Raw genomic sequence first — 105,542 nt, 5'->3', positions numbered from 1 at the left:
AATAAATTGGTTAGTCTCTAAAGTGCCACAAGTACTCCTTTTCTTTTTGAGGATCAGCACAGTCCTCCACCTCCTGATGTAGGAAAATGGAGTGAGGATCTATCAGATCCCTCTGTAATGCAGCTGATCTCTTCACTGCCTGAACATTAAAGTTCAGATGGGGCATTTTTCCAGAGAGCCAAGATTTCTCTTGTTACCCCTGGCTAGAGCCTCAGTTCCTTGAGCAGTGTGCTGTGCCCTGGCTGCCATGCTTTGCCTCAAAGGTAGCTGCATCTCCATCATTCTGCCTGGGATGGAAGGTTGTGTGTGGTAGGGATGGGGATTATTATATCTCTGGTTCTTTCCTTTCTCTAGCTCTGCTATTGTTTCTCTGCTTACATCCCTCTTAATCCACCTCTGCAAAAAGAAAGCGCACCTGTGTTATTGATGGATATGTCAGGAAGGGGAAGGAGCTGTGTGACTCAGCAAGGAGGAGGTAAGGTACCGCAATAAACCTGCTCCTTGATGAGGCCAGGGCTGACCAGCACCAGAAGGATGGGGCTGGTTTGGTACAACAGGCTGATGCAGCAACTAGAGGGTCTTTGTCAGGTTTGACACCTGGGAAGAGCTCACCGCAGGGGACTAAACCTCATCCCCCCTGGGTATGTCCTGGAAATGGGGTGCTGCAGAGGAGTAAGGGGTATCAGGGCAGTGAAGTGTGTGTGTGTGAGTGACACCTCACCCCTCCCTCCCAACCCTCTACCCTCCTGTATCGGACTCTGCTCGCTTTGTGTCACTTTGCTGACACCTGTCAAAATCAAGAAGGGGCCAGTTGACTCATTTGGTTACGTAGAGATGAAGGATCTGAACTGCACAGAGTAGCACTGGGGGGCTGAACTAGCTCCCCAGCTCCCTGTGCCCTGAGTCTCATGGCTTCAGTGGGCCCTTGAATCAAAATGTCGCTGGGAGATTAATCCCACCCAGCCCTGTGTGGGCAGGACTTTGCCGAGCAGCTTGGGGTCTCCCCTCTTGGTCCCAGTCCCTAATTTCCAAAGGCTGTTAGTTTTATTTCCTGGGAGTCATCTCTGTCCCTAGGTTCCCCCGCTGCCCCACCCCAGTTGGGAAGGCCATCCATGCCCCCTTCTGCTCCACACTGGGGAAGACGGGATCTATATCTCCCTCTCCCGACCCTTACATCCCACTCTGAAATGGCTGCCTCATCTCTCGGACTCCCCCAGTCCTGTCCTGCCAATGCTGTTTTTGGCCTGTTAAGTGAAACATTCCATTCCTGGATGCCTCAGTGGATTCTTTCCATCCCACATAAGCCACTGCTTTCCAGAGATGCTGCCAGCAGGCCTTGTGGCAGCTCCAGCGGGGGATAAACACATCTTTGCATTTTGCTTTCATAGGGATGGACTCCAAGCCCCCAGGCTGTCTGTACCAGGGACAGGGTTGCCTCCCAGTTTGCTGCATGAGCTTTGGTGATGGGCCAGGGCCTGCTGTGGGGGGGAAGTCTTTTTCTCTGCAGACGGGATGATGGATCCTTTACCAAATATGACCATCCTTGGAATCACTCACCTTTCTGCTATCTGGAGTCTGCGTCCTCTGTCTCTTCCTCTGACTGGTAATGACTCAAGGGCCCTCTCCCTTCACAGCTGCCAGTCTGAATCCAGATCAGGTTACCAGAGACCCATCTGATGGCTGTGCAGTGGCACCCTGGATGAGATTACTTTGGTGGGTCTCATTTCAGTTCTCAGGGAACCAATGCCCACATCACAAAATGTGGTGGAGACCAAGAACTGGTGCCAGTACTCCTGTCTCACTCCTAAGTTCTGCATCCCAGGGAGGGCTGAGGCACACTGATGGGGGAAAACATTCTGTCCCTGCTCTGCAGAAGCAGAAGGGCATCTGTCTCCAGGGATTCATGGATATTAGACAGTAAAATAACCAGGATGCAGGATTCTGGCAGCTGGAAGAAAACTACAGCAACAGAGACAATTTGTTCGTCTCCACTCACCAACAAGAGCAGTGCCCAGTGTGTGCCTTGCCAAGGGAACCTTGGGAGCAGAGATATCATCCCCATCTGGGGAGCAGAGCAGCTCTCTCCCACCTAGTAATTGCCTCCAACCTTAGGGTGGTACCTGAGCTTGTGTTTACAGTGGAAACAGGACTGAGCCACAGAGTTTGGCTTCAGAGAAGACTCTGTGCGCCCCAAAGGTTGTCTCCTTGCAGAGATGAGGCTGGGCCACTGAGGTCAAAACTGGATCCACGTGTGTCCCTGAGGATGACTCTAATTTGCATATTTTAGCTACAGAAGTTCTCAAAACAAAATAGGAAAGAAATAAAAGTCCTTAATTCCCAGGCCTGGTGCCCCCTTTCCCAGGCTGCCAGGAGCTGGCCGAAGGGCAAAAATGCTCAGTCCTTAGGGAGGTGCAGGGTAGGGGAAAGTGCCTTACATTGCTTTCCTTTGCCTCCTTAGCTAATTAAAACAATTCATTAAGGGGCTCTCATGAAAACTTGACATGGATGGAGAGATGGTGCCTGTCTTGGGGATGGGGAATGAATGGACAGCCCCTCCCTCCAGCTTGGCTGGAGGTGTGAGTCTGTATGTCCGTAGGCTGGTGCAGGGTGATGTGATTTATCCAGGGCCTACTCGTAGTTTTCAGCAATGGATCTTTAACAGGATTAGGAGTGGCTTTGTGGCAGGATTAACCTCCCTGACAAGCTGATTCCAGCATCTCCCCCTCCCAGTTCTCTGACCTGGAATCTCACTGGAGCTTCCCATTCCCTCAGTATGCAATATGGGAATGTCCGGAGGAGCTCTTCTGGCAGAATGGGGTATCCAGCATGTTGTGACCCCTGCACTGACCACCATGGCAGAATTTGTGCTACAAATCATTCGCCCTCCCATCCTATCTCTGACCCTTGCCTTTCCTGCAGCCAGGGGACTAGAGATGTGACCAGAAGCCTTGACAGGTGACATTGCTGCTAATCCATTCTAGCCCACCAGATGGCACCCCCTTTTCTCCTGTACAGCCTTGCAGCTCACTTGTGCCACACCTTGTTCACATCAAACACTAGTCTCCTCAGGGTAGGGTGTCCTGTTTTTATCGGGACCGTCCTGTTTTTTGGGACTTTTTCTTATATAGGTGCCTATTACCCCCCACCTCTGTCCCGTTTTTTCATAGTTGCTATCTGATCACCCTACCTCAGGGGAATCCAGATGATTCTTCTCTAGCAGTCAGATGGCAGCCTGTGAAGTCCCAGCTCCTACGGAGAAGTCAAACTGGGAAGGCCCACGGGCTCCATTCTCCCCACTTGATCTCATTTAGCAGTCTTCCCATCTTCAACTCCTGGGCCAAATCCAACCTCAGAGCTGTAACTCCTACTAAAGCTAATGGCCCCAAATACCTTTGGCAGGAGGCCAGGCAAACAGCACCCTACATGACATGGAGGACACTTTGGCCAAAGACATAGGAATAAGCCCCCCTTTGCTTCCCACTTGCCTCAACGGAATCTGTTGCAAGGTTTGGGAAAGTTTCACAAACTCACAGATGCTGCATGATTTTTGTGAGCTGGGCCTAGAAGCCAAAGGTTAAAACTCCCATGTGAGGAGCTGTTTTGGGGCAGCCCTAGTCTGAGTAGAAGCAGGAAATACCAGAAATTACCTGGGTGAGCCCAAACTTTGGAGGCTTCAAGGCCATCTCTGCAAACCCCATTGGTTCAGAGAGTTCAGTACTGGGCAACCCTGCAAGCCCATCATGTGTAGATCCAAGGTCAATGGGAGTTCTTGCAGGGGGCAGTTCTACAAATTGTTTGTTCCACCTTGACAAAGAGGTGCAGGAGAGAGATCAATTTCTTCTGCCCACCACGGACTGAAACACACCAACCTACTAGTGTCCCAGTGCATCTGTTGAGAGAGGGTAGAACAGAAGTATGTGAGGGAGCAGAAGCAGATGAAGTAAGCATGGGAGGGGTGGATGAAAGGAACAGGGGAGATGGAGGAGAGAAAGGGAAAAAATGGAGCTTTAGAGGAGAAGATGAGAGAGAGAGAGAGGAGTAAACCAGGTGGTGAAAGAAGAGGAGAATCCAGATGAGGAGAGTGGGAGGGGAGACTGGTGCAGGGAGGATGCTGAGGACAGCTCATCTTCTCCATCGAAGATGTGAGCCCCAGGGCTGGGGACCATAGGTCAGTGGGTCAGTATACGAAGGGCTATGCACCCTCTGTCTCCCCAGCCTGGTGCTCCTAAAATGCTGCTTCTCGGTCTTTCCCTAAAGGCTTCACAGACGCAGAGATACTGAGTTTAAACAGGGCAGGGGCCAAAGAAAAGGTGAAAGCTGAGTGCATGGGGCGGGGCTGAGAACAACAGAAAGGAAGCGTGGCCCTTTGCTAGCTCCAAATGTCTCCAAGCGCTTCTCCGATGGTAAGGAATTTGGCTGCTCAGCACCCTCCTGGGGCACGAAAGTCTCGTTATTCCCAGTGTACAGTTGGGGAAGCTAAGGCACAGAGTGGGAGAGGGACTGACCTAAAGCCACAGTGGCAGAACTGGGAACAGAACTCAGAATCCCTGATGTCCAGTCCCCTGCTCTAAACACGAGTCAGATAAGCCTTCCTCATAGCATGCAGGGGAGCTGGCACCATCTGGGCAGCAGGGCCAGGTTGGGACCCCTTTTAGCTTCAGGGAAGTGCTGTATTCCTTGCTTTGTCTTAGAGTCCCTGCCTGGCGCACAGAACTAATCTCATGCAGGGCCAGGACCTTCTCGCAGCTGGTGACTGTGGCCACATTATTAAGAGGTTGTAGATAGTTGAGTAAATGACTATCTTGGAACCTGGGCCAGATAAGTCCACTGGGCCCTGGGCACAAGCAGCACTCAGAGCTTAGACCACTGATGGGTGGCCTAGCAATGCCTGAGAGAGTGAGAGCAGGAAGTCAATTGCCTGCAATGTCCAAGCCTCAGAACTCCACTAATGGTAAAGAAATAGGGACTGTAAGTGTGTGTAAAGGAGGAAGGGGATTTGGAGTCAGGCCTTCTCTGTGACCTTGGGTAAGTTCCATAATTGACTGTTGGTGTCCCCATCAGTACAATCGGGATAATTAAACCAACCCACCTCTCCAGAGTTCATTATTCTTACTAAAGCACTTTATGATCCTCAGATAAAAGGCACAACAGAAGCACAACACTGTTTGTCATGTATGTCTGAGTACACAGGATGCATGTTTTCATCCATGCCCTATGTATGTATTATACTTTGTGTGTGCAGTAGTACATGTGTATGTATGTATGTACTGTGTGCGTCTATTACACCCTGTGTGTTTAGTTACATGTTCAGGTATGTATTTACCAACATACCGTGTGTATGTTTGGGGTGCTCTCCCTATCAGGTTTGTTGTCAGAGGAGTTTCAGAGGTGCAGAGTGCTTGGAGGAGCAGAGCCAGGTGCTTGTGCAGGAGGGGGAGCTCAGGAATGCAATAGCAGCCAGCCAACAGCAGAGCCAACCACCTATCTGTGTGTACTAACCTGAAATCCCCTGCAGCCTGTGCAGGGCCTGTTCACACCTGCGCAGCCAACCAGGAATGTCATAGGAAAACCTCACTCCTGGGGGGTGGAATGGTGTCTTTCTCCCTCCATCCACCCCAAGATCTGTCTGTCTCTCCCCCACCCCCAAATGTGCACAGCCCTTGCCCCATGGCCTGTAGCATCCACTGAAGCTAGCAGGGTGCATGGGTGTAAGCAAGGCAGGATGCACGTCTGCCTGTCCCTGGCCCACATCAGCCCCTAACTCTCCTTTATTTCAGAGGGGAGATGTGGCTGGCTTTGTGTCACTGAGGCGCTGGGATTTCAGAGCCAGCCCTGCCTGCTCAGTTTTTCCAAACCCTCACTAGGAAGGAAGGAGCCGTATCAGGATAAGAGTCCTCCCAACCCACCTCTTTCACTGCCACCTTCCCTACTCCCCAGCCAGCCCTAGCCCTAGGTGGCGGTGGGAGGGCTGTCTCTGCTGATTGCTACATTTATCACACTGGTGGTCTTGCTAAATGGTTTAACCCTTTGGTCCCTGCCATCCTCATTGCACTGTGTGGCCGTCTGTGCTGACGGCAGACGAGGACGTTAGTTCTGCTGGTGACTGCTCCAGCAGCCTCCCTTGCTGCACTAGGATCCAGGTCTTACTCTTCAGGCTACTCTTTTAGCCTCTGGCTCCCAATGGTGCATTTGCTGTCCGCCTAGGATGGGAGATATTGTAGCTGTGTTTGTCCCCAGATATTAGAGAGACAAGCTGGATGAGGTAATATCTGTTATTGGACTAACTTCTGTTGGTGAAAGAGACAAACTTTCGAGCTACACAGAGCTCTTCTTCAGATCTGGACAGCTCTGAAGCTCTGTGTGGCTTGAAAGCTTGTCTCTTTTACCAACAGAAGCTAGTCCAATAAAAGATGTTAGCTCACCCACCTTGTGTCTGTGATGGGAGCGCCAGCTCCCACCCTCAGCTGGCTCCAGGGCTACACCAGCTCTCTCCTGACTTGGAGCACAGGGATCCCAAGATTCCAGATGGCTGGTTTGTGTTTGCCCATGTCTTGGGCTGCCACCCAGACACCACATTGGACATCACCAGTGTGACAAGTCTATTGGCAGCAAAGCAGGTCTGTGTGGGGCCTTGTGCAACAAACACACCAGCCCTGGGACCAACGGAATAGGAACCTTTAACCACTTGGCCCCACCCCTCTTTGACAGAAAGATCAGAGCGAGAGGCAGCTGGTAGCCTGATTTCCAAACAAATTCTCTCCTTCCAGCATTTGGCTGCCCCAGGACAGGCCTGAATTGCTGCATGAGTCATGCATGTTACTACAGACAAAGCACATAGCAAGGGCCTTGACCTCAGATTTGCCAAGGAGCCTCCCCTTGGTCAGTCCGGTAGGAGCTGTACTGATCTCTCTGGCCAGGGGATGTCCAGGTTCACAGCAGTGCCAGGGTTTTGCAGACAGCATGATGGATCTGGGTTTAGGGCATCCTCTGAGAAGCAGTAGGCAAGTAAGATTGCAACAACACTGGGACTGCGCAGGCATACAGTGAGCACGGGAATGACAGTGCTAGGGCAGTGCAGGTAGGATTGCAGCAGCACTGGGACTGCACAGGTATGCAGGGTACATCTGGTATTGCAGGGATACTGAGGCTACACAAGCATCGAGAAACATGGCAACCCAGTAATGCTTCTGGAATTGTGGCAGCCCTAGATCTCTGCAGGAAAGTGGTGCAGTAGCTGCACTGTGACTGTAGTATGTATGTTACTTGGGGGTGGGGGAAGACCTGCTTAGCTGAATGGGGCTCTCCTCTCTGCCACCCCAAACCAGGCCCAGACCTGTGCCTTTACATCTGCAGTATACATGAAGCTCTCAAGAACCCAGACTTGGCAGTTAGAGCAGGAGGCTGGGAGTCAGGACTCCTGAGATTTATGCGCAGCTTTGGGAGGCAAACATTGAGCAAGAGCCTGGAATTCCCAAGCCCATTCCTAGGTCATACATTAAATCACTGGGTGGTCTTCGCCAGGACACTGCTTTGTGCCTCAGTTTCCCCTCAGTGCAGTGGGGCAATGATCCTGTGCTGATGGGGCAATGATGGTTAATGAGTTAGGGTTTGTGAAGCAGACTGAGGTCCTACCATGAAAGGCGCTATAGAAGTGAAGAGGAGATCCTCATCATGGCCCTCTTCAGATCCGTCCGACCAGTGAGCACATGCTGCCCAGGCAGCTGCAGAGGTGGAATAGGTAGTGCCGCTGCCTTGCTGGTCAGACTCTAATGAGCTTGCGATAAGGGAACTCATTCTTCCCTAGCCAGCCTGGAGACTTCTGTGCTGGGCACAGACCTACCTTTATTTGGATCCCAGGTTGTTGGGTGGGTTTTTTTGTTTTTTATATTTTTGACACAGCACCTTGTCGTACCATTTAAAAAAAACAAAACAAAACAAAAACCCACAGAAATGAGACTGAGACCCCAAAGAGCTGGGGAGCATGGGAGGCTGGCAAGATCTGAGGGGAGAGTCAGGAGGAGCTGGCAGGCAAAACAGCTTCATGGTGGTAGTGGCGTAATCTGCCCTTCGCAGCATGAGTGCAGCCTTCATCCCTTCTCCCTTTCTGGCTTATGCCTTCTGTGCAGCAGTTTCCAGTGAGGGTAGGACATGAATGAGTCCAGCCCCACCTGTACCAGAGTGTAGGCCAAATGCCAGAGCCACGTGTGCTGCATGTATGGGAGCAGGAGGATCCAGCACCTGAGCACACAAAGCCACCCTGGGCTGGATCCTCGCAGCTGATGTCCTCGTGGCAGAGCAAAGGGCCTTCTCTTTCCTGCTTGACCCTAGTGTAGTCTGTGGAGCTGATTTCCACAGGGACTGGTGGGGCAATGCTCCGCACTGTGTGTCCTCATGTACGCAGTGTGAGTGAGTGCAGAGCAGTGCCAAGTCAGAATGGGCACATTTCACAGCACTTGCCTGCAGGGGCTGCAGTACAAGGCAGGGACTTACCCTCACCACACCACACCTGCTCTGTTCTCCAGTGGCTCTGCTGCATAGTGCTGGAATGAGAGACAAGCTGAGGAAACGCTTCACTGAGACATAGCTCCAGCTAACTGTGAGTCATGGAATTAACTCTGGTATGGTTAATTGATCCTAATTCATGGATGTAATGAAGGACTTTGCCCACATGGGTCTCCCTGCGTATGTTTACACTGCAATTAAAAACCCATGGCTGGCCTATGCCAGCTGACTTGGGCTAAGGGGCTGTTTAATTGCTGCGTAGACATTTGGGACCTTCCCACCTGTCAGGGTCCGAAAGCCCAGGCTCCAGCCCAAGCCCAAATGTCTGCACAGCAACTGAACAGCCCCGTAGCCCAAGTCACCTGGCACAGGCCAGTCATGGAGTTTTAATTGCAGCGTAGACATACTCCTGGTCACTGCATCAGGCTGGGGCTGGTGTGGAGAGGCAAAGGGGCTCAGCAGGGATGAGCAGACTCAAGACTGATTGGGATCTAGGTCCTATTTATCCCAAACTCCACCAACCTGTTGGGATCAGGATGGAGCCCATTACAGAGTTCTGGCTTCCTCCAGCATCATCCCAGGTGTCTGCAGCCCTTCTGTTCCTGCCCAGGGCTTCTCAGGGGGCTTAGTGTGAGTTCTTCAGCTTGGTTACTATAATAATGAATCACAAGGCACCTGCTTGGTTTCCTTAACAAAATGCCAAGGTATAAATTGGCCTGCAACAAACCTGGTCCAGACGACAACTCTGGTTGGGAAGGTTCCAAATCTGCACCTGAATTTTGTACGCTGGGCCTATCTCTAACTCTTATCAAACGTAGAAAAGAGATTCTAAAGAACTGAGGATTGAATACCACCATTTACCTGAGATGGAAGCCAGCCCTCTGTTCTCAATGAGCTGTGTAGCACACCTGTGTCTCTGGACTAACCCATTAAACACAGGTGTGGGCTAGAACATTAGTTGCAACAGTGCATCACTTTTAAAAACTATTCTCTGGCACAATTAGCCAACAGGAAGATGGCATCTCACAGTGAGTACAGCTTAGTTCATGCTAAAACAATTAACCACTTTTTTGGTGAATTAAACCCTGTGCCAATACATATGCAACAGAAACCAGCCTGTCCCACTGTCTATCTCCATTGCAGACTAGCTCATGAAGTTTCTTTAGGGCATTTGCTTACCACCTGTCAGTCAACAGAAAATGGTAGGAAGCAACAGCTACACAGGCTGATGGGTCAGGGTCAGGCCAGGACAGTAAGAGACAATCACTCCCTGATCCTTGGAGGTTGCAGCTCCAAACAGGGTCCTTTCTTATGAGGTGAGGAGATAGGTATTGAAGCGAAGTTCTTTTCCTTCCCAGCTTTCTGCAGTGAGTTGGGCCAGTTTGTATCACAGCCTCCCTGTACAGTGGGGAAAGCAATATTCCTCCCTTCCCAACAGAGAGGAAAGGAGCTGCTGTTTGGAGCACTGGGGGAGGGACACCCCAGCATTGACTTGTCCAGCAGAGCACTTGCCTCCTCTTCCTTTATCCTGCTCCCCATCCCAGCACACATGCTGTAATGGGGACCCTTCTCTGCAAGGGAAATAACAGTGGAGCCAAACAGTCGGTGGTACAGAAACCTATGGTGAAATGTAATTTCAGACTCAGGAGATGAGGAAGGGAGTGGGGTATGGAGCCTCTAGGGTGCTGGTTCCAATCCACCCCCAGGCAGTAGTGAGTGACAGTTGTACCTGCTGATTGCTGGTCATTGGCCTGTTGGGGATGGGTTTGGTAGGTCTCTGGTGTGGTGGGTTTCTAGAGCATGGATGTATACAATTTAACAGTCCTGTTCCTGCCAGCAAAGGGCCAAGGGCTGGTTGGGCCAGGGAGCCTGAAATCTCCAAGTGCCTGGAGGGGTCCACTGAGGGCAATGGAGTGGCACATTGTTGGGGCAGCGTGGAGGAGCCTGCCCTGCCGTTGTGTGTGCTGGCGATGGAGAGAGGGCTTCGATCTACCATGCTGTCAAAACAGCACCTTTTGCTAATGCTGAATTTACTGAAAAGAAATTACAAGAGGAAAAAACCCAAATGGCCCAAAGTCAGGAAAGCTCCGTGTGTGGCAGAAGCAGGTAGCAGCCGGTCTGGGCTGCTCAGCCTTGGACTCATTAACATGCTGATGTACCAGGCAGCTCCTGGAATCAGCTGCTGGGATTTTGTTGTTTTTGGCATAGGGAGGCTGTGAGGAGCTCCAGGGACTCTGCTTCCCCCATCGCCTCGCCGTCCTGTCTCTCCTGGTGTGGGCGTAATGACAGAGGAGGGGAAGGGGAGATGGGGAGTAAGAGTCAAGTGTAGGGAGGATGGCTTGCTCAGCAGATGTTAATTAAAGACAAAGGCTCAGCAGTGAGCCAGTAGCGCCTGGTCCTCCTGCTGACCTTTCCCAGTTTCACTCTATCGCTTTCATGCGCACAGCCTGGGAGAGATGTGAGGTGCTGTGATGTAGGCAGCCCAGGAGGCCAAGGAAAAAGAAAAAGAGGACAAGGGAAAGGTGGCTGGAGGGCCTGGCGAACAGGGGGCTTGGTATGCTCCGTCTGGATCGGAGGCAGCTGGAGAAAGGTGCTGTCAGCATCTATACCCCTTCCACATGAGTGTTGGGTGTCACTATGCCAGACAGCAGCAGTCAGGTGCTTTTATTAAACCTCTGTGTGCCGTGGTCGGCTGCACTCATAGGGCATTAGATATATTAATGACTTTACATTGCTATGGGGAGAGAAGGAAGGGTAAAGCCGTGAAAATCCCCAGCCCCATGCAGACTGGGGGTACAGATCAGAATCCCGAGTGCTAGGGAAGTTTAGATCTAGAAGGTGCCCAGCAGGGCAGAGCATTGGGGGGAGGGATAGCTCAGTGGTTTGAGCATTGGCCTGCTAAACCCAGGGTTGTGAGTTCAATCCTTGAGGGGGCCATTTAGGGATCTGGGGCAAAAATTGGGGATTGGTCAGGGGTTGGACTAGATGACCTCCTGAAGTCCCTTCCAACCTTGATATTCTATGATTCTATGATTGCATTATCTCACCACTTGCCGGTCACGTGGGGCCATGATGTGAGAGTACTAGGCAACCTGCTGGAGGCTGAGTGAGAATGCCTGCCCCATAAGCTTTGAAAACATTTGGGTCTGACCCACATGCAGGACCCCAGGGCAGGTGCTCAGATATACTTCAGAGAAGCATCCGAAACAGGTTGTGCTGTTCCAGGGTGTGGCCCATTCAGAGCAGGGACCTTTGTGAGGCTCCCACATCTTCAGGAATTTCATAGACAAACGCTGGGCATGCTGGAGACTTGCCTGGTGTTCTGAGACAATAGTGAGAGCCAGTGTGGTCTAGGGGTGAGAGCAGAGAGTGAGGAGTGTAAAGACCTGGAACCTGCCATGCATTCATTATGGGAGCCTGGGCTTCACCTCTCGGTGCCTTTGTTTCCCTGCCTGTAAGAAGGAGGGTTCATGTGTGGCTGTGTGAAGCAAGCTGAGATCCTCCTCCAAGGAAGGGCCACTGTTATACAGGGGTGAATAGAGATATCTGTATTATTTTGGCACTGTGGCCAGATTGTCCCCGTTCTCTACTCCAGCCTGTTTGCTGCTCTCCTCAGGTGCAAAGCCACTCAGTGCCTTGGGGAAAATACCTTCAAAAGAGAATTTGGATCCCTTCTCTCTGGGTTTTGGGAACAGTGAGTGTCTCTCTCTTCCCTTGGGTGTCTCTTGGCGGCAATATCTGAAGTTTGCTTTGGTAAATTCTGCAGAATTTCATGCATATTGTGTTCATTCATACCACCCCAGCTTGCTCTGTACCCAAAATGCAAACAACCAAAGGAACAACGTGGCCTCAATAAGTATGATTGTCAAATTAATTACATCATTTCCTGCTCCTGTCTGGGGAGCACAGGCTGTGATTTGCTCACCTGTTAGAGTACAGCATGAATGTTAGCGATGCCACCACCCTGTTCACACACATTCACACGGATTGTCTTTGTCTTAGTTTATTATTTTATAGTCCAAATTAAAAACAACACCATAGCTGTAGGAAGAGAGTGGGGTCTAGTGATGAGATTGGGGACTGGGGATCCAGGACTCGTGGGTTCTTTTCCCAGCTCTGTCTGTAACTCACTTTCCCTCCCTGTGCCTCAGTTTCCCAGGCTATAAAGTAAGCTTAATACTGGCATCTATTTCATGGGAGTCTTCATTACTAACATCCCAAAATACCCTGAGATTTTTCACATGCCAGGTGCTAAAAAAGAGGAAAAGCATCATTACTGGTAGACGCAGCTGTTCCATCCTCAGATCCCAAGCTGGGTGCAAAGCCAGGGGGGCTGGAACAATTTGTTTGTATAGTGGGGGTGCTGAGAGCCATTGAACCAACCTGTAAACCCTGTATATAATGGAAACCACTTCAAGCCGGGGGATGTGGCAGCACCCCTAGTTTCAGCACGTATGTGCAAAGTCTACTGGGAAGGCAACATTGCCCTTGTTTCCACTCTTTCCTTAGCAGATTCGATTCGCTAACCTGTGACATGTAGGACTTGAGGTTACCTGTGTGACTGACGCACACTTCAGGCAGGGAAAGATGTTTCCTCAAGTAGAGGCAACGACATTCCGACTGCCTGCCTGGCACCTCTTCAGCCAAGCAGAGAGAGCGGTTGGGAATCAGCAGTTTAGGCACACTCCACAAGGGGGCAGTGGTGCACAAACCCTCAGCTGCAGTTCCTGTGAGTCAGTCGGCAGAGTGCCAGGTCTGTCCCAGTGCAGGCTGGGGGACAGAGAGAGCCTGCAGCTCAGAGTGCTTTGCACACATGAAATCCTTGAGCCTCCCAACCCCTGCCAGGTCAGAAAACAATCATGCCACTCACTGTTCTTAGCCCCAAGCCTCCAAAAATCATGTCAGGCTGCCAAAAAAAAAAAAAAATCACAAGATTTACGATCTGAAAAAGTTGAGGTTCATTTTATTTGCTTTCTGGTTTCTGAGACTTTAGAGTGTGCTTGGGCCACCATTCATTGCTAATTCCTACTGGGGATCTCAGAGGGAGTGCTGTCTCCCCTTCTAAAGCTGCCCACCTTGCCTGCTCTCAGGTGGTGGAAGAGGGAGGGTTGCTGAGGAATCCTATGGATAAGGCTACTGCATGCTGCACTTCTACGTCTTCCACAAAAGATGGCACCTCCTGCAACACTGTACCCTGTAGCATCAGGCTGGGACACGGGTGAGTGCTAACTTGGTGGAAGAGCATGCCCTGCTGTGTTACCCACATACTTCCCTGTAGCGTAGCAATGACTTTGTGGGGAGTGTCCCCAAGTAAGCTGTCCACACTGCTCCCTGCAATACAGTGCTCCAGTGCCTTGCTTTCACATTGGTTCTGTATGACTGAAAGCAAAGAACAGTATCTACCTAAGATACCAGCACGGCTCCCTGAAGCTCTTGGGTATTCCTTTGAGGTCTATCAAATATTTTTTGACCTAGGCCATACCTGCTTAGCTCGTGAGATCTGAAAGATCATAGACCTTGACACAACAAATGCAAGGCTAGACCTGACTCCTGGATCTTTGCTTGCCAGAGGCCACATTTGCTTTCTTGCTGTGACATTCCTCCCTGCTGGCCGTGGGAGGGTTAATAATATAGGGTGTCTCTCTCTCTGGCTGTGGCCACTCATGTATGCACGTGGAGCAGGAGGGAATGGTGTATTTTCATTTCCAATTAGGGCTGCTGCTTCCCATCGGCTAAGATTGGTTGTTTGTCCCTGGATCCCCTTTAGCTTTGCAATGCTTTAAGAGGCTGCCAAGTGGTCCCTGCCTCCAGCCTTCTCCACTCTCCCCAACCCACCCCTGAACAGTTAGTGTGCTGCAGACAGGAAGGTGACACATCCTGGTTAGGATGCTGCTGGCATCAGCCAAAAGTGGGTGGACTGGTTTAATAGCCTAATGTGTGCGTGTTGTACAGCTCCCTTCTGCTTGCAAGAGGCAGAGCGGGGGCCTGCAAAGAGCCCTGGCAGCCAGCTGGTCCTTTCTCAGCTGTATCTGTCATGCCTTTACCAACAGCAGGCTCCCACTTGGAATACATTTCCTGAGGTGCATGCCATCCACTGCTTGGAAGTCTCTATTCCTGGCCACCCAGCCAAAGGAAATTGTGCATTTGAAATAGATGTTATTTCCATCTGAGCATATGCCAAACTGTATCTAAGCCCCTTTGCCCCCTCCATTCCTCTGCTCCTTTAGCTGCTAGCCTGACTGTCTCCTCTCCCAGGTTCAAGCCTGCAGAGAGACTCCTTCTGTGCCGGGGTGCTGCAATTTTCAATTAGATGTTGGAAAATCTCACTTATACTTTTCTGAACTCTTCCTTGTTCAAACTGTCCCAGCTTGACAGCCCTGCAGGGTTGTTCCTGAACTTATTAGGAAAATGGGCAAGGATGCACTGTTTAGATTTTGGGTGAGAGGCACTCTAAAATACCTCCACTAGATCCTGTATACAGTGTAGTTGTAGCCATTTTGGTCCCAGGATATTAGAGACACATGGTGCGTGAGGTAGTATCTCTTATTGGGCCAACTTCTGTGTGCCTTGAAAGCTTGTCTCTCTCACCAACAAAAGTTGGTCCGACTCACCCACCCTGTCACTCCCCTAGATCTTGTTAGATGAGTGGAAGAGGGGGGTCAACCCCATGGAGGGACCTGCCAGTGAGGAGGGGGATTTTATACTGGTTTCTGGAAGGGACAGGAAGCCAAGGTGATTTCAGTGGAAGGGGGTAGCTGCGTGGCCGCAGTTCTAGGTGCAAGAGAAGGGAGATGCTGTTTCATGCGTGAAGGGTAGGGGCTCGAGGCAGTCAGGTTGGTGGTTGGGAGTTGTCCAGATGAGAAGAGGTGAAGACTCAATGACCAATCTCGGCAGAAGTTGTGGGCCCAGGGGAAGGAGGAAGAAGAAAGTGGAATGCCTGGGTTCCTCATGGGAGTGAGGACCAGCAGACTTGAGTTCTGGAGAGAGATGCAAGTGGTAAGGGATTTGGATTGAATATGCGGTTTAGTGGAGTTTCATTCAGAGATGAAGCCTGGACAGTTTGGGGTGAGGATGGAGCAGAGGGGGCTGGAATTTGGGCTGAGAAGCTTCTTCTTGCCACTTAGCAGGACATCAGTCTGGGATTTGTTAAGCTGAATTAAATGGTGTTGGAGCCAGGCCCTAGTGGTGCAGAGATGCTTAGTGACTAAAGGACAGAAGCTGTGACAAGGGTATAGTCTGGGGTGCACGCAGGTACACTCCGCTCCCACACGTGTGTACGTTCACAAACATGTATGTGCAAAATAGAGACTAAACGTTAGTGATACTGGTGTTGGCTAAACATGGACCACAGCATGTATGTAAACAGACTCCTGAGTCACACACACTTCTTGCATAGCCACATGCCTGAAAAGCCACTTGCAAGGGTGCGTGACCATAGTTCGTATGTAGGCTCTGCCATTCCCTTACAGGGTGTGAACCCCCAATGCAATCATGCATGATTTTAAACTGAGCAGCAAGTGACGACCAGGGTTGACTGCCAGAAGCTGGGACTGGACGACAGGGGATGGATCACTTGATAATTGCCCTGTTCTGTTTATTCCCCCTGAAACATCTGGCATTGGCCATTGTTGGAAGATAAATTTGTTAGTCTCTAAGGTGCCACAGGTACTCCTTTTCTTTTTGCAGATGCAGACTAACACGGCTGCTACTCTGAAACCTGAGCTAGATGGACCCAGGATGGCTGTTCTTAGGCTGTTCTCTGATCTTCCCGCATACTGAAGGGAGAAAGACCAGTGGAGATGTGGGTGCTCAGAACAGCAGCTTCTGACATACCTGCTAGTTTTAGGTAAAGTACTCAATAATCCCATTAGTTCTAATAGCCAGTAATTTGCCACTTCCCTCCCCCTCCCCCCATACACACACAGAGTTTACTAAGTTCCCATGATGGAGCTGGATGGTCAGACAGATTACCCAGCCCTCTTATTAACTGTACAGCACTCAGCTCACCCTGCATGTGCTTGGGTGTATGGCAAAGCCTAGTTCATGAGTATTAGCATAGCATGAGTGAGTGTATGGAGTTTGAAACTGTGAGGCCTTTGTTTTGCGTGTACTGTACCTTTACAGTTCTGCTACCTCTCCCAGACTGCAAAGACAGCCGCCATTCTCTTCTGAGGTGCTGCACCTGTTGTTGAGATAACACCTGCTGCACTCTCTCCTGGAAATTTTACTTTTGTTCTTGGCATTTTCCTCATTCTAAAATTAGTGGCTTTAGGCTGAACATTTCTGTTTTGCTGCTACTGCATGGAAATGTAACTCTTGTTTGCATAGTTACAGCCCCCTTAGTGAAGCAACACTGTACCTTTCCATGCAGCAGCAGGATCTCTCAGGCCAAAAGCATCATAGAGCCAGAGCACTGGATGACCCAGTAGGTACAGTCCTTTAAGAACCTTCCTTTGCTGAAAAATCAAAGTCAAGAACATTTCCTCCTTGTTGAGAAAAGTGCTGGCATTTGGTGACACCTATGAGCCATGTGGAAAGGACTGTGAATGTGTAAACTGGAATAGGCCACAATCTGCTAGAATTCATACCAGGCGGGAACAATTCTGCCTTGGTGGGGAGATGGACCTGAATAAGGATTTTGGTGACCCCACTGTAATAAAACACTCAGAAAAGGAAAGACTTAAGCTTTTCACAGCCAACAGTTCAAAAGCAAATAAAGGATTTAGGGCCTGATCCTGAGAAGTGCTGAGTACCCCAGTCTCCACTAAAGTCAGTGGCAGGATTGGTCTTTTAACCAAAGTAGGAATCCTGCCCTCTACTCGAATCCTGTGGAGAGTTTTCATATGATCTGATCATTAGTGAGTCAGATCCACAACAGCAACAAGGAACCTCCCTCTTCATTGTCAAAGTTTAATTCACTCCCAAGCGAGGAGTTGGTAGGGGCTTGGGCTCTCTAGGGGCTGCTTTTAATTACTGTGCCAACCAAGCAGGAGACTCAGGTGCAGATATTTAGCTGATTTGCTAAGTTTGCCTACGTGGGGGCTGCCTGTCCTCTGTCATTAGCTTGGGCAGCTTTCCTCATATTTGAAAAAAAACTCATTTCTCTTCTTTTACTCCTAGGAACAAGCAAGAGCACCAGTCCTGAGTGTATAACTTTGTAAGATTTGCTCTTTCAGAGTTTCCTTGATTTAAAAATATATATATATATATTTAAGGCTCCTCATCAATGTCCTTTGAAAACTTTGCCTCTCCTGCCATTATTTCTCTGGGCCATAAGTGCAGGTGAGGCATTTAGCAATGGGGGTTAATTGTTTCCCATCATCTCTTTTTGCAAGGTGTTCCTCTCAGTCAGACCACTGGGAGGCCAGAGGAGGAGACCTAGATTAGGAAGCAGTTAATCAGTGGAAGAGGCAAACTGGGGCTTTTATTTTGACAGGGCACTGCTTGGCTTCTTGTATGAAGGCAAAGTGAATGATCCTGTTTCTCCAAATGATTATTCAGACTAAGGAAGAGAAAGAGGGAGAGAAAGGAGCACTCCATACACAGAGCTTTGCCCACTTTATAACAGCATCCTCTCAAAAATACAGAGATTCTTAGCTGGAGGGATCTAACAGACAGTTAAACAATAATAAGGATCAAGAGTGGGGAAAAAGAAAATTGTGGAGAAGGTTCCTGTAACTTCAGGGTGGCAAGAGGGAAGTTGCTGCTAAATATCAGGCAACCAGCAGCCTCCCCCACCAGAAACTGAGTCTGAATTGTCCTCAAGTGAAAGTGAAACAACTGAAGGAGTGAAAGTGTGTGCGAGAGGCAGAGTGTTTGCAATGTGTGTGTGTGCTGTGCATGTAGGTGAGACTCCAGTGTGTGTGGAAAGAGCATGATCCACTCCCCAGAGCCCCCTGCAGCTGGCTGGAAGGCTGTTGGTGAAGAAGACCATGAGCCCTGACTGCATGGCTGTCCCCCAGCAGCTTCCAGATCCTCAGCTCCCCTCTAACAAGCTTCACCGAGGAGACAGCTGCTGAAAAGCCCAAAGGAGAAAAAAAAGCACAGGATCACTATGGGAAATACCTCTGGCCTTTCTTGAGACCCGGAGCAAGAGAAAGGTAAGTAGTCTCCCAACCACTTTCTTTCAATGCCTGAGTGTTTTGAAATGAGAGGACTGTCCTACAGGCAGGTCCATTTTGTATAGTGTAGTGATAAGTCTGGGGCTGGGCAGGGGGGGTATTTTTTCCACCATGCTGCAGACTTCCTAGGTGTTTTTCTTAAAAGATTGGTCAGAGTCCTAATCTTTATTTTCCCCAGGAGACTGCAAGGGAGGGCCCTTGTGGGAAACTCCAGTTTTGTTTTCCTCTTAGATTTGGGAGGAATGTGGTGTGCCTTATGCTTAGGATTCCTGGTAGCAAATGAAGACCTGTAGTTGCAAATGTTTAATTGTTTTGAGTTTAAAATTAAAGGTCGTCTTGCTTTTTTGTTCTTGTTTGTGAGGAAGTAAGTGCCCTCCCCTGCTGCCTGTTGGTATGCAGGGCTGCTCTGGGAGCTCAGCTTGGGCTGCTGACTTGGAGTACAATTCTATGTGTCTGTGTGTTGTTTTTGTGAGAAATTGACAGTTTCTTTTGAACATCACCTCAAAGCCCAGATCTTTGATTATGGCTGTCATTTTCAGTCAGCCTAGCTGGCAATAGGCACGGGGTGATGGACAGCACAGGCATCCAGTGACTGGGTAGAAGTCACTGAATTGAATCAAAGTACAGCCAGTGTGAAGAGAGCAGGCAGGCCCTTTGGCAACTGAAGGTTGGCTGCGTGGCCCCAAAGGCTTCTGGTAGCTGTAGTCTTTTTCCTTTCTCTTGTTTGTCTGGCTGCTCAAGCAGAAGTCTTTGCTTTTCTCTTCATTTTTTTCATGTGCTCAGAAATCATGGTGGGCTGCAGGCTGCTGTGCATAGAGACTGAACACAGGCCAGTCTGAAAATGCAGCATGGCAAAGTAATAGATTAGCGCCTGCATCTGGCTTTACAGAGGAGTAATCAGACATTGTACTACAACTCCCATGGGGCTGTTTGTTTTTAGGGGGTAGAGGTGGCAGAATTGAGAGGTTCCTATACAGAGGTGACAAGAACTTCTTGTGGAAAGAGCACTGGCCTCAGAGGAGTCTGGATGTATTAGGTCGTTTTCCCAGTATCTCATTTCTGTCCCTTCTGCTCAGTTTGCAATATGCACTTGTCTACAGCTCTGGAGCAATGATGCAGGGGATCTAGCCCTCTAAATATTCCTGTTCCCTCCTCGCTGCATGGAGAGTTTTCTGACTTGGGGATGTGTGGGACAGAGGCCCTGTCTGTGCCTCCCTTTCTCTGGGCACATGATAAGCCTCATCTCCATTCTCTTTGGCCCTTGGTGCTTAGTTTTTATGTTTGGAGACTCATTCTCTTAGGCTGCAGTGCTTCCCCTTTGCAAGGGCACTGTCATTGGCAGCAGTTCCAAGAGTATTCTCATTGATGGCTCTGCTACAGGTATGACAGGCTTACCTGCCGTGCATCCAGCCTTCCCCATGTGCTCCAGGCCTGGCTTGCTCTGTCTGGGACAGATCTGGGTTTCGCAAGTCTTCGCCAGTTTGGACCCTGGGGTGGCTTGGAACTGTGGCCCATTTTATCTGGAACTATCGAAGTTCAGGTAGAGTCTGGATAAATGGGTCCAATTTTGGCCAGTCTCTTATCCGTGAACTAGACAACAGGGAAAAGCTCTCCCCATTCCCTGGAATATCATACCAGGGTCTGCTCACTGTTCTCACTTGGGAAGGAAGGATACCTGGTCAGTTTGCAAAGAGCAAAACTCCTTTTTTTTCTTCCGCATTAACCTTCCCTCCCCCATCCAAATCCACATTAATGTGCCCTTCACTGTTTTGTGTTGAGGAGGTGGTGAAGTTGCCCCAGCACTGCTTTGTGCTAGCAGCCACTTGCTGGGGTAGAAACATGAGAGGGCTGCATTTCTGTACATGTAAGTCATGCTACATGACAGGGCATGCTGTTGTGGTGTAGTATGCAGCGTCTGTATGCCTTAGGGAAGTGCTACATGACATGGTGTTCCGCTGTGGTGTCCTACACCTGCGTCCTGAGCACGTAAGGCAGAGCATTGCCAACACTGAAGGCACAAACAACTGCACACCTAGGACTGCGTTGCTGCCTTTGCAGAATGGAATATGAGGGTTTTAGCTGCTTACTCTTGACCTGTGGCCTAGTCTCCTGTGAACACAGCCCTGAGTTCTTGCCACCCTTTCCAAATCCTGCTTCACACCAAGCAGGAAATAATGACATGCCATCAATTGCAAAGTTCTTTGCAAAGGAGGGTGTGCATTGTTCTCCCTACTTTTATAGAGTGAGGGAGAATGAAACTGAGGCACAGAAAGGGGAAGTGGTTTGCCCAAGGTCACATGGTGAGTCTGTCAAAACTGAGCATCCAAACCCTTAATACTATAGAAACCTTTTTTTTACATCTAATCTACCATTTCTGCTGGACATAAATATCCTGTGATGCCCTCTCCTTCCTCTCTCGTTGTATTGCATAGTGAACTGAGGAGAAATCTATCATGTTTTTCACAGTTTTCGTGCCTTAATCATGTTTCAGTTCTCTCTAAATCCAAAACCAGAACTTAATCTTTTTTTGGCTGAGGATTTTTTGAAAGAATATCAAAAATATACTTAAAAAAATACAGGCTTAAAACCAAGGTTTTGTTTTGTTTTGTTTGTTTGTTAACCCTGTACCAGGAGGCTAATAATGATATATACTCATAGACTTTAAGCCCAAAAGGGACCGTCATCTAGTCGGACCCCATGCACATTGCACAAAATATTACTTTAAAGCTTTCTACCTATTAACTCATCTCCTGTAAGATGGGTCCTATTGCCCCATTTTACAGATGGGGGAGGAAAGTGAGGCCCAGTATTTGAAGTGACTTACCCAAAATCACACAAGGCAGTGTCAGAGCTCAGATTAAAACTCAGGCATTACCGAGGGTGCTTGAATAATTTGTAATAGTGAAGATTCTGAGAGCCATTGAACCAAAATGTAAACCCTGTATATGATGGAAGCCACTTCAAGCCAGGGAGTGCAGCAGCACGCCTAGTTCCAGCACCTATGCGAGTTCGTAGCTCGCAGTCCTGTGCTCTAATAGCTAGGCAATGCTGTCTCAGTGTAGCTGCTGACTGCATAGAATGCATTGGGGCTAAACTCTGCTTTGGTTCCACTGGTGTAAATCTGGAGTAACTCTTGACTGGCCTGGGGCCACGCAGTGGACTTGTACTTGTTTGGGACCTCTAAGACTTCGTCAGCTCTGTCTGTCTCTTTTGCGAACAATTCAACCCAGTTTGCACAAGCTTCTCAAAGTTTGGTATTCTGGGAAGGGATCTTTGCCTTCTCTTCCCCCCGGGAGTCCACCTTCCTGCCAGCATCCCCTGGGTTCTCACCCTTCCAGCTCTACTTCCTGAGTGAGGAGGCCTGAGGGGGTTATTCCCCTTTTATCACAGCTGCTGCTCACCTAGACAGAAAGCTCTCCCTTACCTCACCAAGGTACCTAAGCTGCATTCCTGGCCCATGCAGCCTGGAGGCCAAGGGATTTTTCTGCAGTTATTTTGTCTGGGCTTAACCCACCCCCACCCACCCCCTGGCCTGATGCATCTTCCCCAGTCAGGTACCACAGCTGCAAAGTCCAAGTCACTGCCAGTCTCATCAGCATTTCTTGTGCCTGGTATTTTACTTATGGCCAATACCATGACATGTTTCCCTTTGGTGGATTCAGGCTCATCTGCTCTGGTGAGCGAGGCTTTACCCATCCCTGTGCTGTTGTCTGCTTGTTTGCTATCTAAGTGGCTGTCCTTGTGGGGATCTAGAAGTAGAAATGAACTCTACAGGTGGGGGACTGGTTGGACCCATCCCTAGTGGGCAAGGCAGACTGGCTTCCGGCCCTCCATTCCCCTGATGTCTGTCCATTTCAGCTTTGAATGTCTTGAGTAATGGACACCTAGTCCCTTAGAGAAATTATTCTTCCATGGAATGAGTCTTCTGACAGAATCTTCCCCTCCTTTGCTTGTGCTCTTGGACCTGTCCAAGAATCACAGCCTTGTGGGCAGCAATTGTATTCCACTACCAGTCATCTGGTGGCCAGGGCAGAAAAACATAGCTCTCTTTGGCTCTTTGCTGCTGACTAACCATTTCCAGACCCTTCACTGTCACTGTTGCTCTTCTGTAAAAACATTTTCCAGTTTGGCACAAGTTGGGGCTCATTTTCTACCCATCCCACATGCTGTGGGGACCATGTGAGGCTTTGCTCATCCATTCTCCCACTCCTTTGTTCAGGTAATTCTAAGATCACAGAGCCGTGATGGCATAAGATGGCCATGTTGGTCACCTTGGATGTCTGCCCAGAAATACCCACAGCCCCCAGTTTCAACTGAACAGGACCCTGGAGGTTGCCCTACAGCTGTGGTTTTCCACATGGTGGTGGTGGTCTGGCAAAGACCCAGAGTTATATCAGCCACTGCATCCTCTCCCCAAGGTGCTGGACCCTGCCCTTGCAGGGGTAGAGACTCAGGACAGGTCTGTAATTAAAGCTGTTGCTGGGATAGTAATCTCTGTTAGGAGTGTGTGGGGGGGTTTAAAGACATTTTTATACCAGCAAAAGCTCTAGTATAGATGCAGTGATGGGGGAGATATGCTTTTGCAGATATAGCTTAGTTTGTTTGGGAAAGTGGGGTAAGCTATATTGGCAAACACACTCTTTTCTGGCATTGACTAGGCCTTGGTCCCCACCAGTTTTCATCCTACTACAACCTGATTTCTTTCCCTCCTGTGGAAGGTGCTGACTGTCCAGTGCAAGTTCTGTGAGCTGTTTGTGTCTCACTTCTCCACAGGGTTGAACTTGTGAATCTGTGGTTAAAAATTACCCCAGAAGTCACTGGTTCACACACATCTCAGAGCAAAGAACCTAGGAGTTTGGCTGATGCTTTTCCTTCTCCATTTCTGATAGTAACCATAAGATCTATTGGTGTGGGCTGGGGATGAGGAGGGGGGAAGCAGGGAAGGCTGAAAATCAGGATTCCTAGAACCAAGAATTGAATCCATCTATGAGGTGCTGGTGTGACCCTTGGACAGGTCATTCCTGCTCTGGGTGCCTCAGTTTTCCATCTGTGTATACCTCCTAGGGAGTTGTGCATGTAAAATGCCTTGCGTTCCTGTCTGAGAAATGCTGGAGGAGGGCAGGGTGTCAGTCTCTGTGCTGATCTCTATTGTCCTTGCCCTGCCTTCCCTTGTGAACCAGAGCTGGCCAAGTCACATGGGCCTTGTTGGAGACTCTCTCCCAGATGGTATGTTTCCACAGGACAATCTCCAGGACACCTGCTTGGCACCAGGCAGCTCCCGTGGATATCCATTTCTTTCCTGTCCTCTGTCAGACACAGTTACCAATTGTGGGTTTGGGTACTGAATTACCTCTATCTGGGGTCACCTCCTTGTGGAGCCTGTACTGCTGCAGGGCTATTCCGTGTCAGGAGTTGGCGCAGAGGAAGCAGTTAATGTCACTGGCACCTGCTTTTGATTTAAGGGGGAGCCACGTAATCAAGGGGCGGATTGCCAGGAACCGTGCACGTATCCAACTTCCTTGGAAAGCAGGGTTGTGTCTGTGAGTGCAGCAGGCATTCTGTTCTCCAGTGCAGAAGGAGAAGGGAGCTTGTGCAATGCCAGCCAGGCTTTGTCATGACTAACCAAGACCTGTGCCGATTCCCAGAGATCAGGATAGTGAGATTCCATCTTCCCACCAGGTCCAAGTAGGGCTCCCTGCTCCCCCTCTGCTTGGCATCCAGCTCCCTACTTTGTATGGATGGGAGCAGAGCATTGTTGAGACCTGCCACGTATGTGCTGGTGCCTGGGTTATGATGTGGGCTGTGAAACACCCTTGGGACTTGAGTAGTTATGAGAGTCCCCACAGCCAGTACTCCCGCCCTGCTCCCTACAGCAGGCCCTGCTGGGAGAGGCCAACATTGGAGACTCCTTTGGGAAGGGGCCACAGCCATGGCCAGTGGGGTTCTTCAGTGCTAGTGTCAATTACAAGGAAGCAAGGCAGAGGAGAGACAAGAGAGTCCTGTGTAGAGCAGGGAGGAAGTGACATCCCATTCTTTTCACAGCAAGGAGCTGGTCACTGGAGGTGTGAAAGTCTGTTGAGGCTTCTCAGACTGTGAGTAGTGGGCGACGGGGTGCCTCCTTGATATACTTAGCTGTTGCCTCCTTCTGGAGGGGGGTGGGGGGGCTTTTCCTCCTCAGCTGACAGGGTCTTGATGTGGATAATTGAATGGCTCCTCTCTGAGCCCTGATTTACCCCCCCACACGCACAAATCCAATGGAACCATCCAGGGTGCTGTAAATTGGGGAGACTGCCTCCCTCTGTATCAGGCCTGCTGTTGGAGGGGAAGGGTGTTCTCTTGGGGAATCTGCTCCCCTCTGCCCTTCCTGGCAGAGTGGGAGGGCAGGCCAGGCTGTGGTTCCAGCAACTCTGGTTCTGCTGCTGTTGAATGGGAGCAGAGTGGGGAGGACCTGTGAGGGGGGGTGGTTTGGGGCGGCACACAGTGAGAATGGCCCATGCATCCTGCAGCACTGGTACTTGTGAGCAATGAGACGTGGTAGCCATGCCCAGGAGGCAGTGGTATTGGCTGTAGCTATAAAAGTCTGAGCAGGATCTCTGTGGTAGGGATGGGGCTCTGTCTGTTAGGAACTGTTAGTCCCTCCTGTGGCTCATTCCCTTCCTCTAACACCCCCCCCCCACACACACACACTTCCCTGGGGACAGACATCTCAGCCCTGGCTGTTCGGCTCCATCTGGCTTCTTTCCTTCTGCAGTCTCTGAGATGCTCAGGCCTCTGTCTGGGCCACGGGATCTGCTCCATGCTAAATCTATCAGGGCTGGGAGAAGTGAGTCTGTTCCTCAGTATATGAGGTTCCAGAAGACAGTGCTGGGACCTGCTTGTCTTCATGCTGAACAATAACAACACTCAGCTCTTCGGAAGCACCTCTCAGTTGTGGAGCTCCAAGTACTTCATAAACCTGAATCCTCCCAGCACCCCTGGGAAGGGAGCAGCCGTGCTCCCTCAGTCTTCCAGGTGGGAAAATCAGAAGTACTGAGAGTAGAGAGAGATTATTCAGGCTCACACAGAGTCAGCGACAGAGCAGGGATCAGAACACAAGAGCCTCAGCTCAATCCCCAGCTCCTCCCCCTAACTCCCATGGCCTACCAGAACGGGGGATAGAACCCAGGAGTTGGGGCTCCCTGGCTCTTACTGCTAGATCCCACTTCCTCTCAGAGCAGAAATAGAGTCAAGATGTCTTGAACCCCAGTATGCATTCCTGAAAGTTAGGGGGCAATGAGGAGCCTCCTCTTGGGTTTTCGGCTCTGGGGCTGTGGCTGATGCTCCCCAAGGTGATAAGCAGCTCCAGGAATTGGCTGCATTCTGTACCTTGGGACGGGGTGTCTCCCTGGTTGATGAAAAGCTTCACTGGAGCCGAACCCTGGGCCAGGAGCCAGGTTGGCGTCCTGTGCCAGAGAGAGGGCGAGACTTGGAAAGTGGAGCCAAACTCCTCCTGTGTGAGAGATGGCCTGAAATACCAAGTGAAACCACAGAGTGCTCCTTGTTCTGCCTCTGCCTGCTGGTCTTCCCTTGGCCTGAGGAGTGTGGGAGGTCACAGCACTTGGCTGCTGAGGAGCAAGCAGAGCCCAGCAGAACATATGCGCCTTTCTGCTGTCTCCCAACTCTCAAAGGTGCTTGTTGGGGTGTTTTTGTTTTTAACCTTGTTACTCCTGTCTCTCTGTCCCTTGCTACTACTAGTGCAAGAGCCTTCTCCTCTGTATCTCCTTCTGTCTGAAATAACCCATGCAGAGTTGCTCTCTTACAGCTCAGCTGAAAACCTGTCCTCTTACTTGCCTCTGCCTCTTTAAATAATGAAACAGAGGGAGAGGAATTAGCTGGGAAGTGTCTTGAAGACATAGTTTGTATAAAGCTGACTGCACAAAATATTGAATGTTTACAGACTTTATGCTCCTTAAAATGTAAGCAAAGGAAATGCCAGGTTTTGCTTGGGTTTGTGTGAGTACACTGTAGCTTCCTATGTTACTGGGCTTCCAGAGACTGGCAGTGTTAACATTCGGCATTGTCGTGATCCAGCAGAGAATCTTGAGTAAGCTACAGAAGTAGGCAAGGGTAGTCTCTGTTTTACAGATGGGAAACTGAGGCAAGAAGAGAGGAAATGACATCGCCAAGGCCATAGAGTAAGTGGTAAAGTTGGGGATAGGCCTTAGGAGTCCTAGCTCCTGATTCCTCTGCAGTGCTGCTTCCCACCCACTTTCCTTCCTATATGTCCCTTAGGGTCTGAAATAGCCACTTGTAACCAGGGGTAGAGTAGGGGTCTCATTGCCAGCTCTCTGAATGTTTCAGCCCAATGATTTCTTTTGGGAAATGTTGCAGTTGCTGTGAGGCCGTCTGGCAGATCTCTGCACTTGAGGGCTGGAGTCCTGCTGTGTGCAGTGTGGACCTTGGTCTGCAAAACCAGCTGTGGTGCTGCTGCAAGGGAGTGCTCATTAACTGTGTTCCCTATTGGCAGCAAAAAGCTTTCAGTTCTCCCCAGGGCATATGCAGAGGTTTCCACATCCCATATGCGGCAGGCAGGGACTTGGCTACTTTGGCTCAGGGGATCGCAGTGCCTTTGGTAAGGAAGGGAAATACGAGATCCTGACTGAAGAGCTCACCAGGAGTACTGGTGCAGCAGGGTGTTCTGTTCAGTTAGGCTTAATAACCGTGGATTCTGGGATCCAAATACCTAGGTGTGTTCAAAGCATCCCAGCGGATGGCTTTGCTTGATAAGTGGTGTGCCATGTGTAGGAATTGAGTAGTATGTCTTGAAATAGTTTAGAGACTAACTAATTAGCTCACGAAAGCTCATGCTCAAATAAATTGGTTAGTCTCTAAGATGCCCCAAGTACTCCTTTTCTTTTTGCGAATACAGACTAACACGGATGTTACTCTGAAACTTGAAATAGTTTGTGAGCCTTCTCATGGTGCTCTGTGTTTAGCACCCTGTCAGGGAAGCAGTATGTGTGTGTGGCTAGGACCTGCATGTTGTGTATACTTAGTAAGCAGTGATTTGGACCTCCCTGTGCCTATGTGATTTCTTCATGTTACATTTGTTGTCCATGGAGCCAAAGACACAAGAGAGTGTTTGTTGCACTGCATTCTCCTGCTGCAGAGAGGGCTGGGCATGCTCCAGCAGAATGCCAATCCCTGTCTCCAAATAAGGCTGCATCCTTGTTTGGGGGAGGAAGCTGAGTGGCTGGACTTTGCCCCAGAGCATGGTGTTTGTGGATCTGAATGTTGGCAAGCTTGTCAACTGAGCGCCATCCTCATATCTGTGTTGAGTTCCTGCTGACTTCACCCACAGGTCCAGTCATTGCATTTTTGGTGCTTTCTCATGTGAACATAACACCAGTGAAAGGCTCCAAACCCAGTCTTAGAGATTGGTGTCTTCTCTATCCGTGCAGAGCAGGAGCAGCCTGGGCAGAGGCAGGGCAAGTTTCCCCCACACTACCCCTGTCAATATAACTCATCCCAACCTGCCAGCGACATGATGTTTCCTCTAGAATCTTCTTGATCTATCAAGCTTCAACCCCTAGAGCCAAATTCAGTCCTTTTGTAAAGGGGTGTAACTCCACTGAAGCCAATGGAGGCTGCACTGCCCGCAGTCAAGATGTATGTGGCCTGTCCTGGCTGTGGTAGATGCCCATGTGGGGATTCCCCCACCTCACTTATATCCAGGAGTGATAACTGCCCTGCCAGGGCTGTGTCAATCAGCACATCATACAGATAAAGACTTGACTGAGCATTTCAGTCTTCTTTAAAAGCAAATACTGGTTTAACTTGCTCAGTGGATACAATGATCTCCTTCTCTTTCTGACCTAAATGATTGTGTGGTGTTTTTATGCAATGGTAAACAGCTGTCATAGTCCATGCCAGAGATGGCTGCATTTCAATAGTGGGTTAAGTGATCTCTGCCTCATGCAGTTGGGTACTGAAGTGTTCTAGGCTCCTTAGGGATGATATAATGTGAGGCTCTTGTCATTAGTGGGCTTGGGATTTTGAACTTGGACTAGGCAGGGCACTAAATATGCATAGTTTGAGGCTTTGGGAGACCCAAATGTCTGAGTGTTCTGAGAGCATAACTGGCTGGGATGGGGAGGAATTGTTTGGGGTGCTCCAGGGGAGAATGGCTAGGAGCCAGGGGATGAAACTCCAGGTGACTTTCTGACATGAACTGTGTAATGCCCTGTAGTGTAGCTGCCTTCATTCCTTCCCTTGGTAGGAGACCATCCTGCATTGGTCCCGAGTGGAGATTGGGTCAGACGAGACATGAGTGGAGCTAGTCTGGCCACAGCTTAGGCTCAAGCATGGGTGGTTAGACTGAGCTGAAAGCTGCTTGTGTCCAGTGTCTGCACAGCCATGTTTGAACTTCTCCCTGGCAAGGAGAGAGAGAAACTGGGGAGAGAAACAGGGCTGGGCTGAGCAAGTTGCTTCTGCCCCCCCGTCCCTTGGACATAAACAGGGCAGCAGCTCCGAACTCCAGAACTGTCACTGAGGACAGCTTGGGGGCCAGCTCGGTGCTGGTGGTTCAAAAAATAAGTTTTGCCTCCAGAACTCTCTGCCTCTCAGGCTGTGATGTTTTTGAGAGGGGTGAAGCTGTGGTTTAGAATGAGCCCTCTGGATGGCAAGAAAATTGCTGAGTAGCTACTTTCCAGGCTGCCGAGGACCAAGCCAGGGCCCAGCTTGGCTGCCAGAAGCAACAGGCTTGGAATTTCCTCTGCCCGGTGCCAGGTCCTCTCAAGCTGGCCACTGCACTTCTGATGGGGCCAAGGCTCTTCCAGAGCCCCACGGAGGGGTGTGCTCCCAGAGCAGGGTGGGTTACACTTAGAGCTCAGAACCTCCTCCCCATTTTTGGGGCCTGAGAGAACCTCCCCGCATTCTTGGGGCCTGGTTTCTATTTTCTTTTCCAGGGTCCAAGCTGTTTTGAATTATGCAGCCTGCACCTCCCGCGGGGCTCCCGGAGCAGCCGCCTAATGAGCTGAGCTCCTGACAAACTTCACTCTGGCTCTGGCTGCGCTCGGAAAATTTTACAGCCTTTTCAGAGAAAGGAAATGCCAGTAACGTCTGTCTCTTCTTATTTTTATGAGGGGGTCCCAGTTGAGTGGGGGATGGGAGGCTTGGAAAAGAAGACAGGAAGGATTTTGTATAGCACTTATGGCCGTAACCCGCTGCCCCCCTCAACCAATGTGCATTGGAGTGGGGATGCTAGTGATTGGTGCATGGTAGCGTGAAACTGTCATGGCTGCACCCTTTCAGAGCTGTGTACAATATGGGGTAAGACATGTAAAGGGCCATGGGGGTGGGGAACATGGTGGAGCAAAGGAGATTTCAGAGACTTGTGCAGTGGGAACAGGAAGTACCCACTAAGCAGTGACAGGCCCTGGGGAGGCAGGAGTGTGAATGATAGTGGCGTGGGACTAGGCCACCAGCCTGGATTTCATGAAGTACTGAGCCCCTGTGTACCTGAGCCTATGGCTTCCTAGTGGGAAATAGTTCTGTGGGGACAGGCCCAACAGCTCCCCTTGTCCCCTGCAGCGCACAAACCACCTGTCATCTGTTGCTGTGTGCTTAGCAGAGCTGGAAGGAACAGTGAAAGTTCGCCCCCAGCTGGCATACTGCTGACTCAGTGGGAGGGAAGGAGAGGGGAGGAAAGTCTCAGGTGCTAGGAATTGGGAGCCACATATGGGTGGATAATTTTGCATTGATGCGTGAACTTGTCCAAATGCTCCTCACACAGACAGTGGGGAACTCTGCTACTGGCTGCCAGGATAGTTACTAGTCATTTAATCTTTGCTAATTATGTGTTTAAATGAAATATAAAAACCAGAGTTTTATTATTTCTACTGTGGCAGCATCCAGAGGCCCCACCCTGCAGAGTCAATTAGACAGTCCCTCCCCAGAATGCATTAGTGACATAGTGCCAGGCAATAATCTCATGGGGAGAAAGGGGTTAGGAGCAGCACGGCCCTTCTTAACACAAGGAAGTCCAGGAGCCTGGTCTGTTCACAGATTGAATCTGCTCCCCAGGTGGCTCAAAGTCACTCCAGAACCCGGGGGTGATTAGGATAGAGCATGTCTGAGTGCACTGGTGGTGAAAGGTACCAGAATATTATCTCTGGAGACTGACATCCTCTCTATTCTCAGAACATGCGCAGATCAGGCTGCCCTGTGTTGTCCTTGTCCCCTTGTTATGGAGTGGTCTCAACTAGAATGAAAGGGGAATGCAGACTCTCTGGGACCTCTGTTGAGACTGCCAGCAAGGGATCAGTTGTGGCATGGTCACTATCTCCTGGAAGCCACCAGTTTGCTTATAGGTAACCATTCAACAGCTGCCGGCTGGTCACATTGGTGTTGTGGTGGGCTGGATTGGAGGTGGCAGCCTGGAGTTGAAAGTCTCCTGTTAAGGAGGCAGACCTTGTGAACTCACCCACTCCTCTGTGAGGGGCCCTTTGGACTAGGATTTAGCATGGCCAGAGTGTCTGGGCAGGGGGTTGCCCACGTGTCCATGCCTTGTGATCAGGCTCCTACCCTCGCTGTGTAGCGGCCTGACATGCAGCTTCTACCTTGTGTGCGTTCATGGTGTCGCCGGTTCCTTTCTCATGGCCCATAGGGATCTGTAGGGAGGGGATGGGGTGGAATATATAAAAATGCAGCTGCCTGGGGAGATGCACAGCCCCTTCTCTGGGTGAAGAGGGGTTTCTGCATGATCTGTAGGTATCAGCTGTTGCCGGTCAGAGTGAATGAGCATCAGATGTGGGCAGTGCATTGCCCTAGGTGGATGAAGTCTTGTGTTGGTCCCGCTCTGAGGGCTTTGTTTGTTATTCGTGTCAGGAGCATTGCTCTGGGTGGCTATTTGATGTGGCAGCCTCAGCAAGCCTGGCAGCCCCCAAAGCAAGTTGAGGAGTGGGGAGCAGGCACCAGAATTGTGCCCCATTCCTTCCTCTTTCTGCTGCACAGGGACTGGAGGGTATATCTCCCCAGGGCAGTGAGTGATGGGCCACCTCCCCTCCCCAACCTGGGAAGTGAGCAACAGCCTCCCACTTTCTCTAACAGATTTTATGGGTGGAATCTGGATTTTATTGGGCTAAAGCTTGGAGACTGGGTGCTCTCAAATCGCCCCTCCCTCCCCCAGCTGCAGAGTATGAATCCAGCCATCTCAATGTTTCCTCTCTGAGAACCAGCACTGGACCTCCCCCTTCAAACTTGCGGCTGCCACTGGTGTCTGGTTTCAGGGGAATAGCAGGGTGGGATGGGAGCAGCACGGGGTCCCAGGTGCTCCTGAGATGTGACGTGTTTGTTATTCTGCAATGTACCATTTTACATCAGAACTAACATGGTCTGGGGCCTGATTCTAGGGGCAGCTAAGTACCTGTAGCCCCTGTTGATGTCTGCACTTCCAGAACTAAGGCCCAAGTGACTCTCAGGTCATGCCCGGGTTTGGGCTGAGGCTCAATACCTTTCAGTGCCACTTGGTGAAGGAATATTGAGTCTGTATTGGGTTATCTTCACATCAGAGTGACAGGGCTGATAGCAGGGGAGTGAAAAAGTTTGGGTCTGAAAAATGAGGGAAGCAGCCATTCTCTCGGCAATGTAGGTGCTTTGCTATAAAGCACAGAACTGGAGGTGTGTTTATGAGGGTACTCTGTGTATGTGAACACGTGGGCGGGGGGAAGTTTCTGGATGCAAGTACATACAGTCAGGGTTGGGTTTTTTGTGTATTTGGTTTTTTTGGGGGTTTTTTTGCATGCCATGTTGGCTTCTGGCAGTCTCTGGAAGCGCAGTCTAAATGACCTCCATTAAAGTCCAGAGTCGGAGACAGACCCTATCTGCTCTCTTGGGCAGAGCTGTGTTCACTAGGGCTCTGCTGGTTTCAGGATTCCCTTGAACATGGTGCACAGGAGTTGGTTTTTGGCCAGGAAAAGGATGGGTTAGTCTGTATCCTTGTCTTCATGGAGAAATCCTCCCTCTGCACCACCAAAAATCCAAGACTGATGACCTCCACTGTGTACATAACCAAATTCTGAACCCTGTTCTACAGGGCCTGTTGTAGAAAAGGCCTTGGAGGGGTTTAAATGACTCTCTCATTGTCTGTTACTTATAGAACAAAATCTGCCACCTGAGTTGGTTGCTGCTGGGTTTACAGAAAAGAGCAAACTCCTCACTTTCCCCCACATTGGCCTGCTTCTAGCTTTCGCTCCTTGGGCAGCTACCAATGAACGTGTGAAGGGAGCTGCTAGGGCTGTGAGCCACCAGACTTCTTCCAGATTGGAAGCCTTGGTGGGATGGCACAGCATTGGGGTGGTTGGGCATGAAATGGCTGTTGGCATGTGTACCCCAGGCCTCAGAACATGCAGACCATGTGGTTTCAAATGGCTGTATCTGTGTGCTACAGTGTCAGTAACTGCCCTGGAGACTGGGAGTTGAGACTTCTCCAGGTTGACAAATATCATGCTTTAAAACAAACAAACAAACTAAAAATTTCAGCAGATTTTTTTTATTTGCATGATGCCAGCAGTGGCTTCCCATTTTATAGTCTTAAATTGCTGAAGTGGATGTTTTGTACTTATTTCCCTAATTGTTAGTAGAGTTTCAGTTTTTACACAGCATTTTTTTTCTACTAATAAGTTTCATATTTAAAATTCTTTTCTATGCTGAAAAAGATAAGTCCAGGCCTTTCATTAGCATCCTTGCTGTGAGAACAACACAAACTCAAATGCAAAACAGATAAGCAAATAGCTTGTGCTATATTTACAGCTGATAACACTTTCTGATGTATTGAACTTCCACAAGTCAGTAAAGTGGCAGTGCTTTGACCAGGCTTTGCTCCTCCATCGGCATTTGCATGCTAACATCAATGGGAGCTCCTGTGTCACTTCAGGTGCTTTTGAAAATCTCAAGGTACCGTAGGTACCTAAATATGGAGTTAGAAACCAATTTTTGAAAATTTGGGCCTGTGTATAAGAAAAGTCACAATCATTTTGTTAATGTATTGAAAGTCTAAACTTTTCTTTGATAACGCTGAAGCTGTTTTGTTTTGAAGTAACAAAGATTTTATGCCACTAAGAGAAGTCTCTAATAAAAATAAAATTTTAGCTCTTGATTGCTGCTAATGCTTACGCATGACAGTCGCTGGGACTCTTCCTCAGAGTAGTTTCTACTTAAATGTTTGCAGGGTCAGGATCTTAAGTTTCAATATTTTGTTTAGCCAGTTTTGTAAAATTAAAATAAAAGCCCCTGTGAGCTGTGGCATTTAAAATCCCAGCATAAATCATTCAGTTTATTAGAAATTTTAATCTAAAGTTGCAGTAGCACAATTTTTAGATTAATTTCAGAAAGCCTCAACCACATTTGAACAAATCTACTCTGGGACTTCTGGGTTCTCTTGCGGGCTGTCACTGCCTTGCTATGAGCCCTCTCTGTGCACCAGTTTCCCCATCTGTCAAAGGGGAGAATACTTGCCCCTCTCATGTGTTTGCAGGTCCTGGAAGGTGTTGTAGTGACACTGCAGCGTCTATACTCCACTCTGTATCCATCTCACCAAAACCAGCTGGAACAGTAAGTTGCCTTATGTGGTATCTGGCTGTGATTGGGGCGTGGATGAAGGTGGGCTGAGGTTCAAATTGGGTAGGGCTGCAGTGATGATTGGTTGCTTGGAAGCAGCAGGAAGTGGTGGCAGGGGTAATATCAGCCCTCCCCCGTCTAGGGAATTTCCACCTCTTGCTGCTTAGGTTTGCAACCTAAGGCCGTTGTTGGCTGGGGCCCAGTGGGATGGCTGGGTCTGTAGTTGCTATTTGTAGCTGTATTTGTGACTGTTGTCAGGGCACTCAGTGACTCGTATTTTCCTTCTTGTATAAAGTGGAAGAAGAATTAAGCTAATAAACACACCTGGAAAATGATCTGGAGGTGCCTGTTGCTCTTATTGTTTCTTCTACCCTTCCATCACTTTATGGACAACAGGCCTTTGCCTCCTCACGCGCGCATCAGCTGGCTATGGTATCTGACTTGTTAAACTCAGCATTCAGCTCAAAGTCTTGTTTTTCATCCATCCCAACATGAGGGTCAGATGGATATGACCATGGCCCTGCCCTGCCCCCACAGCAGAATTATGGTTGTCCAAACTCTGTTTTGCGTCTTGGTCTTATATCAGTGGGAACACTTCAGTTCACAAGGCTAGTTCCAAATATATGTCTCTTGAGTCGAGGTCTGAGGAGGAGAGAGATTGGGATCATAGCTCAGAGCAGGGGGAGCCCATGCTTTGCCCCTGACCCCAAAGGTACCCTGGCAACTTGCTAGGAATCACAAGTCCCAATTTAATTTTGCATATAATTAACTTTATATTGAGAATCCACACCTGCCATGATACTTGCTGATGCCTCCATCTGCCCCAGGAAAAGACCAGGAATTGTTTGATATGAACAGCAGTGGAAACAAGCTGAGGGAGACCACACAATCAGTGACTGGGAAATGGGTCTGGGAGTCCAGACTCCTGGGTTTCATTTCAGGTTTTACTATGGAGTCCACCGTGTGGCCTTGGCCAAGTCTTCCCATATGTAAATGGAGGGCAGCTATACTTGTACTCAGGGTTTTAAGGTCCTTGGGAATAATACAAGCCATGAGAGGGGAATCTGGCCTTTTTGGGCTGTTTAGTCTCTGCATCTATGGGGGCACATGGGCTAGGTTCAGGATTTCCATCACTAATGGGGGCTCTGGTGCCATGGAGTAGGCTCTCTTCCCTGGCGCTATCTCCGCTCCTTATCCCCTCTCCATACTCTCTTCTCCTGGGACTCTTCATCCCAGGTGGCACAAAACAGAGTCGAAAGGTAAAGTGGGGGCTGAGATCTAGAAGCTTCTCTCTGCCACTGTGCCCAGCAGGATGCGTTACTAGGGAGAACCTCAGTGCAAAGCTTCCCCAGGCTGCCTCATACTGCAGCAAGGGAGCAAACCTTCTCTACCCAGAAACAGGAAACCAGAACCACATGGGCTGCCTTAGAGCCCAGCTGATACCTCACGTCTGCAGAGAAGGGACTTGGCTTGGTCTAGATTCTCTGGCTTCCTGCCAAGGAGCTGACTGCTGCATTCTGTATCATCTGTTTGAAAAATGGAGGGGGAAAACACAGGCCTTCACTCCCAAGTGTACGTGGGAGGGGTGAAACTGTAAACCTGAATAGTCCCTGACAGGGGTTAGAATTGTCTAGTGCTTAAAGTTGGGGACTGGGAGTCAGGACTCCTGGGGTCTTTTCCTGTTTCTCCTAGTGACATACTGTCACTATGTCAGGCATCTATGCCACACGACTGTGAGGTGGGGAGGGGTTTCAGTAACTGTCTGTTGGTTACGTTGAGATGGGGCAGAGTATTATCTACTAGGTCTGGGGGGGCTCAGGCCCAAGTGCAGCCCCGGCACAAGGGCCTGCAGCTCCACCGAATACACTGAGAGAGCCACTTGTGCTGTGTCTGCCTGTGATTCCTGGTGCAGGACTGCTGGGTTTTATTGTGGAGCTCTTCCCTCCTTGGATCTAGGTTCTCCAATCACTGTCCTGATCTCTTTCTCTGACCCTGAGTTCAGGGTCCTGGGATTTCTGCTTCACATCTCGCACAGCAGTGGTTATTGGAGGAAAAAGGCAACTTAAGCTTTCTCAGTACAAACTGTCATGTTTGTTCAATTACAGTGCAGCAGCAGTGGCACAAGCCCCTGCCTCCTTCCTATTGCTGGGCTGGAGCACGGTGGGCCTTTGGCAGACATCTGCTGCCTCCTCCCCCAACCACCTCTTGGTAGGCAGGCCACAATGGCTTCCCACTGAACTGAGTTGCTCTTTACATCACTCCCCCACCCCAGCCAAAGCTTCCGTCCGGTCTGATGGGCTCCTTCACTGGACCTTGAAATGGTGGTTTCCCTGGAGCTGGCTAATATCCAAGCAGCTTTCCCTCTCATTGAATGATAGGTTAAGAATCTAGGGAGGAGGATGGAGGCGAAAGGCTTCAGGGAGCCTGGGTGTCACTTGCTCCAGTCTGGCTTGTGACAGGCAAACCTCCTCCAGGCTAGTCTCCAGTTGGAGCCCGGGGCCCCAGACATACGTGGTCTGGGACATTTGGAGCTTGGATTGGTTTGGCTGGAGTAGATACAGGTGGGGGTCAGATGTGAACTTAAGGCCACATACCAGAGTCTGGTGTCTGGCTCAAATGTATCCCGTGGAGGGTGGGGTTGCCAATACAGTGTGTTGCTGCGGCTGCGCAACCGGTCCCTTTCCCCAAGAATGAGTGTCTGTTTCCTCCTAATGTGTCTAACTGGGGCAAGAAACTCTCTCATATTCCCCCCTCTGCCCCCCGGTGGTCTCGAGAAAAGCAGTTAATGGATCTCTTCCCCTGTGACAGTGACCTGGAGACTCAGGGCCTACACAAGTCACAGAAGCAACTCCAGTCCCCCAGCCTTGGAGTGCTTTTGATTATTATTATTTTGGCCTCTTGCTGCGCTGGGTCCCTGTGTGCAAACATACAAACGCTCCAGAATGGTGGCATTCTGTGAGTATGTACATGGGGCACCAAAGGAGGGGAAGATGGTGGTAGTCTGAAGTCCAACTTTTGCCTTCTCCCCAACCTTCTCGTTCCTTGACGCACATTCTCTGAGGCTCCTTAGCTATAGGGTTTGTGCTTCTAGCCTCAAAGCTCCTTTGGAGATGGGTATGTGCCTGTTGGGGTGTGGCCTACGATGCCATCCCATGTGCAGCTACAACAGAGACAAAACGTGGTGGAGAAATGGAAAATCTCTTGAGAATTCAAGTTCCCATCTCCCTGCAGGAATTTTAATGACAGGTGGGAGGAGGGGGAGTAAGACCTGGAGCACTGTCACTAATCACCATTATGTAACCCCTCCTCCCAAGAGAGGGTAGGGAAGAGCAAATAACAACATAAAGGGGCAGCTGGCCTGTGAGCTTTGGGACAGCCCAGGGGTGAGATGCATGGATTGTTACTCAGAAGAAATGGTAGAGGATAAAAGAGGGTGCAGCAGTGGTGACTGTAAAGGTAGGTTTGGAAAGAAGGAGCTAGAGGGATTGCAGGTGGGCAGAAACACGAGAGTTTGGAAATGAGGAGTGAATGGATTTGGTGGGGAATTTGCTGCTTTGTGGAGGGAGTAGCATGATGTGTGTAAGAGAGAGCTTCAACAGGGCTTTTACAAGAAGACACAAGTCTCCAGGTGGAGGGAGATGGAGTTGATTTTGCTCATAGTTACCATCGTCTTTTCAGTTGGTGCAAGGAGGTGGAAAAGCCCAACAAAAGCCCCTCCAAGCTCAGAGAATCCACTGCTGACATACAGAATAAAGTAACTGCACCTGGCACATGAGTTATCAATGACATGTCACACAATGCCCCTCAGTTTGTCTAGCAAAAAGCCTGTGTGAGGGAACAGTGCCTCCCCTTGCCAGCACTGGGCACCGGGCAGTAGCGGAGGGTGCACTTAGAGGCACAAGTGAATAGTTAAATCATACAGGAACATACTTAGCTTGGCATTAGAATGAGACCAATGGGTGGGACCATTTGGGGGAACAAGGAAGTGATGAGGTAATTAGATCCATGGCATTGACCTAAGCAACAGCTAGGGTCTCAGTGTGAGAGAAGGGGGTGTTTCTGGGCTGGCAGCAGAGGCTTTTCAAGGGAAGGGCCATCTTCAGACATGTTGCTGGGCCATGGCACTTAATTACCAGGCACCAACAATGAGTGTGGTCATGTACAAAACCAGGAAGGAGGTGCTGCCCTAAAGAGCCTTTGTTTCATTTTGACAGGGACTAGCAGGGCAAGGATGGGGCCTGGGGGAGGGGGAAGACATCTGGGCAGTTGGTGGGGCCAGGGCCTGGAGGGATCTCTTTGCAGCTGGCCAGGGCACTGCAGGGAGTCCCATGCAGCTGGCAGGATGGGAGCAGGTTGAGGTGTATTTTTATATTAACTAAGGTGCTGAACTGCAATGATTGGGATCAGCCCTATTGCATTAAGGAGGAAATGAGTGGGCCACGGTCACACAGGAAGAGCTGGGATTAGAACAAGCCCATCCTTCTTGATGGCACAACAAGCCTTTGTATGTAAGGAAGATGAGGTGAGTGAAAGAGCCTGAGGCCCCTAGGAGATGGGTCTGTGTGTGAGTTCATGTGACACGTGAGGGATGCTTCTGAAAACCATAACGGAACTCTCTGCCTCATTGTTTGCTGGCAGATACTTGGCTAAGCTGGGGGCCAGAAATGTGCACACATGTCCCTAGGAAAGGAAGTCGAAAGGCTTCATGAAGCCAGGCTCTTGCCTGAACAGGTGATCCAGGACTATAGCATTGGAGGAGTGAGATGGCAAAGCCCTTCCCACACTCAGTCAGCTGAGCTCTGTCCCAGAACCTGGAAGGAAGGGACTAAAGAGATAAGGGAACCTAGGCAGATGGTGTTTAAAACCTCCCCTTGGAAATGGGAGCGGCATCAGCAGCCTGAGGAGAGGCTAACACACTTGTGTTTACCTGAGATGCTGGGGAGAATCAGAAAGTCCATGTAAAGGCCTGTTGCTGGTCCAAAGGGGAGCACAATGGAGCAGAGAAAAAGCCATCTTGGATATTGAAGTCACTGTGGGGGAAAGATGGCTGGTGTGGAGACACCAGGGTTAGTGCCAAGATGGCTGCTGATGTTGGCATCCTTATCTCCAAGCTGGAGGAAAGAGGGCTTGAAAGCTAGAAGCCAGGACTCCTGGGTTCTCTCTCCGGCTCTGCCTGTGCCTCCTTGGCCCATTTGAGATGCAGTAGTAGGATTACATGGGAGTTATGATTCTAAAGGTCTTTGAGATCTGGGCTAGAAGGCACTGGACAGAGCAGAGCATTGTTCATACTGATGTTAGGAACCCACTGCAGGAGGGAAGATCAGTGAGTGCACAGAGTGTGGCTGAGCTCGGAGTCTCGGGACATCAAGGGCCAGAGGCCTGTAAGAGAGTGACTGGGGTAAATCGGGGACCTGTGGGAAGAGGACTGTAACTTTCAGCATATTATCTGCAGTGGGAGAGGGAAGGCTCTGTGTCAAGGCCTAGGGGAAACAAACCGGGAACCAAGCTTTTCCCAAAAGGCTGGTCACTTAGCTGTGTTCCTGGGAAGGGAAGCATAGGCCACCATTTCCAAGGGGGACTGAAACTATTTGAGCTGGTGTGCAACAGGGGTGAAGGAGGTGCCAGCTCAAGTCCTGGGAGAAAGGACCATGCGTGGCAGGGATTTCCTTATGCAGGAGCATAGGACAATCCTCCGTGAGCGACAGGGAGAAAGCACTGTCTCTAGGGATTCTGCAGGGTTCTGTGCTGTGCTGGAACAATGGGTCCTGACCCAGATGGGGTCTCCAGGTGCTGCTGTGATTTTAATGTGTGGGAGGTGGGGGTTTCAGGGAGCGCCAGACCCATTGGGCTGCCTTGTTCTTCTTCGAATAGATGCAGCCATGTATTCTACTCAGCCAGTGCACCAGAGCCAGAGAATTTTCCTGGAAGTACCTGTGAGAGACAGTGCTTGCACCTCATCTCGTAGCACGTACGCAGCACTGCCTTGACCGTCCTCAGTTTCTTCTTACCGTCTGTGGCCGGAGTCAGAGCTCTGACTGGTTCCTAACTTCACAACCTCTCTCTTCCTTGGTAATTTTTTTCTAATTGTATTTAGTTAAGTAGTACTCTTAGTATAGTTTTAGTTAGACTTAGCACTAGTTAGATTTAGTGTAAATATTTCACCAGTGATGCCCTCACCAGGGTTTAAACTTTGTCCGTCATATGGGGGAATGATACCCAATAACAGTCCCCACACACGATACTTGCTGTGTTTTGGCAAAGCCCACACCAAGGAGTGGGGTTCAATTTGCAAATCATTCACGATTTGTCTAAATCTTTGTCTAAAGAACTACCTGGTGAAACAGGCCATGTGACCTGCTTTGGCACCAAGGCCCTCATCAGAGTGGAGGTCACCCTAGGGTTCATAGAATCATAGAATATCAGGGTTGGAAGGGACCTCAGGAGGTCATCTAGTCCAACCCCCTGCTCAAAGCAGGACCAATCCCCAACTTTTGCCCCAACCTCTCCCTTGGTCCAATACTTTGCAAGGGCTGTGTCATTTACAGCCCCATTGGCTGAATGGGCTGCTAAACCTGTCTGTCTGCACCACACCCTGATGTGTCCCTTCCACAATTAGTGGAAGTGGGGCTGGTGCCGGGCTCTGCACAAGGAACTTTCTCAGCACCCTTGCTGTCGGCGCTGCTGATGTTAGTATGGCAGGACTCACCACCCTCTACTTCAGCAGCGTTGGCCTCCTCGTTGCTGACTTCAGGGTGGACGCTACTTCTGACACCAGAAACAATGGACGCGTACTCAGTGCCAGCAGTACTGTTTCCACCGTCGGTGCTAGTTCTCTCTTCGTTCTGGGCTACAGATGATCAGTCTGATTGCTCACATGCTTAGGGCTAGCTCCACCTTTGTCTCCTCAAGTTAGGGATTCCTCAGCATCCAGGTCGGGATCATCCTCCTCCTTCTCTCCATTGCTTGACCTGTATAGGCTGTTCATGCAGCATTATGGGTACCAGGATTGGTGCTTGTGTTGTGGTCGGGACAGGGACCCCTTGCCTGTGGCCTACTGGCCACCAATGTCCTATCCATGCCAGGAGCCTCCACGGAATCCATGGGATGCTCCTTGGTTGTGGAGAGCCCACTCCTCAACAAGCTCTAAGGAGAGATCATCAAGTATGTCTATGGCAATGACCATCGACACCCACTGCAGGCCCAGGCACTGGTGAACCTTCCCCTCAGTGAGCCTCCAGAATCATCCTTCCAAGTCAGTCAGTCCTGGAACAGAGTCTGGGTGTGGCACAGCTAAATGGTTTTTCTTCATCCCTGGATGATTCTACTGTGCCTGGCTTTTCCTCTCATTTGACACCAGAGGATTTCAAGGCATACCAGGACCTTTTGCAGCATGTGGCTGCTTTCCTGGGTATTTAAGCAGAGTTTCTGCAGAAGAATACCCATACTTGGATATCCTGCAGCCATCTGCCTGTGGAGTGTCACCCGCCCTATTAATGATGCACTAATGGAGCCTGCTACAGTTCTTTGGAGAATGTCTGCTTCAGTACCGCCTACGGCAAAGAGCTTGGAGAAATGCTGTTTTGTCCTGGTGCAAGGATTTGAGGGATTTTACTCTCACCCAGCCCCAAATTCCCTGGTCGCAACCACAGTGAACAATAGGAGTCAGCAGGGCAAATTTAAGGCCACTCCCAAGGATAAGAACTCTAAATGGATGGACTTGATGGGTAGGAAGACTTATACCTTCTCTTCCTTGCAGATGTGCACTGCTAACTAGCAGGCATTGCTGTCCAAATATGACTTTGTGAACTGGATGGCTATGTCTAATTTTGCAGACCAGCTGCCCAAAGCCTCCAGGGAGGAATTTCGGGCACTTATCTCTTAAGGTTGTTTGATAGCTAAGACTTCATTGCGGTCTATGCTGGATGTCGCAGATACTTTGGGCAGAGTGATGGCCTTGGTGATGACCATGAGAACGGCATCCTGGCTGTAGAATTTGGGCATTGATCCCGACGTGCAGCAGGCTGTAGAGGATTTGCCCTTTGACAGCCAAGAGCTTTTTTTGGACAAGACTGAATTCCTTCGAGGACTCCAGAGCTACCCTACAGTCCTTGGGGGTGTACATCCCAACAGTGAGGAGGCGCCACTACAGTGATCAGCAGAAGCAACAGCAGCAGTATCATCTGCAGCACATATCTGGGCAGACTGTCCCTCCCTCGAGAGGGCAGGACTACCCCAGAAAGAGGCATAGGTCCCACAGGAGGAGGCATTCAGGTCTGGAGTTTGGCCAATCAACAAGCTTTCCCCTGGTGCCCCCAAAGCACCCATTTTGACTCCTTGGTCCAGAGCAGTTGTCTAGCCATTGCTCCCTTTTCCCTAGTCCTTCAATCTGGGGAAAAGACTGGCTTGCTTTCACAATGCTTGGGGCTCGATCACCACTGACAGCTGGGTCCTAAGCACTGTCAGATTGGACTATGCCATCCAGTTCCTTTCCAACCCTCCCACCCATCCTCCTTCCGAGTCCCTCTTCGCAGACTCCTCTCATTTGATTTATCTTGGCAGAGTGCCATTTTCAGTACATGGTGCTTCCTTTCAGCCTCTCTTCTGCCCCTCAAGTTTTTAGCACATGCATGGTTGTGGTGATGACACACCACAGGAAGAAAGGAATCCACATCTTTCTGTAACTGGATGACTGGTTACTGAGGAACTTGTCCAGAGAGGAAGGCTTTTCTCACAACAACACTACACTGCACTTACTTGACTGCCTGAGTCTCATCCTAAACACTGGGAAGTCAACTCTGGTTCCTGCTCAGAAAATCGAGTTCATTGGGCCCCAACAGACTCTACGAGTTTGAGAGCTCTTTTGGCAACTGACTGTTTTCAGGTGATTTACCACCTTTGCCTCAGTCTGCAGTCTCTGCCTTCCATGACAGTTCGGATGTGCCTGGGGTTCTTGGGCCACATGCACACTTCCATGCGGGTGGTACAGTTTCCAAGGTTGGTTCTTTGCCCTCTTTGAATGTGGCACAGGACAGTTTCCTGTCTGACTGTTCACTCGTTGGACAGATTGGTTTGTCTCCCTCCACTGGTCCTGGACTCCTTCCAGTGATGGATGGTTCTGGAGAATTTTTGTCAGGGCATTCCCTTCCTCTGGCCCTTACCAACCAGGTCTCTTGTCACCGATACTTCCATGATGAGCTGGGGAGCACATCTGGGGTTGCTGAAAGTTCAGGATCTATGGTCTGAGCAGGAGGCGTCACTGCATATCAACATGGTGGAGCTTCAGGCTGTCTACGATGCCTGTCACATTTTTCTGGACCATATCAGGAGCTCAGTGGTTCACATACTTAAGGTTAGGAGTACTTCTGGCACCTTAGAGACTCCTGTTGTGCCACAAGTACTCCTGTTCTTTTTGCGGATACAGACTAACGCGGCTACTACTCTGAAACCATACTTGAAGTTGTATTAAGTTCTGTATTAAGGAGAGTGTCACTCCCATAACTTATCACTTGCCCAGGGTCCAGAATCATCTTGCAGACCATCTAATCAGGAATTTTTTTCCCTGAGTCACAAGTGGTCCCTGAAAAAAAGTGTCCTCCTGGTCATCTTCGCAGCCTTGGGCATTCCAGTGATTAACCTGTTTGCTACAAAGGACAAGAAGAAATGTCTGTTCTGCTCTCGAGGGGCCCTCCGTCTGGGCTCCCTTCTTCTTTCATGCGGCTGGTGTAGAGCAGCAACTACAATTTCACCTGAAGTTGATTGAGCCAAATGGCTACATCAGGAGTAGCAGAATTTATTGCAGTGATGCGTCCTTCATATTTATAAATCGGGCAATAGGTAGCGATATGGTCGATGGTCTGTTGTGGGCAACCACGCTTGCGTGCCAGGGAGTCCTTGATTTTCCATTTGTGCATTAGATGTCCACATCTACTATGGTTGGTTCGGATTCGGTTCAGAGTTGACCAAGATGACCATGGAAGGTCAAACCCAGGAACCTTCTGCATGGGATGTGGCACAAGATGCTTATTTTTTAAGTCTTGTTTAGCCCAATCTGCTTTCCAAGCCTCTTCCTGATTGTAGCTTGATTTCATGAAGCTAAATGAATGTTCCCAGAAAGTCTTGCAGGACTTAAGACATTGTGGGGGGCATTGTCAAGATCTTGGTGGACAGGAAGACATCTGTTTTTCCTGGATTTGCTGAGCTTCGTGGAACGTCACTGCAGTTCGGCGTATTGGCGGGGGAGTGATGTTAGACAGAACAGGTAGTCATGGTGTTGGAGTTGACTGTTCCCGTAATGCAGTGCATTACTATATTAATCTGAGTGTCCAATGCCAAGGTAGCAAGATTCTGAAAAGGGCCCCTTCATCTCCATCCTTTGGTCTGAGGGCTGGTTCCTCTGTGGGACCTTAACGTGATCCTAGTGGCTTTGATGGGACCTCCGTTTGAGCCCCGACATCTTGTCCCTTTCTGCTTTTGTGTCAGAAGACGGTGTTCCTGGTAGCGATGACATCAGCAAAGAGTGTGAGTGGCAGGCTCTGTTGCCAGAGCCTCCTTATACACAATTCTCCAAGGACAAAGTGACTTAACTACCGCACCCAAAATTTTTATCTAAAGTGGTTTCTCTGTTTCGTTTGAACCAGGCAGTTTATTTACTTGGGTTCTTTCTGCATTCGTTGATAGAGGAGCAACGTCTCCGTGCAATAGCTGTCAGTCAATGTCTAGCCTTCTGTCTGAACAGACTAAACTGTTTCATCCTTGACCTTGTCTGTTTGTGTCATATGCAGATCGTATGAAGGGACAAGGGGTTTCCTCACAGATGACCTCTAAATGGATGACGTTCTGTATCAAGAGTGTATATGAAATAGCTTCAGTTACACCCCTCAGCAGGTGCGAGCTCATTCTACAAGAGCTCAAGCAATGTCAATAGCATTCCTCAGTGACGTCTCCATATTGGACATTTGCAGACTGCTACGTGGTCGTAGACACGTATTATTTACGAACTATTATGCCATTGCCACATCAACCGCAGACGCAAGTTTTGGTAGGGCGGTCCTGCAATTCTTTTTTAGGTAGACTCTGAGCCCCACCTCCTGGGGTTGGTACTATTTGTGAGTCACCTAAGTGGAATACATGGTTGCAACTACTCGAAGAAGAAGAAGGAGAAATGGTTGCTTATTGTAATGATGGTTCTTCAAGATGTGATGCAGATGTGTATTCCACGACCCACCCTCCATCCGCTCTACATTGGAGTCTGGTCTCTGGGCATTTGGTGCAAAGGAACTGAGGGGGGTCAAGGTGCTGCCACCTCATGTAGCCAGAGGAGGGGCTAGGTGCACGAGGCACAAGCGCCACCACCTACGGATACTGCCAGGAACAATTCTCACGCTCTGCTGCACTAAGTACAGAATACACATCTGCGTCACATCTCAAAGAGCCAGTTACAGTCAGTAACGGTTTCTTCTTTCACATCCTAAAATGGACTATGTCTCCTGTGGTCTATAATTGTCATTCTCTCCCATCCCTAGTGCTTGCACCTGAGCGTGACTAGTGCTGGGATAGGGCTAGGTTCTGGGTACAGCTTGATCTCTCACTACAAAGCAGATCGCGCTGGCTGTTCTCTGCTCCAATCTTTCCCCAGCTTGGTGCTGGGCACTGCAGCCCTAACATGTCCGGCGCTCTTGGCGCCTCTGATCCTTGCTGGTAGTTATGGTTGTTGGTGAGCTGGGAAACAGTTGAGATTTATATGCTGGTGTTCTGACTGCAGGCCATGGGTGCAACTGACGCACTGGCTCCCACAGCTGGGGAGGTGCACCTCTGCTCCTGTTCTGCTGATGTCTGCTTCTGAGCTATCTCCCCTATCCGCAGGCTAGGGCCTGACTGAAATGCAAGCCAAGCAAGCAGCTGTTTGGGGTCCCCTACCACCTCCTCCACAAGGGGGAGAAAACAACTCATTGCTAGTCCCCCTCCATCTCCTCTTTTCTCCCCCCCTCCCCCCCCCCCCATCAAGGGAAACAACTCTCAGACGATTCCCCACCACCTTCCTGGTGTTTTGAGGGGAGCATATTCTAAGGCTTCCCCAGCTGAGGATCATCCTCCACCACCACTCCATTTTTTTTTATCCCAGCGGGCAGCGTTGTGCTTACTGGGACAGACACAGCGGAGCCGTTGCCATGCAAAGGGTTAATTCTGTGCAGCAGCTTGCTGTGTGCTGCAGGAGTGGTGTTTAGCAGCTTGCTCCAGTTGGCTTCTTTCCCAGAATGCTTTGGAAAAGCACTGACCTCTGACCCCCAGTACAAACTGAGCCCAGCACGTGGGAGGGAGAAATTACTCCCAGACCTTCAGGCTCCAGAGTTAACAAGCTGCGTGCAATAAAGCAGCCATTTTTTTCCGACAGTCACTAAATCTCCCGTTTTAGTTCTACTGCTAACCCCAGCTCCCTGCCCCTCCCTGCCTCCCCCCCAATTCTTTTTCCTGGAACAACTTCTCCAAAGGTGACACCAATCCAGTAGCCCAAGGGCTTGTAGCTCTGCAGATCTTCAGGGCTGCTGGTTCTAAGCTCTGAACCAGGGATCTCATTGTGGAAGACGTTGTTAGACTTGGCGGTCAGTCAGCCTCTTGTTGACTGGTCCGGCTGCTTTCTGTATAGTGCTGTGAGCACTGGGATGCCTGCATGCCTTGTCAGGGCCTCTCCAGAATGATTCTTCCAGGGAGTCTCTGCACCTGCCGGTTTTCTCCTCGACCCCCTGCCCAGGGTGTGCACATGTGGAATTCTGTGCCTGCTCTATGGACTGAGACGCCTCACAAAACTTGGAGGTGTGGGGATTGGTGCTTGTGTTGCCGATAGAGAGGAGTATTGTCTACAACGGTCCACAAAATGCCAATTGAAAGGACTGGATTACAGTAGCTCATGGAGTGACCATATTGTTTTAGTGGTAATATCAGGAAATAGGGAGTCAGGACTCCTGGGTTCCATTCCTGGATCTGCCACTGGCTTGTGCAATTCCTTAGCTTCTCTGTGCCTCAATTTCATCATCTACAAATGGGAATAAATATACAGTGGCCACCTTAACTCTTTCCAATTCCTTAGGTAATTAATTTCCCTCCACATTCTCTGCAGTGAGTCTAGAATTAATTCTAGCCAAGCTGGCCACTTTCTGTGAGTGATTGCTGTGCGGGAGATGCAGGAGACTTCACCAACTAGTATTTGTAAAGCATGCAATCTGTGCACCAGAAATCAGAGAGGTGCCAGCTGGTGCTCTTTCCCTTATGACTTCACTGATAGCTCCAGGTGAGACTGTAAGCTGTGTGTGTCTGGTACTGCGCTGAATACATCAGTGCTTAGCATTGCCGTACAGGTAGTTCCTGCAGCAGAGGGTGTGGGGAGTTATTCATGTTTGAACGGCACTTGGAGAACACTGTGCACTCATTATGAAAGGCTGCCGTGCCATGGGCACTACAGGATCCAGATAAATAAAATAGGAGTCAACATTTAAAAACAATTACTTCCCTGCTCCTACTGCTTATACGCAGATTCCTCAGACGGAACTGTGGGTCTCCCTGAAGGTGGAGAAACACCCGCAGTGTGCAAGCTTTGGATCCACAGACCCGGGACCTGTGGATCATTGCACTGGCAAGAAAGAAACCAAGTCATTCTCACTTCTAGACACATGCACAAAGCCAAACACGCTTCTCAGGAACAGCTCTCCCATTGCATATTGCTTTGACTTGGCTATTTTTCCACTGTAAGATAGACATTACCAAGATTAGGGGAGCACGTATCAAACAAGTAGTACTTTCTCTCAAGCTCTTTCAAGATCTTGAGGGATCTGCAGAGGGAGCAGACGTTAGTTTAGCCTTGGGCTTTTATTTTCTTATTTTCAAACCAAGGCGTTTTCAGAGGGTAGTATGGTGGCCAGAGACCTGTGCTATGTTTCCCGAGACCATACTGACAAAGTGTGATAGAGAGACCATTTTTCCAAATACATATTGGGCTGGTCTAGAATCCATTTGCAGTCAACAAAAAAGCACATTCATCTGAATCCCCTGCTCTCCCCTCTCTGAGAGCTGGGTTTTGTTTTTAAATCTATATGGCAGGAGACCAAACTGGCTGAGTCAGTCGGCTGGCTGGCCACCAGAAATAAAAATGTGGTTTCTGTCCCCTCCCTCCTTCTCCCATTGGTATTTTTTTTCTTCTTCTTCACTTAGCGACAGTTTCATGTATTCATAACAAACCTCTTGCTGCCTCACTCCTTCTCAGGACCAGGACAAATGGAAGCTGGTTTTTGTTCTGAGAATCAGTCTAAAAGGAAAAGGTGCTGTGAGGCAGCTTGTTTTTGTGTCGCTCTCTCTAACCCACAGTGATGGAGTTTCTGAAAGGGTGGGAGGCTGCGTGCTGAACTCCTGGCCCCAAAGGGACTCTGGACATTTCAAATTCTAAAGCTAACGCTCTGCACTTTTCTAGAACCTTATCTGCCAGTCTTCAAGTGTGCAGCTAGTGGTGCCTCCCCACACCCATGTGAGTCAGCTATTACCCCCATTTTACTGACAGTTAATGGAGGCACAGAGAAGTTGCCTGAGGCCACACTAGCTAGTTGGTGTTAATCCCTTTCTTCCTGTTGTACCACAGGAGGCCCCCTGGCATGGGGTTGCTGCACCAGCCACAGGGCAGGTGTTTGGGGAATGAGAGAAGGTGAGAGGTGAAAACTGTGATTTCTAAATGTTTACAGTGCAAGTAGCCGGAATGGCACAGAACTGGGGAGGCTGTTTGAAAAGAAACTTGGAGTCAATGTTCACTCTTGAGTGTCCAAAATTAGCAGCCTAAATACAGGAGGCCTGATTTTCAGAGGTCCTGCATACCTACCCCTAGTTCCAAGTGGCTGAATAGCAGTCGTGAAAATCAGCCATTTGCTTCTGGAGGTGCCTGGCTTTGGGCACTTTAGTGTGAAACTCTTCTAGCCTTGGTGTCCCTGTGCCTGGCTTTTCCCCCAGTGCTGGGCTTCGCATCTGGATGGTAGAGGGGAGAGTTCATGTGCCAGTGGCTGGGGCTCGGTGGCGGTGCTTGTTTCTATGCCTACCCATCCTTGAGGTGCTGCGAGGAGCCATTAGTTAATGTTTGTGCACTGGGAAGCACTCCGAATGCTAAGCATTATTACCATCTCCAACAGAGGTGAGATTGCATCACTCCCTCCCAGGCCATCGTGCCAACTCCCAGGGCAAAGTACATGAGTCTGAGACATGCACACACACCCAACACGCCGGGGTGGGGGTGGTGTCTTGGGTTGTATATGAACAGCAGCAGGAGGGTTTAAGAGCCTCTCCCTGCTATTGACTGCATTCATAGGACTCCCCTGGGGTCTGCTAATTCCCAGGGGAGAGCACCCAGCCTTGGAAGTGCGGCTTTTCCCCAGGGCTTTCAGAAAGGCTGCCAGCCTCTGCACTTGTTGCATACCCCCACGTTCCCTCAGAGGAGCATTCCTGCCCAAAAGGTTGTTGCTCTAGCAGGAATGGCTCTAGGCCTCAGGCTGGTTGGGTCAGAACTGCACAGCCTGCTGATGGCTTGGAGGGAGCTACCTCCTATGGGTCCCAAAATCCCACATGTCTCTCCTGCTTTTCTGACACCCTAGGGGAAAGATCCCACCTTTGGCTCACTTTAGGGAAGAATAGTAACATTCAGGATGGGGCTCTAGAGCAGTGGTGGGCAACCCGCAGGCTGCATGTGGCCCATCAGGGTAAGCTGATTGCGGGCTGCGAGACATTTTGCGATGTTGACTGTCCATGGTCACGGCCCCCCGCAGCTCCCAGTGGCCGTGGTTCACCTTTCCCGCCCAATGGGAGCTGCGGGAAGCGGCGGCCAGTATGTCCCTGGGGCATCCAGATCTTAGCTGCTTTGGGTACTTCTAAAGCCTGCAGCTCTATATCAGACACAGCCACTGCATGGTTCTGTAGCTGGCTAACCATAGATGACTCACCGCGTGGAACATCCAGGGCTATGGCATGTTAGATAGCTCTAGATTTGGCTGCTCTACATTGGGTGGTGAGCTAATTGTGTTCTCCATTAGTTCTTGTGTTTGAGTCTTTACCTTTGCTGCTCGTACTGCCAAGGTCCTTGCTCTGGACAGGTCTTTTCAGGAATCCCTTGCGGATGAGTGGTATGTGCTTTCTGTCAGCCCTGAACAGAGTGTGATTATCACTAAAGGGAATGTTGTAAAGACCTGCCTGTGATGGGGTTGTGCAGGGATTCCAGAACACATGCTCTGCTGGAAAGTTCAGTAAGTTCCTTTGCCAGCACTGGCACCTGGGATCCACAGATTTGGCTGCATTCTCTCTGCTTCTCTTGTCTCCAGCAATGAAGAACTTGCCCTGGGAGCAGAGCTGGCCATCCAGTGGAAAGCCGAATGGGCTGCAGCTCACTATCCGCTGCCATGCTGGATCCAAAGGAGGAAGAAAACTCTGGGTGCTGGTGTGGTCTCTGGGTCATGGCTGCTGGTGCAGGGATCTGGTCTGTGGAGCAAGTAAAGGGCTGTTCTTCTAGAGCATGTGGGGCACTGACTGGGCTGCAAACATGGGCCCTCAGCAAAGCAGGAGGTTTGGAGCCCTATCACCCTTCCTGGGCCATCACTGCAGTGTCATTATAGATGAGGTATCCGACTTACAACCCAGGGCAAGACAGTTGGGGAGGTTCAGGGCCACCTCCCTATTGCTTGTCACACCAGAGTCTCTCCCCCATCAGGCCATGAGGCAAGTTTATCTCTATGGCCCAGTCAGTCCTTAGTGCCGCTTCTGAGATGGGCAAGGGGGCCAGTTAGTACCAGTGACTGCTGATGTGGAACCCTGAAGACTGGGAGCAGATGCAGCAAACTCAGCCCTGCAAGATGATTGGAGGGGGTTTCTAGTGACTATCTCAAAATATGGCTTGACTTGTCTCTGTGCTGTAGCTTCATCTAAGAGGATCATCCCAGCTGGAGCATAGACTCCATTATTAGGATTTATTTGTATTCTGGTAGCACCTAGGGTCTGACTTAGAAGGGGGTCCCATTGTGCTTTTTGCTGTGCAGGGTAGTAGATCTTGTTGCTCTCTGAGCAGCCACCGGATGCCTGGATGGGGTGCTGGAAGGCAGTGCTTTGCCCCTCTGTAGCTTGCAGGGACAGGGTGCTGTTACTTGGAATGGATGATAAGGTCCTGTCCTCAATGACCGAGTCACTAACCACCCAAACTGGAGATGCCCTTTGAAAATAACAAGGCAGCTCCTGGATGCTCTCTGATTGCAATGGAGTTTTGGGTTTAATGCTGGCACTTGACCACTCTTGTGTGGCTCTGTTGGGGAGGCTCCCTCTGCTGGGTAACTAGGCAGGATTTTTCCGATTACTTTGGAAATTTCTTAACAGGCCACAGTCCCTTCTCCTTTCTGTGCCTCCTGCAGGAGGAGGTGCCAGCCAGGCCCATGTGCCAACATGGGGTGTGCAGTGGCATGTGGCAAATGGGAATGCAGAAGCACTCTCTAGTGGTCTGAGTGTCCACGTGGAGTGAACAATTGCAGCAGGGAGGGGAGTGTGATTTCCTTTTCAGAACTGGGAGCCAGGACAGTCTCTCGCCCTGGGCGGCCACGCTCTGGCCATGGAAATATTCCTACCCTCACCACCCAGCTACATCTAGATGTGGGGAAAGCAGGGTGCATGTGAGGGAGGGAGCATTTGGTTCCTTGTGGGCTGTGGTTTGGATGTTGCTGGTTTGGCTGTTGCCTGTCTAACTTCAATAGTGCTTCTGTGGGCAGCCCAGTGACATGTTCCGGGGGAGTGGGGAGACAGTGGGTGGCATTGAAGCAGGTGACTGACATCTCTTGTTGCTGCCAAGTCAGCTCCTTGCTGCACTGAGTGTTCATGGCTGCCCTATGTCTCCATTTTTCACCGTGTGCTGTATCAAGAGCGGTGTTGCATGCAATCAGACTCCCATTGGGGTGCACAGGAATTGCAGTGCACAGCACCTCACAGTAGCAGCGCTTATTTAACAAGCCAAGGAGACTCCTTGGGGTGTGATTAATTTTCGAATGCAAATTGGCCAGTCGGTTTCTGAGGCAGATTTTCTTCATTTGTGTGTTTGGATTTTATTATTACAAATGCTGGCAAATGCTTCAGCCTTACTCTGGCTTCTGTGTGCTTGAGCGAGGGGCCGGCATAAATGCAAGGAGCCGGTTGGCTGCTGTGAGCCATGTGGGTATTTGAGGATATTCATACTGGTCTGAACTAGTTTGCTGCTTTCTCACATAATATATCACCACTCAGTTGCAATCCGTACTTCCAAGGCAAGGAAGGAGAGAAATTGATTTACTGTTTTTATTTTAGCAGAAGAGGATGTGATGGGCTAAGAAATGGAAAAGGGGAAATAAATCCTCTTATAAAGAGAATGGACTGTAGTATATTTCACTCTATTGAAATGAAGTGAACTTAAGATGTATAAAGAAGGTTGGGAATGCAATGAAGAGAAGTTGCTGGGGCTTCTCGTGGGTCTAAGCCGTAGGTTTCACCTCAGCCCCCTGTGCTGCACAAGGGAAGCTAGACACTAGGGAAATGGCTCTCCTCGTCCCTGAAGGTGTCTGTTCACATATTAAACCATTTTCCTGTTTTGATTCAATGGCCCTGGCCCTGTGCACACTACGCAATGTTCTTCTTTGAGTGGTGGTTCTTACCAATTCCAGTCAGGTGTGTGCGTGCGCACGTGCACGGTAGCCGGAAATTTTTTTCCCATAGCAGAATCTATCGGGTTCATCCGGGCGCCCCCTGGAGTCACACCTTCATGGCGCTCAATATTGAGCCCTGCCGACTCGGCACCTCCTCAGTTCCTTCTTACTGCCAGTGACAGTAGGCTGGAACTTCCCATAGCCCTTGCTTTAGCAAGCGCGTTCAACTCCAGTTGTTTGTATATAGTTGTTTTATCTTAGTTGTTAGTGATTACAGTTGTTGGGGGTCTCCACCCACCTTCCGACTTCCCAGAGCTGTGGTATGCCACAGTCCCCTGGTGTTTAAAAACTGTGTGGTCTGCCCAACGTGCATGCCAAAGAGCGATCCACACTCCTCATGTTTACGGTGCCTAGGAGTGGGTCACCAAAAGGATCGCTGTAAGATCTGCTATGAGTTCTGCCCTAGAACCCTTAAAGAAAGGGGACAGTGGCTTAGTGATCCTCATGGAGGCAGCTCTACGCACACATTCAGACCCGGGGCTCCCTTATGAGGTCTAACAGACCATTCATGACCCCCCATTTGAGGGTGTGACTCTTTTCTCTGAAAAGACAGACAAGAGGCTGCATAGCCTGAAAGACTCACAAGCCACGCTGAGGTCTTTGGGCCTGCACACTCCTGCCACACAGTTGAAACACTTTAGGCCGCGGTTCTATCAGCAGAACTGCCAGGACGGTCCTCAGAGGAGGAAAAGACAACACCCGTCCGCAGGCCAGGGCTCTGGCCAAAGCAAACCACCTTCTCGCCCCAAACCAGCCTTTTGAAGGTGCAGTCAGGGACAGTGCACCAGAACAGAAACTGGATCTACCCCACCTTACCTTTTCCTCCTGACTGTCCCCTTTCTACCGTGCATGGTCCTTATCACTTTGGACTGCTGGGTGCTCTGCACAGTAGAGAGGGGTTGCTCCATCCAATTCTGTGCCCTCCTGCCCTTCCACCCTCTTTCCCCGTCCCTCTTCAGGGACCCTTCTCATGAGCAGCTCCTTATCCAAGAGGTGCAGTGGCTCCTATCTCTAGGGTCAGTGGAGGAGGTTTCTCAGGAGCACAGGGGTGAGGGCTTTTATTCCCCATATTTCCTAGTACTGAAAGCCAAACACTGCCTCAGGCCTATCTTGGACCTGCAAGAACTCAGCAAGTTCATGAAGAAACTCAGGTTCCGCATGGTCTCCTTGGCCTCAATCATCCCCTCTCTGGATCCAGCAGACTGGTATGCTGCCCTCGACTTGAAGGACGCATATTTTTATATCGCAATCACTCAGCCCCACAGGAAGTACCTCAGGTTTGTGGTCAAGTACCCACCACCAATTTACCATCCTTCTTTTCGGCCTGTCAGCAGCACCTCAAGTCTTCACCAAGTGCATGGCAATTGCTGCTGCGTTCTTGTGCAGGCACCAGGTACAGGTCTTTCCATACCTTGACGACTGGCTGATCAGGGGCTGCTCCAGGACCCAAGTGGAAGCTCCGGTCAGATTCATCAGAGCCACCTTCGACAACCTGGGTCTCCTTCTAAACAAAGCAAAATCGATTCTGTCCCATATCCCACTTGGACAGAGAGCCTAGTCGCTCCCCAAGCCTCGCCCAGTCCTTGACTCCCTCCTGTGGTGGCTTGACCCTCAGGAGGTATGCTCAGGGGTCCCCTTCACGACTCTACAGCGGTCTCTGTCACTAATGACGGACGCATCAGACTTGGGCTGGGGAGCACATCTGGGAGACCGCAGGACTCAAGGCCTCTGGTCTCAGGCAGACCTGGGTCTCCACATAAACGTCAGAGAGCTCAGAGCGGTGCGCCTAGCATGCCAGACCTTCCAGGCATACTTAATGGGCAAGCATCAGTCATGACGGACAATACAACAGTAGTGTTCTATATTAACAAACAGGGGTGTACACTGCTCTCTCCTGTGCCAGGAAGTCCTCATGCTGTGGGGCTTTTGTGTAGAACATTCAATACATCTGCAAGTGTTGTACCTCCCTTGGTGCAGAATGAGCTGGTGGACCACCTCAGCAGGTCGTTTCACAGCCACGAATGGTCCCTTTGCCCAGACTTTGCGATTTCAATCTTCCAGAGGTGGGGCTTTCCCTAGATAGACCTATTCGCCACGTGACGCAACAGGAAGTGCCAGCAGTTCTGCTCCTTCCAAAATCACAGCCCAAACTCTCGCGCGGACGCGTTCCTCCTCCACTGGGGAGGTTGTCTCCTATTCGCCTTTCCGCCAATACTGCTTGGTCACAAGGTGGTACTCGAGATCTGGAGGGAACGAGCTCAGGTCCTATCGATAGGGCCAGGCTGGTGCTATTGGCACTGATACACATCTCTCCTAGACATGTCCGTGGAATCCCCAATCACCCTGCCGCTCTTCCCGGACCTTCTGGCACAAGTTCATGGCCGACTTCAACATCTGAACCTCGAGTCGCTTCACTTCATGGCATGGAAGCTCCATGGTTGAACCCAGTGGAGGTTTCCTGTTCAGACCAGGTTAGACAGGTCCTCCTTGGCAGCAGAAAACCCTCTACGAGAGCCACATACCTTGCCAAGTGGAAGAGATTTTCAGTCTGGTCAGCACAGCGCCATTCGTCCCTGACACCAGCCTCAGTGCCACTTACTCTGGTCTGCCTCCTCCATCTGAAGCAGCAGGGGCTTTCATGGCCATCAAGAAGATTGCACTTAGCCACCCTCTCGGCCTTCCACCCTGGCGCGGAGGGCCGCTCTGTTTGCTAACCCTATGGTCTGCCGGTTTTTAAAAGGGCTTGACAGGCTGTACCCTAACGTCCATCAGCCTGTTCCTGCCTGGGACCCCAAGCTGGTCCTTTCTAGGCTCGTGGGACCCCCCTTTGAACTGTTATCAACATGCTCCCTGCTCTACCTCTCTTACAAGGTGGCGTTCCTGGTAGCGATAACCTTGGCCAGGAGGGTGTCTGAACTCAGGGCCCCAACATAAGAGCCTCCCTACACTGTGTTCTATAAGGACAAGATTTAGCTGAGGCCTCACCCTGCTTTTCTCCCAAGGGTTGTGTCGCAGTTTCACATCAACCAGGACATCTTTCTCCCAGTCCTACCCTAATCCTCATTCCAGCGGCAGTGAGCAGAGACTACACTCCCTGGATGTCCGCAGGGCGCTGGCCTTTTACGTCGAGAGAATGAAGTCGTTCAGAAAATCAGTTATTCGTGTCAGTGGCGAGAATGAAAGGACTGTCTGTGTTGTCACAAGGCATTTCGTCATGGATAGTGTCCTGTATTTGTGAGTGCTACAACCTAGCAGGTGTTCCTGCACCTCCAATCGCTGCACACTCCACCAGGGCGCCGGCTTCATCAACCGTGTTGCTGGCACTCAGGAAATCTGCAGGGTGGCACCGTGGTCCTCCATCCATGCTTTCGCCACTCACTATGTGATTACCCAGCAGGCCAGAGACGATGTGGCCTTCGGACGAGCAGTGCTCCAATCAATGGACAACTCCAACCTTGCCTCCTGAACTTGGGTTTGTGAGTCACCGGATTGGAATTGACATGAACAAGCACTCAAAGAAAAAACGGTTACTCCCCTTCTCGTAACTGTTGTTCTTTGAGATGTGGTGTTCATCTCCATTGCAATACCCACACTCCTACCCCTCTGTCAGAGTAGCCGGCTCTATTATGAGCACCATGAAGGCGCGACTCCAGGGGGCGGCTGGACCAACCCGGTGGATGCTGCTATGGGAAAAATCTTCCAGCTACTGTGCACATGGGCGTGCACACACCTGGTTGGAATGGACATGAACAACACATCTCGAAGAACAAGAGTTATGAGAAGTTGAGTAACTTTTTTTTTTTTTTTTTTACCATGTCTGAGCATAGCTGTGAACATGTTGTAGTGTAGGCAAGGCCAAAGTTTGCTCAGGAACTGGGATAACCTGGTGGGGATGAGGAGTAGAGGAGGCGGGAGCGCAAATGATGCAGGTGACACCTGGAATGTGTTGTCAGAGCTTTGTGGAGACTCTAGATCTGGAATCACACAGCGTCGTGGAGATCAAGAGTGAGGGGTATTGGCAGAGCTGTGGAGGGCCTGGATCCTGGAGCTGGGACAGTAGGAGGTGCTCCAGGGTTAGGATGAGAGTCCACTAGCACAGCTGCCTGGGGAAATATATACTGCACCTGCTTGTGCCTAGTCCTGGGCCTCTGCTATCTTCTATTCTGTTTTCAGTCTCTAAGACCCAGTTCTCCCGGCTTCGGAAGGCGTAGGGAGAAAGAAGGGTTACTGCCTGTGGCCGTATGTCTCTGTGGTCAGAAAGCCCAGTCCTGTCTAGCGCCAGATTTCCTTAAGCATATTTAATGGTCTTCTAATAATTCTCCTTTTTATCAGTACCTGAAAAGGCCCCCATAGCAGAGTGTGGCTAATCTGCTAATCTGATACATTCTGCAACCAATGAGATGAATTGATCTTCTCTCCAAGGTGTTATGACTGCTGGCCCAAAATGCATTGGCAGAGCTGTGGGGTGTAGGACCTGTCTGTACTATGCCTGGCAATGCTCAGTGCCTTTAGTTTGTTGTTTTCATAAGCACCAAAGTCCCCCAACGAACACAATTTGGGACTTTTTTTTTTCCCCCTCCATCTGGCTGCAGTGTTGCAGTAGTGACTCGCTGAGCTCACATCAGTAGAGCCTGGTGGAGAAGGTGAACGGGGGGCCAGGAGCCCTGTTAAGGACTGGAGGAGGAGACATTAATTAGGTCAGAATGACCTGCAAGCTGCTCAGATGCATCACAGTGCTTTAGAAGTGTAGACCAACAGTTCCAGCCCTGGGCACCTAACGCTGCTGACTTCAGTGGGAGCTGTGTGTATTCAGAAGCTCTGAGAACTGGCACCTTTATCTGGGTGCTTAATAGGAGGCACCCCAGTGTGAAAACTGCAGTCTGCTGGCTTTGGTGCAAACGTGAGCTTGGCCAGTCACAGCGCTGAGAATGCATGTTCAACATGATAATTACAGTAATTACTGACGTTGGCAGTAACCCTAGAGATTGTTGTGAAAACCAGCTTCCTCCTCACTATTCCTGTGTTTTGCTTTTTGCCATTCTCTTGGAAGATTGGTTAGTTCCATGATTTTCTGGTCAGTTTCCCTTTCTGGCTCTCCTGTCCTAGCCTAGCGCTGCAATGGTTGGGTTACAAATGCTGCAGAAATTTTTAAATCCCAGTCATTCTTCCTGAAATGAAGGAAAAGAACCATGAACACGGATTTGTTACTGGCAGGGTTGTTTAAATCCCTCCACCCAAACCTCCTCTCCTGCTCCCAACCAAACTGAAATCCCTTCTAAACTTCATGGCAATCAGTCTCCCTTTGACATTTTGCACTGTAAGCGGTTGTTGCACTGCCTGATCCACTCTTTCCCATGGGGCACACACTGCTTTGTGGCCCACACTACAGCTGTTCGTGGTGTTCTTCCATCCTAGCAATTGTTTTTAATGATGAAGGAGTGGAAGGAGGGAAGCGTCCCTGAGGGACTATTTAACTTCCACACCTGCCTTTATGTTTCTCCCCAGGCAGGTGACCGGAGCTTGGCACAGCCTGTTTCTAACATAATCACCAGGAAAGATGTTTGTAACAAGGTCTGACCCATGGGCAAACTTTAAAACAAACACAAACAAACTCCTGCATCCAATCGATACTTGGATCAATGGATTATTTTTTTCTCTCTCAGGGAAGATGCTAGGGCTGTGTTGACTCGGTCTGTCGAGGTGGCTGTGCTTGTGTGGCTGTCTCCTGGCATATCCCCCTGCCAGAAGGCTGAAACTTAAGGGCCAGAATTTCAAATGCTTAGTGCCCACTATTGGGGCCAGATTTTGGGTGCATGTTGGGTGCTAGGTACTTGGGGAAAATCTGGTCTGTAATGTCCATTGCTGGATCCCATGTTTAACTGGTCCTGTCTTAGGCATATAAAATACTTGAAGGTGGGTGAGACCACTCAGTTTAGAAGCTAGAGGAGTCCTTTCATGGGGCGGGAAATGGGAAGATGCGTGGGAGGGTTCCTGAGCTTTTGGGCAGCCTGTAGATTTGATTCTGTAAGGCCAAATAACATATTAGCGCAATGGCTGTTCAGCCGGTGAAGCATCTGGTAAATCCAATGGGAAGCTGTGGGATAATGTATTTTCTACTATTTGGCCATCCCTGGCAGTCATTTTGTCTCTTAAAACGTATCAAATGGAAAGCTGATTGACAGCATGTTATAGTGAAATGCAGTGCCCCCAGGCTGGAGGGGTGGCAGTATCCACCATAGCTAGTAAGTTTAGTCCTGTTACATCTTGTTAATAAACAGCTAGAAAAGGTTCCTCCAGGTTCTTTAACCTTTGAAGGCTTAAGCTTGGGTCTCTGGTTTCTACCATGCCTCCCCTTGCCACCAGAGAATTCAGCATGGCAAGAGTTACACATTCCCCATGGGCCTCTTCTGCACACAGACAGATATCCTTATGTGGGCACATTCACGTCTACACACGGTGTGGGCACGCTCACACATGCACATTCATGTGCATGCAAATAGACTCCCCCTGGCATGGGCATGCTTGTACAGGTTCACACAGATGTGCTTGAGCAAGCATTCCCATGCATACAGACTTCCGTTGACATGGGTACGCTTGCTCACTAACATGCTTGAGTGGTCTTGGTCACATGCACATGGATGCAAGCTCACGCTGGTGCAGGCACACCCACACTGACACACTCAGGCACCCACAGTTCTGGTCTATTTTTGGGAGGACTCCTAAGAGTTTGGAAGGTATTTCAGATGTTACAATCTTAGAGGGGGGAACGCAAGAACAGATGGCTGGAGGGTTCAGAGCAGCAGCCCTGCTGGGTATTGATATTTATAGGTGGATTTAACCCCTGTGTGGTCTTTGGAACCACCTTTAAAGCACAGGCACAGAATCTCTGTTCCAGAAGTGAGCTGTGAGGACGCACACAACAGAACCAAATCCAAATATGGGTGGTCCTTTCCCTTCTGTCTCTCCGAGTCACACTACTATCCAGATCAATTAGTGATCCAGTTTGGAAATCCAGAGTAACATGCTCCTCCTGATTCCTTGAGTGTGGGGGACGTGACTTTCTCTGCACTGTCAGCCTGGGCTGTTGGCTTAGCTGTGCTCATTTTTCTGTTTGTCTTGTTTAAATTGGGGCCAGTCTGTCTCTTCTGAGCTGCCTCCAGGAGTTAGGGCTATGAGTCCTCGGATGAGCCTACAGTTGCTGGGTTAGCAGGATTAGAGATATCCAAACAAAGGCAGGGCTAGCTTCCTTGCCCTATTTATGGCAATGGGCACCCAGACTCTTGCCTGGTCTTCAGAGGCGGGAGACATTGCAGCCTAGAGAAATATTTGCTTCTGGGCAGACTCCCCTGTGAAGCTGCTTGAGCATCTCCATAAAAAAAATCCTTTTATCTGACCTCTTCTTGTGGCCTGTGCCTGATGATTTAGATGAAGAACATACTAAGTTAGCTGAGCAAAGCTGGTCATGGAGCATGGAATACAACCTGTCAGTGCTTTGCCAGAGGCTGCAGACTCATCCCTAACCCTTCCCCTAAGAGCAGTGAGCTCCCCATTTGGGACCTGAAGTTATACTGTACTATTTATCTTGTATAGTGCATCTTACGCAGGATCCCAAGGGGCTTTTCTGAGATGTATAACTTCAGAGGAAGAGAGCAGTTAAGAGGCAAGGGAGGAAAGTGATGTCTTTACCTGAGATTTGGCATGACAGAGGAGCTGCAGTGGAGAAGGCTCTTGGTCCAACAGGTGAAAAGTGGGGAGGGGAGGCAGGGCTGTGAGATGCTGGGCAGATCTACTTAGGCTGCTAAACATAAGAAATCGAATAATCAACTTTGGTCTGGAAATGAATGGGAAGCCAGTAGAGCTCCTGAGCCAGAGCAGGAGGCTGATACCCAAAGGGGTATCTGAGCTGGTCCGAGTGAAGGGACAGTGGAGACACTGGCCACACTTGCAAAGTTAGTGCTGCCAGATTAGTGGGTGGCACTGGACTGTAGCTGCTGATGGGAGAGGGCCTGGTCATTTAGCCTGTGTGAGAGATGAAGAGGGGAGGCCCAGCCTTGAGGTGGAGATGGACATGCATCACAATGTCTTGCTACCCATTAACCCACTAGGCTTTCTACTGCACTGTAGCCAGAATGGTATGTACCAGTGCCTGTTCCTAGCAGGTTGGGGTCCTGGGGTGTTAATATCTGTACTCTGAGCCACACAGGGCTGTGGTTGTGTCTCCTGTCTACACTGCATGAAACCTCCATAATGACTCGGGGAGGCCAACCCCAGCACATTTCAGTGATATGGACCAATGCAGGGTCTGGGAATCAGGACTCCTGGGTTCTATTCCTAGCTCAGCTGCTGACTCACTGTGTAACCATGGGCAAGTCACTTCCCCTTTCCGTGTGTCCGTCTGAAACCTGGGGATGTGCTCTTCTCCCCTCGCTGAAGGGATTGAGAGGGAGGGTTAATGTTGGTAAGGACTTGGTCATGCAGGGGACAGAGTGCCATTGGCTCCTAAAATCCTCACTCACCCCAGAGGGGACTTTCCACCATATGAACTTAAAGGGCAGGAGCTGCTCCCTGGACCCTGCCCTGCTCCTTTTCTTTCCTGTCTGAGATTGAGATTTGTGTCCTTGGAGCTTGCATGTGTACTGTTTGGCAATTCCCAGCACTTCCGTGGAGCCTTGGCTGGGCTGCTGGAAGCTCTAATGTACTTGAGGCAACAAAGTTGTGGTTTCTAAGGCCTGGCTCGCCCCTTTTCATTGTCCCCATCTTTCTGCCATCTCAGTCTTTCTTCTCCTCCCTCCTTTCCAGTTCAGCAGCAGTAATAAATTTAACTGACATCTCCTCTACTAAATGCCTGGTAATTGCTGCTATGTGTCCCTCACTGTTTAACATGATGATTGTCTCCTCTTCCACCCCCCTCCCCACCCCCCCAATCTGTGCTGCTTTATCTTTCTCCTAATTATGCAGTAGCTCCTATACTGGCCAAGGTGGCAGCCGAATTTTTTCTCTTACAGTTATGCCCTGCTGGTAGCATTGAGTTGGGGAGAGGGGGAGTAAGAGTTTTTTGCCTTCTGTGGCCAACTACCTTTGCCCCACGTTTGGAATCCTGCCTTGGAATATGCCTGTGGGGTGAAGGGAGAGCCTTGTACCTCCTGCCACCAATCCCCCTGACTTCAGAATAGCTCCAATTGTGTTGCTAACCATGCTCTGCAGCTAGCAGGCAATGGCTTAGAGAATATAGCAAGGAACCATCCTGCTGCACTCTAGAAGCTTTGAATGCATCTGTCTCTATTCAGATGTGACACTGGCTCCCTTAATAAATGATCGTTGAGGCAGTAGAAACCAGGTTGCTCGGCAGCACATTGCATCTTCTGGGGATGTTTGGGCCACCTTTGGCAGCGGATTGCTGCATTCTGTGTGGGTCTGACTACATCTAGATCTGTGTGCAGGGCCAGGGAGATGTACTCACTCTCTTTCTGTACCTGACCATGGAGGAGGAGAGTGCATGGCAGGAGCAATACACCCATTTGATAACTCCCAGTCCCAGAAATCTGTCCACACTTGCCGGCCCTCCCACAATAGCCCCATTGTTCCTGCCACCAGCAAGGAGACTTCCTGCGGTTCCCTGGGCATTGTTAACCCTCTGGTTACGAGCTGCAGAACCAGCAGGACAAGTGCAGAGTGGAAGGTGTAGGGGGCAAATGGGGAGAGCTTCTGTTGCCCTTGGTGCAGCTTGCAGCTTGGGAAGTAGGAGCCCCATTCTAGTGCTTCCCCACAAACTTCTGTTGGTCCCATTTCAGAGGATGGGTAGTAGATGTCTTTGTTTAAAATACCATCCCAGCATCCTCCGAGGAGTACTGTATCTGCGGGGATGTAAGCTGGGAGAAAGGGGTCCAGCTGAGCTCCTACATCCTCTCCCCAAATGAGAGCAGGGGGAGAATATTCTGCATATTTCTAGGGTGCTGCTTCCTGTGGTATCTAGCCAAGGTGACTTGCTATGCTGGGGGCAATACCTCTGCACACAAAGAAAGATCCAGGTCATCTATCCCCTGTTACTCTGGCACTGTGTCTGGGACAGGAAGTGCCTCTGGGTGTGGGGAGATATATTTGGGTTGTTGGGGTGCTAATTCCAGTGGCTTAGATATCTGCAGGGAAACCATTTAAAGCAATCCCAGCTTGATCAAAGTGCCCTCTTCCTTCCTGTGCTGTAATGTGATCGTGAGCCCAGGAGCTGCTCTTGGCCTTCTCTGGTTTCTGACTTCTGTGGATTTAAAGACCGCTCTGGAAGGAACAGACGTGCTTTGCCGCAGATACAGGCATGCTGTCTGAAGCGGGACATGGATAGAAACAGGGGTGTGTGTGTGTGGAGTATAATGGATAGTGAATGTAAGGCAGTGCTGCCGAGTAGTGGGCTGTGGAAACTCAGAATCCTGGGTTTTGTTCCCTGCTATGACTGTATCTATGCCGGCCATCTTCCCACTGCCAGAGACAGTCTGCATTACTGCCCCTACCATCACTATAATGGGGTTGCTTGTGGTGATAGAGAGCAGGACTCAGCAGCCCTTGGGGCTCACTTCCAGGTTACATCTTATGTTCCTAAAATCTCATGCTTCAGGGTTTCAGCTGGCCACCTGCAGGGGTCAAGACGGGATACCCCCCACCCCCACAATGTATTCTGGGTTTTGTTTTAATTTTTTAATCTCCTTATGCAGAAGCATCCAGGATGTCTGTGGCTGGATATAGGAGGGGTAGGCCAGGGCTCTGAGTGGCACTGAGCATTCTCTATCTCAGGTGCTTGGCTGACAGGTTCTTGCTCACATGCACGTGGTCTACCTGATTGCCATATTTGGGGTTGGGAGGGAATTTTCCCCTAGGCCAGGGTGGCAGGGACCTTGTTGAGGGGTTTTTCAGCTTCCTCTTCAGTGTGTGGGTGTAGGTCACTTACTAGGATTATCTGGGTGTATCTCAATCATTTCCCTGCCATTGTGGGGGGCCTCCTGCACTGGTGCACTTCAGTCCCTCCTATTCGCTGCCTGTGGCTTGTAATTGTCTAGTTTCTTGAGGCTGTAATACCTTGGTCTCATTTCAGTTGTTGGGTTCAGTGTGCAGGTGCTGGATGGTGCTGGTGGACTGTGACGAACAGGAGGTCAGACTAGATGTTCTGGTGGTCCCTTCCGACTCTTTGTCTCAGGGAGGAACGGTCAGTGCTTGCACCCCTACCACACACACACACACACACACACATTTTCTGTGCCTCAGTGTTACCATTTGTAAAATGAGGTTCATTCCCTGGCCTGTCCTTTGGGGTTGTGTCCCTGGAGGGAAGGGGCGAGGGGGGCTGCTCAAGGTGTTGCTGTTGTGTGTGTTAGCACAGAGTTTAGTTGTTGTTGTTTGTTTTTCTCCCATGCATGTTGATTTATTGTGACTCCTCTGTGAAGACTCTGTAGCTAAGGGTCTGGCTGAGCTTCAATTATAAACATTATAAATCCATTCAGAGTTGAAGCTTGGCACAAACTCTCAGGCCCAGAGGTGACTATTTTCCCCCTTCCAACTGCAGAGACTCAGCCCAGCTGAGGTGGGGGCTCAAGCTGCAGTCAGCTCTTTGGAACAAGCTGATACCCTCAATTCTGCATAGATCCAATCTCTGTCCTTGCCCACTCAATGCCAACTTGTGATGCATTACAACAGGACCTTTCTCAGGGTCACATGAAGGCAGAGCCCTGTAGAGTTGCCACAGCATTTCTTCTGTTACAGAATTATGCTTCAGAATGGTGAGGGTTGGGGAGAGGAAGGGGAAGGAGGTGCTGCACTAGTTGTTCCAGAATCCTTGCAGGAGTCTCTCCAACTCTGAGTTGTGAAGCCCTTAAAATGTGGAGTCTCTTCTGAAACAACAGCTCTGAGAAGTGTGAATTGGCCCATTTCTCCAAACAGGCTGTGAACTTTGAAACTTACTGAACACAATATAAATATTAATGTCATTAACGATTTCACTGACTATCATTTAACTAATGTGTTTATTTCGCAGTGACTGCCAGTAAGCTGCCATCCCACTGCCAGATGCCCCAATTCCCCCTGTGCACCTACCATACAATGTCTAGCTTCCTCCCCCCCACCCATTTGCAGTGCAGTAACAGGTCACTGTGAAAATCAGCCACATGTTGAATACAGAATGTATTAGGCAGAGTAAAATAAATGGAAATGACCATCCTAGTGATCAGCCCCGACCTTTGTCTGAGTGTGGTTAACTCCCGGAGTTACTGCACTAAACATAACTGAAGCTGCCACAGAATTTTTGTCTGGCTGCACCATAGCTGCAGAATCCAAGCACCTGGCCACATAGCACAGGGTTTGTTGGCTGCAGGAGTCGCTGCATACCTTGAAATGGGCCCCCAGTGAGCCCTAAACACTTGGGGCTAGGTACTCCTGTGGAAAGCCATGGGGTATCTGTATGCAGCCTGCCCCCTGCTGCCTGTCTGCTGCGTCTTGACAACCCTGCCTGCAATCCCTACACACAGGGGAATGATCTGTGATCCTAATGACTCTTTCCATTCTGTGACCTGGCTGAAGTGGTGACACTGAAATGACAATAACCCCTGTTATTTGGAGCACCTTGCTTCATGCCTGTGGGGTCCAGACACTCTGCTATCACCTGGCCTCTCTGGTTTTTTCTTCTCTTTGTGAGGTGAGTGTCCAGGTAGCTTCTTGTGGCACCGTAGAGACTAACAAATTTATTTGGGCATAAGCTTTCGTGGGCTAGAACCCACTTCATCAGATGCATGGAGTGGAAAATACAGGAGCAGGTATAAATACATGAAAGGCTGGCAGTTGCCTTACCAAGTGTGAGGTCAGTCTAATGAGACAATTCACTTAACAGCAGGATACCAACGGAGGAAAAATAACTTTTGAAGTGGTAATGAGAGTGGCCCATTTCAGACAGTTGACAAGAAGGTGTGAGTAACAGTAGGGGGAAATTAGGTTTAGGTTTTGTAATGACCCAACCACTCCCAGTCTTTATTCAGGCCTAATCTCATGGTGTCCAGTTTGAAAATTAATTCCAGTTCTGCAGTTTCACATTGGAGTCTGTTTTTGAAGTTTTTGTTATTGAAGAATTGCCATTTTTAGGTCTGTTATTGAGTGACCAGAGAGACTGAAGTGTTCTCCTACTGGTTTTTGAATGTTATGATTCCTGATGTCAGATTTGTGTCCATTTATTCTTTGCGTAGAGACTGTCCGGTTTGGCCAGTGTACACGGCAGAGGGGCATTGCTGACACATGATGGAATGCTGATACCGACTAACACAGCTACCACTCTGAAACAGGTAGCTTTTGTCAGGCTGACTCAGCAGCCCCACCTGCATCACCCACTGACTCCCAGGACTGAACTGCTGTGCTGCTCCTGAGAGACTGGCTTAGTGGTAAAATAGACGACCCTCCCCCCCCCACCCCCACCCCCGGCCACACACACACACACAGTGTTGTCAGTGAAGGACTGGAAAGGGTTTAAGAATATTCATACCTAGGGTTGCCAACTCTCCAGGATTCTCCTGGAGGATCCAGGAATTAAAGATTAATCTTGAATTAGCGATTGTCATGGGACGAAACCTCCAGGAATACATCCAACCAAACTTGGCAACCCTACTCATATCCCCAAAAAACACACTCACTCACACACCCTCTCTCTCACCTCCTTGCCAGCTTTGTGGATATTCTAAATTAACAAGGCATCTTTCCCTTCTGTTCAGAAGGAGTCTCTGTAGGGACCATTAGGAAAAGTTGTTTGTTGGGCCTGCCCCCTAAAAAGTAAGATGTTATGTGGCACCACTGTGCTGCTGTTAAATTTCTGCCATGTCTTACCCGAGCAGGGCTGCATTTCAGTGCTGGGTGAGCGATTCCTGTCCTTAGTCTGCTGTACCTTGTAGGGTGATTGGAGAATTAGAAAAGTAGGGCACCTAAAGGGCTTGGAGACACTGGTATGATGTGCTATAGAAAAGCAGAATAACCTGAGACTTGGGCCAGCACTGTGGAGAGTGTCTCACTTATGTGCACCCACCAGAATGGGAAAGCCTGAGAAACTTCACGTGAAGGTGGGAGGAAGGCTTCTGGGACAGGAAGAACAGGGTAGCTGGTGAAGCTGATGCCCTTTCAGGATGCTAGGCGGGGAAACCCGCAGTGGTGTCCAACCCACCCTCCCAGCAGTGCAAAACCCAAACTCTGATACAGTGATGGAAGGGGGAGTGCTCTGTGCCTGCTCATCTGTCTTTGGGCCTTTCTTTCCCCTTCCCCTGTCTCCCCCACCCCCAATCCAGAGGCCCCTGTGCTGAAGTTTCAATGCTCTCAGACAGTCCCTGCTTCTTCCGCTCTGGCGATCTCTTACAGGCAGCTGCCACTGCTTTGCTAGCAGGATTCTAGCTGCCTGCTCTGACGCTGCACAGTAAAAGGTGAAAGGTCACCCAGGGTGGAATTTCCTGCCAGGCAGATGCATGGCTATTTCCCCTTTAACCTTAAACCCCAATGCGCCTTAGTCATGTTTGCATGCAAATAAGAGCAAACGGGGGTGGGGGGAGCTGCCGGGAAAAGGAAGCGACCTCAGTCAAGGTTTAAATATAGAGCCAAGGCTTTTCACTGCATGCCGGGCCTGTTGTTTATAATCTTGGAGGAGTGTTTGGTGACTTCTCATGTCTCATGCGAGGCAGCACAGTTCAAAAGTGCTTTCTGTGCAGAGTGAGAGCAGTACAGGGCAACCACCCTGCACTCCCAACTGTCTCCATCATTTCCCTGCGTGCCAGTGCCTCCCACTGGTGGTAGTGTTATATACACGTATGTCTCTCTGATTTAAGCTGCTCACTAGGGTGGAAGGGGTCCAGCCTGCGTCCCCTCACGCTACTCAGAGATGATCCTGTCCTTTGTGCAAAGCCCGTGGGGCTCAGAAGTGGGTCATCAGTCATGTTGCAAGCTGGGACCTGTAGTCCAAACATCCGCATCTCCATATCGAAGAGCAGGGTAGCTGCTGCGTTCATTCTGCTTTATTAGTGACCAGCAAAGGTTTGGCTCCGAGGAGCCTTAAAGCCCTGACTTTCCTGGGTAGCCTCTAAAATGCTCCTGTTTGGGAAAGATTTAGGTTCCCCTGCTCTGATGTGTATGGTATGTAGAGAAGGGCCAGAGCACACGTACATAAGTCAAATTCCCCCTGCCCTTGGGTTAAAATTAGTCTTGTTCACTGCCCTATAAGGCTCCTCGGAGCCAAACCTTTGCTGGTCACTAATAAAGCAGAATGAAGGCAGCAGCTACCCTGCTTTTCAATATGGAGATACGGACTGTTTGGACTACAGGTCCCAGCTTGCAACATGACTAGTTTACCTGGATCTGGCTGGAGCATTGCATGATGGGAGTTGTAGTCCACATGGGCTGCACCCCTGTTCAAAGCAGGAGGTGATGGCGGTTTGCATGGCTTAGAGCCTCTGTTCCTGGGAAGATTTTGTGCAGGTTGTTGGGGGGCCTTCAGCTACTCTAGGATGGGGGAGTGCTTTGAGATTTCCCTGGCAATTCACAGCGGAATTCTCCATGCACTGTTTATCTGAGCTGGCATCAGCTGGGTTCCTGCCAGTGGCACATCAGGGCTACATGGCTCTACTCGCCCATGCCGTCTACAGCACTTGCAGAAACTGCTCCTTGGAATGCTGCTGTTCCCACATTCAGGACTTGGGGCCAAGGGAAAGGGTCCAAATTGCAGGTAAAACCACTGCTGTGCTGTGTCAGGTTGTCTGCCTTGCTGGAGGTGAGTGAGTTTGCCAGTTCTCAGTCCCAGCTGTTGTAAGGCCTGGGAGTTTAGTTGAATCCCCTGAGCAGCGGTGACACCTAGTGGCACAAGATCAGAGTCCACGGGCCAGGTTTAGAGACCGACTACTTGCCAAGACGCCACTGAAAATCTCCTCAATGCAATCTGAGACGTGCTGAGGTTGGGCTGAGCTGGCCGATTGCTCCTCCATGTTGGGAGCTGAAGGAGAATTCCCTCCATTTGCTCCAAGTTTCTGGAGTTGCCTGTGGGTTTAATCCTAGGAGGCACTGACCATCCCCACGCAGGCAGATCCAAGAAGACAGGGTAGGCAACTGGTGAGGATTAACTCTGTGTGAGCGCTTTGCTGGCATGGAATGTACCTTGCAGGCAGATAGGGATTGTGAGTGGCCTGTCTGATCCCTTGGGCACAGGGTTCCCACTGGAATCGTATGCCACACCTGCGAAGGGAGAGTTTAGTCTAAGGGCAGGAGCTCCCTGGGCTTTGCTGCTCGCTGAGGTATAAGAGGCCTGGCCTGCATTCTCTGACACTGTGCAGACGCTGTAATGCCCCGTGTGTGAGCCCTGGGAGAAATGAGCTTAGTAGCCTGCTCTGAGGCTGCTGACCTTTGGGAGGTGGGACTGTTGTGGGAGAGACTGGCATTATTTTTAGAGCAGGGAGGGGCTCAGGAAAGGGAGTCAGGACTCCTGGGTATTACAGGCCTGGCACTGACTTAAGCCCTTCTCTCTCCAAAGGGGATGATAGCTGCTTCCCTCATGAGTGCAGCACTGTGAGACACTCTGCTGAAAAGGAGCTACAAAAATGTAAACTGTGATTGTTCCCTTCCCTTCTTGGGGCTGAGGGAAGTATTGTATGTGCCCTTTAAGAGTCTGTGCCCTGTGTGGGAGTCCTGCCCTGCCCTGCCCCAGGCACACTGGGCTGGAGGCTAGGTGCTGGGAGCTCTGCATTTTATGTTACTAGGTAATACCTGAGCTAGTCTTTATCCCCCTACCCCCAGGGGATGAGGCTGAGTCTCCGGTGGGTCACTGGCACTTCCTGAACCCCTCTGATTCTCAGGTGACGGAGTGATGGCAGCTAGCAGTGCCGTAGGCCCAGTGGAGCCCTCTGCACCCAGGCTGCCTGCAGGAGAGGGGTGTGGAGAGGAGGAACGTTTAGAAGGAGACACTGCGGAAGCAAGAAGAAAAGGAGTACTTGTGGCACCTTGGAGACTAACCAATTTATTTGAGCATAAGGTTTTGTGAGCTACAGCTCATTTCATGCATCCGATGAAGTGAGCTGTAGCTCACAAAACCTTATGCTCAAATAAATTGGTTAGTCTCCAAGGTGCCACAAGTACTCCTTTTCTTTTTGCAGATACAAACTAGTACAGCTGCTACTCTGAAACCTGAGGAAGCAAGTTCACTTATAAAGCAGATGACCCACCCCATTGGCTGCTGCTGGTGATTCGGTCAGAGCTGCCTCTAGGAGAATCTAGAGAGACCAGGTGGGTGAGGTATTATCTTTTATTGGGCCAACTTCTATTGGTGAGAGAGACAAGCTTCTGAGCTCACAAAGAGCTCTTCTTCAGGTCTGGGAGACGAGAGTGTCATAGCAAATTACAAAGTGGAACAGATTGTTTAGCATAAGTAGTTAACACACATTTCAAGGGACCATTCAAGGTGAAGTGTGTAGACTGGTTCCTCCCTGACCTCCCAAATCAGGTGAGCAGCCTGGGCTAAAATCGCATTCACCCTTGAGCTGCTGGCACTAAGAGATAGCTGTGGTGCCTGTGATACAGGCTGTTGGTGTTGTATTGTACAGAGGCCTGCTGTCTGAGATACCCAGGGACTCCTTTGGAAAGCCACGTGGCTATGTAGGGCCTGCAGGGCATGGTGCCGGGTACCGGATGTTTGTTTGTTGAGCCTTTGGCATGGGGAGTGAAGTACTGGATGGAGCTCCTCTTGAATAGGGAGCCAGGTGTGATCTTGTGGGGAGAGGGGAATTGGGAGGGGGTGGATTTGCTGAGGGCAGGAGCCTTCTGGGATGATGGGGAGGCCAGCACTCCCTTCTCATGCAGTGCAGACACCTGCTGGGCACCACAGGCCTACACTGTCTTGGCAACACCTGGCCTGGCCGAACGTCGAGCAGCTGGACTGGGAGGGCCTCTCCATTGCCGTCTTTCTCATCCCATCCTTGGCAGTGCATAGCCTTGTCACAAAATGCCCAGGCTTTTCCCCATTCCTTGCCTGGTACTGGGGGGCCTGCAGGTGAGGGATGTGGAGAGGAGGAACTTCCTCTGCCCTCAACAGGCCCCCTTTAGGACTCAGAGCACCGTGGCACATTCAGTCATTGCCATCTCTGCTGAAAAGGATCAGTTAGTGCCAAGTGCTGTGTGACAAAGTCCACTCACCGGAGCGGCGCCTCCTGCTGTCTGTTACAGGGATTAGCTCCTCCAGCCAGTGTGCCCTCTCCAGGTGGTGCCTCTCCCATCGTTGTCTCCACTTGCAAACCAGGCTCAGTCCAATTACTGCAGCATTCTCTTCATGATTTGGCCCTCCAGCTGTATCACCATCTGTTTCTTCACACTTCCGGGGTTGGGGCCGTGGGAGGGAGGGAGAAGTATCTTAGTTCAACAGTCCAGCCACTTCTCCAGTGGCAGGTGAGGGGGGTGACCCAAGCCCATTCAGTACTCTGGGTCCCAACCCAGGGACCTTGTAGATAGCAGCCTCCTGCTGCCTCACTCAATGTTGCTTCTATTCCCTGGGCCACTTCCCTGTGCCACCAGCACCTTCTTCACCCTCTTCTCAGGGCTTTCAGCCAGCCAGACGCTCCCTCAGTCCCTGCCAGCAACTGCTCTGTCCAAGGTGCTACCCTTCCTGCAGCCCACTAGGAACACAGTTCTTACTCCTTAGGCTCCCTGCAGCAGCTGACTGTCTCTGTCCCTGCAGCTCTCTTTTATGTGAGCCCGCTGGGCATTGATTGACTGCTCTCTGCAGCCTCTCTCCGATTGGCTGATCCCTGCACTGCTTCCCTATGCTGCTTTTAACCCCTTCCTTTCTGGTGTGGGGTGAACAACCCATCACATGGTATGTTTGAACAGAGGGCACCAGATAGCCAGGAGATGGTAATGGCTTCCATTCTCCTATTGGGTTTAGATCTAGAGGCTCCACACCCCAGGACCTGCTCTTCGCAGCTGCCCTTCCTGCTCTCTAGCTGGAATTTCTTCCACCAAAGACTAATCCTTTGGCCTGCCCAGCTGCAGCTGGTAAATGTGTGTAAAAGCACCTGTGCTGCTCCCTTTCAGGACGGGAGCACTCATGCTTTCAAGGGCCAGTGCACAATGGGCATGTAGAAAGAACATTGCTGCCACACACAGGGACAGTGGTTAAGGTGTTAAAGCAACAGGTAGGGAGTTGGCAGTATTAGTGGCCTACCAGCATCCAGGCCTGGATCCTGATCCTGGTAAAAATATGGGTCTGCAGACTGCTCCTGATGCCTGCCCTCTGCATGGGAATCTGCCCTGCCTTCTCCTGCCTGTGGCCCCTCTCACTGGCCACTCCGTGGAGTCCCAGGATCATAGTATTTTGTTTAATCCTGAAGGATCCCAAAATGTTTCATAAACTCTATATGCAGCCCTGCTGAAACACACTCCACCCCAGAGGTGGGTGCATCAGGCATGTGCACGGCACACAGACGAAGCCCAGCCTTGGCTCTCACATAGCACCCGTGGGAGAGCAGTGATGAGCTGGGGTTTCAAGGTCTTGCCCAAGAGCCCTGCACCCTTGGGATGGTTAAGAGTGGGGGGTGGGGGCAGAGGTCCACACCCAGAGCAAAAGCCAGAGGCTGCAGAATTCCACAGCAGGTCACTGCTCCAGTAGCAGCAAAGACATCAGTACACAAGCATGGTGAGAATTGCATAAGGGGACCCTGTTATCTTATGTAGTGGCTGGGCAAAGGGGGGCTGGACTGCAGGGCTGCGCCAGGGCTGGCAACGTCACATGGGAGAGTGGTTCAAATAGGGAATCTGCAGCTTTCCCCTTACATGCTGCAGTCCAGCTCTCATCAGTGCTCTTGCCCCCACTAAGGAGCTGCATGTCATGGCGACTCAGGGGGTCCTGTGGAATTGTCTAAGTAACAGAGAATGAGGACTAGGCTGAGGTCCTGGGATTTTTTGGGTAGCAGAATAGGGTGCTGGGGGAAGGATGAGGTCTCAGGAGATTCTGAGTAACAGGATCTGGGGCTGGGAATGTTCATTGGGCACTTTGCGGGGGGGCGGGGGCGGAAAGGTGGTTAATGTTCATGAGTATTTCCCCTACCAGGACCTGCTCTGCCTGAGCCCAGCCATGCTGGTGCTCTGTTCTCTGCAAGGCCCAGCTCTGACTGAGCAGTGCCAGTACCTCCCCTTGCAACCTAAGAGCTCTGAGATGTTTACCAGATGCTGGGAATGGGCAGCTGGCTCCCAACAGCAGCTTGTGACTCTGGCCTGTTCCGACACACAGTGCGGGAGAGCTCCTGCCTCAAAGGAAATCAAAGCTCCCCAGGCCTGAATAGCCAGCAAGTGCCTTAGATATTCATGGCTTTTTTGCCTGAGCTCCCTATCACTGCACGCGTGTAGTGCTGGGAAGTGGGTAGCTGCAGCATCTCATACATGGGACAACGGGACCACTACAGCTTTCTTACTGGCTTCTCCTTCCTTTTGGGAATTGGGTTGTCTGATCTCTGCATGATCGCCTGCAAAAGTCCCATTGAATAGCTGGGCAATGTGTGTGAGAACAGCGTGGAGCACTGACTCTTCCCTATACATCTTACATGTGTGGGGTGGCTAGGGAGGATTTGCCAAATGGGCTGATACCCCAAAGCAATGAGCAAACCAGGTAACTGATTTCGGGAATCACTAGGAAGAGGAGCTGCCTGCCTGGCGGTCAGAGCCATGCTCTAGCTCGGAAGTAGCATTTCCTATAGTCAGAGAACCACAGAGGGGAAGCTTCCTTTGCTGACTGGCCATTGCTGGGGGCAGATGGCATGAGCAACCTGCAGTGAAATGGGGAAGGTGCAAAGCAGTATTTAGGGGGAGGTTCTGTCCCTTCTCTGTCCTGATTCCCTCTGTTCTTAGACAAATCTGTCAGTTTGTCTGGGCCTTGGTTTCCAAATCTATAATGTGGGGGATATGTATCCCTAGGCAGGGGATGGAAGAGGAAGTTTGAGTGTTCATCCCTTTTTAAAATGGTTTGATATCCTTGGCCAAATAACACTGTGGAAAAGTAAAGTATTGTTCCTGCCCTTTGAAAAAGCCCTGATGGGTGTAATAGGATTCTGTCAAAATTACTCTTAAAAACCTGTAGGATCCAACAGAACATTAAGTTCTTTCTGAAGGGCTGTTTAAATCCTGCTATAGAGCTTGTGAGTCCAATACACTTAATTATTCTGTCAGATTTAAGAATGAATGGATAGTGAAGGAAGGTCAGTCTCTTCTATTCCCCTTGCCTTGTGATATAGGAATGAAGGACATCAGTGATATTGATAAGGTAGCACATTTAAAATGGATGCACTTTTTTACACAGCACACAATCAGTCTGTGGAACTCTCTGAATAAATCTGTTAAGTCTTTAAGGTGCCACCGGGACTCCTTGTTATCTCTCCATGTGTGCACTCATTGGGCATTGTCATTCTGTGGGGCATGACAGCACAGCACATAGAGAGCCCAATTCTGGTTTCACCTGTGCCCATGTAACTCCGGATTTACTTTGGCCTGTTATGAGTTCTTGACCAAGTGTCTCCTTGCTGACAGGTAGAGAGGTGTCACTGACATGGTCAATCTCCTTCCTTCTCTAATTGTCTTGATTCTGGTTTTCCCTGCTTCCTTTCTCGCTGTTGCTCTGTCAGTGTGCCGTGCACTCCCCTCTTGCTGGCTGGTGTGACTGAAGGATTGCACTGCAGTGTTGTCAGTCTGCACTCAAATGTGGAAGTAGCAGGGCAGGCGGATTGGCTGCTGGGTGGCTTCCCTGCTCCTTCTGGAGGCAGGGGGTAGGGGAGCCTCTGCGTTCTTGTGGCTGCGTCAGGAATCTGTGTGTTATCATCCTTTCAGTTTGAGCAGGAGCATGATTCACCAGAAACTCCTCCGAGAACGCACCAGGGTTTCAAGTTGCTTGAAATATCAGCTAGCAATTCCGGGACTGTGACTGTGTCAGGTTCACTCCTCAGCCTGGAGTTTCCTCCTCCTCCATCGATCAGACTGAGACTGCAGGAGACTTATTGAAACCAGCTTATTTTTTTTTCCTGTCTAAAGGTCTTTTGATTTAAATCTGCGGCTTGTTGAATGTGCAGAGCACCAAATACTTGCCTGCAATGTTTTGCATTTAGCATCTCAAAAGGCTGTAGAGGCATTTATTAAGCTTCACTTATCCCTTAGCACACTAGGTTATCATCTCCATTTACTGATGGCGACACTGAGGCACATAGACATGAAGTGTCTTAGTCAAGGTCACTCAACGAGACAGTGGCAGAGCAAGGAATAGAACCCAGGAGTCCTGGCTCCTTGCTTTAACAACTAGGAATGAAAAGTTGCTGATGTCTTTAAAGCTGCCTTTAAAGTAGGGGTAAGGTGTCTGCTAAACCTGCTGTCTTGTCACTAGTTGTCAAGGGAGCCACATTTCTATGCAGGCTCGTTCTTTGATGTGTGCTCTCCAGGAATATTTTGGGTCATTTGTCACCCTGGGTCCATGTAGGCACTTCTCAATGGATCTTCCATGGCCCGGATTTTGACATGTCTTCTGGACAATTTCCCTAAGCTTCTCATCTGCCCCTTCACCAAGAAGTCCATCATCTCACTGCAGAGAGACTGATGGGGGAAGGAGCTTATCTCTCTATGTATCTTCAACAGGATGCAACTGTTGCTACTGCCTAAGGCACTGTAAAAACTTGCAAGCAGTCACTTCTGGCTGCAATTCTGTTGGATCTCTCAAACTAAGAGAGGCCAGATTTAGTTAGAATGTAAGTAGGAGAACCTCCCCAGAGAAACCCTGGATTATCAGGGGGGCTTGAGTCAGGATTGGCAGTGTTGAGGGAAGGAGGAGCCAGGGGCTGAAATAACAGGGGTTGCTGATTGGTATTGAGGGGCACTGACAGAGTAGTGTGTGGGGAGCCCAGGGCTGGAATTGGTAGGGGGGCTGCTGTTCAGGATTGAGGAGGCGACAGAGAGCTGTGTGGCTATCTGTATTGTGCTTGGCTGAGGGAGATGGTGATAACCTTTCATGAGCACCAAACTCACCTGATTCTGTAACTAAGAGGGAGAGAACTGAGACAAATGCCTGATCTAAAGAGAAATCTTCTGAAGCTATGGCTTGACTAGGCAAATAGGGGCAGCTCACTGGCAATGGTGGTCACTAGCCCCCCCAGGGTTGTTCCAGCCTAGTCTACACTAATGTTAACACGTTAGCTAACCTGTTTCTAAATATGACCTATTTTCCAAGTTTAGGCATGGCCCGGAAGGGGCTTTGCTAATTGCCCTAGAATGGAGCTGGGCTGGGAGGAACCAGGATTCTGCTCTGGAGAAATCTTATTTACAGGGCACCTCATATCCAAAGGCCTCTCGATGCCAGTGAGATCAGAGAGAACCCAGCCCCAAAGGCAGCATGGCCTAATAAACAGCAGAAAACAGAGTCTTCTCTAACTCCTCTGCCAAACACTGCAGATAGGTCCCCTCCAAGCACACAGTCCAAGTTGTGGGAGACTCGGAAGGAAACCATGGCTACTGCTTAGACAATTTCTGTGTCTTAGTACGGTATGACAGGGTTCAGAGTAACAGCCGTGTTAGTCTGTATTCGCAAAAAGAAAAGGAGTACTTGTGGCACCTTAGAGACTAACCAATTTATTTGAGCATGAGCTTTCGTGAGCTACAGCTCACTTCATCGGATGCATACCGTGGAAACTGCAGCAGACTTTATATACACACAGAGATCATAAAACAATACCTCCTCCCACCCCACTGTCCTGCTGGTAATAGTTTATCTAAAGTGATCATCAAGTTGGGCCATTTCCAGCACAAATCCAGGTTTTCTCACCCTCCACCCCCCCACCCCACCCCACACACAAACTCACTCATTGGTCAAACTGGACAGTCTCTACGTAAAAGAATAAATGGACACAAATCAGATGTCAAGAATTATAACATTCATAAACCAGTCTGAGAACACTTCAATCTCTCTGGTCACGCAATCACAGACATGAAGGTCGCTATCTTAAAACAAAAAAACTTCAAATCCAGACTCCAGCGAGAAACTGCTGAATTGGAATTCATTTGCAAATTGGATACTGTTAATTTAGGCTTAAATAGAGACTGGGAGTGGTTAAGTCATTATGCAAGGTAGCCTATTTCCCCTTGTTTTTTCCTACCCCCCCCCCCCCGACGTTCTGGTTAAACTTGGATTTAAACTTAGAGAGTGGTCAGTTTGGATGAGCTATTGCCAGCAGGAGAGTGAGTTTGTGTGTGTGTCCCCGGAAAAAAGGGGGGGGGGGCGTGAGAGAGCCTGGATTTGTGCTGGACATGGCCCACCTTGATTACCATGCACATTGTAGGGAGAGTGGTCACTTTGGATGAGCTATTACCAGCAGGAGAGTGAGTTTGTGTGTGTGTATGGGGGTGGGGGGGGTGAGAAAACCTGGATTCGTGCTGGAAATGGCCCACCTTGATTATCATGCACATTGTAGGGAGAGTGGTCACTTTGGATGGGCTATTACCAGCAGGAGAGTGAGTTTGTGTGTGGGGGGGTGGAGGGTGAGAAAACCTGGATTTGTGCTGGAAATGGCCCAACTTGATGATCACTTTAAATAAGCTATTACCAGCAGGACAATGGGGTGGGAGGAGGTATGGTTTTATGATCTCTGTGTGTATATAAAGTCTGCTGCAGTTTCCACAGTATGCATCCGATGAAGTGAGCTGTAGCTCACGAAAGCTCATGCTCAAATAAATTGGTTAGTCTCTAAGGTGCCACAAGTACTCCTTTTCTTAGTACGGTATGGACACTGTCTTTGGGGAATGTCTTTGTGCCTGGCTGGAGTGCCTCTACGGGGGAGAGGGGGGGCATGATATGTGGATCTCTGTTGTGCATACAGGATGTAAACAGTTTTTGTTAACTTTTTAATTTAAACATTACTTTTCCCTTTCACTATGTTAATGATTTATTATTGCTAAAAGTGCTGTCTGTATGGCAGGGTCACTGCATCGCCCACAGAAGCCCTGTAACCACTGTGATGGTGCTGATGTAGTTGTGCTGTGTCTCTATTCTTTGCAAGTGGCTCTGTCCACCTTTTCTCTGTGCTTGGCAGAGATGACTCTTGCCCAGATCACGAGTGCACTGTCCTGGTGCTGTGCAGTTCAGAGGGGCAGCCAGAGGGTTAATGACTGCAGTGAGAACAGTGGGCATTTCTCTAGCCAGCCGTGCCCTTGGGCTGGCAGCACAGGCCCCAGCCCCTGTGGATTCTGTCAGCAGAATCCATAGCGATCAAGTCAGTCTGCTCACTGGTTTTGTCACCCATGGACAATGGAAATGTTCCAAGCATTGGGACTTCCATGAGAGAATCTCCCAGTTTGATGTGTTCCTTGTCTTGTCTCTAGGGACTTTCAAGCCTGCCTGGATGGGATGGTTGGTGGGTCTCAAGCACCTAGACTCTCTAGAACTCATGGGTTTGGGTTCTGGCAAGGCTGACTCAGACCCCAAGTACAAGTAAAGTACAAGCAGTTTAGCTGGTGGATGTGATTTGTGTACTCAGCCTTAAACCCAAGGGCCTCTTGTCTGCCCTGGATGGTCATTAACTGTCCCCTAGCCTAGGCACATTTCCTAGGAGTAGGAGTTTACACTCCAGTCCTTGGCCACAATTCCCCCATCACTCACACATACAGTACTGTGCTCTCCCACCTCCCTGAACTGGCAGCATCCTGGTGCTGCTGGGAGTGTACTTGGTGAAGCACTTTGAGATCCATTTCAATGAGGTGCTATGTCTATGTGAAACTTCGGACACCCTGCTGATCTCAAAGCATCCTGCATACTGTGCACGAGGGGATGGCTACTGAGAGGAAGGATGGCATCATCTCTCTGCCTGCCAGTGGAGCCCCAGCCTCAAGTCAAGTGTGTGACCCTCAGGACCGTAGTGCAATGTGCTGCATAGACTGCTGGCTTCTCTGGGATCTCACAGCAGCAGGCAAAGGCTCCAGGCCGCCAGCAGCAGAAACTGCTGCAGGGCTTACTTTCTGGAATGCCGTCTGGCAACAACAGCAGCTTCCAGAGGGGCTGAGGGCTCCCTGCAGGCAGCCTGTGTGCTTAATGCTGCAGTTTGCACCATATGGACCTTCTCCTCCTCTTCGCTCATCCTCCCAGTGTCTCCTTCCCTGTTCTGCTCCCCTCCCCCTGGAAGCAGTTAGATAGAGCAATTGGCCAGGCACTGGGACAGCAGCACTGACATAAATCTCTCCTGGTGTGGAATGAGGGGTATAAATATCCAGAGAGTGATGTGATCTTTCCAGCTGCTATTAATAGGTCCCTAGAGAGAGAGAGAGAGAGAGCGCGAGCGAGCAAGCAAGCGAGACTGGCTGACACTTAAAGGGCTAGCTACTCCCTTATGTGCTGTGAAAATTAATCAGCACCATGGCTCACCATCTTCCTCTAGGCTAAAGCAGAGCCCTCTGCTAGGTGTGTGGGGATAAGGAGGAGGAGGGAGCCACTAATGACTTGCTAGTTAGGAAGCAGTGATAGGCCTAGTGGTGCAGGAGGGATCCCACTTCACGAACTAGAAATGCTTGGGTGGGTTGTGTGCACTTGCAGGCCTCTCTCTGCTGTGCGCCGAGTCCCATCTGGCTTGGTCTGACACCCACTGGCGAGGCAGGTGCTATGATCCCACATTTTACAGATGGGGAAACTGAGGCATAACACTGTGACGGGACTTGCAGGGGTTATGGGGAAACTGGTGCAGGTTGCCTGAGTTCGGGTCCTGGCTGACCTGACCCTGAGGCTGTTGCTGTCTCTTGGACAGCACAGATCTGCAGCAGGCAGACTGGCTGCTCTGTTGCATCTTGTTCAAGGTCCAACATCCTGCTGCAGTGGAGTGGGACTTGGCTTTTCCCCATTGCGTGTCCCCAGGTCCACTCTGAGCAGGTCAGAAAGGGCATCCATCCCACTGCTGAGCTGACTGAGTTCTATTTAGAGCCCTGGGGTTTGGGTTGGTGCCCAGCGCTTCTGGTCCCTGGCCGGCAGAAATAGCTGTGTTCAGTGTATGGATAGGTCGGTCCGGCATCATGCAGCAGAGCCCAGGCAGAAGGGCTGGTACCCTGGGTGTGGTGGGATGATCTCTTTGCCTATGTGCGGAAGGAAGCTCCTTTGTAGGCAGGGTGGTATCTGTAAGGTAGAGAGTTTAACAAAGCTGAACATGCAGAGAACAACACAGCAGCTTCCACAAACAGCTGGCTGGAGGGTCCCCCCAGGAAGTAAAAAGGGAGTGAAGGGGAGTGTCTGTATCTTTAGGGCCAACACAGCAGAGGGATATGGGGTATGTCTCTGGAAGATCCTGGCACAGCATGCAGGGTACTTCTCATGGAGAGTTTGGACACACTTTGACCTGTTCCTTTCTCAAGTGCAGGAGCCATCTTACACTGCTGGTGGTTTGTCAGGAGCACAGGGCAGGGGAAGACACCGCTCCCCTACGCTTGCTTCCTCTGCCTCTGCCCAGGTGACTCTGAGTGCACCTGCCTTTTCCTCTCCTCCCATTGTGGTACTGCATTTATGCTGGGATGGCTGGTGTGCCTCATTGGGGTTATTGGTCCCTGCTAAAGTGAGCTGCTGTTTGTTGCATGCAGGGAATAGTGACAAGCCATGAGGGATGCAGGCTGCAGCTGCCCAGGCAGCCCATTGAATTGTGAGTGGTGCTCGGTGGCTCCCCAGAGCAGATAATGGACCCAGCAAATAGCTGGCATCTCATTCCAGTCACCGCAAGACTCTTTATCCCTGGGCAGAGACACAGGAGAGCCCCAGCGAAGGGGTGAGGGTGTGTGTGTGGGGGAAGAATCCTCCGTTAAGTCAAATAGATGCTGCTGAAAGGCTGAATCTGCATTTCCGGAACAAACACCCCCCCCACACACACACCGCTCCCCAGCCTTCCATATGTGCCCTTTGCTCCCGTCTTCCCTCTGAGCATCCTGTGGGGCTATCTAGAGAACTGTGCCCAAGGTCTGGTTTGGTGAAGACCTCACCCCATTATCCCTGGCAGCCCCATGCTGCACCACAACATCCAGCTGGAAGTTCTGGCTGGTATGGAGTTTTCCCCATCCATCAAGCATCCCTGTCTCAGGCCATTGTAGCAGGTGCTAAAGCTACTCCTTTGCCCCCTACAAGAGCAGTGACTGTTGCTTGGCTGGCTGATTCCCCTGCCTGCTCTCACTTCTGCCTGTCTCTCACCTCTCTGCCCCCCATTCCTCCATCCATCCCACTGCCTCCATCCCCTCCTTCCCTCAGCCTTGTTCATTATTTCCTGCTCAGAACAGCCCCCTCTCACCTCCTGCTCCCACTGCATCCCTCCCCTCAGTGGGCTGGGTTGTCACACCTCGTCCATCAGGTTGAACCACATGCTGACTAGTAGGCACCATGTCTCATGTGTCTTGCAAAGCACCGGAAAGGCTCTTTCAGTACTAGCAACAGCTGGGACTGGCTGAGAAATGGGCAGTAGAATTTGGGATGCTAAGGCCCTGAGGGCTCTGTATTTCTGTTCACTGTACAAAGTTGTTCTGTACTCTGGGAAACACGTGCAAAATCTTAGAAATGCAGGACTGAAAGGGACCTCGATAGGTCGTCTAGTCCAGTTCCCTGCACTGAGGCAGGACTAAGTATTATCTAGACCATCCCTGACAGGTGTTTGTCTAACCTGCTCTTAAAAACCTCCAATGATGGAGAATGCACAGCCTCCCTAGGTAACTTGTTACAGTGCTTAACTACCCTGACAGAAAGTTTTTCCTAATGTCTAACCTAAATCTCCCTTGGTGCAATTTAAACCCATTGCTTCTTGTCTTGTCCTCAGTGGTTTGTCCTGTCCTCAGTGGTTAAGGAGAGCAATTTATCACCCTGATCTTTATAACAACCTGTTACCTACTTGAAGACTCTAATCATGTCCCCTCTCAGTCGTCTCTTCTCCAAACTAAATAAAGCTCTCTCTCCCCCCACCCCCCCCCACCCCAATCCTTCCTTGTCGGGCATGTTTTCTAGAAACCTTTAATCATTTTTGTTGCTCTCCTCTGGACTTTCTCCAATTTGTCCACATCTGTCTGAAAGTGTGGAAGAATTGTGCTGGGTGTCCTTCCATTCAAGAGAGGACAAGCTTTGAGTGAAAATAGCCCCATTTTATTCATAACATACTGAATTGGTGTGTATATGTACATGCCTCTACTTGGTGGAATTGTTTTTTCTGTGTGTCATAGATCTTATACTGCTTCTAGCAAAGGAAGTTTCTCCTTTAGCTCAAGCGGTCAGGGCCTGATTTTTGCCTTTGGGAAGTCTGGTTCTATCCTACCACCTTGAAGTTCCACACAGCCAGATATGCAGCACAGTGACAGCTGTGATCTCCTGGGTCCCCAATGTAACATTTAAATATGCAACTTAGAAAATATTACTGTGAATCTCATTAGTCCTGGCAAAAAGGCCTTCAAAACTTATTTTTGGGGGGTGAAGAGGTGGTGTCATGGGATGACCTAGAATGTAGAATTTTGTGTCCAGTCTCCCCCATTTGTCCATCCCTATGCTGGGCTTTGCTAATAGTTAGAACCCTGCAGATCTGCAGGGATGTGGATACCCATGGACCATGTTTGCGGATTGCAGATCAGATACGGCTACAAACTTTGTATCCGCACATGGCTTTACTCATCGTGGTAGGTGTGGGTGCAGGCACTTTCTGTCAGGGTTGGGGACAGGCGCAAGGGGTGCAAGCACCCTCAATAGAAGGAGGGGAGGAGGCACTTGGGCTGTGGGCACCCTGGATGGCTTGCAGGGAGGCCCACGGGTACTCGTGGTGGGGGAGGCATGTGGGGCACAGAGGTTTATTGGTTGCTTTCTCTTTTTGCAGGTGTTTTGACCAAAGGGAAGCAGCAGCAGGGACTTAGAGCTCCCTCCACTGTCGCTGCCAGAAGTTTTAGCCAATCAAATGCACCCTGACAATAAACTGACCAATCATGGAAAGACAGGTAACAGCAGCACCCAGTCTCAGCACCATAATGTGAGCCAAGGACCCACCTGCAACCTGGGGTCTAAGGGCGTAGGGGCGGGAAATCATGGCAGCAAAGCCAATCAGATTTCTCCTGGCAACTCTGGACTGAAAAACAGCCAGAACGCTGTCCCAAACTTTGGGTCTTTGAAGGGCAAAGTGAAACGGGAACGAAGCATCTCAGTGGACTCAGGAGAGCAGCGGGAAGCCAGCACCCCCTCACTGGACACGGAATCGAAAGGTAATGCTCAAAAACCTTTGCCTTGGAAAGATTTTCTCTGAACTGCCCCTCGCATCCTAGTGGGAACTGGGTGTGGAGCAGCTAAGAACCTTTCCTGCAGCCTGTGATCCTGCGGTGCCCCTGGTGGGCTAGCTAGGAGCTCCCCTACTCAGCCTGTGTTCCTGCACCATTGGGCTGCTCTCTCCTTTCAGGTGGACTAGAATAACAGTGAGCTCACTCATGGCCTGTGTTCCTACACTACTCCTCACAGCACCTTCTGCTGGGGAATGCTTGGATTGCACTGTTTGGCAGCCTCACCCCAGACACCCTACATACCCCATACTGGGCTCCGTTTTGCACTAGCTTCTGAGGCCCCAGTGAGCTGCAGCATGTCATCAGGAGTTATGGTGAAAATCCCGATAGTGCAGTTTCCAAGCACAGAACTGAGAGAGGTTTTGTTAATTGTCTAATTGCTGTTGCCAAAGATCTGACTATTTGTGATGCCCTTGCAGCTGTCTTGTTTCTGTCCAGCCGTGGTTAGAGGGAGTTGGTGTGAGGGTCGTTTGTTGGAGAGTTAGTGGTTTTGTTTGCAATGGATGACTTCTGAGTTAAATCACATGGTTTCTGGAAAAGGGCCTAGTCAGCACTTCCTGACCATTGGCTTCCCTGTTCTAACCAGCCTCTCACAGCCTGTTGGGCCCTACAGATCACTGTGCCAAAGGGCTGCACGTGGCATTCACTACAGCAGACATGGGGGCATTTTGCCTGTGAGTTGCAAAGTGAGAACCTCCGGCAGTATCTTTGGTTCTTCTTAGGGGCCATCTTTACACCTGGTAGCCTGGAGTTGCTCTTCCCAGGAGTAGCACTGCTGCCCTGGCCCATATTCCAGCACGTCTCATGATCAAAGATCTGTTTAGTTTTCTACAGGAACATAGAAGCTGGCAGGCTGGCTTGGACCAGAGCTGCATCCAGCCCAGTGTCTTGTCCCTGACCATAGCCAGTGCCAGCTGCTTCAGAGGAAGGTGCAAGAAACACCATTATAGACTATGTCCTGCCTAAAAGGAAGGTTTCTTCCTCAGTGACAGTGGGAGGTTGGCTAATACCCTGGAATGTGAGAGTTCATAGCCCTGGCTAATGGGATGGGGATGTTCTCATCATCCATGTAAATGTTCAATCCTTTATTGAATCCAACTATGCTTTTGGCTCAGTATATTGTAGCATTGAGTTTAACAGGTGAATTATTAAAATAACTCAGTCTAGAATGCCTAAATCTCCTATGTAAATTCTTTGGCCTCCCAATTCAGCTACAGCTCACTGATGTCTATCTTGAATCTGGTCTCTAAACACTGTTCTGTGTAAGAGGCTCAGTGAAGGAGTGATGTCTTGGGGGTTACAGCAGAGGACTGGAAGTCACCACTCCTGTGTTCTATTCCTGGCTCTGACACTGACACCCTGTGTGACTTTAGGCAAGTCTTCCCCCCCCCTCTCTGAGCCTCGGTCTATCCCTCTGGGTAATGGGGACAATAGCCAGTCTTGCAAAGTGCTTTGAGATCCTCAGGTGACAAATGTCATAAAATGGCAGAGTATTATGACACCAATCCCACAAAGGGCCCTAAACCTCCCTTCCATTTTCACCCCTGGAAATCTCTGCCCCGCGACCTTGGGCTTAGTGCCAAAGCCTTCCCTCACTCGCAGCAGGAGCCAAGTGGCATTTGAGTATATGTAGGGCCCTACCAAATTCACAGTCCATTTTGGTCAATTTCACGGTCATAGGATTTTAAAATCATAAATTTTATTATTTCAGCTATTAATTTTGAAATGTTAGTGTTGTAATTGTAGGGTCCTGACCCAAAAAGGAGTTGGGGGCGGGGGTCACAAGATTATTGTAGGGGGCTGTGCTTCTGCTGCCTTTACTTCTGCGCTGCTGCTGGTGGCGGTGCTGCCTTCAGAGCTGAGTTGGAGAGCGGCGGCAGCTGGCTGGGAGCCCACTCTGAAGGGAGCGCAACCGCCAGCAACAGCGCAGAAGTAAGCACGGTCTGGTATTGCCACCCTTACTTCTGCACTGCTGCCTGCAGAGCTGGGGCCTCAGTCAGCAGCTGCTGCTCTCCGGCCACCCAGCTCTGAAGGCGGCAGCACAGAAGTACGAGTTGCATAGTAGGGTGTTGCCACCCTTACTTCTGCCCTGCTGCTGGCGGGGTGCTGCCTTCAGAGCTGGGCACCCGGCGAACAGCTGCCGCACTCTGGCCACCCAGCTCTGAAGGCAGCGCAGAAGTAAGGGTGGCAATACTGCGACCCTCCTGCAACTCCTTTTTAGGTCAGACCCTCAACTGGAGAAACGTTGGTCTTCCCTGTGAAATCTGTATAGTGTAGGGTAAAAGCACACAAAAGACCAGATTTGACGGGGGGGAGACCAGATTTGACGGGGGGGAGACCAGATTTTGCGGTCCATGACGTGTTTTTCATGGCCGTGAATTTCGTGAGGCCCTTGGTATATGGAGTCCTTTCAAATAATAATGAAGTATCTCTTATTCCAAGCTGCTTGTGTTTATAGAGCTGCAGCCTGAGATTCATCCTGAGGCAGTTGGCGAGGATGCTTACTAGCAAAGATATGTGTAGACCTCTCTCTCCTGATCACATGCCATGGATACAAGGCTCCCCACCCCCCAAAAAACCCAACAACACAAAAAACATGGATGCTGGGTTGGCCATGCTGATCCTTGCTGTATGTTACTCTTCCCTCCTGCATGCTGGGTGGTCCTGGACACCTGTGGAACTGATTTCCAGGGATGTTGTGAAGGCCAAAAGTATAACTGGGTTCAAAAAAGAATTAGATACGTTCATGGAGAATAGGTCCAAAACTGGCTATTAGCCAAGATGGTCAGGGTCACAACCCCACGCTCTGGGTATCCCTAACCCTTTGATTCCCAGAAGCTGGGACTGGATGACAAGGGGATGGATCATTTGATAATTGCCTATTCTGTTCATTCTGTGCCTCTGAAGCACCTGGCACTAGCCATTGTCAGATTACAGGATACTGGGCTAGATGGACTTGGTCTGACCCAGTATGGCTGTTCTTATGTTCTGATGATGGTGGGACAGAACAGGCCAGGTTCTGAACATGACAAAGCCCTGGGAGGGGGACACACTGCTCTCCTGCCTGTTGCCTTGTTGAGAGACCATTGAATTCATTGGGCAGGAAGCCATCTCTGGGGCAAAAGCTTCATTCCTGCCCCAGTGCAGCATATGCCTGTTGCTTTGGCCTAGCTGCGCTTCTATGGTTGTTTTTTTGCAGTCATGTCCCTAGGCCCGGCCCCCCCACCCCCAGCGCCTTCTCCTTTAATTCTTCTCTGATTGGAACTAGTTGCCATTTTCTGGGGGCAGGAAGGGGTGGTTAGTAATTTTTCTTGTATGAAAACCAGTGGTGCATCTCTCCCTGCCAGTCACCATCCACAGCTGCAGATTCAGGCCTCTGGGGAGAGTCTAAATGCTGAGATCAAGATGTCAAGGGAGAGCGCTCATTGTGACTGGCTGGGAGGAGAGCTGGGGAATGTGAACCCCATACAGGGAGGGGAGTTAGTGCAGGAGCAATGAGGAAGAAGAACTTGGCTGAGACTGAGAGGGGAAAATTTGGGCTGGATGCCAGGAAAGCTGCCTGGCAGTGTGATGGCTCAGGCTGGGGAATCGCCTCCCAAAGGGAGGGTAGGAGCCCCATTGCTTGGCACATTTCCGCTACTGGGCAAACCTCTGGGTGGAACCCTGTTGGGAACAATCCTGCTGCAGCCAGCAGGGAGATGGGAGTTGACAGGCCTCTAATGAGCTCCCATGTCAGTCTGTTGCACCAGACTGAGCTCTTGTGAATGGCAGAGACGGCTGGTATTGACTGAGCTTTCCCACTCAGTGCTCCACCAGGAGCTTTGCCTCCCCTGGCTAACGTCTGGGTCGCAGCTCTAGGACAGTTCTGGGGCTCCAGCAAAAGCTTCTGGATCTCTGACAAACAGTTTCACGCTGTTGTAAACAGTTCCTTGGTGGCTGTTTGGACCCAGCTCAGGCTGTGATCCCATCCCCCCATAGGTGAGGAATGACTGCATTGGAGAAGGGGTCCTGGAGCAGGCTCCCAGCCTGGGCTCTGACTGCTAAATGCTTCTTTGCAAAGACATGCTAGCAGGGCCTCACCCACAGCACAACCAGGGCTTTGCTGCAGGCACATCACAGTTCAGCCAGTGGTCTCAGAGCAGAGATGGAAATGCTGCTTCCAAGTTGTGCACTACAGGAGGGAGACTCGGTGCAGGTCCTGCACTATTTGGGGATAGCAGGGCTTCTGACCCACAGTCGGGCTGTTCGGCCATTGGGCAGGAGTCCACATAGCTCCGTGCTGGGTGGGATTGCTGTGGTTTAGTGCAGGAAGCAGACTGAGGCTGGCTGTCAAGGCCAGGGTGAGGCCTATCACAGGGAGCTGAACCCTTGTACATCTTCCCCTCTGTTCTTTGGACTCTCCTGGCTGGTTTTGCGAGCATGACCCTAAGTGCCAGGAGGTGGTGGGGCGGAGCCCCAGCCTACTCAGTCCATGGCTGTGCCGTGGCACTCCCTGCTTTCTGACAGGTACTTTCCCACTGCAGGTGAGGTGGCTCCCCGCAGCAAGCGTCGGTGTGTGCTGGAGAGGAAACAGCCATACAGTGGGGACGAATGGTGCTCAGGCCCGGACAGCGAGGAGGACGACAAACCCATCAGCAGCACACACAGTGAGTATCCCCTCCCCAACAGCCCCGAGATCACTGCATGCCCAGTTCCTGCTCTGGAGTCCGTCAGAGAAGGCAGCGATGGCAACCAAAGGCTCCCAAAAGAAGCTGTCTGCTGGCTTAATAGGGCACTTGGTGAGGTGTGTGTTGATGCTGCAAAGTTGTGGTATTGCACACACTGTGTGTGTATTGTGAGGGAGGTGTGGTGTGGTGCTCTGCAGGTGGATTTTGTGCAGTGTGGTTTAGGCGGTGGAGTGCTGGAGGATTGTTGAATGCAGTGTGCAGTAGGAGGAGTCGATGTGTGATATGGGACTTGTATCAGTCCCCCAGCCCTCTTGGACCCATCTCCATGAGGGGACATTCCCCCCCCACCAACCCACATGACAGGTGGGCTGGCCACGGTGGGCTCTTGTGCATGGCTGGCACTGACTTGGCTTCAGTGCTGTTTTGCAGGCCAGTGGGCATGCACAGAGTTCATCATGTTTCGTGAGCGCTGTGCTGCAGAGAGTGCATCCTGCATAGATTTAGATCCCTGTACACACTGTACTGTTGGACCATCCACTCTGGAGTCACTACAACCCTGTCTGGAGGCGGTTGTGCTCTGGCATCAAGGGAAATGCTCAGGGCCTGCCAAGAATCTGGACAGGGCTGAGTTAACCAGAGTGCACTGCACACTGACTTAATTTCTGATCAAGGCTTTAAATCAAGTTAAAAGCTTGCTCTGAGGCCCTGATGGTTTTTATTGTAAGTCTCTGGGGGATGGTGACGTTTTATCAATAGGTTTCATGTGACTCTTAAGCCTCTGCTCCCTCTTTCCCCCATCTCGGTCCTCCCTCCCCACCCATTGGAATCTCATATGTTAAAAGAGTGTCACTTTGTGTTTAGCTGGAAGCTGAGGCACTTCTCTCAGCCTAATAAATAGCACAGTGATCTGACATGTCTGTCTGGGGGGTGGGTTGTAAACAAACTGATGGTCCCTCCTGCATTCCAGAAACAGCAAAATCCTTTGATTTGTTGCATCTTGAATTCAACTATTTTCAAACTGTGGAAGTGAAAATATTTTTGAGGTAGCTAGGTCAGGTCCATTTGGGTCCATCTTTCACATTCTCATTCCTCTTCATCCTGCCAATGGCTTTCCCAACAGACAAGTTCCCCAGCTACTGGAAGAAAAAGCTAGATTTGTTTCCCTGTATCTTTCCATTTGCTTCCCTTTTTCTCCAGAGTTGTGTTTTTTAAAATTCTGCTCACAGCAAATGGAACATGGTAAAGTCATTAAGAAAAGTGTGAAGCTAAGAGTTTGTGAATCAGAGCAATTGCCCCTAAAATGACAGAGGAGCTTTTCCTAGATCAATATTCATGATGGTTTGTATTTCTTAAAACTCCAAACACTTTTAGACATGAACACCTCCCCCACACCCTTTCCAACCAACGCTCCCAATTTGACATAAGGGACTCATGTTGTTATCTTCTCCATCCACATAGCTGCAACCCTAGCTTTCGGTAAAAAGACTGCACAGGATAAAGACTGGTTTGCCACATACTCTGAAGTATGCTTCCAGTTATTGAAGCAAAATGCATGCCATATATCCACTACAACATGAACCCCTCTCCTGAAATATGTGCTCACCTCAGAATGGCCAAGAGCACATTATAACAAACAATAAGGCAACGTGCTCAATCGTACTGGCTCTATCTCTGCGAAAAGATACAAATGTCCTTTGAGAATGGAGGTCTAAGGGGATGATGGAATCAAGAAAGCAATAGTTTCTTCAGCCAGGAAGACTGCCCCACTCAAATCTCTTAATGGAGACATCATCGTGTCTCATCATCCCTTGCAGGGAGGGATAGCTCAGGGGTTTGAGCATTGGCCTGCTAAACCCAGGGTTGTGAGTTCAATCCTTGAGGGGGCCATTTAGGGATCTGGGGCAAAAATTGGGGATTGGTCCCGCTTTGAGCAGGGGATTGGAGTAGATGACCTCCTGAGGTCCCTTCCAACCCTGATATTCTATGATTCTGTGTTCATCAACAGAAGCAAATAGATGCAGTATCACAAGCTTTAGTCACATGAAACCAGTCTTTCTGAAGCAGCGCTAAATGCAGTCCCCAGGCTTCAGACTATCAAAGAGTTTGATATAGAATCATTTATAAATGAGCTTGAAAAGGCAATCACCTCCCTAGCACCAGGAAGGGCTACAGGAAAAGAAGGAATTCCAGCTGAAGTACTGGAATAAGACTTAAACATCTGCCCAATGTCTTGTTTGCCTGGGAAGGAGGGGTATTGCAAGATATGAATGATGCCAACATCATAATGCTGTATAAAAACAAAGGAGAATGGAGTGATTGCAACAACTACAGAGGAATCTCTTTCCGTAGGATTGCTGGTAAGGCATTAACAAAGGTCAGCCTCAAAAGACTCCAAGTTCTTGTTGAATGCATATATTCAGAGAGTCGCTGTATCTTCCATGTCAGTAGATCACCTATTCACATAGTCTTCACTAAGGCAGCTACAAGAAAAGTGTCAAGAACAAGGAAAACCTCTCTACATGGCCTTCATAGATCTTACAAAGGCTGTTGACCATGTCATCAGAATGGGTCTTTTCCAATTGCAAGATAATTTGTTGCGACTCCCCCCCTTCCCCCAGTCCTCGTCAGTCTAATTCAATCCTTCCACAATGGCATGAAGGCCACAGTCCAATATGATGATGATCAAGCTGACTGCTTTGTAATCCACAGTGGTATCACAGGGATGTGTTTTGGCACTAACACTTTTCAATATATTCTTCTGTCTGCTGCTTTGTCATGCTTTCTCATCTAGCACTGAGTGTGTATGGAAAACACTTCAACGCTGCACATATAAGAGCTAACAGCAAAGTCAAATACCTGCTAATAAGGGAACTTTTTTGTCCTGATGGCGCACTGTTGCACACAGTGAAGAGGACCTTTAGCATCTTGATAGTAGCTTTGCACTAGCTTGTGACAAATTTGGACTAATCATTGGTCTAAAGAAGACCATGATTATGGTACACATGTGTGGACTGCACCAGAAGTTTTAATAGGTAGTACCATGCTAGAATTTGTCACAATCTCTGCTATCTAGGATCAACTGTTCTGGATAACCTACCTCTAGATGTTGAGCTTAATTCTTACATTGGAAAGGCAGCCACCAGACCCACACCAAGGTATGGGTCTACCAGCTGTGCACTTCAATTACACTGCTGTATAGTGGCAAGATTTGGACCACCTACAGTGGACATGAGTAGGCTAAACACTTTCCACACCCATTGTCTTCATCATATTCTAAATATCAAGTGAGAAACCAAAGTATCTGAGAAAGCAAAACTGCCAAGTCTAATCACTATTCTTAAACACAGTTGCTGGCTTCGTCATCTGCAATGGATAGGTGATGGACACATTCTGAAGGATCTCCTGTATGGAGAATTTGTGGATGCTCCAAGGCCACTGTGCCAACCTAGGCTCAGTTTCAAGGATGTTTCCAGGAGTGACTTCAAAACTTTTAATATAGACACTACAGGGTGGGACGATGCAATTAACAGGCCACATTGGTGGGCTTTCCTGCACCAAAGAGGCTGAAGAGATGTGGTTGACGGAGAGGAAAGTGAAGACAGCAAAGCACAGCAGGCCTCAAAGACTTAGTAGTGCACTAGCTTCCTCTTCTGGCCTTGTGCCTTCTGCCTGCATTATTTATGGCAAAGACTGTTCAAGAATTGGATGTTTTAGCCACTTGCAATGTTGCAGCACAACACACAGTAACTGAACTTATTTGGCTGTTTCACTGTCCTCTTTCAAGGCTTCCACTCCATGTTAATGCTTCATAAAGTTGTGTGGGAGTCTGGCTGTCTTTGTTGCAGGGAAGTTGCCAGTTGGAAATGTGCATTTCTGCATCACCCTAGAGAGAGGATCCTCCCCTCTGCTGTGCAGGCCTCCAGCTGGGTGCAGAGCAAGGCAGGCAGGCAGTATAAAGAAAATGGACAAGCATACAAGGAGCTGTAGAGTTGCCCTTGCATCTGACTCAGTGCAGTGTAAACAGACAAGGGCTTACAGCAAGTTGTTGTTCAAGGCTCCTCCCTTTAGATCACTGGGGTTTGAGGCAGGATAGCCCAGGGCACTAGGCTGGGAGTCAGGACTAATGGGTTCTCTTCTTGGCTCTGCCACAGATTCACTGGGTGACCTTTGACATGTCACTTCTCCTCTGTGTCTCAATAGAAAGGGATAATACTGCCCTGCCCTTTACAAAACACTCTGTGATTCATGGGTGAAAGGTGATGGTAAGACCAACCGTTATTTCTGAGGCTGGCTATGAGCAGATTGTCAGGATGCTGCCATGTGTGACAAGAGAGCATCCAGCTGGAGAACAAATGGCCATTTTCCTGTTTAAAATGGCTGGATTTTAACAGTTCTGCATAGTTTTACCAACTCAGGCACCATGATCCCCAAGACTTGGCGAGGAGTGAGCCTTCCTCAGACTGCCCCCATGACAGAGACAAGAGCCCGATTCCCCTCCCAGCCCGGAGACTCTAGGGAGTCTTGCTTAGAGACACACAGTCCGGACAGTGCGCAGAGGAAGCCCTGGGTGAATCCTGGCCTTGCCCCCATTCCGGCCTTGTCCTGTATTTAATGCCAGAGCCTCGTAGTTCACATGAAAGCGCAGTAGCTTCGCACTCCCAGTCAAGTTCAGGGCTGGGGAGGGGGAATGTGTGTGGCTCTGGCTTCAAGGGGGCTTTCTGTAGGTGGAAGTGCTAATGCAGAATATCTACTAACTACCCTCCAGCTGTCCATAGGGCGCTGTGCAAATGCAAAGCACTAAGTGGTATTGTTAATTACAATTGCTATTAATATTAAGTAGGAGTATTAAATAATTGATAGTGATTAATTATTATTGCTCCAGTGTGCAGTGTTCCCTGAGTGTGTCTGTGGAAATGGCCCTGGAAGGGGAAGGCTAGGGGTGTTTGGGGCCAATCACTCACCAGGAGGGAAAATGAAGGGGCGGAACTAAGCCCTCCCTGCTCCTCACATCTCTCTGGGAGGCTGTAGCCATCCAGGCCCAGAAAAATCCCTGCTGTGTGCTGCCATCTGCTGGAAGTTGGGGGAATGCATAGCCCTGCCTTGCTGGCGGGAAGATGCAGGAGAGATGCCCTGCTCCCCAACACATGTGATTTTTGTTCTTTCCTGTGATTTGTAAGGGGATAAACTCCAGGGTAGAATGTGTGGGCTAAAGACACTGAATCCTCTCCTCACACGCCCTCTGGCACTGCCCCACAATCCTGACTGTCAGACTCCCTGCTGCTTCAGTCTTGGGCCTCCCCGACACACACAGCTCTGCCAGTGCCTCTCATTCCCAGCGTGCAGATCCCACTATCCCAGCCCCAGGCTCCCCCACACCATAGGCAGCTTTGCCAGTTCCCCTCAATCCTGACCCCCCAGACTCCCTGAACTCCTCTGTTACACCAACCCAAGAACTCCTCTGTTATATCCACCGTAGTCTGTAATTGCCCTTAGTCCAGACATTCAGTGTGTGCTGTTTAGCTCTGGCATTCTGCGCGGTGCTTCCCAGCAGTCTGTGTTACGCTGATTGTTGGTAACAGCTGCTCTCTCCTGTGTCCTCTGCAGACTGTAATGTAGCAGATCCTGCAATGTCCACAGCCCCGCAGCTTGGTCCTGGGTCCAACCCGCTGCCGAGCCTGAATGAGACCAGTTCTTCCAATGCACCACATGGCGCTGCTCCTGGCCTGCGGCCCGATGCTGGGGGCAGTGGAAGTGGTGGTGCCGGAAAGCAGCCTTCCCAGTTTGTTTATGTCTTCACCACTCACCTTGCTAACACGTAAGCGGTAAACCCCTGTGTCTTCCCCAGTCCTCCCCATTGGCTCTGGCCACTTAGGGTGGTCTACCACAGCTGCCTCTTACATGCTGTAGTTAGCACTGCAGCCTCTGGAGAAGGTGAGGACTGAGGTTTCCTGGGTTGCCCCTAGCATGACCTTCCCCCCACCCCATCCACATTCTCCCTAGCACAGTTGTCAGGTGCTGGTGGAGAGAGTTCATCTTAAACGCGAGCTGCCTCCTGGTAGTGCCCTAGTGCTGCCAGCCGCAACAGGAGCCACAGAGTGTGTTTGGCCAGATGTATAATAAAGGGTCACAGGAACACTGAAACGTGTTGGCTGCTGCCAGAGGCAGGATACTTGGTTAGATGGATTAGTGGTGTGATCTGGAAAGGCCCTGGGAGAATAGATTGCAGTGGGAGGCACTGGGTACTAACAGTCCAGATTGAGTGCCCTCAACTTGCTCCCTTCATTCTTTTGCAGTATCTCAGCTGCTGATTCTCGGGGAACATACAGCTTTAGAGTGCCTACTTAAGTCATAGCTAGAGTCCTAGGAAAATTTTTTTATTTTTTATAATTTTTTGTTTTATTTTTTGGGAACTTTGTGCTGTTTTATCCATGTGGGAGGGGCCAGGTCTTGCCCCCAGGGGAAGTGGGAGGCCCTGAGGGAGCACAGAGGGAGCCTGACCCCACACTCATGCCATTGAAGCAGCTTAGGGTTAGGGTGAGACCTGGCACACACAGTCACAGCGCTGCTCAGGTTTGGCCTGGCTGCCCCTCCATCATGAGGACCGGGGTGTGGCTGGGCCAAATGTGAGTGAGTGGTGCTGCAACACCATCTGCCAGGTCACAATGCTACTCACTCAGATTTGGCCCGTCTGCACTCCCCCATCCCTTCCTGTTATGATGACAGAGGGATCGCCAGGCTAAACCTGAGCAGCATGGTGACCTTGTGCGCCAGGTCACAAAGTCCAGTGCAAGGAGCTGGGTGCAGCCCCCTGCGGGACGGGAGCCACTGCTGTACAGTGAGTTTTCATTTTATAGTTTTTGCTTTTATTTTGTGTTATTTCACATTTGCAAAGAATATGGGGTTCTAGTCCTAGCATATCCCAAAGTGTCTACCTCCCATGCTATATCCCTCTGGGGCAGCACACAGCAACCAGTGAAGAGCCCAGCACAGTGCACAATACTGGAGGTGGGGAAGGGGAAATTGCAAGGCAGATGTTTTCCTGTCAGACAGATGCCCTGAGATCTGTGCAGAACAGGTGGAAGTTCAGTGCCAGCTCTCCTGTGAGAGTCCCACGATGAGCCCAGGGGGCTTGGGCATTCCCCTAGGGGGCCAACGGGCAGAGGTAGCCTTGCTGGGAGTTCTGAATCTATGGACCCAGGGAATTGCTAAGTATTTCTGGCTTGACACTTTGCTGTTCTTGACTGGCTGCTCTCTTTCTTAGTGCCGCAGAAGCCGTCTTGCAGGGGCGAGCAGACTCCATCCTGACCTATCATCAGCAGAATGTTCCCCGAGCAAAGCTAGACCAGGTATGGCTGGGTGTGAGCCAGACAGTCCTGTCTGTGCATGCTGCTGGGTAATGTCCTCATGGCTAGTCACAACTGGACCCTGTTTGCAGCTCACATTCTTTCAAGGGAGATGGGCTCAGTTAGCTCTTGTGTGGATTCAGGGCTCGAAGCCCACACAAGGTCTGGGGCTACACACCTGCCTTATGTGTTTCTTGCTGACTTTGGCTTCCCCTTTCTCTCCCAGGCTCCAGCTCCCAAGATGCTGGGAGTCGCTGAGCAACTGCCAATTAACCCACCTGCCTCCAGCACTCCGCAGTCCCAGCCCCCAGCATCACAGGGCAACCAGGCACAGCCTCAGCCCCCCCCAACACAGCCCCCTCCACCCCAGAGCATCAGTCAGCAAGCTCTGCCTGCACCAAGCACCCTACCCCAGGAGGGGACGGGAGAGGACGTTCGGCGGGACCTGACTCCCAACTCTGTGGGAAATAGCAGCGGCAGCACCCAGCCAGGGAGCAACCACCCCAACACACCCAACGCCCCCACCAACCCGATGCAGCCCGGGCAGGTGGACTCTTCTAGTGCTTCCAGCTCTAACTTACTGGGGGATGGTGCCAGCGCTGGAGCAGCTGGAAATGGGCAGGTAGGGCTGGGCCCCAGGAACCCCATGAACTCGGAGGGGCTCTCTAAGGAGCAGCTGGAGCACCGGGAACGCTCCTTGCAGACCCTGCGGGACATTGAGCGCCTGCTGCTGCGCAGCAGTGAGGCTGAGCCCTTCCTGAAGTCCAACCAAAGTGCTGGTGAGGGTGGCCCTGCTCCCCAGTCGCAACCCGCACCCACCCAGGCACCCCTCCCGTCTGTGGGCATGAAGAAGTACGAAGAGCCCCTGCAGTCCATGATTTCACAGACGCAGAATCTGGGGGGCCCCAACTTGGAGCACGAGGTCTCCCACCATCAAGGTTCTGACATGGGGCAGCAGATGAATATCATGATGCAGCGGCTGAACCAGGACAGCCTGACGCCAGAGCAAGTGGCCTGGAGGAAGCTGCAGGAGGAGTATTATGAGGAAAAGCGGCGGAAGGAGGAGCAGATCAGCATCCATGGTCGACCTATGCAGGAGATGCTGATCCCCCAGTCCATGGGTGGCATGATGATCCGGGGGCCACCACCGCCCTATCACAGCAAACCTGGGGAGCCGTGGCCTCCAGGCATGGGCAACCAGCTAAGGGGACCCATAGAGGTCCAGGACCCCATGCAGCTGAGGGGAGCACCCCCGTTCCCGGGGCCAAGGTTCCCTGGAAATCAGATGCAGAGGGTCACTGGCTTTGGGGGGATGCAGAATGTGCCCATGGATGCCCTTGGGCCCATGAATGCTATGCAGCGGCCAGTCAGGCCTGGCATGGGATGGAATGATGATATGCCTCCAATAGGAGGCCCAGGGAACTTTCCACAAGGGAGCCTGCCCTACCCTTCGGGGCAAGGGGACCCTGAACGGTTCATGAACCCCCGAGCCAGGGAGGAGATCCTGAGGCACCAGCTGATGGAGAAGCGCCCGGTGGTGATGCAGAGGCCCATGGGGATGTCTGGCAGCTCCATGAGCCAAGGTTTGGAAATGGAGAGGATGATACAGGCTCACAGGCAGATCGACCCATCCATGTTCCCTGGACAGATGCCAGGAGAGAGCCTAGGTGGCGCACCCATAGGTATGGACTTCACGGGTACCAGGGGGATGTTGAGCCCACCCATGAGCCAGTCGAGTCTCCGAGACATGGATGCACCTATGGGACCTGGGAACCTCAACATGAACATGAATGTCAACATGAACATGAACATGAACCTCAATGTCCAGATGACCCCACAGCAGCAGATGATGATGTCGCAGAAAATGAGGGGTCCTGACATGATAGGCCACCAGGGCATCAGCCCTGAGGATCTGGCCAGGGTGAGGGCTCAGAATGGCAGTGGTGGCACAATGATGGGGGGGCCACAGAAGATGATGATCCCCTCACAGTTCCCCAGCCAAGGGCAGCAAGGCTTCTCAGGCACGCAGGGCCCCTATCCCAGCATGCCCCAGGAGATGGGCAGTGCCCCAGACATGTTCAGCCCTGAACAGGGTGCCATGTCCATTGGGAACATCGGCGGCACCACCAGGCTCAGCCACATCCCTTTGCCTCCAGCTTCCAATCCCCCTCCCACCCAAGGGGGCAACCTAGCCAACATGCACCCGGCACCCTCACGGGGCCTGGGCCGCAGGCCCTCTGACCTCACCATCAACATCACCCAGATGAACTCCCCTGGCATGGCCCACCTCAAGTCCCCGACGCTCAGCCAGGTGCACTCACCGCTTGTCCCCTCCCCATCTGCCAACTTGAAGTCCCCACAGACGCCCTCTCAGATGGTCAGCATGCCACCTTCCAACCAGTCTGGGCCCCTGAAGTCGCCCCAGGTGATGAGCTCCTCCCTCAATGTCAGGTCTCCCACCAGCTCACCAAGCCGCCTGAAGTCCCCTTCCATGGCCGTTCCTTCGCCCGGGTGGGTGCCATCTCCCAAAACCACCTTGCCAAGTCCAGGAGTCAGCCAGAGCAAGCAGCCTATCGGCATGAATTCGTCAGCTTCCATGGGAGGGCTGGATCAGGGTAAGCTGTTACACAGTGTGGATGTGTGAGTGGGATAGGGCCATAGAATTAAAGCCTGGTGCTCTGAAGATCTCTGCACATAGCTGGTCACTCTCCTGGAGCCCAATAATTCTGTGGCTTCCAGACCCATATTTTCCATATACTCAGACTAGTAGTGATTACGTGGCTATTTCCCTGCAGGGCAGTGGTGGGAATCTGCCTGCCCATAGCCAGCTCTCCCTGTGCTGGGATTTGGGGTTGGCGAGTGGGCATCTAGGGCCCAGCACTGAAAGTGCTGTAATAGCAGCCCAGTTCCTTTTCCAAAGGGATAGAATACACCATCTGCCTTCCTGTGCCATGCACCAGGCCTAAGGGCAATGTGTCTCAGCATCGGGAAGAAGGGAGCAAGAGCCTAGATTAGGGGAAATGGATACAGCCTGGAGAGGGACTGCTATTTCCTGGTGGGCTGAATGAGCTTGGCCTGCCCGATACATACAAGCCTGCACTCGCTTCTTCTGCGGATTAATGCCAGTGATTTGCTGTGTCCCACCCCACCCCCTGATGCTGTGCTCTCTTATTCACAAGGAGGAAAACAGTAGGCAGCCTAACATGCACTGTAGAGGTTTGGAGGGAGACACTGGACCAAATTAGAAATGGGGAGCCAGGATACCAGCATGCCCAAATTCCTCGGCTGAACGGCTCATGCTCTTCGGGGTTGGGTAGGGATGGAAAAATGGATTGATGGGAGACACAGTCCTTAAACATGTGTCCTGACTTGGAGAAGTGCCTGAAAGGAGGGGACAGTGGGGCGCTGTGTGTCACTGAGCAAACCTGTCTTGGTGCATTCCAGGGGCTGGGGAGATTGCAAGATGTGTCTGGCCAATGCCCAGCTCCCTGCATTTCCTTGTGTTTCTTTTCTCAGGCCCCAGGTCCTGTTGTCTGGGGAGACTTTTTGCAGGTAGATCAGAATTTAGTCCATTTATTTATGCAGGCAGCATTGTCTAATGGTCAAACCAGAGTCTGAGAGTCAGGACTCCAGAACTCTAAGCCTTGCCCTGTCTCCTTGGGCAAGTCCCTTCACCTCTCGGTGCTTCAGTTTCCCCTGGCCCTGACTTGAGTCTTTCATTGTCCCTCTGGTGTTGACAAGGATTCCCCATCCCCACTTTCTTTCTTCTACACCCACTCATATAGGGGTAACAGGATGGGCTAGAAAGCCAGGGTTCCTTCCTAGGTACTAGGAAGCTGGTTCACCTCTGCCCCCGTGCCTTCTAGCAAGGTTAACACCCCTCCCCAGCTAACTCCCACCCCATTCTCCTGTACAAATAGGCTGTTCCCATCCATGCCTGCTTGGTTGAGGAGGCCTTGAGTGAATGCAGAGCCATTGCCCACCAGAGTAATTTGCATCTTCACAAGACACACTGGATGCTAGAAACCTGCCTACAGCTATATCCAGGGAAGGGATGTCAGGGTGAGGCCCCTGAGGTATCTAGTGCTGGAAGAACAGTTCCAGGTAGCCCTGCATGGTGCAGGCAGCATGCGCTCAGAGCTACTTAGCGCCGTGGTGTATCAGTCCCATCTCATACTCCTATCCAGAGCGGATTGTCAGCCAGGCCAGGCCACCAATCGCTGCATTTTTCTTACTCTCACTCAGCCCCCATGCACTTGACATGCACACGCGTGCCCCAGGTTTCCAGTCTCTGATTCTCTGTGTTAGCTCTTGAAGTTGGTGTCTATTTTGCCCCCCAGGCATCCAGCAGGGACTTTAAAAAAAAGCAAGTAGGGGAAAGGGGCAAAGTTTTCTGAATCTAGGTCTAGAAAAAGGCCTCCAACTCAGTGCCTTCCCCTCAGCACCCACCCTTCCCCTTCTTCAGTTCATGAGGGATGGGCCAGAGCTCGGAAGTTGGGACTAGATCAGATCTAACTCCCCCATAGTTTGGGGTGTCTGGCTCAAGTGCCAACCACAGCAGGTGGTCCCAGCACAGAACTTCCCCAGAGTCCATAGAGGGTTTTCGTTGGGGGCCAGCCTGGTTTGGGTCTATCGCTGTTCCAAGCGGAGAATTGGGGATGCTGCCCGATGGGAGCAGGCTGCAGCTTGCAGGGAGCACTAAGCTGGTCTCTCTCTCTCTCTTGCTTGCAGGTTCACTCCCTCCTGGGCCTAGGAGCAATTCCTCCGCGCCAGCCAGTAATCCCTCTAGCACCATGAATCCCAACATACCTTTTACTTCCTCTCCAGATCCATCCCCCTCTCAGAACCCCCTCTCGCTGATGATGTCACAGATGTCCAAGTATGCCATGCCCAGCTCCACACCACTCTACCACAATGCCATCAAAACCATCGCCACCTCTGATGATGAGCTGCTCCCGGACAGGCCTATGCTCCCACCAGGAAGCATACCAGGTACGTTCTTCTGGGACTGTCTGCACCAGTAGGGAGAGCAAGCTGGAGCTGGGCTTTATAGGGGTAAGACTGGTCTTGTGGTTCACACACAGGCCTGGGAGGCAGGACACCTGGGTATGGTTCTGATGCTCAGAATGGGGGTCAGGAATTCTGTTCCCAGCTCTGTCACTGACTTCTTCTGTGGATTTGGACAAGTCACTTAACTTGTCTGTTCCTGTTTCCCTATCCCTCCCTGCCTCTGTTGGAGCATGGGGCTCAGTGCACTGATGACTAGAAAGTACCTGGGAGGCATGGCTGGGGGCGTGTTGTAGAAAAGTGCGCTAATTGAGCACCAGAATAGGAGCAGACCTATTTGGAGTTGCAAAGCAAGGACAAACAAAAGGGTTAATTGAGTCAGATGAGAGCATTTATCCTGTGGAGAAGAGAAGAGTTTGTTCCAGGCACGGAGAAGCCTGGGGAAGAAGTTGGACAAGGGAGAAGACTCAGTGAACCCTCTGCAGGGACAGGACAGGGTGTAATCCTTGTTGTGGACCATGCTGTGGAAGGATCACTCCTTTCCAAATGTATGACTTAATATAGTAGAAACTCCATGGCTGTATCCTTGTTGTGGCCTCTCAGAAAGCCATAGAGGCAGCAGGTTAGAACCCAGGATCGCCCACTCCAAAAGCATTGGCCTGACCAACTGAGCTCAAGGAAAATTATCATCTGTTAGCAGTATGTGGCCTTGACACACAGCAAGCAATTCTGATTCCAGCCAGCAAAGGGCAACAATGCCATATACACACCAGCCAGTTGATTGCAGTATAATACAGTTGGGTTATTAATGGTAACTGTAGTCACTGTAAGTCCCACCAGCATGCGAGGGGTACAGGTTATTACAAGGGTTACATCTCCTGAGGTGAGACATAGAGATGTCAGGTCTAAGGCGTGGGTGTCTTAGTCTGTCCTGAGTGTCTTGGGCTCCCAGTGTTCTCACTAGCACAAGTAAAAGCAATGGAGCCCGTTCAGCTGTCCTGCATTCAGGTGTAACCAAAGGCCTTGGGGAAACTCTAGCTCCCTGGATACCGTTGACTAAACTCCTTAAATGGAACAGCTATGCTGGCATCCCCGGCTGGTTTCCCAGCTTGCCGCAGCTTTGCAAAGGCATTGGGTGCTTCCAGAACCTGCGCGAAGCTGGCAGTTGTTTGTTTGCTTGGCATTGGCAGGTGCGGTGCTGTTCTGCCATCTGCTTCTTACTGACTGGCCAGGGCCAGCTGCTGCCTTCTCCATGTGCCATTGATCTGTCTGGCAAACACAGCGAGCCCAGGAGACACTAGAGTTTCTAGCCCAGCACACAGCCAGGATCAGCTGGGGGTAAAACAGATTATGGTAGATGCAGCATGCATGTGGGTTACATGTACATCCCCATGCCCAGTGGGAATGATGTGACAACCCATAGATCTTACTTACGTCTCTATCCTCTTTGTCATCTCCTCTCTGCCTCCACATGCCCGGTGTTCCTCCCTCAACCATCTGCCTGAGTGTTGTCTCTGGGATAGCAGGGCCATGTTCTATTATTTGGCCACTCCCCTTGTTTGAGTCCTAGAGCTAGGTTTCCAGGAACCATGTTTGCCCTGCATGGAGGAGGGAGGGGGCTGTGACCTTTGGGGTGCCCTTGAATTTTCCACTCCCACCAGAGATGTCCACTATCTCCAGCCCAGAGCTCTGCTGTGTAGGAAACCTTAGATGGTCTCAGCACGGTATGTCCCAGAGAATGGGAAAGCCTGAGCGGGGACTGGGCTATCCAGTCCATGCAGGGTCCCAATCTGCACAGTCAGAGCTGTGAGAGAGAGGCATAATCTGAGAACTCCTTAGTTCCGATTTCAGAAAGTCTTTCTGACCTCCACAGCGAGGGGCCACACCTCCCTCCCATGCTGGCTGTGAGCATTGTGTAAGCCAGGCAGGGCTGTGCGCTAGGTGGTAGCTGTGCTGTCCTTCTCAGTATCCACCACTGGGTGGCACGTTGGAGCTGCACAGAGGTTGCCAACTAATGGCTGTTGAGGGTGTTTATTTGGCAATCCTTCCTTGTGCTCAACGCAGTAGAGAGGTTGCTGTGCTGTACTGTCCCAGCCTGTGTAGCAACAGAGCGGCACAGGATTGGCTGAGCTGGTAAGAGCCACAAGCCCCATGTATGGCCAATGACCGACTGAGTCTTGTGGTGACATCCCTTGAACCCCAACTATTCCCTGCCTGCACCAGGCAACCTCTGAGGTCTGGAGCAGCTCTCACCAGCAGAAGCAGAAGCACCTACCAGCTGGCCCTCTTATGGCATGTCTACACTGCATCTGGGAGTGAGCCTTGCAGCCCAGGTTCACAGACTCAGGCTAGCACTCTAAAAATAGCTGTGTAGACATTACAGCTCGGGCTAGAGCTCAGGCTCTGGTGCCTGGGGTGGGCTTGAGAGCCCACGCTCCAGCCACAGCTGCAACTTCTAAGCACCATCTACACCGCTATTTTTAGGATGCTAGCACAAGTCTGTGGCCCCGGGCCAGAGCCTGGCTCCCACATGCCGTGCTGACGTGCCTTTACTGTCTTGGTGAGAGAGGGAGGGGCTGGACTCCCAAGGATGTGGCTCTGTGGTGCTCACCTCTCCCCTGTGCAGCCTAGCACCTGGCTGGTACAGGGCAGGGTGTGATGCTGCCATGGCAATGAAGTGCTGGGTGAGGGTACTGAGCAGGTATCAGGTCTGACCGCAGCCTGAGAGCAGAGTCCCCTGGGCTTAGGGTGGATTAGATCACTGGACTGGTCCCTGCCTGCTTGCTGCAGTGCTCTCCCCTTCTGTGCTGCTGCCAGGCTTGGCGATCATAGGCTGTGATGGGGTCATCTGTCTTTTGCTGACCTTACTGCCCTGATGGACCCTCCATGGCAGACCTGCTCCATGGGTCTAGCAGTGAGAGCAGAGCTGAGCCAGGTTTGAACACTCCAGGGAATCTGGCTGGAGCTGATCTCTGCTTAGATGCTGATTTCAATGGAGAGAGCTGCTAGCACCAGGGGCATACTCTCTGCACGCGGTGGGAGGAGGTGCATGGGCATTGAGTTAACTCTCCTTCTCCCCTTCATTAGGTATCACAGGAAATCAGCCAAATCAACTGCACTTGAACTCAGTGGGGCCTGCATCCTCACAGAGTCCCATGGGGATGAACTTGCCTGGTCAGCAGCCACTCTCCCACGAACCCCCCACTTCCATGATGTCCTCGCCGAATCCCCTGGGCGCCAACATTCCAATGCACCCTGGTGCGCAGGGGGCGGGTGTCCCCCCCCAAAACCCCATGATGCTGCCTCCAGGACCCCAGGACTCCTTGAACCAGCCCTGTGGCCCTCTGCCAAACAATTCTCAGATGATCCCTTCCAACCAGCTGGTGTTCCCCCGCATGCAGCAGCCCCACAATGCCATGCAGTCTCCAGCTGCGGGTATGCCTATGACACCGGGAGGTGGGGGAGGGGCTGGGATGCAGCAACATTACCCACCAGGGATGCCCTTGCCACCAGAGGACCTTCCCTCCCAGCAGCCTGGCCAGATGGCCCCCCAGCAGCACATGATGGGCAAGAACATCCCTCCTCGGATTGGAGATCCCTACCCCAGTGTGCTTCCAGGTGTGGCTTCAGTGCTGAATGACCCTGAGCTCAGTGAGGTCATCCGCCCTACACCCACGGGCATCCCTGAGTTTGACCTCTCCAGGATCATCCCCTCAGAGAAGCCGAGCAGCACCTTGCAGTATTTCCCCAAGAGTGACAGCCAAGCACCGAAATCACAGCCTTCCAACCTCCATCTCATGAACCTGCAGAACATGATGGCTGAGCAGCCACCCACACGGCCAGGCATGAGCGCCCCCAGCCTTCCAGGGCAGCAGGGCGTGCAGCGGGGACTCAACATCTCTATGTGTCACCCTGGACAGGTGTCCATGCTGGGCAGGACAGGTATGCCACCCCAGCAAGCCATGATGGGGAACAGCATGCACCAGGGCATGATGTCCCCCCAGCAGAGTCTGATGGCCCAGCAAAATTTCATGCTGATGCAGGCTAAGCAGAGGAGCATGTCTGTGTCAGGAGAAATGTACGCCCAGACGGGACATATGATGTCACCTCAGGGCTCCCTCATGGGGCCCCCACCTCAGCAGAACCTTATGGTCACACACCAGATGAGGCAGAGGAGTGTTTCACTGGACAGCCAAATGAGCTACATCTCTGGGCCTGGAAACATGGCGAACCTGCCTTTCTAATCATGTCCTGTGGGGCTGGGGCCGATTGTAGAAACTTTTTTTTTTTTAAACCTTTATTTGGGTTAGGGTCGGGAGGCTGGGGCCTGTGGGGGTGCGGAGGGGGGATGTTTTTCATATTTGATTTGCCTCTATAAGGAAAACCAGATGTGCAGTAAAATTGATGTGAATCCTTTTTGGGAGGCAGGGGTATTATTATTTTTGAAACCCAAGTGGTGACCGGGGGCTTCCAGACCCTCCGGCAGTTTGTAAAATCTTCCTTTATTTTTTCCTCGTAGTATGGGTTTTCTTTATTTTTTGTTTTGTTTTAAAGAACAACCAAAATTTACAAGATTTTGAATGAACTGTAAATAGGGCTGGGAAAGGCAGAAACTTGTGCTGGTTTTAAATTGTTCTGTATTTCTGTGTTTTAATAGAAGCCTCAATTTTCTGTTTTAAAACAACAAAACTTTTAAAAAAAAATCAGTGTACAAGGGTTTAAAACTCCTGCACAGGGGGTTCTAGGGCAGCGGGAGGAGGTGTGAGTGGGCATTGAGAGCCCTCTGCAAAAGAGCCTCTTTGCCAGCCCCACATCATTCATGCATCAGAACAGTTGTGTGCGGGAATGGGTGGTTTCAAAGAGAGACTATGTACACATCTTAGATCCTGATTCTGCAATCAGACCCTCTGGGCCTGTACTGGGTTCAGGGGTGCACCCAGTCACGTGGATCCACCTGCAGGATTGGAGCTGCTGAGATGTATCTAAAACAGTGTGAGTTGTGGGAGTCGCTGTTTGGTTGTAGGGATTGATAGTGGTCTCTTGTCTGTCTCTGCTACATGGTGAAACTGTTGGCAGCATGAGCCAGGAGAGTGCCCAGTTGTTTAGTTTAGGGAAGGGTGGGGGTGTGATCCCAACCTGCAAGTAACAAGTAACTGGACCATGAGGCCTCCACCCAATCATGTCACTCCCTGCTCCCCTCTTCACCCCCAGATGCTCTGTGTGATGTGTGCATGAAACTCTGGAGTGGAGATAGCAGAATGA

The 105,542-nt window shown here is 50.6% G+C and overlaps 1 protein-coding gene across 2 annotated transcripts; it reads left to right on the top strand.

Annotated features, from left to right (window-relative positions):
* The first annotated feature begins 17,627 nt into the window (after window positions 1–17,627).
* On the top strand, window positions 17,628–104,586 carry BCL9L (BCL9 like). 2 transcript variants are annotated; one of them, XM_077839929.1, is made up of 9 exons: window positions 17,628–17,659; window positions 18,468–18,602; window positions 82,813–83,191; window positions 87,787–87,909; window positions 93,535–93,745; window positions 95,192–95,276; window positions 95,500–97,888; window positions 100,005–100,265; window positions 103,368–104,586. In XM_077839929.1, the coding sequence occupies exons 3-9, from the start codon at window positions 82,891–82,893 to the stop codon at window positions 104,522–104,524; spliced, it is 4,527 nt and encodes a 1,508-aa protein (XP_077696055.1). In that variant the 5' UTR covers window positions 17,628–17,659; window positions 18,468–18,602; window positions 82,813–82,890; the 3' UTR covers window positions 104,525–104,586. The 2 variants fall into 2 exon arrangements, with proteins under 2 accessions (XP_077696055.1, XP_077696056.1); XM_077839930.1 differs by lacking the exons at window positions 17,628–17,659; window positions 18,468–18,602 and adding an exon at window positions 70,157–70,219.
* Window positions 104,587–105,542: the final 956 nt, after the last annotated feature.

The sequence above is a fragment of the Eretmochelys imbricata genome, chromosome 22 (genome assembly GCF_965152235.1).
Source record: "Eretmochelys imbricata isolate rEreImb1 chromosome 22, rEreImb1.hap1, whole genome shotgun sequence".
NCBI lineage: Eukaryota > Metazoa > Chordata > Testudines > Cheloniidae > Eretmochelys > Eretmochelys imbricata.
The sequence above is the reverse complement of the archived record's forward strand: the minus strand, read 5'-3'. Positions and strand labels throughout refer to the sequence as shown.

What these genes read in the sequence shown, in the direction of transcription:
- BCL9L (XM_077839929.1), top strand. Translation starts at nt 82,891, where the DNA reads ATGCACCCTGACAATAAACTGACCAATCATGGAAAGACAGGTAACAGC. An exon ending in ACCCATCAGCAGCACACACA is followed by an intron (nt 87,910 to 93,534) that starts GTGAGTATCCCC and finishes TGTCCTCTGCAG; the next exon opens with ACTGTAATGTAGCAGATCCT. An exon ending in CATGGGAGGGCTGGATCAGG is followed by an intron (nt 97,889 to 100,004) that starts GTAAGCTGTTAC and finishes TCTTGCTTGCAG; the next exon opens with GTTCACTCCCTCCTGGGCCT.